The sequence below is a fragment of the Micromys minutus genome (genome assembly GCF_963924665.1).
Source record: "Micromys minutus genome assembly, chromosome: 10".
Taxonomy (NCBI): Eukaryota; Metazoa; Chordata; class Mammalia; order Rodentia; family Muridae; genus Micromys; species Micromys minutus.
Genome location: NC_137979.1, coordinates 49,418,164 through 49,558,568, shown reverse-complemented (window position 1 = coordinate 49,558,568; position 140,405 = coordinate 49,418,164). Strand labels below are relative to the sequence as shown.

At 47.9% G+C, this 140,405-nt stretch overlaps 6 protein-coding genes across 15 annotated transcripts; 2 read left to right on the top strand and 4 right to left on the bottom strand.

The window, feature by feature from the left end:
- Nucleotides 1-13,127: 13,127 nt before the first annotated feature.
- On the bottom strand, nucleotides 13,128-18,335 carry HEXIM2 (HEXIM P-TEFb complex subunit 2). 2 transcript variants are annotated; one of them, XM_080923194.1, is made up of 3 exons: nucleotides 18,307-18,335; nucleotides 17,503-17,609; nucleotides 13,128-14,074 (listed from the first exon to the last, which is right to left on the bottom strand). In XM_080923194.1, the coding sequence occupies exons 2-3, from the start codon at nucleotides 17,563-17,565 to the stop codon at nucleotides 13,196-13,198; spliced, it is 942 nt and encodes a 313-aa protein (XP_080779320.1). In that variant the 5' UTR covers nucleotides 17,566-17,609; nucleotides 18,307-18,335; the 3' UTR covers nucleotides 13,128-13,195. The 2 variants fall into 2 exon arrangements, with proteins under 2 accessions (XP_080779320.1, XP_080779321.1); XM_080923195.1 differs by having other exon boundaries at nucleotides 17,503-17,612; nucleotides 18,307-18,328.
- Nucleotides 18,336-31,318: 12,983 nt separating this feature from the next.
- On the bottom strand, nucleotides 31,319-35,029 carry HEXIM1 (HEXIM P-TEFb complex subunit 1). The gene has a single exon (XM_080922679.1). It carries the CDS (start codon nucleotides 34,043-34,045, stop codon nucleotides 32,975-32,977), a length of 1,071 nt encoding a protein of 356 aa, XP_080778805.1. The 5' UTR covers nucleotides 34,046-35,029; the 3' UTR covers nucleotides 31,319-32,974.
- Nucleotides 35,030-38,834: 3,805 nt separating this feature from the next.
- On the bottom strand, nucleotides 38,835-48,882 carry ACBD4 (acyl-CoA binding domain containing 4). 7 transcript variants are annotated; one of them, XM_080922690.1, is made up of 12 exons: nucleotides 48,808-48,882; nucleotides 47,767-47,897; nucleotides 47,424-47,530; nucleotides 47,214-47,337; nucleotides 46,942-47,060; nucleotides 46,738-46,837; nucleotides 46,430-46,514; nucleotides 46,051-46,171; nucleotides 45,533-45,619; nucleotides 44,963-45,202; nucleotides 44,283-44,422; nucleotides 38,835-39,381 (listed from the first exon to the last, which is right to left on the bottom strand). In XM_080922690.1, the coding sequence occupies exons 5-12, from the start codon at nucleotides 47,021-47,023 to the stop codon at nucleotides 39,259-39,261; spliced, it is 978 nt and encodes a 325-aa protein (XP_080778816.1). In that variant the 5' UTR covers nucleotides 47,024-47,060; nucleotides 47,214-47,337; nucleotides 47,424-47,530; nucleotides 47,767-47,897; nucleotides 48,808-48,882; the 3' UTR covers nucleotides 38,835-39,258. The 7 variants fall into 7 exon arrangements, with proteins under 7 accessions (XP_080778816.1, XP_080778810.1, XP_080778813.1 ...); XM_080922684.1 differs by lacking the exon at nucleotides 46,738-46,837 and adding an exon at nucleotides 46,587-46,707 and having other exon boundaries at nucleotides 38,837-39,381; XM_080922688.1 differs by lacking the exon at nucleotides 46,738-46,837 and adding an exon at nucleotides 46,587-46,707 and having other exon boundaries at nucleotides 38,838-39,378.
- A 125-nt stretch (nucleotides 48,883-49,007) lies between these two features.
- Nucleotides 49,008-68,499, top strand: PLCD3 (phospholipase C delta 3). The gene is made up of 15 exons (XM_080923822.1): nucleotides 49,008-49,216; nucleotides 59,345-59,506; nucleotides 59,593-59,821; nucleotides 60,118-60,247; nucleotides 61,313-61,541; nucleotides 61,822-62,023; nucleotides 62,140-62,284; nucleotides 62,887-63,039; nucleotides 64,612-64,758; nucleotides 64,909-65,059; nucleotides 65,781-65,897; nucleotides 67,013-67,179; nucleotides 67,429-67,564; nucleotides 67,643-67,792; nucleotides 67,871-68,499. The coding sequence occupies exons 1-15, from the start codon at nucleotides 49,066-49,068 to the stop codon at nucleotides 67,957-67,959; spliced, it is 2,358 nt and encodes a 785-aa protein (XP_080779948.1). The 5' UTR covers nucleotides 49,008-49,065; the 3' UTR covers nucleotides 67,960-68,499.
- A 1,208-nt stretch (nucleotides 68,500-69,707) lies between these two features.
- On the bottom strand, nucleotides 69,708-105,808 carry NMT1 (N-myristoyltransferase 1). Its single transcript, XM_080924390.1, has 12 exons — nucleotides 105,666-105,808; nucleotides 93,049-93,157; nucleotides 89,905-90,049; nucleotides 85,873-85,991; nucleotides 83,537-83,628; nucleotides 82,264-82,380; nucleotides 81,263-81,433; nucleotides 80,537-80,645; nucleotides 78,379-78,549; nucleotides 74,635-74,802; nucleotides 73,738-73,875; nucleotides 69,708-72,835 (listed from the first exon to the last, which is right to left on the bottom strand). The coding sequence occupies exons 1-12, from the start codon at nucleotides 105,794-105,796 to the stop codon at nucleotides 72,815-72,817; spliced, it is 1,491 nt and encodes a 496-aa protein (XP_080780516.1). The 5' UTR covers nucleotides 105,797-105,808; the 3' UTR covers nucleotides 69,708-72,814.
- A 318-nt stretch (nucleotides 105,809-106,126) lies between these two features.
- DCAKD (dephospho-CoA kinase domain containing) lies at nucleotides 106,127-135,881 on the top strand. 3 transcript variants are annotated; one of them, XM_080922800.1, is made up of 5 exons: nucleotides 106,127-106,218; nucleotides 130,161-130,368; nucleotides 130,733-130,936; nucleotides 133,196-133,283; nucleotides 134,840-135,881. In XM_080922800.1, exons 2-5 carry the CDS (start codon nucleotides 130,257-130,259, stop codon nucleotides 135,129-135,131), a joined length of 696 nt encoding a protein of 231 aa, XP_080778926.1. In that variant the 5' UTR covers nucleotides 106,127-106,218; nucleotides 130,161-130,256; the 3' UTR covers nucleotides 135,132-135,881. The 3 variants fall into 3 exon arrangements, with proteins under 3 accessions (XP_080778926.1, XP_080778925.1, XP_080778927.1); XM_080922799.1 differs by lacking the exon at nucleotides 106,127-106,218 and adding an exon at nucleotides 116,850-116,959; XM_080922801.1 differs by lacking the exon at nucleotides 106,127-106,218 and adding an exon at nucleotides 116,898-116,959 and having other exon boundaries at nucleotides 130,223-130,368.
- The last annotated feature ends 4,524 nt before the right edge of the window (nucleotides 135,882-140,405 follow it).

Below are 140,405 nucleotides of genomic sequence, written 5' to 3'. Positions count from 1 at the left end.
CAGGATTTCTCAAATTCCCAGCTAGCAGAGACCCTGTCTCAAAACAAAGGCTGGGGAAATAGCTCAGTGAGTCAAATCCTCACCATACAAGCATCAGGACTTGAGTTTAATCCCCAGAACATACCCTAACAGCGTGTGGTGGCACACATTTAAAATTCCAGTTCTGGGAAGACAGAAACAGGTGAGGCTCTGGGGTTTGCTGACCAGCCAGTAGCCCAGCCTAATTGGAGAGTTCCAGCCCAAAGTGAGAGACCCTGCCTCATAAAAAAAGAAGAAGGAGGAGGAGGAGGAGGAGGAGGAAGAAGAGGAGGAAGAAGAAGAGGAAGAAGAAGAAGAGGAGGAGGAGGAGGAGGAAGAGGAGGAGTAGGAGTAGGAGGAGGAGAAGGAGAAGGAGAAGAGGCGAGAGGTGGCTCAGGAGTTAGGAGTGCACCATTCTTGCAGAGGATCAGAGTTTGGTTTCTAGCACTTATGCTGTGCAGCTGTTAAATGCCTGTAACTACCTGTGGGTGGTCTAAAGCCTCTTGCTTTTGCAGGAACCTGTATGCACATGCAAACCAAAAAACAAATAAAATCTTAAAACTAAGAGAGAGAGAGAATGACACCCGAGGTTTACCGTTTAGTCTCTAATACACACACACACACACACACACACACACACACACATACACACACACACACACACACACACACACACACACACACACACTTAAAAATTAAGCAAGCAAACTATTTGAAATTTTCTTGAACCTTCTTTTCTCTTACAATAAAGCCCATTCTGCATTTGGAATTTTGTGTGCGCATGGCACGGGCATGTGTGTGTTCACGTTTGTGGAGGCCTGAGATTGACATCAGTGTCTCTTCAGTTACACTCCACCTTCTATATTGAGGCGGGGTCTTTCCCTGAACTTGGAGCTGGCTGTCTCAGCTAGCCGTGCTAGCCAGCTCCCTGTTTCCTTTGCCTTCTATACACTAGAATTACAGGTAGACCACCATACCCTGTAAGCTTTTCTACGTAGATTCTGAGAATCATGAGCTGCGATCTTCAGACATACATGGGAAATGCTTGACCCATTGAACCGTCTCCTAAGAAACACACACATATGCCCTCTTTTTGTTAGAAGCCTTGAGTTTGAGATCCTTCTGCCTTGTTCTTCACGTAGCTGAGATTACAGGCCTGTAACACAATGTCTAGCTAAACTCCTTCAATTATACAATATACGCATCAGACAAATATCAAGTATTCAGAAAAGCAAAATGAGCACAGTGGTAGAAACATTAGAACAAGAAATAAGGGCTCAGGCTGGAGAGATGGCTCAGTGGTTAAGAGCACTGGCTGCTCTTCCAGAGGTCCTGAGTTCAATTCCCAGCACCCACATGGTGGCTCACAACCATCTGTGATGGGATCCAATGCCCTCTTCTGGTGTGTCTAAAGACAGCTACAGTGTACTCAAATAAGATAAATAAATAAATCATATCTTTTTTTAAAAAAGAACAAGAAACAAAGCAGAAAAGGCTAGTGTTTGTGTTTATATAAAGTTAGAGTTCCTGTCTATAATGCCAACACAAACACAGGGTAGGGGACATGACATGAGCTCAGGGGGCCCACACAATGGGATCCTGTCTTCAAAACACCAAAACACACCTTTAATGCTAACACTAGAGAGGCAGAGGCAGTTCCTGTGGATTTAAGGCCAGCCTGGTCTATACTGGGAGTTCCAAGACAGCTCCAGCTATATAGTGAGAACCTGTTAGAAAAAAACCAAAACAACAGCAACCAAAAACTCATGAAAACTTCTTTCCCCATCAAAAACTTATTTGTATGATACATGTAAATTGTGTGTGTGTGCAAGAGTGTGTGTGTGCATATCTGTACAAATGCATGTGGAGGCCAGAGGTCAGTATCAGGTGTCATTCCCATGATGCTGGCTACCTTTTTTTTTTTTTTTAAAGCAGGGCCTCTCACTGGCCTGGAACTCCCTTAGGTGGTTAGACTGGCTGACCAGAGAGCCCCAGAGAGTCACCTGTCTCTACCTCCCCAGTGCTGAGGGTTACAAGCACAAACAATATACCTGGCTTTACTCTATATATTTTATTTATTATTAGTAGTGGTTGTTGTATGTATGTGCGCATGCGCACACAAAGAACACCTTTTCACCGTAGATACTTTGCTAACCAAGCTGTCTTCTTAGGTTCCACTCCCTTGCTGTACTTTTTGAGGCCCTGTCTCATGTATCTCAGGCTGGCCTGGTACACTCTATGTAGCTGAGGATGGCTTTAAACTCTTCAGCCTCCTGAGTGCTGGGTTTATACAAGCCAGGTTGTAATTGGATTCTTTGGTCTTTTCATAGGAAAAAAAAAATGGAGGCTCTGAGGTATAAACTGATGAAAAGGGGTGTATGGTAGGTTTGCACGCCGCAAGAGACGCAGCAAGCGAGCTTCAGCGTTCGGTCTTCGTAAGTAGACACTCTATCGGTCATAAGCACGTTTTGCCTGCTACCAGGCCCCACGCGAGACACAGCCTCTGAGAGAAGCACTACTCAAAACCCATCGAGCATGCCCAGCTCCGAGAGGAGCTTCGAGGAATGCGCAGGATGCCTGCGCCGCGGTGGGAGGGGGAGCTGCCGGCTAGGCATGCTGCGGGTTTCAGAGGCTTTGAGGGTGGTTCTGGAAGAAGAGAAACAGGTCTTCCTTCTGTGGCTCCAGATGACTTGTCCAACCTCAGTCAGAGTAGGTGGAGGGTTGTGAACAGTGCCACGGCCGGAGGAAGCTGTGGAAAGCCTCCTACGGCACAACCGTCTGTGGAGATGTCGGGCTCGCTGGCAGGCGTGAAGGTGGGGTCTGCATTGGGTAACCAGACGAAGGCAGAAGTGCGGCAGAACGGTGACGCAATCACCGTGCGCTCCCACCCAGAGCACCCAAGCAGAGCTTCTGCGTCTTGTCCTCCCTTCCAGGCAGGCTGAAACCAGGGAAACAGTACCTCGTTTGCCCATGTATCGGTCTGATATTTAAAGTAAGACAATTTGTAGCATGTACAGTGGCACATGCCTGTCACCCCAGTACTTGCAAGATGGAGGCAGGCAGATCAGGAGTTCGATATTTTAAAAAATCCATTTTCCTTTCCTTTAAAAAAGATATTATTTAATGCCTATGCTATAAGTCTGGCTCATTCCCTGACTCATATTTAATTCCTGGTAATATCTTTAACCCGTTCAAACTCCCTCAGCAACCCCACTCCCACCGACAGGTTACAAGGTCCCTTCACTCCCAGCCCTGCTGATCTGACTAATCCTCACTCACTGGGCCCCGCCTCTCAGCACTGCCTCACTGTGGACTGAGTGTCCAGGCTGCAGTTGGGCCTGGCTGATGTCTCAGAAGGATGGAGTGGGAGGACCGGAGGACCAAGAGTTCTAGCCCAGGGCTCCAGAAATGGTTCAGTGAATATGGTACAGGGCCTGAGGGCCTAGCACCACACCAAGCCCTGGGGTACAGTCCAAGCACCCATCCAGAGGCAGACACGACCCTCTGCTGGAGCCATGAACAGGCCTGACTTGCTGTCGAAAAGCTGAGGGACAAGAGGGACACATCGGGTGTGCGTCATTGGACTGAGATGTTCAGTGAAGAGCTAGCCATTGAGCCACACTACTAGCCTCAAATACTGCTGCAACCTCTTAGTAGCCACTTGGTCTTGGGCTATTCATGCTTCAACTTCTTTCTCTTCTCTTAGTTGTGTGGCCCAAGCTGACCTTGAACTCACTACATAGCCAATTACTAAAGATGAACTTGATTTCCTTACCCTCTTGTGTCTACCTCCAAAGTCCTGAGATTACAGGCAAAGCCACTATGGTGGCTTCAACCTCTTTCCTTACAGATCATCCCTGGGGATCAGATGGTAAGAAGAGCACACAACCTGTACTGGCTGGCACCTAGCAAGGGCTGAACATCGTTACTTGCTGCTTGTGTTACAGCTTACGGGTCCCTATGCAAGTTCATCCAGTTCTCTGAAACCCAATCTCCCCATCTGTGAAGCGGGGACCTGATAATCAGGCTCAAAGACACACAAATGAATAAAAACATGAAGAATTCTCTGGAATGCTTCACAAATGAAGGGTGGTTAGAAGTGGGGCTGGAGAGATGGTTCAGTGGTTAAGAGTACTGGCTGTTCTTTTGGAAAACCTGGGTTTGATGAACCAGCACCCAGATTACCCTCTGTAACTCCAGTTCCAGGGGATCTGATTTCCTCATTTGGCCTCCACAGGGACCATCCGTAAACATGGTGCACAAACATACACACAGGCAAAATACCCACACACATAAAATAAACATTCAAATGACAAAAAAAAAAAAGGCTACAAGTTTAAAAAAAAAAAAAAGACTTTTAAAAGTAGCCGAAACATAACTTCATAAAGCCCTTGCGTGCCTTGAGTTCAGGTCTCTGACACACATTCTAAAAGCCTAACAGTGGCTGGAACCTATAATCCCAGAGGTGGCTGGTATAGAGACATGAAGATCTCTGGAATTCTCTGGAACTCTCTGTCCAGCCAACCTAGTGAGGTCCAAGTTCAGTGTAAGAGACTATCTCAAAAAAATAAGGTATTCTAGTTTGTTTGTTTGATTTGTTTTTTCATTTCATTTTTTTGTTGTTAGTTTTTTGTTCATTTGCTGTGACAGACCACGACCAAAAGCAACTTGGGGAAGAAAGAGTTCATTCAGTCACTGAGGGACTAAACGGCTGGAACTCAAGCAGGAGCAAAGGCAGGAACCATGGAGGAATTCTGCTTACCAGCTTGCTCCTCCTCTTCCTCCTCCTCCTGGTTTTTCTGAGATGGGGTCTCTTTAAGTAGTCCTGAATGTTCCAGAACTCCCTCTGTAGACCAGGCTGGCCTTGAACCCAGATATCCACCCTGTCTCTGCCTCCTGAGTGTTGAGGTTAAAGGTGTGCACCCCCACACCTGGTCACGGTTTGAACCACCTATGGTGAGCTGGGTCCTCCCATATAATCAATCAAAAAAAAAATAAAGTTAAATTAAAAAGCTCTAAGACATACATTCATACCCACAGGAATCTGATGGGAGGCAGTTCCATGAGGTTCTGCCCTCCCAGATGATTCAAGTAGACAAAAAACTAACCAGGACAGCAATGGAAGACACCCCTATTGACTTCTGGCTTCCACATGCATATAAGTGGACATGTGTCACCACAACACATCCACCAGAGAGAGAGGGAGAGGGAGATATGGAGGGAGTAAGTAAGAAAGTGTCTTGGCTAGTTTTATGTCAACTTGACAGAAGCTAAAGTTATCTGAACAGAAAGAACTTCAACTGAAAGAAAGAAAAAAAAAAAAAAGCCCAGCATAAGATCTGGAAGTGGGCAGACAAGCCTGTAGGGCATTTTTAAAATTAATGATTGATGGGGGAGGGCGCAGCCCATGGTGAGTCTACTGTGGGTGGTGCCACCCACCCTGGGTTTGTGGTCCTGAGTTCTGTAAGAAAGTAGGCTGAGCAAGCCAGTAGGCAGCACCCCACCATAGCCTCTGTATCAGCTCCTGCTCTTTTGAGTTCCTGTCTTGACTCCCTCTGATGATGAACTGTGATGTGGAGAAGTAAGCAGAGCGCACACTTTCCTCCCCGAGTTGCTTCTAGCATTTCCTCATAGCAATAGCCACTGAGACAGGAAGGAAGGCAAGGGGGAAGGGAGAACGAGGGACAGAAATCCAGATGGGGATGGTCTATGCCTGGCTCTTGGCAGGAGGGGAGAAACAGAAGTTCACGGTCATCCTTAGCCACACAGAGAGTTCAAAGCTAGCCTGGGCTACAAGAGACCAGTCAAAAACAAACAAAAATCAAACCTACATCTAGCACTGTGAACCGCATGAGAGTGTGGCTGTGTCCACAGCGCTCGCTCTAACAGCCCCGTGCCTGGCACAGCAGTTACCACCGTTCCGGAATGTACCACCAGTGCCTCGTTTGGAAATCAGCCTCTGCAGGGGTAATCAAGTTAAAATAAGGCTATTAGGGAGGGCTCTAATGCAATAGGACTGGTGTCCTTCTAAAAACAGGGGATTTGGACACAGAGACAGATGCATATAGAGGGGAAAGGCCCCATGAGGACAGAAAATGGGGCCTGGAGATATCAGTCAGCGGGACAGCAGGAATGCTTGCCTAGCATGCCTGAAGCCCTGGGTTTCATACTGTGTGTGTGTGTCTGTCTGTCTGTCTGTCTGTATGTGTGTGTCTGTCTGTGTCTACAATTTAAGAAAGACCAAAAGTTGCCAACATCCCGATAGAAGCTACAGAGGAGGGAAAGAAGGGTTCTTTTCATACAGGGTTCACAGGGAGCACTTTCGACCTTCAGCTTTAGGATTCTGAGACAATTCTCTTCTGTGGTTCTAAGCCAGTTGCTGGTCCTTTGTTGCGGTCACCTTGGGACACAAACACACCCAGGAGATTGCTCTTGGATAAATACAGGGTGCTGCTCATATTCCTGGTGACACATGGCATCTTCTCACTGGCCAGCTTTGTGTCCAGGCAGGAACATGAGACTGTGCCCCATTGGCTCTGTGATATATACAAGCATCAGGGGGCAGACAAAGCAGCATTTGGTGCTGGTCAGTGCAATGCCCGTTTGAGCCCGCACCCTCTACAGCTTAAGTGCCTGGAGAAGTCTACTTGGTTCCAAAGAGACAGCCATACCCTGGCCTGCAGGAGAGTGTGGGAGGCGCTCTCAAAGGAAGCAAGGACAGCACTGACTCTGGAAGTCCCAGTGGGCTCCTGCACTTGCTTTCAGGAAGCCACTTGCATAAGGCCTGGGGGAATGCCCAGTCCAGAAACCCCTGAACACAAGAAGCAGAAGTCACCATCAGCTAGGCATGGCGGCTCAGGATGTTTTTAATCCCAGGAGGCAGAGGCAGGGGGATCTCTGATGTTTGAGGCCAGTGGTTACACAGTGAAACCCTGTCTCAAAAACAAAACAAACATACATACAAGAAACAGAAAAGTTTTAGATACTTATAAAATGAAAGTTTATGAGTAACGAGGAATTTCGAGCTACAGTGAAAAGACTTTTCCCACAGCATGAAGGCCCAGGCACTTGGAAAAATAAAAGTATTTGTACAAAGCGAACTGGAAGGGCAAGGCAGCTTAGGGTCTTTTTTAGGGGGAGCCTGTGTGAGGCCTGGGGCTATAGACTCAGTTTGTGTGAATGAGTCAGAAAAACTGGGTCAGGGACCCAGAGAAAAGAGAGACCCTTTCCCAGAAGCGGAGAATTGGAGGACTGGACCCCTGGAGGGGACAATGACATCTCCTTGGTTGGGAGGACTCTGCTTCCCTGTCACCTGCCCTCAAGCATGTGGCTACAAAGGGCAGTCCAGGTCTGAGGCCTTAGTGACCCTCCCTCAGCAGGAGCTGGCCAGACCAACCTCAGAACTACAGGCACAACCTAGGAGAACCTGTCTGGTTCTTCCCATGGAGGCAGAGGAGCAGCAGAGATAGAGAATGACAAGGAAAAAGGAGCCTGAAAAGAGCAGGGAGCATTTAAAATTGTACGGAGAACTCCTTTCCTTCCTCTGTGAAGGAAGCAGGGCTGGAGCCTGTACCCTCCCTTAAATTCAAACACTTCAGTAATCACTCCCCAGGCCCCAGCCTCAGGGGCTAGAAGGGAGCAGTGGATATACTGACTCACCCTCCTTGCAGAAGACTGGTGCCTTGAGGGCTGACCTGGGGTATCCCATCTTGGGTGGGGTCCAGAGATGGTCTCAGAAGCAAGTGGTCTCTGGAATGTCCATGACCACAGGCAGCTGGGATTCAGTAGCCAACTGGGGACCATCTGCTCAGCTTGTCCCCTACCGGGCAAGCCCGCGCAGATCCACAAGGCTGACAAAGAACTCTGTGTGTGGGGTAAGGGGATGGACTTTGGGCTGTGGAGAAAAACGCAGGGAGGACAGAATACCTCCTGTGCCTCCCATAGGACCTGCAGGAACAGCGCCTCCCAGTTCCCCAGAGGCCAGGACTGTGAGCAAAGGGGAAACCTAGGAGAGATAAGAGATGAGGGAGTGAGAACTCTCCCAAGAACCACTTTGGAATGGAGCTATTTATAATTACACAATGCCCAGAGAGTAGGAAAATGCATGAGCTCCTCCATGAAAACACTGCAGACAAAACTACGCCCTTAACTTGCTTTCTTTTTTTAAAGAAGGGGGAACACTGGGGTCAAGTGCTCACTCAAACTCTAACCAGAAAGAGCTGCCAATAACCCTAGCTACCCCTGTAGCAGAGGGTGTGGCTTTGGGTAGCTTTCTCTACCTCTCTGCAAAGGCTTCTTCATCTCAAGTGACCGACCCCAAACCTTACAGTATGAGTCATACTGTCCCTGAGGCCATATTCACTGCCCGTACTTGCAGTGAGGACCCAGGAGGATAAAGGACGGGGGACATGTTTTTCATGTCAGGCAGCAGAGCCTTGCCTAAAGGGCCTAGATCCCAGCCTGGCCGGAAACTCCTGCCTTTGTACTTTACAAATCAGGGAAGTAGTCCCTGCAAATGGGCCTGGAATCAATCAGGGATCTGAGGGCTCCTGGCTCAGGGCTCCTCCATCAAGGGTACCCACTGGAAGACGACACTTTGGGTACAGGCATCCAGTCTCTTGCCTAGGTGTACGAGGAAAGAGATGACTGGAGTGTTCAGGGTGGTATGTTGGTAGACATACCGCCTGTAGATTTGGGAATCTATCTAGGCTCAGGAAACCCATAGGCACAGAGAGCATGTGTGTGGCTTTCAGGGCAGACTGAGGAAAGATAGACTGGAATGAAGAGCAATCCCTTAATAGCTTCAGGGCTTAATTTTGATGGTATCAGATAGTAGTGGGGTGCTGGGATATGTACATTATGAATACAAATGCCTTGAATTGCTCACTTAAAGGGGGCTGGGGGGGTCACACAAGAGTCAGGAGGGGTGGTCAGAACTATTTTTGGATGCTGAAGTACGAACAGCTATGACCCACTCAACATGGGTACTAGGGTCTGAATTTTAATCCTTCAGAAGAGCAGCAAGCCCTCTTCAGCACTGAGCCATCTCTCCAGCCCTGTATTGTTGCTTTCTGGGGACAAGGTTTCACATAGAGAGGAATGTCCTTGACCTTCTAATCCTTACAAGTATCAGCCACTGCACCAGATTTTATGTGCTCCTGAGCCTCTAACCCAGGGTTTCATGCACAGGAAGTAAGCTTTCTACCAATGGAGCTACATTCTCAGCCTTCCCCTTGCATTTAAGAAACGATAATGGTACCTAAAGTTCAAAGACTAGGGAAAGGAGTGGGGATAGCAATTGCACAGGAGCTGAGGTCTGAGGATGCTACAAAAACAAGTTCAAGGCCTGGGGGTAGGTAGGTAGATTTCCCCATGGCAAGTAGAGATAGCTGAGTTCCATCCCCTGAACCAGGCTAATAGGCTCTAAGCAGAGCCCCAGCTCCTAGTGGGTGGGGGCAGGGACCTCACCCTTTTCTGTGTGTTTCATTTCCAGAGTAACATCACAACAACCCTGGCACTGACGGAATGAAATCCAACTTGGTAAGTAGCAGAAGATTGGCCACCACCCACACCAGAGAAGCCAGGCTGGCACTCACCACCTCCAGGAACTGGGGAGACCAGTGGGCCTCCTCAGAACCCTTGGTAGCTCAGCAGACCCAAGGGGCAAGCGCCCCCCTAGTCTGTGGAGGGGGAGGGGCTGAGGGAGCACCATGGGCTCCTTTGTCAGACCCAGGAAGGAGAGTGGGGGCAGCTACAGGAAGTGGGGGGTGGGAAGCTCCCTCCGGAATCTATCCCCCCCCCATCTCCTCCCCTCCTCACTTGCACAGATCTTGCACATGCTCAGTGTGCCCATGAATTGGGTTGGCTGGGGGAGGGCACTGGCTGGCACCCCCACTTAAAGGGCCAGTGCCAATCTTGCTGTTCTCAAGAGGGATAACAGAACCAGCTACTCTCTCTCCCAGATTGACTTACTTCCTTACATCTGCAGTGCTCCCTCTAGACACACCCAGGACCTCTGCCCATTTTACTACCTTCCTTACTTGACCCCACTGGAGGAAGGATCTGCCTGTGGGTACTGGAACTGCCACCTGGGGTTAGAGAGTCCCTGAGATAGGAAAAAGAGATCCGGCCAGGCAGGCGGCCAGGCCAGCAGGCACAGGGGGAAGGCAGCTTCCATAATCAGTCTCAAGAAGGAACTGCTTTCTGCGGCTCACCTGGCCCAGCAGTCAAGAGGTCAGAGGAAAGTGAGCCACTGAGCTTTGGTATGAAAGCCAGTGTTTCCTAGCTCTGAGGAAGTGAAGCAGCCTCTGTTGTACACTGGAAGAGTCCAGACCTCAGGATCTGGCTGCCAAAGAGTGGGCACCGGAGAGGACACCTGGCCTCTATCTCTCCCCAGCACTGCTGGACCCTCAGACTGGGGGACCAATGAGAGGCCGTGGCTGACAAGACCTTCTTCTCTGACCTTTTCCCTTCAGTCAGGCAGGAGCCTTCCCAGATCCCAGCCTTTGCTTTGTTTTCTTCTAGCTCCACCCTATCCATTGTCATACACCCCCCAACCCCCAGCCTTAGGGAAATTAATTCACCTCTGTGCTGTCCTGGCCAAGAGCCCTTCAGCCACTGTGTGGTGTGTGTGTGTGTGTGTGTGTGTGTGTGTGTGTGTGTGTGTGTGTGTGTAGAGTGGAGGTGGCTGGCTGGCAGCTCTCCTTCCTTCCGCCACTGTGTGCTGTGTGTGTGTGTGTGTGTGTGTGTGTGTGTGTGTGTAGAGTGGAGGTGGCTGGCTGGCAGCTCTCCTTCCTTCCTCACACTCCTCAGCTCCTGGACCAAGAGGGACCAGCCTTCAGCTTCCTTACCTGTCCTTTGCCCAGCTGTCTGCGATCATGCTACACATGGACCACCCACACCCTGCTCTACACACCTCCCACACACACCAACAGCTCTTTGGAATCTTCTCTTCCCTTGTTACACACACACACACACACACACACTCGGCCTTAACTCTGGGTAAACAACCTTGTCCTGATCCTCCCTCAGCTCCAGGCTCTGTTTTGAGGAACAGCTGGGAAGCTGCAGGCCTTGGGTCCTAGCCTACCAGACTAGTACACTGCAGGCCCCTGACAAGCTATCTGGTATCTGGACAGTCACTTCCTCTCTGAACCTTAGCTTTCCCGGCTGCAAAGTAGGGACAACTCCCTGCTGGTGTTCTTGACAGCACTCTGGGAATGCAGGAAGAGGAGGCAAAACTTTTGGCCAGGGCTCTGGGGACAGATCCCTCAGCCTGGGACTTTGCTTTCCCTTGAAAGCAGTCCCTCCCTCCAGTCTGTTGTTAGTCTGTTGTAGAAGGTGCTGGCCAGGCCTGGGTGGGGCAGTACAGAAATAAAAGTTGTCCTAGCAATGTGCAGGGTTTGTCAACATTTCCATCCTTCACAGTTCCCAGCCCTGAGCCCTTCTTCTCTTGCCTAATGTGGTCGGTTCCAAAGCTCTGGGAGGGAAAGCAGGCTAGATCCTCCAGGTCTGTGCTCCCCCTTGCCTGGAGCCAGAGACAGGCACACTGGTGAGCTCAATTCCTGTTACCACTGAAGTTATCCTTGGTCCCAGCAAGACACAGGGATAGTATCTGCTGGAGGGGTAGAGGGCACCACTCCATGGTGGGGTCAGGCCTATGGCTCACACAGGGAACTAAGCACACACCCAGGCCAATCGGAGGAGGAGGTGGAGGGAGACAGCAGGAAAGACTACAGAAAGCTCTGCTAAGGACCCACTCTCTGTCCCTTCTACCTTATGGCTTTCTCTGCCAGCCGTGGATCTTGAGTGCTTATTTGTAAATGTCCCTCCCAAAGGTAAGGGGATAAACTGTGCTAACCTAAGTGAAGGGCTGCCAAGATGAGAGGCCCTCTGAACTGTGATGAGAATACAGGGAGCATCCTCTGAACAAACTCCAGGCCTGGGCCTTCTACTCCCAGGGGCTTCCAGCTCCTCCAGGAGGGTCTCATTCTGTAGCACAAGCTGGTTCAGAACTTGTGATCCTCCTGCCTGAAGGCTGGAATTACAGGCACTGCCCCATAACCCCACTACCATATGACATCTGGAATATTTGGTTCTAGCTAAACCTGAAGGCTCTGGATTGAGCTCCTCCCACCTCTAACTCCCTCAATGCATGGGGATTGCTCCGAGACACAGAGTGTGGTTTGGGTATCCTGGAAAGCCAATGGGGACCCATCTAGAAGCTGGTTGTCCCTCCAGGCTTGGAGAAGGGGAAACTGAGACTTCCCTGGGATAAAGAGCTTACCCCCATGCTTCCAGAATGTTAGGCAAATGCATTACCACCACTAAACTTTATACCCAGGACACAAGGTTTTTTTTCTTTCTTTTTTGTAGAATTTTGCATTTACATGTTTATGTGTATATGCACTACATATGTATATACATATACATATGTATGTATATACATGTGTATGTCACAGAGATCAAAAGAGGACATCAGATCCTCTGGAGCTGCAGTTACAGACAGTTGTGAATCACCTGTAGACAGATAAAGGAAACCAAACTCCAGTCCTCTAAGAGAACGGTGAGGTCTCTTAACCCTGACCCAATCCTCATCAGCTCCAACAGACAGGCTTTGGCTGAGGATGTGCTGCAGTTGCTAGAGCTCTTGCTTAGCATGTATGAAGCCCTGCGTTTGATTCATGGCACAACGTAAGCCAGGCATAATGGTGCATATCTGTAATCCCAGATCTGGGCAAGTGATGGAAGAACAGGCTGGCCTCAGCTATCTGAAATTCCTCCAAAATACAAATAAACTCTAGAAAATGAAGAGGGCTGGAGAGATGACTCAGGAGCTGGGAGCACCCTCTTCTCTTCCAGAGGACCCAGGTTCAGTTCCCAGCACCCACACGGCAGCTCACAACTGTCTCTAACTCTAGTCCCAAGGGGATCCAAAGCTCTCTTCTGGCCTCTGCACATGTGGTGCACGGTCAAATTTAAAAAAAGAAAAAAAAGTTTGAATCTCAAGAAGAGCCCTGTGAAATCAATTCTAGCCACTCTCACTGGGTGTCATAAGGTCATTTAATTGCTCTGTAAAAAGTAAGATGACATTAAAGGCCACAGTGAAAAGGGCAGGGGAAACTCTGACCTTGGGGTAGCAGTTCTCAGTGGAGACAGGGTATGCTGGGAGTAGCTTTCATCTGTCACCTGCATCCCTGTGACCCAGCTGGCCTGAGTGGGTCTGAAATGGGGCCTCATCCTTAGGCCAAGGGGTCCCTTCTGTGGATGGCTTCTCCTGGTCACAGTAGCTGCCCTCTCGGTTCCACATCTCGTTCTCCTGACGAAGTCGCTGGTTTTCTGTCCGGAGCCTCTCCACCTCAGCAGCAAGTTCTTCCACCTGTCGACAGGGCTGCCTGCTGGGGCGCTCCTGCAGCTGCTGAAGCCTCCGAGTTTCCTGCTCAGCCTGTGACAGCCGCCTCTCTAGATCCAGGTAGTCTCGTACCAGCTCCTGCTTGCTGCGGCCCTGAAGGCTCTCAGTGTGGTAGCGCTCATAGGCCTCAGAAAAGTCCCTCTGCTGAAATTCCCCATGGGCTCGCCCTTGCCCATCACTGTCCCCGGCCTCATTCTCCCCTCCGGAGCCTGCGTGGGAGGACCCATGGTGCACATCCAGGTTAGGCTCCTCCAGGTCACGATCATTCATGAGGAACTGGGTGGTGTTGTAGGGTGCCAGGGGCTGGCCTTTGGCGAACATCTCCTCTCGAACCCGAGAGGCCCTCTGGCTCTGCCTCTCATCTCGCTGTTGTTTCTCAGCCCAGCTCAGCTCCAAGTATGGCCGCCAGTGCCGCTTGCGCTTTGATGGCCGCCTACGGTGCTTCTTTCGGGCCAGCACCGCCTCCACTGAACAGCCCCCTGGGCTCTGGGTTCGAGAACCCCTAATGTTACAACTTGAGCCATTGCCAGCTGGGGCAGTCCCTTCATCCTCTGACTGAATCTCCCTTCCTGGTGGCAGAAGCAGGGAACCACCAAAGTCATGAGGCTCATGGGCTATCTGGGGGCTCCGAAGACCACTAGAAGTCTAGAGAGAGGAAGGAGGGTGGGTCACAGATAGCCTTTCCCTGGGAGGGGAGTCCTTCCCGGCCCATCCAGCTGTCTCACAACTGCCTCAAGTGGTCACTATTTAGTCCCTCCCCCTTTTACTTTTTTTTTTTTTTTTTTTGACATAGCACCTATGTAGACCAGGCCGGCTTTGAACTCATTTGAGCAACTAAAGATGATCTTGAACTTCTTCTGATCTGCCTGCCTCCATCTCCTGAATGCTGGATTACAGACATGTGCCACCATGCTGGGTTGGGTTTCTGTAGTGCTAGGGATGAAAGCCAGGGTTTCATGCATCCTGGGTAGCCATTAACTGAGCTGCTGATCATTTCAATGGCCAGATCTAGAGTAGCATTCCATAAGCGTTAGCCAAATAAAAGACAGGGAGGCCAAAAGTGGTAGCAGATACCTGTCAATCACAGCACTAGGGTGGAAAGGCAGGAGGGTCAGTACTTCAAGCCAGGATCAAGAACAGCCTGGGCTACCTAAACACCTCCACAGATACCCACATTCAGAAGGGATTCATACTTGGCTTAATGCTCAGCTATCCCTGAAATTGGGGTCTTCCCAGTGTAGCTCCCAGGCTGGTCTCAAACTCACCACCTTCCTCCCTCAGACTCAGTAACAGGTACATGAAATTATGACTAGCTCTGAACTTGGTAACCTTATTGAAGCCAGAGTCTCACACATGCTCAGCAGGCGTGATGTCATTTGCTATACTCCTACCCCGTTAGCTTTTATTTTGAAATAGAATCTAAGTTTTCCAAGCTGAACTTGAACTCACTCTATATCCAGACAAGTCTTGAATTTATAATCCACCTGCCTCTGCCTCTAGAGTAGCTAGGATTATATGCCAGGGCGTGAGTTCAATAACGTTTGAACAGGGATTCCCTGCCCCCTCACTGAAAACTGGATAGCTAATCCTGCTTTCAGCTCTTTGCATGGTGGACCCTCTCCTGTTCCCCATGCTTCAGTTCTAACATTGCCTCTTCAGTGGCGCTCTCCCTGAAGATCCTATGACCGTGGCCCTCCCTGCTCCCCAGCCACTCTATCTTGTCACACTCTATCTTAGCACTCAGTGTGTTACTACTTGTCATATATCTTCATCCCCTGAGAATGTGACATTTCACCCCTGCGCTCAGTGAACACATGGTTGTTTCCCTACTTATGTACCGTGTGAGGCAGCAAGAGGTCCTAATCAAGGGAAGGTCGCAGTGAGATTTCTCAGAGCTTTAAAGATGGAGAGAAAGAATCTATCAATACCAGGGCTTGGTGACAAGAGGCAAGCAGACTGAGTCTGAGGCCAGCCTGTCCCAGGCCAGCCAGGACTACACAAAGAGACCTTGGGAGAGGGAGGGGGAGGGGAAAGGCTCAAGCAAGGGGTATCTGCTTATCTGTGTGGTGAGGGTGGGAGCCCTGGGTGTGAGGATAGGGAACGAATTGCTCTAAGTTTGTGGTTTGGGAAATTTCTAATAATAACCACGGTCTCTGGTATGCTGTTTTACACATCCTGGCATCTGAGCAGGGTTACTTTTAAAATTTTTATTACATTTACTTATTATGAAAGTATGTACACAGACACACCCTAATGACATGGCTTATGTGTGTGTGTAGGTCACTGGATCACCTGTGGGAGTTGGTTTACCCTTTTTCTATTAAATAGATCCTGGAGGCCTAACTCAGGTTGGCAGGCTTGGTACAAGTAACTTTACCTGCTGAGCCATCTTGCTGGCCTCTGAGCAGGGGATTGGGGGGTTGCTTTTGGAGACAAACTGTTTACAGCCTTGAAAAAGGAGTATATTACATGAGTGTATACATGTGTTGCTGGGTGGTTTTCAGAGGTAGAGGGGGTGTTTATGAAAAGATCTCACTTAGTAGCCCAGGAGAGTCTGGAACTCACTCTGCAGTCAGACATGTCTCATCCTCAGCAATCCTACCTCAACCTCCTGAGTTTTGGGATTACACATGAAACATCAGGCTGACTGTGTTCCAGAGATCCTGAGGGATTCTGGAGGGTGGAGATGTGTTGTGAGTTGTTCGCAGTGTTCCTTCACCAATCATAAAGGACTGGCCTTGTCTTACTGGTAGCTTCTCCCAACCAAGTTGGCTCTGTTGGCCACTTAGACACAAAGCACAGGGAACTAAGGACGGTTTATTGTATGTTTATGGTCATTTCCCTGTTCCCAGCCTTAGAGCCCTAGTGATTCCTGCCTGAAATCAAGCCAGCTCTGTCCTTGGCTTATTCACTGTCTCCATTTTGAAGCTCTGCCCCTCCACCACCATCGCTGTAAAGATTAGCTCGGTTACCTGCACGAATCACTCACTTTCTCTCAACCTTCTTGCCTTATGACATGCCAGAAGAAACCCTGGAATCGGCTAGGTAGGATGGGTTAAAAAGCCTCTCTGAGCTAAACACTGACTGACACACACACACACACACACACACAATGCCAACACTCAGGAGGCAAAGGCCAGTGGATCTCTAAGATACAGGCCAGCCTGGTCTCCAAAGTGAGTTTCAGGGTAGCCAGGGCTGTTACATAGAGAAACACTATCAAAAAACAAAAACCAAAACCAGCAAATACAACAACAACGGGCTGGGGATGTAGCTCCATGATTAAGCACTTTCCCAGCATTTGCAAGGCCCTGGGTTCAATCCCCAACACTCGCAAAATCAACCACCACCAACAACAGTAACCAACTCTCTGATTTTTGGCTCTCTGCTATTTTGGGAGTGTGGTGATGGGTAAAGAAGGCCAATGAGAGACAGCACGGGCTGGGACTCTGTGGGTTCCCAATGTCAGCCCATAAGAAGGTTATTGAGGACTTTGGAGCTTTCTGTCTCTCTCTTCTGATGTTCTCCTGCCCTGTCTGCCAACCTGAACACCAAAAAACTCTTGTCCTGTTTGATTCTTGGTTCTGGGGGGGGGGGGGTTGTTTCTTAGGTAAGGCTCTGTTATCTTAAGACCCTAAATGTAAGGTGGAATTTTTGCTTACAGGATGCATGATTCCAGGAAACATACTGCAGCTCTCTAAACCTTAGCTTCTGTCTATTGGAAATAGGATCTACCTTGAAGGGCTTTTAGGAATTCATGAGATATCACTGAATCACATTCTGGCCTATTTCCCAGAGCACAGTACAGACTCATTTAAAACACTGGCTTTCTAGCTGGGTGTGGTGGTGCTGGCTATAATTTTAGCACTTATAGGGCGGAAGACAAACGCTGCTCCAAGTTCGAGGCCAGCTAGGGATACACAGAAAGACCCCTGACTCAAACAAACAAAAATAAAATAAAATACTGATACTGGTTTTCTAAATCTACTAACAAGACAAAACAAACCTCTAGGATTTCAGGTATTTGACCCATGTTTAGGGCTTTCAGGTGGCTGGGAGGGGTGAGTACTTACCTTTGCCTCCTCCAGAGCAGCTGGTGATGCTGTATTACAGTTGGTGTGGTTCAGAGTGGCCATCTTCTCCTACTCTTTCAGTAGATGATTCCTTTAACTACTGTCACCTGCTTTGAACAACAACAGAAACCCAAGTCTTCAGGCAGAATCTGGTTGGTTAGGAATTGTTTGTCCCAGCAGCAGCAGCCATTTTGTGGCCCCAGACCTGCATGGCCTTCACTGTCAAAGGAAACTCCAAAGGCTGCTTCTGTACCCTAGTTTTCACACTTGTAGCTAGCAAGGGACCAAATTGTTGAGCAAGACCATCTTTCCAATCCTGTTCCTCAGGCCCCAAGCCTCTGCTCTCCTAATAAGTAAAGACCAGGCTGGCAGTTAGAAAGGTAGGCCTAAACTCTGTCACGCAGAAAGGGAACTGCTGGGGGAAGATGTGGATGGGGTGGGTCTGTAGCTTCTGAAGTCCCTATCTTGACCACCTTCAACCTCCAGGTCTAGGCTGGGACCTGGTCAGAGCCTATGGTTGGAGCCTTTTTGTCTACAGAGCCTGGACGGCTACTCTCCTGCCTCAAGAGACGGGGAAATAGAGGAAAGAGATTTTCATACTACATGCAGCTCACAGAAAGAAAAATAATAATAAAATGGGAGTAAAAAATGGATTTCTTAGAAGAAGAAAAATAGTCATGGAAGGGAGGTTTAGCAAAGGTGGGACTGACCTATTTGCTGTCAAGGGCCTAATGTACACCACTACCTCTGTGTGTCTTTCTGTGCGACCGCCTGTCCATGAAATTCTCAACGCCTCAGCCCTACCTCTTGCTGCAGTAGCAGCAGCTCTGGCCAAGCCGCTCAAGCACTAAGATGGGGGGAGGTGGAGGGGCGAAGAGGACAGCCTGGCAGCGCAATGACTGCTGGGGGTTGTAGTTCTTCCACACCAGGAAAGCTGACCAGGATACCTTCAAGCTCCCATTACGTCAACAACCATGCCCAAGGAACGCCAAAACCTATCTGCTTTTGCGTGGATGTCCCGCGCTCACCGATCTCTTCTTTGATTGGGTCACTTGTCTGCCAGTCCTCCTACTTTTGTCAACAACTAGCTGTGCGGAAGCACAACTGGACCCGCCCTGTCAGAACTCAATTAAAGAGTTCATTGATGGCGTTAGTTTTTACCAGGGAGAAATATAGATCCGGCTCACGGGGGCGGGGCTTACGCGCGGAGGGATCCCTAGCCTTGAGGAAGGCGACGAGCAGCTCGGTAGCCGCCGCCGCCGCCATTTTGGGCTGGGAGGAGGCAGCGGAGGGACTCGCTGCGCAGTGAGAGCACCCCATGGGGGGTGGTCCGGGCGCGGGGAGAGGCCGGGCCGAGTGGGCTGCCTGAAGTGGCGGCGCCGGGAGACGGCGGGGAATTGGGTCGGGGGCCGGGAAGGGTGAAGGTTGGCGTCTCCCCGGCCTAGCCCAGTCCTCAAACCGTCCCGCCAGCCTCGCCGCCTCGCCATTGAGAGCGGGGTTTTGGGGTAATTGACGCGTATTTCCCGTGATCCCGGCAGAGCAGAGGCCAGTAAGACGGCTTCCCCTTTGCTGTGCCTCCACCGGGACGAGATCCTGAGGCCGAGCTCTGCCAGGGCCTCTCCTCACCCCCATTCATCTTGGGTATGGCGGCAAGGCCCGGCGTAGCTGGACCCCCCATCTGAAGGACGAGGTGGGCGCGACGCCAGTTGGAGACACTGGCTCGCGGGGACTGGCCGAGGTTGCAACTCTGGCCGCATGCCCTCAGCAGTGCTAGTCAGCTGGAGGCTCCGAGGGTGCCCAGCCGGATTGCACCCACCTCCCCACCCCCACACACCGTGTCCATCCCACCTCTCAGGGCTGCGAAAAGTAACAACCCTCTAACTTCTATAGCAACCACCAACTCCCCTCTGGGACGGACTAGATCCGGGCACGTGGAATTCAAGCTTAGTGCTTGGAAATCTCTGAGCTCTCTTGCCCTCAAGATTTCTCCCATCGAGCCCCGGCTCTCCCCATGGCTTGACCTCGAACGTCACCATCCACTTTTGGAAACATCTAAAGTGTGCTGCCCCACTTCAGATTTTTACGCCAAAGGGATGGGGTTATGTGCCCTTTGCAGGACTGGGACAGAAACTAATTTCAGTCACCACAGTCCAGTAATAGAAATGGAGTGGCCCATTTCGGATACTTCAAAAACATCTGTTTGCATTTTGAAATCTGAGCCGTAAATTGGGGACGAAATGGCTGTGCTACAAGGGCAAAGGGAGTTGATTCCAGTGCGATTTTTGTAAGCCTACACGATGTCCTGTTTAAAGGCTTGTTCCATAAACTAACAGTATGACCTATGCCATTGCTCCATTGTTACTGGAGACATCTTCTGTAGATGTAGAAGGTACTTAAGTAGAAATGGCAGTTTTGATCTACCTTATGTATGTGTTATAGAATATAGGGGAGACCTTTGAAAGAATAAACTTACATCCTAACGTAGCACTGCCAGCATTTAAAAGGCTGGAGTTTGGTGTGATATTCTCTAACTGAACTGCAAGTTAAATATCTTGTTTCCTAAAGATTTCCTGGCTACACCTTCAAATGCTAGCTTTGTAGTTCAGCTGTCAGTTAAAATTGTGTCCAGGTAAGGCTCTGAAGTAGGTGGTTACCTAGCCATTGGTATCTGTGATACCTTGTAATGGATTTTACTGTTAGTTATAGATGGTCTGGCTCCTAGGCCCTTACTTTAGCAGTAGGACCCATGAAAGTTTCTTCCGGGTTGAAGGACTGCCCCTGTATTAATAAAAAAAGTCTTTGTGGCTGGATGTGGTGGATCTCTTTATAGAATTTGAGGCCAGCCAGCTCTCCATAGAGTTCCAGGTCAGCCAGGGCTACTAGAAAGACTTATCTCAAAATAGTCTTAAATGAGGTAAAGGCTTCATAGTTGTAATTTTCCCTCCATACCTCAGATACTCTGAAGAAAAAAAAATTTGAGCAACAACAAAATACCAGATCATTATTGAGTGGGTTTTTTTTTGTTTTGTTTTTTTTGTTTTTTTGATGTCTTACTTCACCCCAGGCTTCCACCATGTGTTAGATTTTCAGGTATGAGCTACTTTATCAGTTTGTTTTTTCCCTTGTTCCTTTGAGACAAGGGTTTCAGATAGCCTAGACTGACCCTGAATTCTGTAGTTTAAGCTAGCCTTGAACTTCCTTCCTGCACCTCCTTGGATTATAGGAAGGCACCACCAAACCCAATATTATTTATTTGCTTCCTTTGTGTTTACACACGTGGAGGTCAAAATTTATAAGTCTGTTCTCTCACCACCTGGGTTTCCAGGGATGGAACTCCTGTTGTCAGGTTTGGCAGCAAGTGCCTTTACACAAGGAGCCATCTGGCTGTTCTAATGGGTTTCTTACAATGATGATGATGTTTTTGCTCTTACTATTTAGCCCATAACCTGGAATTATCTGCTTGAGCCCCTCAAGTATTCTCAGGTGTATACCACTATGTTCAGTCACAACTAAGATTAATTAATTCTGATGGTCTATGTAGCTCTTGCTAGCCTTGAACTTTCTCTGTAGCCAAGAATAACCTTTGAACTCAAGTCATCCTGCCTGTACTTCCCGAATGCTGAGATTATAGGAGTATACTGACATATATAGTGTATGGTATTAGGAATGGAATCTAGGGCTTTGTGCACTCTAGATAATTATCCTGTTAACTGAGTTACATCCATAGCCCCTATTAAAGTTATTAATCCAAACTGTGAACTACCTCCCCCCACCCCCATTGACCTTAGATTTCATGGGAGCGCACCTGCCTTAGCCTAGAGTTCCTGGTGTCAGCTAGCACTAACTGAAGCCATAGTCCAGTGCTCATCCTGTAGTTCCCTTTTTGTCATGTTCACTGCCCTGTTTAAAAAAAAAAAAAAAAGCCATTTATGGAGGCTCATGCTAATCCCAGCACTTGGGAGTCAGAGCCAGGAGGATTACCCACAGATTGGCTAACCTTGTCTACACGTTGAAGATCCTGTCTCAGAAAGAAAGATGGGGATGTGGCTGGGTGGAAGAGCACTTTGCCTAGCATGCACAGAGTGGGGGGGGGGGTGAGTTTGGAAAGCCTGACACTACTTGGTAGGAGTCAGATGCACAGGAGCTGAAAGGGGTGCAGGGGTTATCTTTGTGGTTTTCTGTCAAGAATTCATTAGAGAAGGATCCTAGATGTGACTCAACCTCCATTGTAATGCAATTTGGTTAAACCTTTGGATGCTACTAAGTAGCAATACTATACCAGGTGCAGAAGTTGGTTACTCATTTATAGATAGAGGGTTAACAGTAATTAAGGATGATACACACATACACTTTTCCATTCCATGATTTTAAATAGTTGGGAGGAGCTCTGTATAATCCTTATACTCAGGAGGCTGAGGCAAGGTAGATTGACATACTGGATACCAGTCTGAGTTACAGTAAGACCCTTCCTCAAAAAACAATGGGAGAGAACTCAGCCAGTGAGTCTTTAAGCATGAATGCCTAAGTTCTGTCTCTAGAACCCAAGTTTAAAAAAAACAAAAAAGGCTAGGGGGCTAGAGCGATGTTCAGCAGTTAAGAACACTTACTGCTTTTGCAGTGAATCCATGTTCAATTCCCAGCACCCACAAGGTAGACTGACTAATGCCAGTTCTAGGGCCCTTTTCTGGTTTCCATGGTTATCAGACATGCAAGTGGTACACATACATTCATGCAGACAGACAGACAGACATACACAAAAGGTGATGGAGCATTTCTCAGGAGGCAGAGGCGGGCAGATCTCTTGAGTTTGAGGCTAACCTGGTCTGCAAAGCAAATTCCAGGACAGCCAGGGCTACAGAGAGAAACCCTTGTCCAGGACAGGAGGTGTTAGGGAAGCAGCGATGTGCAGATTCCTGGTATTTGTACCAGTAGGAGGGTTTGTCACCAGTAAATAAGTGTGTGTGTGTGTGTGTGTGTGTGTGTGTGTGTGTGTGAGAGAGAGAGAGAGAGAGAGAGAAATGGCACCAAGGATTACCCTCTGGCTTCCCTCCATATACTTGTGCATGTACATTCCCATGCACATGGACCCGCATACTCATACACAAAATGAATTTAAAATATACTAGATGTAGCAGGGTGAGGAGATGGAAACTCATGAAAACCGTAAATGCCTCAGTTCCTAATTCTGAATGGCAAAACACTGCTTCCCTCACAGATGCCTCAAGAGTGCCTACTCTTCTGTACCTGAGTAGAAGGCCCTTTCTACTTTTGAAGTAGATTCTTCAGAAGCTATGAGAGGGTCTGGGAATAGCTCAGATGGTAGAGTCCTTGCTTAGCCCATGAGCTGCTGTCTTTTACCTCTCCACCAATAAACTTACCAGGGCATATATAAGACCTGCCTTACCATTGTATGGCTGGGGCGTACACAAAAGAGAAGCCATCTAAGGAAATTGAATAGAATTAGCGTCTCATTGCCCCAAAGCAGCTGTGATTTATAACGTTGATATTTTATTTTTACCTGACAGCCAACTCATGAAGACCAGTCAGTAAAAGTTGGATCCATGGACAGAGATGTAAATACTTCTCCAAATTCCCAAGTTATTCCTTGGTGCCATGAAAATACTTGGTTCTGAAACATTTATGTTTCTGTTATAAGCTCCCATTTACCATGATTTATCCTCCCCCACCCCAAGACCAGGCTTACTGAATAGCCCTGGCTGTCCTGAACCAGACTGGCCATGAGGTGCACCATCATGTGCTTTTTGTTTTTTTCTCTTCGGATTTTTTTGAATGTTATTAGGCTAAGTGACCATTTATTAAGAACTAAAAGGAAGATGTCCCTTCCAGTCCCAATTTTGATATCCGGCTTTTGTCTGAAAGTTGCATTGGTATTATCTAGGTGTGCAGAATTATGTGTTTAAAGCAGCTGCCGGGCAGGGCTGGAGAGATGGCTCAGTGGTAAAGAGTGCAAAATGCCTTTTTAGGGGGCCTGAGTTCAGTTCCCAGCACCCACATGGCACAGGGTGGGGGGGGGCAGCTCACAACTGCTTGTCTCTCCATCTCCGGGGAATCCAACACCTAGCTTCTAAGAGTGCTTATACTCACACTCATGAACCCTACACACAGACACATGATAAAAATAATAAAACCTTAAGGTAGGCTTTTAAACTCCATTAATTTCTTCCTGTAGCTTTCTAGAGGCTAAAGCAAGTTGTCTTCATTAGCTTCCTAAGGAGATGGTGCTTGCTTCTCCCTTATTCTTACATATGACATCACCCGAAATTTTAAAGTTTAGCTTCATTGTAGAAGATGGTTTTGTTTTGGTTTTGGGGTTTTGTTTTGTTCAAGACCAGGGTCTCACTATGAATGCTGTCCTGGGATACTCCATGTAGACCAGGCTGGCCTCAAACTCACAGATCTCCACCAGACTCTGCCTGGACTAAAGATACTCTCCACCATGAATGATGCTTGGATACCTGTTGTGGTTTTTAAGAAAAGGTTTCACTATGCAGCTCTGGCTTGCATAGAACTCACAGATATATGCCTACTTCTCCCAAGTGGCTGGGATTCAGGAATGTAGTTTTGTTCACTGAAGACCAGTAATAGTTTGTATGTGCTTGGAGAGATAACTTAGTGGTACTCTTGGAGAAGACCCAGATTCAGTAAACTTAACATCCACATGGTGGCTCATAATTGTATGTTACTCCAGTTTCAGGTGATCCAACATACTGTTGACCTCCTCAGGTACCAGGCATGTACGTGGTGCACACACATGTAGGTAAAATACTTGTATACATTAAACTTAAAAAAACAACAACATAGAAATGGGCTTGGTGGAACATGCCTTTTATCTTAGCACTCTCAAAGGCTAGCATATCTCTAAGAATTCAAAGCCAGCCTGGTTCACATACTGAGCTTCTAAGTCCAGAGCTACATAGTTAGACCTAATCTCAAAACAAAGGGATAGGGGCTAGATGTGTCAAACAGCTGTAATTCTAACACTGGGGAACTTAAAGCATGAGGATCAGGAATTCAAAGCCAACTGTAGGTGCATGGGGAGTTTGTGACCAACTTGGGTTACCTAATATCCTTCATTGCAAGGCTAGATAGAAAAAAATGGCTTCAGATGAGACCTTAAAGTTCCCTTCTGAATTTTTACTTGTATATTGTGGTATGTGCATGTGTGTACAGGTTGCATATTCATGCAGATGCCATAGAGGTCAGGTGTCTTTCTCTTTTGCTTTCCACCTTGTCTTATGAGACAGGGTCTCACTGAAGCCAGAGCTGACATTTGATTGGTCAGCAAGCTCTGAGGAGCAAAATTCTGGTTCTCACTTTTGATGATCAACCACTTTACTTACTAAATGATCTCCCCAACCCTGAATGTTTACTATTCTTAGGGGAGAGGGAAGTGTTGAAGGTAGGTGTGTACCTTATAGTTGTAATCCTAACACTTAGAAGACTGAAGCAAGAAGATTGTTGAGAGTTCAGTGCCAACCTGAGCCACACAGCAAATTCTAGGTCAGGTCACGGTACAGTGAGACTCTCCTTACTTCTGTTTCTGGGTGGTGGTGTTGTTTGAAACATGGTCTCTCTGTGTAACCCTGGCTTACCTGGAACTTCCTATGTAAACCAGGCTGCCTTTAAACTCTCAGGAAGTTTCCTCCTTCTGCCTCCTGGGATTGATAGTGGGCACCACCTTGTTCAGCACAGTGAGGACTCTTTTAAAAAGAGGTGGAGGGAATAAAAAACATTGGCATCTCTTTTGGGAATTGGGAAAATCATACTAGGTTTTCCAAGACTTTTTACATGCTTCCTGTAGCAGCTCAGCCTTTGAGGTTTGTTGGTGTGTAAAGGTTTGTTATAGAACTAGAGTTATTGTCCATTTCATTAGGTAATATTTAATAACTGAATTTCCTCTTTATAACTCAAACTCAAGAAAAAGCTTAAGTCGTTTTGTTTTTCTGAGACAATCTAGTGTAGACCAGGCTGGCCTCAAACTCAACAGGTAGTTGGGGATGGCTTTGTACTCCTGGTCTTGCCTCCACTTAAAATTGCAAGCACTGAAATGAAAGGTATAGTACCATGCCCCATTTGGAGGTTGCTGGGAGATGCTAGAGGTTGAGCCTGAGGACTCCTGCATATTTCACACAATGAACTAAATCTGGAACTATTGGGAAGATTTGCAAAAGTTAAATTACTGGTCTGTCTAAAACTCAGCCTTTGTTTCTTCAATAAGAACCCAAATGGTGCTTTGTGTAGAGACAGAGGCAGATGGATCTCTGAGTTTGAGGCCAGTCTGGCCTATGTAGAAAGTTCCAGGGCAGCTAGGGTTACATAGCAAGGTCCTGTCACAAAACAAAGCAAGAACCCAAATGCAGACCATTCACTATTCTAAGGCATTTTGGCCAATGACTCAATTTTTATTTCCCAGATCTTTTATTTTCTTGTACCTGCAAAGTATAGCTGTCTTTACCCTTTGGTCAGCAGCTCCAATATTATTCCAGAGTCTGAAATTAATATTTTATTTTATTACTTTACTGAGACAGACATGGTAGGTCATGCCTATAATCCTAGCACTTGGGAGGAGGCAGGAGGATCAGGAATTGAAGGCCAGCTTTAGCTACATAGTGAGTTCTGAGCTGCATGAGACCTTTGTCTTAAAACAAATTTAAAATTGCTTTTCTGGGGGCTGAAGAGGCTGTTCTTCCAGAGGACCTGAGTTCAAATCTCAGAAACCCCATGGTGGCTTATAGCCATCTGTTATAGGATCCAATGCCCTCTTCTGGTGTGCATGAAGTCAGGGTACTCATATTAAATAAATAAATAAATCTTTTTTAAAAATGCTTTTCTGAGCTAAGCATTTGCCATGCTGCTGGGAAGGGAAGGTAGGAGATTTCTGGAGCCTAGAAATTGAGACCAGACTAGGCAACATAATGTGGCCTTAATAAAGTAAATTAATACATAGCTGGGTGCCGTGGTGCATACCTGTAATCCTAGCACTGTGGAGACAAACACGGTTGAATGACTGCAAGTTAAAGCATAGTTCTGTATAAATAGTGAGTTGTCCAGGCCAGGAAGGGCTACATATCAAGACCCAAGACCCTGTTTCAAAATAAAAACAAAATCAATAGGATTAAATTTGAAAATATCTCTTGAGTGTGGTGGAACACACCTTTTTCAGGTATCCTGAACAGTGTCAGGAATCTAAGGCAGAGTAGTTACAAATTTGGGCTACATAGCAAGATTGTCTCAAAAATAAATAAACATACATATTAAGGTCTAGTGAGATAGCTCAGTGTATAATGGTAGCTACCTCAAGCCTGATGACCTAAGTTGGATCCTCAGGACTTACTAGGTAAAAGGAGAGGGCACTTGGCTTTCACAAGTTGTCTTCTGACTTTCACTTGAATGGGGTGACATGCATATACACATGTACAAATTTAGGGCCTAGAGAGATGGATGAGTAGTTACTAGAACTTGTTATTCCTCTTAGGACCTAGGTTTGGTTCTCAACACCCACATGTTAGCACAGAACCACCTGTATGTAATCAGGGGAACCTAATGCTCTTCTGGACTCTGGATACCAGGCATGCATTTGGTACACTTAACTTATATGCAGGCACACGTACACATGAAAATAAATCTTTTGGGCTGGAGAGATGGCTCAATGGTTCAGAGCACTGAGTGCTCTTCCAGAGGTCCTGAGTTCAATTCCCAGCAACCACATGGTGGCTCACAACCATCTGTAATGGAATCTGATGCCCTCTTCTGGTGTGTGAGGACAGCTACAGTGTTCTCATATACTTAAATAAATATTTTTTAAAAAGAAAATCTTTTTTAAAAACTGTTATATTTTCATTTTTTACACATCAGCTATTTACATTTTATATGAGATTAAAGTGGAATTTTTATTTCAATCTGAAAATGTACAAAGTTACTCCTTGAAGAAGACAAAGGCCACGTTTGCTGGCTCAGGCCTGTAATCTCAGCATTCAGGAAGCTGAGGCAGGTTTGACTAGCCTGGGTTTCACAGTAGCACCTGACTAGCCTGAGCTAAACTGAGACCCCATCTCAAATAGTGAAGAAAGCTCACAGGATCAAGTGCACCTCAGTACAAATACTTTACTAGTTATAACCAACTTTGACCATATTGGGAATATTTGTTACCAAACATTAGGTGTGTGAGTAGCTTAGGTTAATGTGTAGGTGTTTACAGTTGCCTGATATTCTATCTTGGATTTTGTTTTGTTTTTTTGTTGTTTTGTTTTTCAATGCAGGGTTTCTCTGTGTACCCTTGGGTGTCCTAAAACTCTCTCTGTAGCCCAGGCTGGTCAGGAACTAAGAGATCTGCCTGCCATGCTTCCCCAGTGTTGGGATTAAAGATGTTTTTAACACAATGTTTTACTATATAGACCAAGCTGGCCTTAAACTCACAGAGATCTTCCTGCCATCACCACTGAGTACAGTGTGCTAGAATTAATGTTTCCTTTCATATAGTCATCCTTTGATTACACACACACATACCAGTACACTGTAGCTGTCTTCAGACAGCCAAAGAGGGCATTGGATCCCATTGCAGATGGTTGTGAGCCACCATGTAGTTGCTGGGAACTGAACTCAGGACCGGTGGGAGAGCAGTCAGTGCTCTTAACCACTGAACCATCTCTCCAGCCCCCAATAAAATTTTTAAAAAGACATTTTTATTTCATGCATGCATTCAGTGTTATAATTTGATCAGTACCCCTTAATCCCGTCTGTGTTTTTTTGTTTTGTAGTTCAGATTACAGGTTGTACTTCTTATATATTCATAGGTGTGAGGCGATCCACTGGAGCATGGGGGGCCTGCTCTTAATCAACAAGGCCTCCTCCAGAAGCCATCAGTTGTCAGCTCAGCTGTGGGTGGGGATTGTGGTCTTGCTTCCCTTTTGTGCTGGAATGTTGACCCTTGCTTTTCTGAAGGTAGACTATATTAGGTTGTGGGGCTTTTTTGTTTTGATTTAGATTCTATGGAGTCCTTTGGTTTCTCTGTCTCCTATGTCCCCAGTGAAGATCAAAACCAGAGTCTTTGTGTGTGCTAGGCAAGTACCCTACCACTGAGACACAGCCCCACCAGTTTCTCTAATTTGAAGTCATTGGGGTAAAGTATACATTGTTTTTTTGTTTGGATGATGATGACTGTTGACCCCAGCCTTGTGTTTGCTAGTCATGTGCTCTGTCTGCTCTGCCACTGATCTAAATCACAAACCTAGGTTTCAGGAGATAAGCTCCCACCATGTAGTTCAGGCTAGCCTCAAACTCTGAAATCTCTTCTACTTCCCAAGTTCTGAGACTATAGGGGTTCAGGTTATACCTGGCTTTAAAGTATTACACCAGCTATTTACAGTTTATGTGAAAGTAAAGTGGAACTTGTGTTTCAGTCACCTGTGAGAATGTACAGTTACTCCCTTCAAGAAGACAAGAGCCAAATTTTATATTTTCCTCAAGCAGGGGATCTTTATTCTGAGTGATGTAAAAAGTAAAATCCTGATCAAACAAGCTACTTTTTTCTTGGTAGAGCTAGTACCAAAGATGATGCCTACAGCACCTGTAATCTAGGCTCACCTTCAGCATGCTGGGTAGCAGAGGATGGCCTTTAATTCCTGTGTTCCCTGTTGCCAAATCCCAGATGCTGGTATTAGGGGGGCTCACTGCCACATCCAAGAGAGTATCACTTTTTCTTTTAGTATAGAATAGAGTTTATTCAGGTCATGAGAGAGTTAAGAGGGTGGTAGAGGCAGAGAGAGGGAGCGGAATAGAGGAGTAGAGGAGAAGAGGCTAGCCATGAGCATGTGGAGGGAGATGGGGGAAAAGGAAGGGGAAGAGGAGGGCTAAAGGGGGAGAGCAGGGCTGCAAGAGGCCTAGAGAGGCAAGAGCAAGAGAGAGTATCACTTTTTAAAAGGTTTATTTGTATGAGTGTTTAGCCCAACATATGTGTATGTATATACACCAGGAGCATGCCTGGTACCATGGATGTCAAAAGAAGGTATTAGATCCCTTGGAACTGGAGTTATGGATGGTCATGAGCCACAATGTGGTATTAAGAAATAGGTCTTCTGCAAGACCTTAAACTCTAAGCCATTTCTCCAGCCTCCTGTATATCACATTTTTCCTGTTATCTGTCTTTCCTTAATGACACTTAAACATGTATGTGTGTGTGGCTATATGTATGTGTGGCAAGTGGAAGCTAGAAGACAGATTATAGGTCTTTTAGTCATTGTCCACTTGGTCTATTTTGTGTATGTTCTTCATGTGCATGTGCATATGGCATATGTGTAGATGCCAGAGGACACCTTCAGTCATTGTTCCTTCAGAGCCATCTACCTTTTTTGTTGTGGTTGCTGTTGTTTTGAGGTAGCATCTCAGTATAGCTAGCCTGGAATTCACCAAGTAGACAGGATAGGTCTTGAATTCAAAAACATCTGCCTGCCACTTTCAGCTGAGTTCTGGGTATACAGCCATGTATCACCATGGCCAGGCTGATTTTCCCTTTCCTAAGATGGAGTCTCTTATTAGGACTTACATATACTAAACTGACTAGTCAGCCAGTCCTAGGGATCATCCTGCCTCCCCAGGGCTGGAATTACAAGAGCAGGCCACCTGGCTTTTTTATGTGGGCTCAGGGAGCAAACAACCTCAGGTTCCTAAGCTTTCATGGCAAGTACTTTACCAATTTAGCTGTCTCCCCAGGCCTCTCTCCCTTTTATTTTTGTGAGAGTCTCATGTAGTCATGCTGGCCTAGAACCTGCTATGTAGTGGACAGTGACTTTTAACTTCTGATCCTCCTGTTTTTACTTCCTGAATGGTGGGATTACAGGCATGAGTACATCAAACCCAGGACTCTAGACAATAGGAAGCCACTGTATCAACTGAACTACATTCCCAGGTTACAATTAAGAACAGTTTTGTTTTTGGTTTTTTTTTTTTTTTTTAATCTTTATCTTGAATTCTCTTCTTCTGTCCCCTAAAACTCTGAAATCAAAAAAGGATTCTGCCTCTTAACAGTCAGTTTTTGAGTAACCCAAAAAGAGTTTAGTTTGCCTGTTGGAGTGTGTCTGGGAAGCATTTCCTCATTCATAGCCATGCCCTATACAAGAAAGGGAGCAAACTGAAATTGCTCACTTGTAAGCCAGGTCTTTTAAGCAGCTGTTAAAATGTTTGGCAAAAGACTTGCATTAAAGACTGGGTGTATGTGGGGAGGATCATTTGTCATCACAACCCTGTTACTACAGGCAACTCAGTGTCTACTCTGCAGGAGTCGCCTGTCTCAATCTAGAAAGTGCTGATAGAAGAGTTTTGTGTTAACTTTTATCATTCCAACAACACAAATAGTAAAATGTTAGTGCCTTTGAAACCCAGTCAGAAATTTGCATAACACAAGGTAAGGCAGAATGATTTAGAGATACTTAAAATTGTAATTTGTGTAGTTTTAAAAACTAGACTTGATTGGCCTCTTGAAAGTAGGATAATGATAAATGCATTTAAGGTTTTCTCAGGGTGGATTCTGGAAATGTCATATTTCTAATAGAAGAAAATACATTGTGTCTAGTAAAATTTTTCTTTGGAAAATAATCTGAAGTAAGAGGTTCTCATTACTGCATTCTATTGTGGTGCAGTCAAAATGAGACATGGGTTTGCAATGTAAAGCCAGAGGGCACTGTTTCTGCTTTCCACCAGACAGCCAGTTTTCTAGGGCTGCTGTATGATGTCATAGAAGAAAAGGAAAAACACGAAAACTATTTCAAAATAGACATTTAATTCAATCTTTAGATCAAAGAAAAATTGATTTTACAATTTCTGCAGTAGACCACCTGCCAGAATAGGGCCAGCACAGCTTGGTTTTGAAGGCCCCAGCCCGTCCTGACACAGCTGTGTATGCATAAGGAGCATTCATTTCATTCTGGAAGTCTCAGTCACCTCCACTGTTGCCATTTGGCTGAGCCCCCCCACCCAAGGGGTTTTTAACCATCAAGGAATTCGACAACCTCCTCTGAGTCTCTTGAACCCAATTGAATATATACAATATATTCAATATATAATATACATATATTATATATATATATATATATATATATATATATATATTCACACATACAATTTTGTGGGGCTTTTGGACCCCCAAGGCCCCCTATGGTTTTTAAGGCTCCAAGTTAAGGAGCCAGTGTGCTAATAATTTTAGCGATATGATTGCCCTAAGGAAACACTGACACAGGTCAGGTGACTGGGTCGCATTAACTATACAGACAAGAACAATCATTGAATTTACAATTTTGTTTCTGTGATAAGGATTAATTCTCAGAAACTCCTTGCATTTTCATTGCAGACCTACCTAACGTAGGCAGCCCAGGAGACTGAGAATAGCTCTGTACTGGAAACATGCAGGGGTTTTATTCATCATCTAAAGACCTCAGCCCTCTCCTGAGCCAGCTTTACTTATTATAGAAAGGGGCATTTCAGATTTCAGTTTGATTCTAATGGAAAGGGCAGCTTTTCTTTTTCTAATAGAAAAAGTACTTAAATATTGGACAAAGTCCTTAGATCACTTAGCCACTTGAAGTCCAATAGTCTGTCTCTAACATGTTCTCTCACAAGTTTATCTTGGCTATCACTTGGTTGTACTAAGAAAGCAAGTTTACCAGGAGCCATACTTACCTGGGTAGGCAAACAGGAACTGTACTGGAGTTTTGTGGGGTGTAGGAGGGAAGCCAGAATTACTGAAAACTTGACTTGTAGAGATGAAATGAGGCTTTTAGTTATCTAACAATTGCCAAATCAGGCTTATACTTTATACTCTTGAACAGCCATCAAGGTGCACATGCTGCCTGTAGCCACTTTCTACTCCCTAGCATTAGGAAGCAGGCACACTTAAGTGCTGCAGATAATAACATTGAGTACATGTCACCTGAACTGTATTTTGAAGCATACTAAAACCCAATTTCTTCTATTAAAGTATTTTTGCAAATAGATAAATTTAACAGTTTTGCTACCCACCTCAAAAGTGCAGTCACACAAACCAGCACGATTTTGAATCTCTAGAAATCACACTGAAACTGTTACATTTACAAACAAATTTATTATAACTAGAATGAATGTAATGGTTGTCAGATTTGGCCACCTTATAGCTCCGCTTAAGGAGGGGATTTTTTTTTTTAAACAGAAAAATGCATTATAACTTGGTCAAATTACCTGCACATTAAGAAACAACATCTAAGGAGGAAAACAAAAGCAACCCTTCAGTTTCACATAATTAAAGAACAGGAGAAAGCACACAAGCAACATCATAGCTAAAATTTACCAAACCAAAGCCAGGGCGATTTTCTCTTCTGATTATGTGTCATAAAAAGGTCCGCTGTCTTATATACACATGTATATAATGTTACATTCCAGCACTGTAAAAAGTCCCCTTTGCCCCCTCCCCCCAAAAGTTTTCAGTCTAGTCGCCGAACTTGGAAAGAGGCACTCGCTCCTGCTGCCGGTGCAGTTCATTCTCGTTCAGCAGCTGGAGGTTCTCAGCGCGCAGCCGGTCCAGCTCTAGCTCGAGCTCCCGCACTCGCGCATCGATGCCACCCAGCCGCTTGCTTTCCAGCCGCAGCCGGTTATTTTCGTCCTCCTTGCGGGAGAGGCACTTCTCCAGCTCCAGGTACTCTTTGATGAGCTCCTGCTTGCTCATGTTCTGCAGGCTCTCGGCGTGGTACCGCTCGTATGTCTCGGAGAAGTCCCGCTGCAGAAATTCGCTGCCGTCCCCTCCCATGCCATCGCTACCTCCGTCTTCCTCACCAGCTTCTTCCACAAAATCCTCATCGCTGGTGTCGTCGGATTTGGCGGCTGCCCGCTTTGGGTAAAGACCGGTTTTGAGATCAGGCTCCTCCTGATCGTGGTCATCCATGAGAAACTGCGTGGTGTTATAGGGCGCAACCGGCTGGCCCTTGGCGAACATCTCGGCTCGAACTCGCGAAGCTCGCAGGCTCTGCTTCTCGTCGAACTTTTTCTTCTCCTCCCAAGTCAGCTTGTAGTAGGGCTTCCAATGCCGCTTCTTCTTGGAGGGGCGTCTCCGATGTTTCTTCTTGCCCAGCTGTCTCTGTTGCTGTCCCCATGGCTCCTCGCCTCCAGTGGCAGGAGCCTCCAGCTTGGTGGCCTCCGAGTCATGACCTGGTTGCACAAGGGACTCTGACATCGGCTCCCCCTCCGCCGACGGGGAGGCACCGCCAGTGGGTAAGTCCTCCCCATTCTGGCCCTTCTCGAATTTCTCCAGGCAGCTCAATTCTGGACAGGCATTCGTCTGCAATGGGGGCAGTTGGTGCTTCAGGTCCCCGTCTCCCTCCTGCCCTGGACGGCTACCCGACTGCAAGGACGCTCTCGATTGCCACCTACTGTCCTCCTTGGGCACCCGTGCCTCCGCGCTTGGGGGGCGCTCAGAGTTCTGCTCCTCATGGACAACAGCAGCACCTGTACAGTTGCTAGTTTGAGGCTGGTGTTGATGTTCTGACAAAAGTGGCTCGGCCATGGCTTAGTAGAGTCCTCTTCTGGAAGTTCGAGAAATTCTGGCTTAAGGAAAAAGGTTCTCCTTCCTTTTCAAAATATGTCCAACAAAGTCCTCCTCGGTCAGTAATTTCTGCAGTGACGCCTTTCGTCCGTCCTGTCGGCAAACTCCAATCGCAACTTGCAGTCCAGTCAATAAAGGGTTAAGCGCACACAAGCGTGGCCAACTAGTAGTAGGTCCAGGGGGTTCAGCAGCAGGCACCGTACGTAATATACTGAGGGGTGGGCTTCACGCCTCCCCGCCGAGTGCCCCCACGATCGAGGAGTTGATGGGCCAGTAGATAAGGTTTAAGTCCAATGGGTTAAACCCAACCCCGAAAGGGTTAAAACTACCCGATGACGCTGCCTCGGAGGGGCCGAATCCACAAAGGGTTAAATCCCCTGCCGCAGAGCCCACAAGGGGTTAAAGTCCCAGAGCCGCCGCCTCCCACTTCCACGGGTGTCGCTCCAACCCGAGCTCCCAGTTCCTCAGGCCGGGCCGGAGCCTTAGCCGAGGACAGACAAACTCATCTCCCCTCTGGCTCGATGCTCCGCTCAGTTCTCCTCCGCCTCCTCCTCTTTTCCTCCCTCCCTCCTCCCCCTTCAGACAGCTCTTCTTCCGCCTCCTCCTCGGCTTCCCCTCCCAACCTGACTTTCCACCTGCCAACTTCCAACTGCTGTCTCCAAGCCCTCGGCGCCTCTTATATATAGAAGCTTGTGAGCCCCGCCCATGCGCATGCGTAACGGAGTCCCAGGGTGGGGCAGCTGGGAGTCGTAGTTCCCTTCTTTCCGGCCCGCCGTCCTCGCGCGCCGTGCAACGTAGCCAATCATAGAACGCGTAGGGGGCGTCTCCCAGGCCGCCTCCTCCCATCGCTTAGATATCGCTGAAGAAACGTGAGCAGTCATTGGGCAAGAGTTATTCGTCTCTCTGAGGAAGGACGACCAATCACAGAGAGATGGGGCGGGTTCTGGGCCATACCATTGTGCTTCAGGAGTACAAGAAGATTCCATGACCTTTGGGAGCTTAGACAGAATATTTTTATTAAAAGGTGCGTTTAAAAAACTACTGTCGTATTCTTATCTCAGCGGAAAAATTCTGATGGCAATAAACGTTTTTCAACTTATGAAAAAATGGTCTGTCCCTAAAAAGTAGTCCCTAAAGTGTAAAAGAGGATTAAATCCTATAAAGAGAGCTGTTAGTCGTGATTACTGACTCTGGATTTTTAAAATTACAACAATGTCTCTGAGGCAGGTGATGGATTTCTGGAAGAGAGATAAGCGGAAGGATATTGTGAACAAATATTTATTTAAAAGAAAAAGACGAAAAGCGCATGAAGAAGTAAACAAATGAATTAAGAAGTGCCGCCTTAAAGAGACAGCGTGAGGGCCTGCGGTGCGTCGGCCTCAGACTAGGCCTCGGGAGATGAGAGGGCGGGTTCGAGTCCTGAGTGACGTCGGTCCTCAAGCTACCCTGGGGACCCTTAGGTGAGAGCAGCCATCCGAGCCAAAAGCTGTCTCCGTACCAGAGGTGAAAGCAAAATGGTCATCCGCGGCCGAGCACTCCGCGTGAGCCCTGATCGAAAGCGCGTGGTGAGAATGAAGGACTCGCCCCGAACCCCGGCTTCTGCGGAAGAAAATGGCCTCCCGGGGTCGACTTGGCCTCTTCACTTCCGATACCCCGAACCTTTCCCTAAGCTGGATAGGAGAGATTGGGCCAGTTGATGCGAGTCTATGTGGGGAGGGTTCCAAAAATCAATGCGTTTCCAAAAGAAGGGAAGTCTTGTCCACAGAGACGAGACTTGGGAAGGAAAGAGGCTTCGAGAAGGAAGACTGGAGGCCTTTTCTGAAATGGGTGTGTTTGGCCCAGGGCTATAGGTACATTGAGGGTGAAGTGGCAAGTCTATATCCCCTTAAAAGTGATTCACACTCTGCCCCCCTCCCATAGAAGGACCTGAAAAAAATTCCCTTTAATACCCTTGGCAAAATTGTCACTTCTTCCTTTGCCTGAGTACCTAGTGAGCCATTCTTCTTTCTCCTTACATTCCAGCCATAATTGAGATTCTACACATGGAACTATTTGACCACCGCAGACACGTGAGATAGGTCAGGATTTAGCCTCCATTTTAGACATAAGACTCTAAGACTTGGAGAAATAAAGTGACTTATCCAAGGTCACCTGCCAACTAAGAGGCAGTTCTAACTAGAGCAGGTCTTATTCACATCTAATACCATTTTTCTGTCAAAAACACAAAATCCAAGACCTGGAAAACCAGCTGAGCAGTTAAGACTGGCAGAGGGCCTGAGATTGGTTCCCCAGCACTCACGTGCTCACAACAGTCTGTAACTCCAGATCCAGAGGATCTTATACTCTTCATTGTCACCAGACACGTGTGGTACACACATGCAGGAAGAAAAAAAAATCAGATATGTAAAAATAAGTTTGAAAACAAAACAACCCCCCCTCCCAATAAATTTGTTTTTATTTTCAGTAACTTAAAAGCCTCAGATCATTGCAAACTGTTATGAATTTGGCAGTCCTTTGTTGTTTTGCTGTTAGGACAAAAAAGATAAAAGTCTTTAAGCTTCAAGTTGCCTCAGCTGCACAATGAAGCCTGGCTACAGTGAGCCAAACGGCAATAAGGAAAATCAGCAACTTGCCAATCAGACTGCTTGAGACTTGGAAATCTTTGGACCAGTTTATGGAACAATTGACTTGGAAGGAGCAGGAAAGCACATTTTCCTTTTGTTTTTAAAGCAAGGCCTCAGTATATAGTATATTCTTATCTGAAATGCAGATCCCCCTGCCTCAGCGCCACAGCCAATAGTCAGGTACACTCACCTCCCGGGTTAAAGATATAAAAGTGTAAGAACTTCAGAGTGTTGGGTGGGGCAGCTATCAGTGTGAGACTGCTGTCTCTGAGTCTCTGAGGGAAAGCAAGTAAAAATGCCCCCCAGGGGACATGCAGATGTTTTGAAAATGACCATTCTAGCCTGTTTTCCATGCACTGCCAGAAACCTGGTCTGCCTGAAAGTCCTGCCTTTCTTCATTCATTACTTAGGAGGCACCAGGAGACCAAAAACAAAGACAGAAAGGGGGCACAAGGTATGGGAGAAGATGGCTCCATCGTTAAGTCTTTGTTCTGGCAGAGAATCCAGGCTCCATCCCCAGCATTCATGTGGCAGCTCACAACTGTAACCCCAGTTCCTAAGGATCCCACACTCTACTGACCTCCACCATCAGCAGGCATGTTTGGAACAGTCAGATGCTCATTATACGTAAAATGGATCTTAAATGCCTTTTTTTTTTTTTAAGAGGAAACGGGGGTCTTTTCTGACCAAGAGTCAACATGTCCACACTTCAAGCTTTAGAGGACTTGAACACACACAGTCGGGAATATGGAAGCTGCAGGTGAAGCTAAAGTTTACTGGACAAAGCTTAGCAGTAACCTTGATTGAAAACGGGAGGAACTGTTCACCAAGGTCGTAGCATTCCTGAACTTCTCTATTCTGAGTCCTAAATCCTTGCCAAGTATTTCCTACCCTCCAAGCACTGTCAAACCGCTCAACTGCCTTATGGTGCAGAAATCATTCCTGTTTCACAAACAAGTCAATCCAGATTCAGAACAGCTAATCTTTTAGTCCACACTTGCCGAGCCAGCATGTGAGTTGTGAAGCCTGACTTTACTTCTCCCTGCCGTCCTGGCTCCCGCTGCCCAGCTGACGTCTGCCGACATCACAGGTTTTCCTCCTTCAGCCTTTTTGCCTGTGACACTGAGAAGTTCCAGAACCTGTGTAATGAGTGGCGTCTGTCTGTAGGGCTGTCCTCCCTGCTGTCCGGAAGAATGCCTGTATTTCCCAGTGATACACAAGGATGGTCAAACCTGGGGAAGTAAGTGGTCTGCCTCACAGGGTGTTGGGAACTCGGAGGAACGAGTCTGAGGATCCCCAGTACTGTCTCATTTCCCCAAGAACAAGGAAGATCCTGGAGCTCAGGTGGTAGCAGCTGCCTACAGCTAGCCCTCGACGGTTCTGGGCACTAGTAGGTGCTGGAGTAGGTAGTTTAATGCTGAATCCAGGCTGGAGTCAGATAGGCCCAGCAGGATTATCCTGTGGGAGGCCAAGGCCGCCTAGGTAGTTAACAAAGGTTCCAAGGCCAAGCAGTTTAAGAGGTCTGTGCAGGCACTAGGTCCACCACAATTATGGGGTCCAACGTAGAACCCTGCCCCCCACACCTCAGGATAGAGGCTCAAAGTGTGCAGGCTCTGACTTCGTAGAAAATTCTTTGGGAAGTACGGTGATCATGATAGGGAGCAACAATTAGGATTTGAAAAGAGGCAAAGGCATTTGGAACCTAGCACTGGGTATCCCACTCCTTAGTGCAGTTAGGTCAGCAGTCTTCCCTTGGGGCGAGGCCGGCCAACGCCCCGATTCCCTGCAAAAACTACGGGCCTCCAAGTCCCCGGGGCGTCCCCCAGGGCGCTCCCTGACCCCAGGCTGAGGCCTGTTTTTCCCCAGGCTCCTTTAGGGAGGAGGGAAGATATTCCTTATAAGGAAGCCCCAGTCTCAGCGGGGGAGTTGGGGAAAGAGAGTGCGACCGGACTTTTGACTGGCGCGACCCGCCGGCTTCCCGCTCTTTCCATGGGTTCCCAGACCGCAGACTGAGGTTTTCTTTTGTTTAATGAAGCATTCAATTGCACGTGAATCTTCAGTGAAGTCCAGAGCGCGAGGTGTACTTGTGCGTGTGTTCGGGGCATCCCAGCTCCCAGCCAACACACTCCTCCCATTCACCCCCCCACCCCCCACTCCTCCGGGCTCCGGCCTTTCCTGCAACCAACCTTCCAGCCAATCAGTCTGCAGGCCAGGTCCAAGTCCCAACTTGCCCAAGAGCTGAGCCTCGGCAGGGAGCCGAGTCGGCGGGAGTAAAGTCAGGTGACTCAGAGGGTGGGGCCGGCTCACCCGCAACCTCAAAGTTAGGATGTGCACCGTGACTGCTTTGGGAGCTCGGGGCATAAGTGTGAGCTGCAGGGGAAGATGGGTCTTATGGGAGCCCCCATTAAAGGAGGGAGTGCCAGGGTGAACGAGGATGGGAGGGGGAATTTCTAAAGTTGTTTGTTTAAACCTAGGGAGGCTCAGGGCACAGCAGGACCTTCGGGGACTCATCATAGTCTTCTCAGCTGCAAGAGCGACCCCGTCCTTGAGTCACCTCTTCTGGGTCCGAAACTGTCGGAAGAGCCACTGGACAACGAAGGGCCACAGGATAAAGAAGAGCAGCGTGGGAGCCGAGAGCCCTAGGGGCCGAGGCCGAGTCCTGGGCGACCTCTGCTGCCAAGAGGGAAGAAGTCAGAACCCAGCTCGGGTGCAGTATGTCCTAGTAGCCTGGCCTCCCTGAGACTGGGAAGGACCTACCCTACATCTGCTCCACTAGTCTGAAGCGTATCCCCCAATTCTCTCTCACACACACTCCAATCCCACGTGATAGGAGAAGCTATAGGAAGAGACTAACTTCCAAGCCAGGCCGCAGAGGAGGCACCCGGCTAGTAGAACTAAAGACCCTGTGTGTAAAACACATACCACATATTTCAAACACGGGTGGGGTACTCTGGTGTTAGTTTCTAAATATCTATTCTAGAAGGAACCAGATCCCCCGGGAGGAGTAACTGATTCTAGAGTTGGGGCAGGGAAAGTGAGGGAATGTCAGACATCTTGTACTAAAAAGCCAGGAAGCTAAAGCTGAAGTAGGGGTTTATGAATGGGTTTTGGCTGTGACAATGTAGTACAAAAAAAGAAGAAGAAGGAGGAGGAGGAGGAGGGGGAGGAGGAGGAGAAGGGGGAAGAGGAGGAGGAGGGAGGAGGAGGAAGAAGAAGAAGAAGAAGCTGCCATGTAAATATGATTGGCTGAGTTCAATCCCAGGCCTTACATAAAAGTCGGAGAGCACCTGCACCAACTCCACATTTCCTCAGATTCCCACACAGCAGCACACGGTGGGGTCTCTAACTGCACGGGATGAGCCAGCAACTCAGGGCCAGCACTGCTCAGACATAGTGCATAGGCATACATGTAAACAAAACACCCATCCCTGTGAAATACCCATTAAAGACAAATAGAAGGACAGAGTAGGGGCTAGAGAGATGGCTCAGTGGTTAAGAGCACTGGGGGCTTTTCCAGAGGTCCTGAGTTCAATTCCCAGCAACCACATGGTGGCTCGCAACCATTTGGGATCCAGTGCCCTCTTCTGGTGTGTCAGTGACAGTGTGCTCATATACATACATACATACATACATACATACATACATACATACATATATATGTGTATATATACATATACATATACATATATATATATATATATATATATATGTATTAAAAAAACAAAACAAAACAGGACAGAGTCTATGGTCCCGTGATAAGGTACTTGCTGGCTTTAGTTCTCAGGACCACAAAAAACCAAGAGTGATTACAGATGGTTAAAATGGTAGATCTTTAACATTTAGAAGTCTGTGATGATAAAAACGAAAACTATGTGTTAAACCATCAAGGGTGCTTTCCAGTGAATTCCTTACTTTGAGAAGTTAGTTGGCACCGGGAGAGAGAGCTCAATGGTTTACAGCACATGTTGTTCTCATAGAGGAGCTGAGTGCCATTCCCTGCACCTACATGATTCCCAGCTACATGCCACTGCAGTTCCAGGGGCTCTGACACTCTCTTCTGAACTCCATAGGCAAAACAAATAAATCATAAACAAATAATTACATATACACAGGCAAGAGGTGGAGCACCTCCTAATGTGTCTGTGCTGAGTTCCATCCCTGCACTGTTAAAAACAAACAAAAAAAAGCAATAAAAGGTAAAGATGTTGGGCCTGGTGGCCTTTGCCTGTGACCCCAGCACTCAGGAGACTGGGGCAGGGAGATTGCAGGTTAATTCCAAGGCTAGTCTGGCATACACATCAGGAGCCTGTCTCAAAAAAAAAAAAAAAAAGCCTGGCATGGCAGCACACACCTTTCATCTTAGCACTGGAGAGGCAGAGGCAGGTGGCTCTCTGAGTTTGAGGGCAGCCTGTTCTACAGAGTGAGTTCCAGGACAAATGGGAATACACAGTGAGACTGTCTCAGGAGGAGAAACTGTGCTCTTTCTGTGGGCAACTTTGTTTCTGGGAAACCCTACAGAAAAGAAAATGTTAACCTGTTAGAGGAATAAGAGAATTAAAAAAAAATCAACCAATCTTTCTATCACTAAATCACAGTCCAGGCTACATGGGTCAGTCACTGCCAAACACCCTATGGCACAGTAGATGAATCGGACATTTCCTGGCTTCAAGAGGAAAGTTGACATCACAGAGTTGGGGCCATGGTGTCTTCCTTGCATCTAGGCCAGCAGTACACTCACTAGTTGTAGAAGGCCAGATGCCATCTGTCCCCTGAGTGTCCCAATATTACAAGTATCACTCTGATGTGGTTTGTTGTTGTTTCTTTGTAAAATAACGGCTTTATTTATGTGTGTGTGTGTGTGTGTGTGTGTGTGTGTGAGACGTGCGAGTGCGCACCCATTAAGGTCTGATTTTTCTGGAGCTGAAGTTCCAGGCATTTCTGACATGGGTGCCAGGAAGTGAACCTGTGGCTTCTGGATAAACAGGAAGCATTCTTAACAGCTGGCCCATCTTTACAGCCTCCGGAGTGCTGTTTTTATTTTATTGAGACAGGATCTATTTTGTAGCTCAGCTGGCCTGGATACTCACAGCAAACCTCCTGTTTCAGCCTCCCAAGTGCTGAGATTATAAATATAAACTATACTGGGTGGCAAAGGGAAGGAGGAAGAAGCAAAGCAGACCATCATAAGTTCAAGACCAGCCTGGTCTACATAGTGAGTTCTAAGCCAGCCAGAGCTGCACATTGAGACCCTGTCTCAAACAACAAACAAAACACCAAGGGCTAGATCGATGACTCAGTTAAGAGCACTTGCTGCTTTTGCAGAGGACCAGGAACTCAACATGTCAGTTCACAACTGTCTTTGATTCTAGTTCCAAGAGACCCAATGCCTCTCCCGACTTCTGGGGACACCAGACACACACATGGTGCACATACATGCATGCAAGCAAAACAAACACACACACAAAGTCCAGACAAATAAAACACTAAAACCAAACACAAGTGTAAGCTACCACAGCTGGCCTCTGATGGCGCCTCGACCAGATGTTTACCTGGGTATGGATGTTTACCTGAGTGTTTTACACTCATTTCACAGGAAACACCAGGTACAAGGAAGTCATACATGATTAGACCCCAAAAGGTGGGCTGTTCTGCATGTTGCTATGCCGGACTAATTCAGGCTGAGGGAGAAGCCAGATGCCCTGCCGATTCCCTGGGCTCCACACCTGCCTCCCAGCACAGCCAAGAGCTAATGATGGTGAGCCAGGGATAGTGTGACCCACACTGGATAACAGCAGCTGGAAAAGTAGATCCAGGACAACAAGGAAACTCTACAACTGGGTCACATATGTGATGATATTAACAAATTAGTTGTAATAAAATGTATTCAGAGTGAAACGGAAGCATAAGCATTATGATGCTTACAATTTAGTTATTTTTTATTTTTGGCTAGCCTGGGACTCACCATGTAGCTTAGGCTAGCCTCAAATATCATGGATCCTCCTGCCTCTATGTCTAGAGTGTTAGGATTATAGTATGCTGTTAACAATCTCCTTAAAAATGCTTAAAATCTGTGAGATGGATCTGCAAGAAAGGGTGCTTGCAGCCAAGCCTAGTGACCCAAGTTTTAATCTCAAGGACCCAAGCGTCAGAAGGAGATACACAATTGTCCTGTGACTTCTACACGTGAGCATACACACACACACACACACACACACACACACACACACACACGACACTCTGCCTCCTATGCTAGCCACAACAGATGTCACTGGGTCACTGGCCTGTGATTTTAGTTACTTAGTAATGCTAGGTTTAACGCCCCCCCAACCCTTCGGTGGTATCAAGAGATTGAACCAAGAGCCCTATGCTTCCTAGGGAAATGCCCTATTGCTGAGATATACACCCAGCCCAAGCCCAGATATTTTATAATCTATAAAATAGATTATAATTTCAAGTGGGCAATTTAGTAAGACCTTGTCTCAAATAAAAAGAAAACAAACCGGGCTGACTATACCTCAGTGGACCATAGCAGTCCTTCTTTGCTTAGGAATTCCTAGTACTTAGGTGGGGGTGGGGGCAGGGTGGGAGTGGGGAATCCTTTGCATTTCAAGTGGGTAAAAAGTAAAATGGGGGAGGGGGAGAATGCCCTGGGGGGGAAAGGAGGCAGTGTTGAAATCCCTGTCACTAGGGCTCAGATCCACACCATACTAGTGGGTTAAAGGGTCACACCAGAGATTCCCAAATAGAGCAACTAGGCCCATTCCTGTTTTAACCATTCCAGGCTTCTCTCTCGGGTGGGTATCAGCAGACTTAGGGCCACATGTGCTCCATCTCTTGCTGTTTAGCCATCTTAGCGATAGCAAGAGAGCCTGTCTGAGGAGGCCCACTGTGTACTGGGCACCGCAAAAGCAGTTCAGTACAGGTCGCCCACGTTGTGTGCCCCCTGGTAAGCTAAATTCTCAGACCTCTGTTCCCTCTTCTGTGAAAGGGAAGTCAGCCAGGTCTGGTGGTGAACACCACCACTTGGGAGACTGGGACTGGAAGATTATAAATTTTTAGCCTTTGTGTTGCCACAAACAAATAGACAAAAACTTTTAGGCCACATGGTCACTGTGGATGGAGTGGGGAAGGAAGGCCAGAAGGAAGGAGGGAGGGAGGGAGGAGGAGGAGAGAATATCAGCAAATCAATAGCAAGGCAAAAAAAATTGTCTGGATTAAGAATGTCTTAGATGGCCAGGCAGAGTGGGTAATCAGAGATTGGTCATCCTTTTCCTGTGTCCCCTTCCCACACTCCCCAGGGGCTAAACACTCCCACTGGATGGCTTTAATCTCAGGACTCTGGGGGCAGAGGCAGGAGGATCTCTGAGTTCAAGGCCAGCCTGGTCTACAAAGGGAGCTCCAAGCCAGCCAATGCTACACAGAGAAACCCTGTCTTGAAAACAGAAACAAAAAACAATTAATTAATTAAAAATGGAGGCCCCACCTGTCTCTGCACAAACCAAAACCAGCCGGATGAGGAAGCAAGAGTAGACTTCTGAGGTAATCTCCAATCTTGACACAAAGGTGGGACTCACCTGCTCAAGTAGCTGGGGCTTGCTCTCCAGGCTCTGTAGCCTCCTGTGAACATCCCTCATGCTTTCCTGCATGGCCCGGACTGTCCCCACCAGCCATCTGTCCAATTCCTGGGGGCCTGTCAGTCCGCCTCCCAACCCCTCTGTGGAGACAGGGAAAGGGACTCAGGAGACAAGTGGCACAAGCTGGAGCAGGTAAGGTAAGGAGAAGGGTAAGAACGCCCTATTCCTGCCTCGCAGTGGGGCCTTTCATTCACTTCTCCCGGCCTTGTTTCAGCTCCTAAAGATGTCGTCTTTCTCACACCCTGTCTGCTCAGAGGAACTATTTAGCAAAGTGCCCCTTCGGAGATTTAGCACACAGTAAGTTCCAGACAGGAATAAGGCATACAGAACTCATTGCCTTCCTCTCAGAATTCCAAATGACAGGCAGAGAGGAGGGACAACTTCCCAGTGCTATACACCTATGTCTACAAGCTGCCTTTGCGGAGGGTACAGAGACCAGCAATCTCAGAAAGAGCCAAGACTGGGACTGTGCTCACCCAGGCGGGCCTTCGGCTGCTGGTAGCCCTCCGAGGCTGCTCTCCAGCGGCCCCACTGGACTTTTACCTTTGTCCCAACCAGACAGCGCAGGGAAGGCTTGGGGTGCCAAGAGCACAAGAGCACGGTCAGGGTAAAAAGCTCACTTTTCTCACCAGGGGACTCAGGGCTGCTCCTGATGTTGAGCTCTCCGCCAGCTGCTTCCTTCTGCTCTGCCCAAACCTGCTGAGTGGAGTCCCAGGTCCCAGTGTGGAGGTGGGACAGCTCTGACTCAGCAGGAACAGGGGACAGGACAGGCAGCCTCACCAACTCTGGCTCTAGGGGTTCCACATGCTCCGCGGAGTCACAGAAAACCTCCACGTCCAAGTCTCTGGGTTGCCTGGACTCTGGAAGAGGGAAACGGAAAGAAGACTCTTAGGAAGGACATCTGCACTGGGGTTGGGAGTCCTGCTCTTGGGATGGAGGGCGTGGGCCACTGAGTACTAAGTCCTTCCTTAGGAGACCCAGAGTTCTTTCATAAAAGGTACGATGGGCCCAAGAAATGAGACCCTGCAAACACAGTCTCAGAGCTTCCCCCTGGCCTCCAAGAGCACAGGAAGTCTCAGTGTCCCTGAGCAGGCAATGTGAAGAGGACTACGTGGCATCCAGCTTCTCTCCTGAAAGTGTTCCTTCCCAGTCTAGGTAAGCCCCGGTATCCCTCCTGCTCAGCAACAAACCTGGACTCGGAGGCTCTGGCTCCTTGGGGAGACAAGAAGGCTCTGGAGCTGCCTGGTCGTCTCTATTCAGGACTGGCTCTTTCCAACCTGTCAAGACACAGCACTTAAACTCAAAGGTGGGGCAGGGAAGAGGCTGGCATCTTCCGGTGAGATCAAGTCCCTTGTTCCCATTAATCATGCATATTGATTGATAACTAGCCCAACATGGGGCTGGAGAGATGGCTCAGCGGTTAAGAGCACTAGTTGCTCTTCCAGAGGTCCTGAGTTTAATTCCCAGCAACCACATGGTGGCTCACAACCATCTGGAATGAGATCTGATGCCCTCTTCCGTATATGAAGACAGCTACAGTGTACTCATACATATAAAATGAATAAATAATCATTTAAACACAAAACAAAAACTAGCTCAACAGGCACACCAGCTGAGGTCCTCACAGAAACCACACCTAGAGTTCTTTGCTCCTACTGCCCCACAGCTGAACAAACACTCAACAGGGCTCCCATCCTGGAGATCTGACCTGTGACCCTTCTCAAGAAGGTTTCTGGGGGCCTCGGCATGTCAGGGATCACCTGGTACAGGGGCTCGAAATAACCAAACATATCCTCTGCCACCTCGCCCAGGGGCACTGTGTCGATCACCTGTACAGGAAGGGTTCTAATGAGGTAGGCTGGCCTCTCCCATTACCACCCACAAACCCCCTCGGCAGCCTCTCCCGGTACAACTTCCTTTCCTTACACCTCCACCTCGTACCAGTCAGGATCAGACAGGACTGGGGGAAAGGGCAACAGAAGTGGTTTCCAAAAAGATATCAAAGAATAGGAAACATGGAAGCGCATCCCTGGAAGACCGAGGAGCAAGCCACCCCCTTAGGGACAGAGCACCAGAGCCCTCACTACCTTCTGTGCCACCAGCTTCATCTCAGAGATGTAGGCAGACATGGCTTCCTCTCTGCTCATCTTCCCCAGCCTGTTCCAGGCGTCCCTAGGAGGCAGAGGGCTGTGAGAGATCTGGGTGACAGCTGAGGCATTTTTACCCTGCAGGAGGGGGGCTCACCACTTGTAACGTCCAATGGGGTCCCAGAACCCAGGTCGGGGGACCAGGCAGGGCCCCATGGTAGCCTGCTTGTAGTAGCTGTAGAATCTCAGCATCTCTTCATAGGAGGGGCGGTAAGAGCCTGAGCAGAGGGTTGGGAAGGGGAGGGTACCTTATCAGCCCCAGTTCCAAAAGGGTGGAGGCTGCACCTTGGAAGGGCAAAGGTGGTCCCGGATCACACCCATAAGAAGCAGAAGGGACCCCACCACAGCCTAGGGAGGAACTTGTCTGTAAACATGTGCAGGGGTTCAGTTCCATTCTCGGGGTCAGAGCCCAACCATCCCGAACCCTAAAAGGCTGATTCCTACAGGCTCACCATTCTTAGGCAGATTCTGAATGACGCTGACTGCTGCCTGGAACTGTTTTTGACAGTCGGGCTCTTCTTTCTCGGTGCCCATGCTTCTCTAAGCTCTGGAGCCCTACTTTGGAGCGACTCTGCAAGAACGAGTGTCAGTGTAACCAGGGCCTCATGGTCCACGGTAGCATCCTAAGCCACTGGTCCAGTTCCCAGAGGGGCAAACTAAGTCCAAAGATCTGAGCGCTACCCCAGGAGGCCAGAAGTTGAGCTGAGAAGGCTCCTTCTCCTACCTCAAGCTAGAGTCAATGGGGCCAGGGTGGCGAGGACCACCAGCTTGGAGGAGAAGCAGGTGGCAAGGGTCTCAGAGCCACGTACGTTCCCAGATGCACCTCTCTAGGTGCCCATTTCCAATTCCTGAACGGGCGAATCAGCGAGCGAGGAGTCAGGATGGGACGAACAGCCTTCCACCCTGGCTCCCTGCGGTCCAGCCTTTCACTCACCCCTGGGCGCCCACTCCCGGGACACCAGGGTCCTCTTCTCACTTCTCACCAGTGGCTTCCGATTGACCTCTTGGTCCAGAGAGGCAGGGATAGGGAGGGACACAAAGCTAAGAGAAAAACCAATGAGAGGCACTGTTTCCTTTTCGTCTTTTATATCCTAACCAGTCAGGAAGGCTCTTTCAAGATTATGCAAATAGTTCTAGCCTGCCTCGCCCAGTCAGGCGGGGCTAATTTACGGGTCGCTCGCACTCCGCACCGCGCGACCGGCGGAGGCGGGCTGCAGCGCCTCCCGGTGGACAAGCTGATGGTCGCGGAGACCTCGCGCCCCCTGGTGGAAACTCACGGGAGTGGGTCGATTGATACGGACCCCGCCTATCCGAGGCACTTCGACTCAGCTCTTGGAACACGTCTACGCTGGCAATAGAGGCGAGTCCTGGAGCCCGGCGTTCCGCAGAAAGGACACTGGAGCTGAGTCTTGGAAAAAAGTAAGAGCAAAACAGAAAAATAACAAAAAAGAACATTCCTGGAAGGAATCAAGAGATCATGCTGAGACGAAGGTTTGACAAATAGTAAGAAAAGCCAAGATCTCAGTGGTGATGGGGACTTAAGCTAGTATGAAGAACTTACGGGACTTGAATAGATGAGAACAGAATACAACGGGGCAAGTAGATGGCAATTGTAGGACCCGAAAATCGCTACTTTTAGCATGGGAAGCCTGGCTGTCAGTCGCTGCCAAATGACAATGTACGACCAGCTCGCTGCCCCTATCCAAGGCTAGTGCTTGAAAGCCACATGGGCAGCCCACCCTTCGCATTCACAAGGGTACATCTAACACACCGGCACCGGTACAAGAAGGTTTTCCATGGGCTGACGTCATCAACACCTTGCCAGAGTGTTGTGCAGATCCCTTGACCAAGGATGGAATGTCGCACTGGGAGTACCAAGCTTCTTAAGCTTGGGATCCCAGAACCAGCTTCTGGAACTCTAAATTTAGTCTCACCTTAGTCCTCAGATCGGTTAGCTACAAGACTCCCACCTTTGAAGACTGGCTATTGGCCCGGAGCCCGGTGGTTAATTCATGACGTCACTGCCCGAGCCTCCCGCCCCCATTCCGGCGCAGCTCTGTTGGCTTCCCCCGCACCAGGACCCTGTGACCCGGGACGATCCCCTATAGACCTGTCCTTTGTCTGGCTCCCGAAGGGACCCGGCTAAGATGGATGAACCATGGTTCGGAGTTGTAACGCGTCAGAGTTCCCAGAAAAAAGTGTCTGCGCCGGAGGACAATCCTATTCCTCTGGGGTATTCAATCCCCTCCAACAGAGACTCTGGCCACTGGTAGAGAGGAGATCCGGGGACCTCTGGAGAAATGGAAAGACCGACTCACTAGCAGGGGCCAACGCGTAGACACCAGGGCGCACAGCTTCAGGCCGGGGGTCTCACAGGCGCCTCGCACCGCCCCAGTTTGGCCTCGCTCCGCCCACCTCCAACTCGTCCCTCCCTCTCTCCCTCCTCCTGAGGTCTCCTCCTCCTGACTCTTAGGGCGCCGCTAAGTTTCTTAGCTCGGGACTGCGCCGCGAGCTGTGCTCCCGCTGCCCGGTTCTCACGCACAGATCCCGGGCCAGGCCCTGGGCCCTTCGAGACCATGCTGTGCGGTGGCTGGAGAAGGAGCCGCCGCTCGCAGGAGGAACCGGGGGTGTCCGCCCAGGTCGCAGCGCCCCTCGCATTACTGCCCTCGCCCGCGTCATCCGACAGCAGCACCAAAAGGCCCGGGCTACGGGCACTGAAGAAGATGGGTCAGTGACATACAAGGATGGGTCCGGGTGGGCGCGCACTGTCTCTAGGGACAACTTGGAGGGAGGAGGTGCTCGGGCTAATTGCCTTCCCAGGGTGCTTGGAGTCGGGGAGGATCTGACCAGGAGCGCCAGGACTATTCCAATTGGGGTTCACACCTGAGGTCATCAGACTTCCAGGCTGTTGATGCTCCTGTGTTCTCACCAGGAGGCGCCTCACGGGGCCGTGTTGGGTTAAGAATTTGGACTAGGGGCATGGATAGGGTCTCTGGAGCGCGGGGAGAATGGAGTGAGAGACAAAGCTTGGAGTTAGGTTGGAGATGCAGCTCAATTGGTAGAGCGCTTGCTTTTAGCTCTCTGTTAGATTCCCAGAATCAGAACTTAATCTCCCAGCACTAGAGAGGCTTCAGTAGGTGGGTCAAAAGTTCAAGGTCATTTTCTGATATTAACATATATATGTATAAATATGTGATATATCTATATCTATCTATATATCTATATCTATCTATATCTATCTATCTATCTATCTATCTATCTATCTATCTATCTATCTATCTATCTAAAATCTCCCAGCCTGGGATATATGAGACCCAGTCGCAAAAACAAAACAAAAACTTGGGGTGCATTCACCTTCCCTAGTGCTACTTGAGGTTTGTGGGCATCTTATAGCACCTGATGCTCTTGACTTGAGGAGCTGTTTACAGATGGCCTCTGGGAGGTTCTAGACGCTCAAGCCAGCCTAACCCGCAGGTCCTCTCTGCCAGCAGTAAGAACAAAGCCCTGGCATAACCGGGGCAACGGTGTGAAGCAGTCCAGGTTCCTGCTTTAGAAGTGAGGGAAGTCACTAGTCCCCCAGGAGCTCTAGAGTCAGCCCGATGCTGCTGTGGTTTCAGGTGTGGTACTAAGATCACCTTCCTGAGGTAGGTGTCCTGATCCCCATTTCACGGAAGAGGAAACTGACTCAGACATCCAAGAATCTTGTCGAGGCCACTCAGACTTTGTGCCATCCCAACCGATACTCTGAGTCTCGGCAAAATAAGATTCCTTGGGCTTGAACAAGGGGCAACAGTGAAAGCATTTTATAAACTGTAAAGGGCAGGAAACTGAAGCGGTTTCTTGGTACTGCCAACTTAGTGACAGAACTCAGGGGTCCCAGGTGCCAGCCTTGGCTTCCATTCTACGGGAATGTGTCGGATGTCCTCACTGTGAGCATGGCACCCGAGGCAGATCTTCACCCTCCCTTTAGGCTGTCATCCCAGAAGTCAGTATTTACCCCCCCCCACACACACACAACAAACACCACGGGCCTGTCCAAAGACAGCTGAAGGACTCAGTACTGCAGTCAGAAGACAGACCTTGAGGGAAAGAGTCAGGGAGGGAGGAGCAGATTGTGATGCTGGGGAGGCAGAGATGACCCCGCTGAACCCCAGAGCTGAATGGAAGACAGGTGGACAGACACCTTAGGGTCCCTCTGTAGTTTGGATGTCGGTAAAGGTTCCAGAAAGTCCACTGGCAGGAAACATGACTGAGTTAGAGGAGTGGATGGATACCAGAGTGGTCAAATAGGGCTGAGAGGCGGCAGGGGAGTAGCTCATGAAGAGGTATTGGGGCTCAGGTGAGAGCGGCACAGGAGAGGCAGATACAAAGACAGTAAGAGGTGGCTGTCTAATATGAAGTCTGACATCTCTGGCTAGAGGTGGCACTAGTAGGGTTGGCCGTGTAAGATGACCTGCCACCAAGGCAGGACAGGGCTCTCAGGAGAAGCAGTGTGAGTCGTTGGTCCTTGGGGGTCGTGGATGTTGCTGGAGACAGAGGAAGCTGTCCCACACCAGTTGCGTATTCCTCCTGTGGCCATTTACTGAGCCCCATCAGTGGTCACAGCACTAGCCCAGGGGCTGAGGCTACAAAGCAAGACAACTGAGGCTTGCCCTAGAGGTACATAGTGTAGTAAGAAGAGACTTGTGAACACATAATTACGGGAGGGCCGGACTGAGTCTGTGTCAGCTGAGCGTGGCTGCACAGGAGCTCTGCGTAGCTCATCCTGGAACTATGCACCTATCAGAATGCTATCTGTGCCCATCCTACCACGGGCTGAGTGACTGCTGAGAGACCAGACAGAGTGTGTAGGGAATGCCCCTTCCTCAAGCACTGCTGAGCCCAGGGTTAAAGCAGAAACGAACCCCACATGGCTTAAACGCAGGCCTGCCACCCACGTAGCATCCCAGCCACAGATGCTGCCCCTCCCAAGATGACCCTCACCACCCTGCTTGGGCTAAGAGAACACAGATCTTATTTCAGGTCAAGGAACTGGAGCAGGGAGTATCTCAGATGGGCCTGAGGGAGGAAAAGGCCTGTGGAGCCACAGGAGGCGGGAACCAGGCCAAGGGCAGGGGAGGAGAGGAGTGGGAGCCATCTGCAACACGGGGCTGGGCCAGGTTAGCTCTTCAGGGAATCCTAATATCCTGAGCGTCCCTGCCCACTGAGCTTACCTTAGACTTCACCCTGTTTATTTCTCAGCCATTCCTAGGACATGCACCCTCCTCAGTGTCAGAGAGACAGAATGTGACAGGATAAAGCCATTAAGGGACCCTGGCTACTACCATCACAATCAAGGTTCCAAGGGCACACTTTACTGCCACAATTAGTGAGCACTGACACCTTCCTACCACCGGGCTGTGTGCTCCGTGTGTCATCCCATTTAGCTCTCACAGTCATGTGACATAGATGGCCCCACAAGTGTCATTTTACCGTGAGGTAGCGGGCTCAGAGAGGGTTCAGGACTAGAAGTAGGCCAGCTGTGGTGACCCGGGCCTGGAATCTCAGTCCCGGAGAGATGGAGAGGCCAGCTTGGTGTACAGATTGAGTTCTAGGCCAGAAAGATCTATGGATCCATCAGGGCCCTGTCTCAAAACAAAGCAAGATGAAAAGCTAGAAGTGATGGAGAGATCTGAATCCAGGAGTAGGGTCCAGGGTCTAGGCTCTAAGCACAGGCTCTAAGCATAAGGAAAGGCTCCCTGGGCTGCCAATGAAATATAGGATGCCAAAAAAGTCGGGTGGACGAAAAATAATTTTAGGTGTACATATGTATCTATCTCTAGAAAGTGTATGTAAATTAAACATCCGTGATTATTTATAATTCGGGTGTGGGGGTGACTGAGGATGGAACCCACGGCTTTGAGCATGCTGAACAGGCACTGAAGAGCATCCAGAGCCCCGTGAGACAGACTTACATTAAAGAGGTATTCGATGTTTATCTTACATTCACATGTAAAAGATTTCCTCCATTTTTTCCCCCAGCACCCCATTCAGCTCAGCCGGTCTGAGCCTGTGAGCTTAGGCTCCACCCCTAATCCTCTCAGAGGGCTGAGTAGGCACAATCCTGTTCCCATCCTCTGTGTGTGTTTACTCCTCCAACAAGCACCCCTGGGTGGTGAGGAGGCTTTCCCAATGGCCTGTCCAGGATGTCCCCTGCAGGGTGAGTCACGCTGGCCTGGGGTGGAGATGGCCTGAGGGGAACTTTACTAGACTTAGGCCTAGCAGGTGCCTTGGCTCGTTGATAGAGAGGGCAGGGCTGTATGTAACCTCCCCACCTCACAGTCCCTTGACCCCATTCAGGCCTGTTCTGACCCAGCCAAGCCCAGAAGCTGCCACACCCTGGTCTACGGCCCTGGGCGGGGGGGGGGGGGGGGGGGGGAAGCCCCGCCTGCCCTTCCTGCTTTTCTTGATTTCCCCAGGAATGTTATGGAAAGTATTGAGCAGTCCCTCTGGCCTCTGTTGAACGGTCAGCTGGTACAAGGAACTGGGCATCCTTGGTACCCGGGACAATTAGGGCAGGAAGGTCATTGGAAACATGGCTGTAGTGTGCCTTTTCCAGCACTTCATGGACTCAGCCACTAGGAAATGCTGCCGGCTCTCCCTCCCACCCACACACACTTTGGCAGGAGCACTTGACTGCCCTGTTCCTGCATGTCTCACATTCCTGCCAAAGCCCCGTGTGCTTTTCCTGACTGATAGTGCAGTTTGATAGACCACACACATACCACACGCACGCACACACACACACACAAACAGGCCTCCTCCCTATGCTGACCCACCTTCCCCCCACTCATCCCATGGGACTAGACAAACACAGAAGTGCACACACTCCCCATTATATTCACACATACTCTGCGCACACCCCTCAGTTAAATGCTCATCTCTACCAGTCTACACCAGCCTCTGCTCACTACCCAGTCCCTGCCTCAGGTCTCTACACCATTTTCAGTAGTCACAGGATCTGGGAGCCCTTCCTAACTGAGCGCTTCTGTAGCATCTGTTCAGGCTTAGACAACCCCCAGCCCCCTAAGCTCCCGGTTCAGTCCAGTTCTCCCACCTGGATAGCTGCGCTGTGCCTCTACCTCAGCAGGTTTATTGAGATCATTCATGTTCTGTGTAATTCAGTTACTTAGCCTACAGCCTAGCCAGGAGTAGCACATACCTGCAGTCAGCACTTAGAGGCTGACACTGGGGGATTGCTGTAAGTTTGAGGCTGGCTAGGGTATGTGACTTTCCATTTGGGGGTGGAAAAGGCTATGGTAATTTTTGGTATATTATTAAATTTTTAATAATTGGGATTCGGTCAGGAGACTCATATCTATAATTGAAACACTGGGGAGCTGAGGCAGGGGAATTGTGAGTTTAGGGTTAGTCTGTGTCTAGACATCTTATTTCAAAAATGTGAGTGTGTGGTGTGGTGTATGTGTGATATAAAATTGATTGTTCTGGGCCTGGAAATATAACTCAGTGGCACAGAACTTTTATTCCTGAAGCCCTGGGCTTGAAGAGGGAAGAAGAGAGAGAGCCCTTACATGGAGGCAAACACCTATAATCTCAACATGCAAGAGACAAAGGCAAGAGTTCAGGGCCAGCCTGGGCTATGCAGCAAAGAAACCTCTCCAAACAACAAGGCAAAACCAAGCCAAAAAAACCGAAATGCCAGGCTAATATCAGCAAGGCTAGGACAGGAGAGGTGGAGGCTGGAGGCTCAGGAGTGTGAGGCCATCCTTGGCTTCGGAGTGGGGTTGAGGCCAGTGTCTAAACTGTTGGCCTCTGGCATTTCTGTCCCCTTGATATGTGTCTGTCATCATGACCTCATTCCAAGGCTTTCTGTAGCCCCACTCCCCACACAGACACAGGCACGGTGTAACCATTCCGTAGTCGCTCCCCGTCCCTCCCTTCCAGTCATCTGCTTTCTGTCTGCGAAGCTTGTGAAGCCGCCTGTTCTGTGTGCCTCAGAGTTCAGCCATAGGTCATACGATCTGTATCACCTGGGGACCCAGCTTCTCTCACAGATCATCAGGTTTCACGGCTCATGGTGTGGCGTGCTCTCCAGGTGGAGCAGATTTCAATCTCATCATCTTCATTATCACTATCGTCATCATTAGTGAGCTAGTTTTGATATTTAGCCCAGGTTAGCCCTGAACTCTCCATAGTCGCCTCCTGAAAGCTGGCATCCCAGGTACCCAGCACCGTGGTGCGGCCGATTCCCTTCTCCGTTCATCTCTGACGGACCCTTGGGTTGTTCCCACCTCCGGTTCTCCGCCCGCCTTCGTTTCCTCCCTGTAATATAATGCACGGTGCCCCTCCCACACAGCTGAGAGTGGTTGTGGGCCCAGCCCAAGGTCAGGTAGAAAACCCAGTCACAGTAGGATGTGGGAGGCATGTTAGCCTCTTCAGGGCTTGTCATCTGTGGGGTTGGGCCGGGCTGGCCTTCACATCTGTTTCCTGGTGGTCAGGTGGAAGATCAGTACCCACTGTCATTGCCCCAGGTCTGGGCCTCCTACTGGCATTGCCCCTCATCTTTGATGACCCTGCTGATACCCCAAGACCCTCTTCTGTCCCTTCTGCTCCTGGCTTAGCAGTGCCCACCTGGGAGCCAGCCCCTGGCCCAGCTCTGTTGTATACCCTTACCGTGTGCTCCGTTTGACTTTTCTTTTCTTTCCTCTTGGTTGGGAGAGGGTCTTTTGGCCTCAAACTTGGCAGTCCTCCCGCCTTAACCCTCTCAACTGTTGACATTTCTGGCTCTGGTTGGCTTTTCTATGGGTGTGTGGTTAAGGTGTAAGAGTGGTCAGGGGTTAGTGACATGTGGGTGGGTTGCTTTTCCCTCCCAGGGGTAAGGAGAGGGGAAAGAGGGCCTGTCACTGTGGAAAGCTGCTTTAGTGGGAGCCATCAGACTTTAGGACTGCCAGGCTCAATCTCAGTGGCCTGTTTGCACAAGGCTGGGGACAAAGCAGGCCTGCTGTGACTCACCTTCATTTCCGGGCTTACTCACTCGCCAGCCCCCTCCCCACCCCCTCTGGGCTTGGCATCAGAGGACTGGCCCAGTTAGGGAGGGGAGGTGACCTCAGCTGAGGAACCTTTCCAGGCTGAGGAGGTGAAGGAAGGGTGAGCCCAGCTAACTTTGGTCCCAGGCCTGGCGGCGCCAGCAGCACCCCTATGTACCCTGCTCTTTCCCTGTTGTTTCTCTGGATCAGATAATTCAGAGTGCCTGAATAAATATAATGGGGGGGGGAGGGGTGACTCCAGAGATCCCTTGGCCTAGCTGTGTGAAAACATGTCAGCCCCTGTCCTGACCAGGGACACGAAGGGGAACCAAAACTGAAGGCCACAGTCCTCTATACCTAGAGAGGCCCCTAGGACTGTTATGGTTTCCCCCAGGGAAACTACAGATACCTAAGGGAGGGCAGACTACCCCTCCTGCCCCAGAGACCCTGATTTTCAGCCATGATCACCCTTAGGCTGTCAGGTAAATCTGGGGGCTGAGGAGACAGTTCAGTCAGGAAAGTGCTTGCTATGCAAATGCATGTGAGGACTCTGCAGAGTTCGGTCTCTGCAACCCACATAAAGAGGCAGGTGTGGTGCCACATACCTGTAATCCCAGTGTTGAGGAGGCAGAGCCAAGAAAAGCGTTGATTAGCATTAGCATACAAACTTGCACATAAGTAAGCATTTCTGGAGATACCCACGTCCTCTGCCCCAAAAGCCATAAAGTGGAATTTAAAAATCCAGATACCCAAGTACCAGTTCATGCCTGCTGAGTGCATATCTCTGCCTCAGGAGAATCTGATCCACAGCAGGGCTGAGAACCCAGACCCTAAGGCACCAACTCTGAACTCAGGAAAGAGGGGGAGGGGCTGCTGGAGGACACAAATGCTCTCGGTCCAGCCGGTCCATCTGCTTTGGCTTCTGAGTCTTCCCGAAAATATTAGCTGGAGCCAGGCTCTGGGAGATAGATAAGACTTCATTCTAAGATTAGGTTTATTAAAGTCTCCTGAGATTTGATACAGCATGCTGTTGTTGTTGTTGGTGGTGGCACATGCGTGCATGTGTGCCTGGATGTGCATGTGTGCACATGTGTACACACAGGTGAATGAAGATGTACCCTGTGTCTACCTCTGTGTGTGTGTGCTCAAGTGTGTGAATGCACCAAGACTAGAGGTGAGGGTCCTGCTCTCTCTCTTATCTGCCCAGGACAGGCAGGCTATCTCTCAGAACCTGGAACCTGGCTCCTCAAGCCCCAGTAATAATACCCCCCCCCCCCCAGATTACAGGTGTGTGCAGCCACCAGGACAGGCAGGCTATCTCTCAGAACCTGGAGCCTGGCTCCTCAAGCCCCAGTAATAATACCCCCCCCCCCCCCAGATTACAGGTGTGTGCAGCCATGTTTGGCTTTGATGTGGTTCTAGAAATCTGAGCTCAGGTCAGCAAGCTTGAGCCGTAAACACTCTTTCCTGAGCATCTCCGGCCTTGTTGGTTTTCTGTTTCCTTAGGTGCTGGGTTTCCTTGAACTCACATCTCTCTGCCTCAACTCCCCAAGAGTTGGGATTTGGGGATTTTGGATTTACAAGTTTGGGACACATTTTTTTTTTTTTTTTTTTTTTTTTTTTTTTTTTTGTCTGTATTCCTTTTCCTCCTCTGTTGTTTAAGAAAAACAATCAAGGTCTTACTCTGTAGTTACAGCTAGCTTAGAATTTAACACGTAGACCAGACATGGCCTCAGATTTAGAGATCAATCTGCTTCTAGCTCCTAAGTGCTGAGATTAAAGGTGAGCACCTCTGTGCCTGCTCTTTGTTTATGTTTACAATTGATTTTATTTATTAATTATGTGTGTGTGTGTTGTGGGGGAGTATGGTCTGTGTGTGAGGGTGTGGGGTGTGTGTATGTGTGTGTGACTTGAGTACCACAGAGCCTTTGGAGCTGGAGTTATGAGCCTGGAGCTGCCCCAAGTGGGTGCTGCAAACGAAACTGGGTGTCCCGGGAGATGAGTAGGAGCTCTTCACCACCGAGCCATCCGTGTAGCTCCTTTTATTTATTCTGTGGCTCAGGCCAGCCTAGAACTCTGTAGCCCAAGTAGGACTTGAACCCAAGGCCCTCTTGCTTCAGCCTCCTGAGTGCTAAGATTGCTGGTGTGAGCCGCCAGGCCCAATTTTTTAAAAAGGGGAAAGTGCGGTTGGTCAAAGAGGGTGAATGCTCCTTGATGAGGACAAATCAAAGAAGGCTTCCTGGAGGAGGTGATAGTTGGGTTTGTCCTTGGACTCAGCTACAAGAGAAGAGAAAGAGAAGCAGGAGAGGACTATTACTACAAAGTAAGAAGGAGAGAGAAAGAGACTGAGAGAGAGAGAGGGAGGCAGGGAGGGGCAGACAGACTCAGGTCAGAGTTTGCAGTTAGGCAAGCAGGAGCCTTGGATCCATAAGACAAACCCAGCATTGAAGCTTCCTGAGAGTTGGGGGTGGGGGTGGTAGCTCTCATCTGTAACACTCCAGAGGCTGAGACAGGAGGTTTGACATAATTTGAGGTCATCTTGGGCTACCTGGTGAAATTCAAGGCAGCCTGGACTACAGAGTAGACCACGTCTCAAAGAAAAGCAGAATTGGGGGCAGGAAGGGGGGCATTGCAGCCAAAGAACTGGCTCAGTGGCTGCAGCTGGGCGGTGGTGGCACACGCCTTTAATTCCAGGAGGCAGAGGCAGGCAGATTTCTGTACGTTCAAGGCCAGCTTGGTCTATATGGTGAGTTTCATACATAGTGCTACATAGTGAAACCCTGACCCCCCAAAAAGAGAAAAAACTGAAAGAAAAGGGAGGGAGGCACATTATTGTTTGCCCCACAGTGGTTTTGGCTTTTTGTTTTTTCAATTTGATTTAGTTGCCAATATTTTTTAAATGTGGTCACTTCCCATCCAGATGCAGATTCCTGGCTCTGGAAACTCTGGGCTCTTCTCCACTCCTAGCTGTCCTCTGTCTGAAGGGCGTGGGCTCTCCACTGGGCCTGGTTCCCTCCTCTCCTCCTGTCCCCTCTGGTGGTAACCCTTTGGTGTCTTTGTCTTCCCTTGTGGAGATGTCTCCAAATGGGTTTCAGCAGAGCTGGTCTTAGAGCTGAACCCTCTGGGGCAGGACAGGCTCTAGTAACCCGGGAGTGTTGGGTTGTGCAGCAGGTATTCATGTAGACTCTATTTTTTCCGGCTGAAAAACAAGCTTAGAGTAGTCTCAGGCTAGTGCCACCAGGGTCGTGTACCTGGGAGGTGACATTATTCCCCAGAGTCCTGAATGTAAATACTGCTCTCCCCTTAACTCCCACTACCCAGGGTGTTTGAAGGAAGCAGGAGAGAGAAATATAGACCCCAGAGAAGGGCCCCTGAAATATTGTGGCCCAGGAACCTGGCACTCCTGGAGTCCTTGACCTGATGCTCCGGAGACAGAGTGTCCCCCGCTGCTCCTGCAGTGCCTTGGGGAGGCAGAGGCAAGGAGCTCAGGTTGCAGCAAAATTTAGATTAGATGACAGACACTGTGACTACTTTTCTGATGGCTCAAAGTTTCAAGGAAAAAAAGTTGTTGGTGGCCAATTCTGAACTTGGAGGCTTTAACATATTTTTAAATTGTATTTACATATTTACATATGCATATGCGTGTGTGGCTCAGCAGACAATTGGCTGGAGTTTTTTAGAGAGTGTGCGGGGGAGAGGGGAGCTCTGGCTGTGGAGAAGCTCGCAGAGGGCCTCCACCTCCCCCACATCTGCCACCAGTTGGGGGGACAGTGCAAGGGACAGATGGACAGATGCACAGCTAGGCCCAAAGGCCCATGTTTCCCTGCAGGCCTGACGGAGGATGAGGATGTCCAAGCCATGTTGCGGGGCTCCCGGCTCCTCAAGATCCGCTCCCGCACGTGGCACAAGGAGCGTCTGTACCGGCTGCAGGAGGACGGCCTGAGTGTGTGGTTTCAGCGGCGCATCCCCCGCGCGGCTTCACAGCACATCTGTGAGTGGGTCAGGGGTGGCGCGGGACAGGACGGTGGGGACAGCAGAAGGCTCCTTGGCTGACGTCTGACCCTGCCTTGATCACAGTCTTCGTGCAGCACATCGAGGCTGTCCGAGAGGGCCATCAGTCCGAGGGCCTGCGGCGCTTCGGGGGCGCCTTCGCGCCTGCGCGCTGCCTCACCATCGCCTTCAAGGGCCGCCGCAAGAACCTGGACCTGGCAGCGCCCACGGCGGAGGAGGCGCAGCGCTGGGTGCGAGGGCTGACCAAGCTGCGGGCGCGCCTGGATGCCATGAGCCAACGGGAGCGTCTAGACCAATATCCTGCCTGGCTGGGAGGGAGGACCTGCCTTTGGAGAGCTCCTGGCCTTAGACAGTTCCTGGTATTCTGATATGGTGTGTGTGTGTGTGTGTGTGTGTGTGTGTGTGTGTGTGTGTGTGTGTGTGTGTAAGTTCACCCTGGCCTGGCCTGAGCCTCTAAGCAGGCTCTGGGAACCCCTAGGCCAAGAGAAAAGTACAGTCCCTAATCCTGAAGCCCCACCTCACCACCACCAGAAAATGACAACCTTAGTGCAGGCCAAGTCTATTGCTGGTTTATTTCCTGAACACACACACCTGGATCCATTCCTATCTGCACCGGGCCGACTCCGACCAAGACAATAAGATGAGCTTCAAGGAGATCAAAAGCCTGCTGAGGATGGTCAACGTGGACATGAATGACTTGTATGCTTACCGCCTCTTCAAGGTGAACTCCAACCCCAGCCCTCCGTCAGCGTCTGAGGCTGAGCTCTCTCTGTGTTTATTGTTGTTGTTGTTGCTATTTTTAGACAGGCTCTCTCCGTGTAGTACAATGTTGCCCTTGAATTTGTGATCCTCCCGCTCCAGCTTCCAGAATAGCTGGAATTTCTGATAGGCAGCATTAGGCCAGGCCTAGCCATCTCTTCCTACAGAAAGGCAACACCGGAGCCTGATTTATTAGTCTTTGGTGCACACCTTTAATCCCAAGACTCTGAAGGCCGAGGCAGGTGGAGCTCTGAGTTTGAGGCCAGCCTTGTCTCTATAGCAAGCTCCAGGTCTGCAGATGCTACAAAGTACGGCCCTATCTTCAAACAAATAAAAACTTCCCCATTCTCCTGAGCCACAGGACCAGAACTTTAGTTGATAACCGTTGAGCAGATCCCAGAGGTGGTAGGATACTTTCAGAGCCATCTGGTCTGAGCAGCAAAGTTGTTTTCGTGTCTCTCAGGCTGCAGGGCACTGCTTATACTTGTGACTGTGTGACTTGCACATGGGAGCTTAGGGATACACACTGGAGTGCTCAAGTGTGCACGGTTCACAGTGAAGGACCCTCCATGGGTCTGTGGGGGAGCTCTGGGGTGCACAGGTGACTCCACCTGTACATTGATTGTGGGGCATGGCAGAGACCAGCCTGGGCCCTGAAGCAACAAGGGAGTCACGTGCCCCTGTTTAGGCCCCACTGGCTACTCTGAGAACTTCTTTCATTCACTTCTGCTCACTGACTGGGTGTCTCATGAGGATAGTAAGTATATGAGGAGGGATACTGTGGCATAGTCCTGACTCCCAAGGCCACCATTTTGTCCCAAATCCTAATCTTGATCCCTGGGACAGGTGGGGACTCTGAGAAGCTTCCTAAGACTCTAGCCCCGCAGTTCACCCAGGGATGTGTGCTCAAGGAACTGGAGTCTTGGGAAACGAGAGTTGCTGCCTTCCAGTTGTTAGGGTCATGGAGTGTGTCAGTTAGGTTCCCAGGAGTGGCCCCTCCTCTGAGCCCCAACTCCCTATTCTCTAGGAGTGTGACCATTCCAACAATGAGCGTCTGGAGGGAGCTGAGATCGAGGCTTTCCTACGGAGGCTGCTGAAACGGCCCGAGCTGGAGGAGATCTTCCACAGATACTCTGGTGAGGACCGGGTGCTGAGCGCCTCTGAGCTGCTGGAGTTCCTGGAAGACCAGGGCGAGGATGGTGCCACCCTGGCCTGTGCCCAGCAGCTTATCCAGGCTTATGAGCTCAACGAGATAGGTGAGTAACTACAGTTTCGTCCTGACTCCAGACAGCTCTGGATGGCCAGCCAGGAAGTTCTGCTGTCACTGACTGTCCCAGGCTGGTCCCCTCTCCCCTTCTAGGTTCTACATCTACACATGTAATATGTCTGCCCCTCAGGGTTCTGTGGAAGATTAGAAGGCATGGTGGATGTGGTCAGTCAGCAGCCTAGCTGTTCTAAGTGAGCCAGGGGTGCTGTTTGAACCTGGACATGTGCCCCTGCCCCCAGGTAGCCCCACCCTCTCCTCTTCCCTCTTAGCCAAGCAGCATGAGCTGATGACTCTGGATGGCTTCATGATGTATCTGTTGTCGCCTGAGGGGGCCGCCCTGAACTCGGCCCACACGTGTGTGTTCCAGGACATGGGTCAGCCCCTTGCCCACTACTTTATCTCGTCCTCTCACAATACCTACCTGACTGACTCTCAGATCGGAGGGACCAGCAGCACCGAGGCCTACATTAGGTACAGTGGTGGGGGTGATCTCCTGGGGCTCTCCTCGGTTTCCTGGCTAAGCCTGCCCACTGACCTGCTCCACGGCACACACACATCTTACCTAGCTGTCTGCCTATCGATTGTAGGGCCTTTGCCCAGGGATGCCGCTGTGTGGAGCTTGACTGCTGGGAGGGGCCAGGAGGGGAGCCCATCATCTACCACGGCCACACACTCACCTCCAAGATCCTGTTTCGAGATGTGATCCAGGCTGTGCGTGACCACGCTTTCACGGTAAGCCCCTAAGACCTCATGACCGGCCCCAGGACCTTCCTAGCGACCCCCCTGCCATTCCCATAGCTGGATGCCCTTCCCAGAGCGTTCATTCAACAAGTGCTGTGAGAATGACAGGCCAGAGGGTAGATAAGGCTGAATCGAGTCCTCCCTCCTCCCATAACAACTGTACTGACCAGTTTGCAGAATCACCCAGTTTGCAGAAGAAAACCTTGGGCTTAGGGGAGGACAACGTATTCCCGACTTTTGGGTACACAGCTCAGGTTGAGCAGTGGGACCTGCACTCATCAGGGTAGCCACATGACAAATGACAGCATCTGCCACATCACCTTGGCATGGTGAATGCCATTAACCCTGAATGAGCATATTTCTAAACACCTCGTTGCTGCAGCTGCCCCCAGTCTCCCAGCAGTCCATCTTCTCCCTAGACCAAGCTCTGACCTCTGACCCTTCCACACACAGGTTGGTGCCAGAATGTCCCATGCCTTTCAGACTTGGTCCCTGAGGGTGGGTGTTCACACCTTTGCCTTTTCCTGTCTGCCTCAAAAGAGGACAGAGACTGGCAGAGCACCCTGAGCTGTTACCTGTCCCCCGCCCCACAGTTGTCCCCGTATCCTGTAATCCTGTCCCTTGAGAACCACTGCGGGCTGGAACAGCAGGCTGTCATGGCTCGCCACCTTCGAAGCATCCTGGGAGACATGCTGGTGACACAAGCCCTGGACTCCCAGAATCCCGAGGAGCTGCCATCTCCTGAGGTGATGCTCCCAGACTCACAGCCTGGGAGGTGGGTCAGTCTGACTGGAATGCTCCCCATCCTCACACCACCCCTGTAGTCCAGGACCCTTTATCTCTTTCTGCCTGGACCTTTTCCTGCTTGGTTTAACTGGCTTCTGCCACCCAGCTGTCCCTTTGGCCGCCCTCTGGTTTCTCATTCTCGACCATACCCGCCCAGCCCATTCACTTCCTGGGCCTTCTATGTCTATCTCTGCCTGGCTTGGTTTGTGTCCCTTCTCACGGCGTCCCTATGAGGCCCAGCGACTTCCATCTCCATGTCCTGAGCTGACACTCCTCGCCCTAGATTTCCCCTCCCAGCCATCTGCTCTGGCCAGCTGCTGCCTGCTTAGGCCCACAGATAAGTTGGGCTGGATTGTAGGGCTCAACAGTCCAGTGGTTACCCAGGATGCACGAGGCCATGGTTCAGTCCCTTGTACTAAAAAGAAAAAGGGGGCAGACCTTGCTCCTCATTTATCCCACCATTTATCTAGAGGTACCATCTTCCAGTAAAAGATGTATTTATTTACTTTATGGATGTGATTACACTGTCACTGTCTTCAGACACACAGAAGAGGGCATTGGATCCCATTACAGATGGTTGTGAGCTACCATGTGGTTGCTAAAAATTTAACTCAGGACCTCTGATAGAGCAGTTGGTGCTCTTAACTGCTGAGCCATCTCACCAGCCCCCACCCCCATCATCCAGTTTTTAATGTGTGTGAACTTTTCCATATATTCACACACCTATGTATGTAATGGCTTTCTCATTTATTTACTTGTTTTATTGTTGCTGTTATTTTGAGACAGGATCTCATTTAGCCCAGGCTAGCCCCCAACCCTTTTTGTAGCCTAGGATGACCTTTGGCACTGCACAAGTGGGCAACCATTCCTCATTCATTCCTGGTCTACATGGTGCTGAGGATAGAACTCATGACACTGAATGACAGGCAAGCACTCTATCAACTGAGCTACTGTCCCAGCCATGACTAGCTGGATTTCTTTACCCCAAGCTAGTCATCAACTTAACATCTGGAAAGTTGTGGGACAGAGGTCTTTACTGAGACAGAAGGATCAAGAGATGGAGGCTGAAAACTAAGAATTAGTGGCACATTCCTGTAACCCAAGTACATAGGAGGTAGAGGCAGGAGGAGCAGGAGTTCAAAGTTACCTTTGGCTTCCTAACGAGCTGGGGGCCAGCCTAGGCTCCATCAGGCTATCTCGAAAACAAATGAAAAAAATGTCCACCAAAGGATATTAGAGATCTTTCTGCACCGGGAAATGACAGCAGATACCTTCAACCCTAACAGCAGGGAGGCAGAAGCAGGCAGATCTTGTGAGTTCCAGGACAGCCAGGGCTACACAGAGAAACCCTGTCTCAAAAAACCCAAACACACGTGCTCGCGCGCACAAGTGACACATTTTCAGCCACCCTCTGTCAATGCCCTTGTGGCGGATTACTTTTTCCTGTTAGAAACACCACTCCAGCCCTCACCCTCACAGTGGTGGCTGACCGGCCGCCCAAGGGCTTCATCTGTCTACCCTGGCCTCTACAGCAGCTGAAGGGCCGGGTCTTGGTGAAGGGGAAGAAGCTGCCCGCTGCTCGGAATGAGGATGGTCGAATTCTGTCAGACAGGGAGGATGAAGATGATGATGAGGAGGAGGCAGAAGAGGCTGTGGAAGCTGCAGAGCAGAGGAGGCGAGTGAGTGTCTTGCCGACTGGGGCTGGGTCAGCGGCTGGGTCCTGCTGCAGGGAATGGGGAGGGGAGGCAGAGAAGGTTGGGAAGGAAAGGGAGGTAGGGTGGGGGAGGGACCCTTGAGCTAAGTGATCGCCACTGAGGCTGGTTTCCCAGGCCAAGCAGATCTCCCCCGAGCTCTCAGCTCTTGCTGTGTACTGCTGTGCTGCCCGCCTGCGGACCCTGGAGCCCAGTCCTGGCCCACCTCAGCCTTGCAAGATTGGCTCCCTCAGTGAGCGCAAGGCCAGGAAGTTCACCAGGGAGGCAGGTAGGAACCAGACTGTGGATACGAGGACAGGAGAGCATGGAGCCCCCATCAGGCTTGGGTGGGGGTGGGTAAAGGATGGGTATCCTAGAGTTCTCGAGATTTCAGAGGGCTAAGGACATCGGGAGGACCAGGTGAAGACTCTGCCTTATGAGGGCCTGGCTCCAGGCTAAGCGTGGGTGGAGAGCCTCAAAAGGGAGAGGTTTGGGGTTGTCTTCACCTCAGTCATAACCAAATGGTGGCCAAGGCACTGGCTAGCCAGTCAGGCTAGTGTCAGGGGCTAGCAGAGCCTGGAAGGTATGAGACTAGGAAGGCTTTCTGGCTCATACATGTCTGAGAAGGGCAGAGGAGGGAGGAAGCAGAAAAGGAAAAGACTCCAGACAGGAGGAAACAGGTCTTAGGAAAGCCCAGAGGCAGTTCCAGGAACCCAGGGCTTGGCTAGGGGTGTGAACAGGGCGATTGACAGGGACTGGCAGGTTGGGCTGGGGCTTCAGTGCATGCGACAGTCAAGCATCAAGGGAATGCAGTGCCAAGTGGGTGTCAGGTGTCCCTGCCTCTCTCTGGTCCTCAGTGACCTCCTCTTTCTCATCTCACCGTGGGTCAGAAGAGAGAGGGAAGCTGGGGTGAAGTGTGTGTGTGTGGGGGGGGGGAGTATAGGGCCTATAACTGGGTCCAGGGACAGAAGCCTGGGTCCTATCATAATCCTGCCCCAACTCTGCCCTAGGGTCCAGCTTTGTCAGGCACAACACGCAGCAACTGACCCGAGTGTACCCGCTCGGGCTGCGGATGAACTCGGCCAACTATAACCCCCAGGAGATGTGGAACTCGGGCTGCCAGCTGGGTGAGCGGGGCTGTAAGCAGGGGGGTCTCTGGGTGAGGATGGGCACTTCAGCAGTGAGCAGCCACACAGCTTTCTAGAAGGTGGGAAATGCATTGGTGGTTAACCGGCTGAAATGTAGCTCCATGTGTTCTTGGCAATGTGGAAGTTTCCTTTCGTTCTGTTTTGTTGAGATAGAGTTTCTCTATACAGCCCTGGCTGGCTTTACACTCAGTGTCCTCAGGGCTGAGATTTAGGTGTGCATACCAGGCTCAGCAAAAAAAAAAAAAAAAGAAAGAAAAAAAACCCCACATTTTTCTGTTTTTTGAAAGATTTATTTATATTATGTAGACGAGTACACTGTGGCTGTCTTCATGCACACTGGAGAGGGGGCATCAGATCTCATTACAGATGGTTGTGAGGCACCATGTGGTTGTTGGGAATTGAACTCAGGACCTCTGGAAGAGCAGTCAGTGCTCCTAACCACTGAGCCATCTCTCTAGCCCTTCAGCAAGCCCTTTATTCCCCGGAGCGGTCTCCTCAGCTCCCACAGGTTATTCTTTCTGAAGAAAGGAATAAATAACTAGATGGGGGTGGCACACACCTGTAACCCTGGCACTCAGGAATCCGAGGTGAGAGAGTTAAGAATTCAAGGCCAGCTTCCTTACAGAGGCTAACCTGGGTTATGCCAGGCTGTATCAAAAGAAACAAAACTAGCAAGAAAGGAATTCAAAACCTTTATTTCCATTTGTGTGCGCGCACACACACATATTTCCTTACCTGACAATTCTACCAAGTAAATACTGAGATGAGCAGATTCTGGCAGACTGAGCCTGGCCAAAGGAGATCATGTTCCCTTTGGAGGCGGACATCGGCAATGCCAAGCTTTTAGGCCTTGACTCTGACCTGAGGGGTGGGAGTCTTTGTCATCACCCCTCCCCCATCCCACTTTGCTATTCTTGAAGAAATGTAGGGATGAGGTAACTGCATGGTCCCCTCAACAGGTCCTGACAGAGACAGGGCATTACCACCTAGAGGGTTGGACACTGAGCCCTCTGTCTAGCCTGGCTTTTCCTGGATGTGTAATGAGGAGAAAGCTGCTAAGATTCCTCTGTTCAACCCTGCCGTCTACTCCACAGTGGCTCTGAACTTTCAGACTCCTGGCTATGAGATGGACCTCAACACAGGGCGCTTTCTCATAAATGGGCAGTGTGGCTATGTCCTGAAACCTGCTTACCTTAGGCAACGCAACACTACCTTTGACCCCGAGTGCCCCGGACTCCCCAAAACTACTCTGACAGTCCAGGTCAGTATCTTGGTCCAAGTCTCCACCTTAGGTCAAGGTTAGCTCTGGGGAGGCGCCAGTCTTGGGGGGGAAGAAACAAGAGAGGCCAGGAATGGGTCTGGCATGAGGGCAAACCACATGTGGGCATTTGTGCAGGAGGGACAGTATCAGTGTGAGGACACTAAACTTAAGAGCTCCAGAGGGGCAAGGGTGGGTATGGGTCCCAGTGGAGGGCAGGCAGGAGCTGCCCTTCCTTCCCCTCTCCTTTAGGTGCTAACGGCTCAGCAGCTGCCCAAGCTGAATGCAGAGAAGCCCAACTCCATTGTGGATCCTCTGGTACGTGTGGAGATCCATGGCGTGCCCGAAGACTGTGCCCACAAGGAGACGGACTATGTGCTCAACAATGGTGAGTGAGCTGCTGATGGGAAGGTAGGGCAGGCCCTGGGACTAATGGACCCCTAACCTAGCCACCCCTGTACCCTAGGTTTCAACCCCTGCTGGGAGCAGACTTTGCAGTTTCAACTTCGGGCCCCAGAGCTGGTGCTGGTCAGGTTTGTGGTAGAAGACTATGATACCACCTCCCCCAATGATTTTGTGGGCCAGTTTACACTGCCTCTCAACAGCCTGAAGCAAGGTAGGTGGTGGGGAGTGGGGAGGGAGGAATAGAGTGGAGTTCCAGCCTCTGATTTCCAGCTAGCTGCTCTTCCCACAGGGTACCGCCACATCCACCTGCTGTCCAAGGATGGAGCCTCGCTCTCTCCAGCCACACTCTTTGTTCACATCCGAATTCAGAACTCTTGAGGGCATCACTGACTTACCCTAGTATCAGCAGGTGCTGGTATCATGGCACAGAGCCCTCTCCAGAGCAAGGAACTATGGGAATAGCAGCCCTTCACACCAGATCCCTGTTTTGGTCACCAGGTGCTGAGCACACCTGGATGCTGAGAGCCCTTTGGTCGCTCAATGAGAAATAGGACCATGACTGATGTCCTGTCCAGTGCATTTCAGGGGCTTCCAACCTTGGAGCCTTGAGGTGGTCTCAGATTCCCTGGTCTTCAACTTGAGGAGCAGGACGTGTGTCCCTCTGCCCTCCAGCTGAGCCAATTTAGCCTTCATTCCCAAAAAGGGCACAGCCACCCACACTGCCTCCTTTCATGATGAGTAGAGCCCCCAGAGCTTCCTTCCCCTTAGGCTGTTCTGGCTTCTTTCCTTTCTGTCTCAGGCAGGTGGGGAGCAGAAGAGCCCTGGGGAAAACCTGGCAGTAGGTTTGTAACTTATGTAATAGAAGAGCCCTGGAAAGGGCAGAAGGGTATTTTAAAAAATAAAGAGAAGTGTACCTTTCTACTTTGTTCTCCAGGCCCATGGGGCGAGGGACAGGACAGGCCAGTGTGGGGAGCCTCTCCTCCCAGGGGAGGCCATAGGAGGCACAATGGCCTGGTGCTCGAAAACACACACACACACACACACACACACACACACACACACACACAGAGCGGTGGGGGGGGGGAGGCGAGGCAGCCTTAAATGGAGAGCCCAGCAGGGTACACTCCAATGTCAGGGCCTATCAAAGCAGCAAGGTACTGCTGCTGTGGCACTTGAGTGGCAAACACCAGACAATAGGAGCTGAGCAAGTCCTGGACTCCAACAGCCTTTTAGGTTCCACAGGGCAACAGTATTAGCAACGGGCAAGGGCAATGCCATTTTTCCACATGTCTTGGGGTGGGGCTGGGTTGGGTCTGCGCTGGCTGTAAGCCCTAGAGAAACCAAAGCCTGAGGCCAGGGCATCCATCCTCCCACCCCAATGCTCAAGCAAGGAAGTTCTGGCTTCTCCCTGCTTTCTGTTCTTAAGGAGGGGCCTTAGCTTTTCTGATGGATTTGTGTGTTTAAAAAAATGACAAGGATCTGTAGTGGCCTAGGGAGGATGGGTAAAGCAGGCAAGGACTACGGCCCCTGGGCCCCTGGATGCGACACAGCTGAAGCCAAGCTGGGATGTGCTAGCCATACAGGACTGGAAGGGCTGGGATGGCTAATCTCCATATAAAGACAAGAGTGAGAAGTAAATGCAGGTTATAGGGCCTGGACACCTGTCATGTTAAAAAGCTCCCAGAAGAGCTTTTGCCTCAGGCTTAGGTCAATCCACAGTACCACAGCATAATTTAGCCTTAAATACCAGCTACCTGGGCAGCTGAAGCAGGAGTTCAGGGCCAACCTTGGAAACCTAGTGAGACTATCTTAAAAGTATATCAGCAGTTAAGGTGCTCACAGCAAAACGATCTGAGCCCAATTCTTGGAATCCATCTCACACGCACATGCACACACACTAACGACTGCATGCAGTTTGGTGGCAGGATTCTTACTTAGCATGTGGCTGCTCTTCTCCATCAGTACCAGCTTCTCTGGTAGGTAGGCGAGCCTGGGGAGTCATATATACCTTGCAAAGCTGGCCAGGTGTTGGAGGCCCTGGGGGAGGGGCTCGACTGTCACCTTGCCCTAGACATACCACCTGCTCCACTGCCACCTGCTGCTGACCAGAACACCAGGAGAGTGCAGACTGTTGAACGGCTTCCTTTATTAGAAACAAGTGAGATGTCTGGAGTGGAACAGTACATTTGGGATCTCTGCCCCCACCCCAGCAAGGAATGCTCCCAGCACAGCCCAAAGAAAAGCCAAGACAAAACAGTGAAGCGCTCCTGCCCCAGATGCAGCACCTGACACTTTAGTTTAATTCAGTGAAGACCATCCTAAATCTCAGGTGTAGTCCGTCTGCAGACCTGCCTTCACTTTGCAGGCAGCAAAACACAACAGGTCTCTGGTTCAAGAACAGGTAGACGAGGCCTGAGAGAAACTCTTGTTCCCTTTCCTGAGAGTCTCTTTCTCTAGACGTAAACAGCTCCAAGGGCCTTTCCCAGGTTGGTTTAGTGCTGGTCATCTTTGGAGACAGAATTCAAAACGACAAAGACACCTACCTGCCTCTGAGCTTCAGAGCGCCAGCAAATAAGGGTGACAAATGGCAGAAAGAAGGAGCAAGGCCTGAAATTTTCCATTAAAAAAAATGAGTATTAGCAGAGTTTGATGTGAGCCAATCCTCAGATACCAAAACCTTCAGACACAGGCCTAAGTGGGGACAGCGAGCCCATGCAGGCCTCAATCCAGAGGCCTTCCTACCTGGCTTATTTCTACAGACCAGCATCCGTAGTAACATGGAGAGTCAATCCAAAGGCAGGGAAGGAAAGGTTCTTCAAGACATGGCAGAGGACTAGGGTCAGGCCCACAGAGGCCTTCCAACAGAGGCTGCCTGAGGCATGTCAGCTTGGATGACCCAAGGCCCTTCTTGTTTGGTCGATGCCATACTTCAAAGACTGTGGAGTAGCTTTGAACCCCACAAATGGTGCTCTTTAGCCCCTAATCCCATGAGGGTTGAATGAAGACACTAGAACAGTTTGGATAAAAACAAGACTTAAAAACAACCCCTGAGCCAACTCCTGCAGACCCGGGCAGGGTGCCCATCTCAAGGCAGCAGCAGAAGCAGAGGCAAGCCACCTGATTTTGGGGACAGAGTTGTTGCCAGCAGATCTTCCAGAGCATCCCTTGGGGCTCATTGTTTTGTTCCATGACCAGGGTCAACGAAACCAAAGCTCACTCCAGAGATTTGTGTTCCCCAAACCTCAGAAGCAATTTGAGCTGGCCCACCGCTGATGGAGAGTAAGACAGGGGGTGCTTTGCACATTCCAGGCTCGCCCAAGAAGGAAAGACTCGAGCACTCTGTTCTTTAAAGTGTGGGCAGGGTGAGCCCACTCGGGCACTTAGGGCAGTGTCTGATGACCGAGGCTGCAGGGAGAAGCCCCGCCTCTGACCCCTCCTTTCTGTAGAACACTCAGTGCACATCTCACCAAGAACAGCTTCTTTGGTCTGAGTATCTTGGAGTCACAAGTCAGCCACCTTCACTGGCACTTGCAGTTTGCAGCACAGGACAGTGAAGGGAAGGAAGGTCTAGAAGCCTCTGGTGAGAATCCTCCAAGCAGAGCTTGTCTCCAGCAGCGGTCTATAAAGCAGGATGCATCCCTAGCAGTTTGCTTCGGCTGAGGCGATGTAGCATGAGCTTTTGCGGACCACCACCAGAAGCCACAGCATGACTCAAAGCCCTGTCACCTGTAGGACAGCTTCATTCATTTCAGGGGAAAAGGCTGAACCTGGCTGGAGGTTAAGGTTTCTTTCTCTTGTAAGGTCCTCCCTGGCCACCAAGATGCCAAGAGGTGAAAAAGCAAAGAAATTCCCTACTGCGTGTCATGTGGAGCTTTCTCCCAGGGCAGAAGCTACAAGGATGTGGCTTGCTGACAGTTCAGCCCATCCTGCTGGGCCACTTGGCTCAACACTGCTCAAGAATACCCACACAGGCAGCCATGTGATCAGGGGCTTGACTACTGGAGAAACTGCAGCATCAATAACCATCACTACAACCACAAAAATCCACAACAGCACCAGATATAATCAAACTCAGATGCTGGCAATGCTGCCAAGTCAAGATCATCTCTAGCTACTGTTTCTTGCAGCCACTGTGGGTTGCACACACTGGAAAGGAGACAAAGGAGCACAAGACAGCTGGTTGGAAGGCACAGCAGGAGCTGAGACTCAAGGGTCTGGGCATCGCCACACCACGCCTGCTCAGCCTCCCTGGGATACTTTCTTCCTCTTTGCACTAATATGCCTAACAGCTTGCGCAGATGTGGTCTCGACAAGGTCCCAGACACTAAAAAGTCCAAAGTCCCTTTCAAAATGCCAACTATCCTAGGCAGTGGGGACAAAGTCTCTAAGAGAACACACACCTGTAAGTTTGGCAACAGCCAGCTCAAAAGCCTTTTAAAATTCTTGGTAGGACAGTGTCCTCCAGGACAAGGCCCAGGAGATGGAAGAGGGACTTGATTAATGAATCGAATTCCATGATTGTCACCATTTCCTGGTCTCAGAATACAGTAGTCTGGCCCTTGCCCAGAGCCAGTTCTACCCTAGGAGCTTGTCCTGCTATCCTGGAGATCAAAGCCCTCTCCTGAGCTGGCATTTCCTCCACCTCATCTCCTTGCTCAAAGCCTGCTGGGCAGCCAATTCCAAAGGGGAACCAGGTGAGGCTCCCCAGATCCTTTCTCCTGCTCCCCAACAACAGCCACCACCTCTGAAGAAATAGTAACTGTGCAACTGCACATCTGTCTACCGCTGTCCTTGGGCTCTCATTTTGAAGAATGACTGGATTCAGCTTCTTTCTCATTGTTAGAGACCAAACATCCTTGTACATTTGGAACATGAAAGATATCTAGAATATTTATATATATATAATATATATACTTTTATTATTCACCCGTTAACTCCATAATTTGCCAATCATGAGCTAGGTTTCAGCAGTTCCATTCCCTTGATCACAGCTGCATGAGCATGTTAATTCATTGAAAACAGGGAGACCAGAAACATGGCTAAAGGTGACATCACACAGCCTACGCCATGGCAATATAATTGTCAAGTTCGCTGGCGGTTTGGTAAAGCCGGTTCAGTTCTGTTCTGTTTGCCAGAGATCTCACATCTGTGAAAGTTGGACCAACAAGTGGAAGGGTTCCGTTTCCTGCTTTGGATTCTCAGTGGCTTTATCCAGAATCTCACTGGCAACTGGTTACTGTAACACCAACCCAACCTAGGAGAGCCAATGGGGAAAGATCATGTTGAGTTGACAATATGCAGGACTTTCCTGCCTCCCCAGGTATGTGGGTCAGGCCCACTGAACTCAGAGGAAAATGTCTGCCATGAGAGAGGAGATGCCAAGCACAGGCCTCTTACCCAGCCTTTGCTGGGTTTGTACTTCCTTCAAGGAGAACAGTGGTGGCATCCTGAAGAACACTGGGCCAAAGGCTTCCAGCTCACGTTCAGTGTTTTATATGACTACTCCCCTGCCTGGCTGCCCTAAGGTGGGGGATGAAGGGGCAAGAAAGGTCCACATTGAGACAAGAAAGGCAGTCTAGGACAGGAAAGGCAGATCTTCAGACCCTAACCTCATGGATAACTCTTGAGTTCTGACAAACTGTGCCTGACAGTACAGGTCTGTGATTCCAGCTACTGAGGAGGCAGAGGCAGGAGGATCTTAAGTTCAAAGCCTGCTTAGGCTACAGATCGAGGTAGTCTGAGTGACTGAGATCCCGAGTCCAAAAAGGAAAGTCTAGAGGTGTGCCTTTAGTCCTAGCATCTGGGAGGCAGAGGCAGGTGTGTCTCTGTGATCTGTGAGTTCAAGGCCAATCTTTATCTACATGACAAGTTCTAGGCTACACGGTGAGATGGTGGCTGGAATTAAATTCAAGGTACACAGTTACCTAGCACATGTGAGGCTGTATGTCCAAGCTCCAGAACTACTAAAACTTGAAACAACAATGTAGGACAGATACCCTGCTCTGACAGACAAGAACTTGCCTGTCCATCTGGCCCTAAGGTGGAACAGACTTTTCAAGGCTGAGGGCCTGGACTGATTCGCTACCTCTCAGCTGCTTTAGCTGGAGCCATCAGCTCCCTGACTAGCAGCTCGGCCTTAGGCTGTGACGCACGTACCTTCTCGGCCCCCATGCTCGGGCACTTCCAATTGTACAGGTAATACTGCAGATTGCCGTCCCCTATGCCGAACTTGAGCTTCTCCAGGAATGTTTTATTCTCCATGAGATCCAGTGCATTGAATACGTCGAACCCTTTCTGCAGAGTAGCAGGAGAAATGGCAACAGGTAAGGGCAGGAAGGCTGCTTTACCCTCCTTCCCATTGGCCTACAGGCAGCCGTAGGGCACGTTTCCTTCAGAGGTTCCAGCAACAGCCTGGTTAGCAAACTGTGGTTAGTGCTGACTCTCCAAATGTGCTCCTCAAGACAGTCCTCAGGCCACCCACAGCCTGGCCTCTCCTCAGCGTCTCTGGAAGTGGTCAAACACTGAAGGCCATTCTTTCCAAAGTCAGCTCCTAACTCTGGCCACTTAACTCCCAGGTTCCCCATGTGCACTAACTGAGCATCCTTGACAGACTGCCTGAGGCTGCGACGAGGACACTTCTGAAATCTCACCAAACTGATCTGATGTTCTCATGGAGGACTCGCCTGCCCACAGAGGTTGGCCTGGGTACAGCAGACCTCTAAGAAAGGCAAGCAGACAACAGACAGCCCTACCACCTGTGCCTGTCTACTGGAGTCAGCCAGTCCATCCACTCACAGATCCCAGGCTCCCCTCCCATGCTTGAAAAGTCAAAAGAAACCTAACTGTGATGCTGGCTGGCCGGGAGTGAGGTGACTCCTAGCCCTCTTCTAGACTGGAGTTTGTGGCTGAAAATGGCTGGGGCCTTGCTTATGAGCTGGAAACTAAGGAAGCTTGAGGCCTCCCATCCTATGGGCAACAAACTCTTGAGCTGTGCTTGCTGCTACTACAAAGCCCCCACCCGAATCTCCCAAGACTGCCTGGTCTGCTCCTCACCATTTTGGCTAGAACGAGGGCATCGCTCATAAGGTCTAGAAGAGGGGTCTGGGTGTGGACGTTGTAGAAGGAGTATGCAGCTTTCAGACTCTTGTGGGTTGGATGGTTCATGATGGTGGAGGGAAGTGTATAAAAGCTCAGGAAGTCAGTCACCTCACCGTTGGCATTCTGAAGGAAAAAGCAAATAAACAGGCAGTGTCACACATGCAAAGGAACAGGCAGTCCAGAGACCATGTTATGATCACACCATCTCCAGACAGCTGAATGGGTGAAACTGGAACAGGGTATGAACAAGAAGAAGCAAACTAGCTGAGGGCTCTTGAGGACAGCATACTGGGGATTGGTTTTAATGCTTTGTCTTACTTCGGCTCTCAAAATCGACGTGTTCAGACGGTGAGGGCCCCTGTCCCCAATTGGTTTTTTAATGAACAATAAGGTGCCAGGGGCCAACGGCTGGGCAGAAGGACAGAGGCAGAACTTTTTAGGATTCCCAGGATAGAAACACAGAAGAGAAGAAGCAGAATTGCCATAACAGGGAAGCAGAGAGGTCAGACTTAAGAGCCTGCCGACATGTAAGAATTTGGGAAACTCCCTCATTCGGGTCTAGGGCAGCAGAGATGAAATATGGATTTTAAAAGGTGTTAACTCAGGAATATTGGTGGGGAAAGTGTGTTAGCCACATGGAATTAGGGAGAAGCTTTGCACTAGTAAGGCATATTAAAAATAACACTGTGTGTATGTGTGTATCTGTGTGCGTGTCTTTAATTTGTGAACCCAGAGCTCTTAGATGGGTGCAGAGTTGCACACACTTGCCGGGAGCACAGAGCCGTGTAACAGTTTACTGCTCCAGATGGCACTCAATGTATTACAGGCTTGTATCCACTATCAGAAATTATAGATTCTCGAATAGAATACACACGTGCCATAGATTAAGAGTTGGGGGGCTGGAGAGATGGCTCAGTGGTTAAGAGCACTAACTGGTCCTGAGTTCAACTCCCAGCAACCACATGGTGGCTCACAACCATCTGTAATGGGATCCGATGCCCTCTTCTGGTGTGTCTGAAGACAGCTACAGTGTACTCATATACATGAAATAAATAAATAAATAAATAAATAAATAAATAAATAAATAAATGAATAAATCTTTAATAGAAAAAGATTAGGTGTTGGGGAGAACTGGCTTCTTAGCAGGCTACAGATTATGACTAAGCCACATGAAGATTTTTTTCCCATGGTTCAGAGCTACTATAAAGAGTTTGGGCTCAGAGGCACTGGGAGCCCCTGCTACGCAGAACAACAGGCTGCTTGAGAATCAGGCAGGGACAAACCTGCCTCTCACAACCAGATAAAGAAAAGATAAATAAAATTTGATTTAATTGTTTTTAAGGATAGAAAGAAGTATAATAGTAATTGCTTAACTGTTTTTAAGTACACAAAGAGTAAAGAAATCCACGCCTCTGACCTTGAATGTAGGAAGGCACAGAGATAAAATAAAAAGAATAAAAAAATGCTTTAAAGGAAAATTGAAGACGTCTTGCCAGGGCAGACTACAGGGGTTTCGGGGACTGCTTAGCCTGACAGATAAACACAGAAACAGGCTTACACCATAGATGGGAGGACTGGAATATACAGGGTCAAAGAGCAGGGTAAGTGGAAACCCTTTCTCAGACAGATAAGAGAAGCTTATGTTAACTCAACTTATATAAAGAGAAAGGGACATCTGCCCCTCAGAGAAACTAACCTCCAGAGAAGGGAGAATTTAAGTGTGCAGATGGACAACTAACTTCATCTCAGTAGGCTGGGCAGGAGATGGTGGTGGAGCACTATCTTCACAGATAATATTTGTTTAGATTGTTTCAATTATCAAAATGCATGTGGTTATGAGTTTGGTGGTTATATTAAAATTCTTCTGGGAGAGAGGTCAAGCTATTAAATTAATTCAATCTATACCTCTAGTGACTTCTGGTTACTGGACCAAAGACATGCTATTTTGGGAGAGAGGCTCTGTATTTATGTTGGCAGGAAAGGAGAAAAGGTTTTGGACCCCTCCAGGGTAATATGGATCAGATGCTACAGGGGAAGAAACCTTGAAGATCTTAGCTACAGAAAAGAAAAATTTGAGAAAAATCAAACAAGACAGGTAACTTCATCTGCTGATTCCTTTACATGGAAACAGCCCCATAACTTGGCTTATAAATAAAAACATTTCTAGCCAGAACTTGCTAAAATTAGACAATAAATCTTGTTGGTTGTGGAATCTTAAAGATTCATCGTGCCATAATTCACATAGCATAAATGAAGATTTATGACAATTGGTTATTGATGAAATTAACTCAAAAGAATAGTCGTCTTTCACCTGCTCACATAAGGAACAAAAATCATCCTTATCTGTGCATCTTGCACAATCCATACAAATATCTTAGTAGTACTAAAGTTTTGGTTGTAAGATTCATATGTTGCAGAATTTGCAGCTCTGACCAGATTCATCTTGGGGGACACTGAAGAGAGCTGCTGTCCCAGCCCCGTTTTCTGATGCTCTCCAGAGACTTGCTTCCAGAACAGGAACTGCTGATTCCTGATGGACTCAGTTCATCCAGACTTTCAGACAGATCCAGTCAGAACTTCTGTCAAGCCCTGAGCCTTCTAAGCAGAGACTGATAACAGATGCTAAAGCTAGCTTTCTAAAGTCTAAACAATTTTTCTAATTTTCTTGCCTCTTCCCACCCCTTTTAAAAAATATTGTTGCCTTTATTCATCAGGAAGAAGTTGTGGAGAGTCGTCATCCTGATCCCTTAGGCTTGGCTGTCTGGTTATGGCTGTTTGATAAAGTATAGGTAGGCTGTCATTTTAAGGGATAATCTGGAAATGGTCATAATTTTGAGCAGGAAGGAAATGGATGAGATGGATTGCTAGAGATATTTTTTTGTTTTCTAAATTTATTCTTAAGCAAAGCATTATATAGCCACAATCTTAAATTGGTAGAAATCTTTATAACTCAAACAAATTGAAGTTATAAGTTTACATTGGCACAGAATTTATGATCAATACAGATTTAAGATATTCATTAGTATAAATTTCTTATATTGATATAAAATTTGAAGTTAAAGCTGTTACTCTTTTTATTTATTTATTTATTTATTTATTTATTTATTTTATGCATGTGAGTACACTGTAGCTGCCTTCAAGATAGGCAATATGCCTATGCAACTCATTTAAGAATACAAGGTTTAAACCCAGTCCTTCTAATAACTGCTATTACAAACTGTTTAGGATGCTCAAGTAAGGCAAGTTAAAGATTAGACAGTTAAACTCATTATATTAGATTCCAACCTTATTATATTAAGTGCTTTCTACAATATTCAAACAGAAATAGCTTAGAGTAGTTAAGGTGTGACTGTTCAGATACAGTTTAAATAGTCTTCTGCTACAACAGTCAGGCTGGACTGTAGGCTGAGCTACCCTAATGGGCATGGCTTTCTTCATGCGGCACTCATCCTCAGACTTTGGTGTCTGAACCACACTAGCCTGAGATGAGATAAGAGAGGCAGATGCTCACCTGACTAAGGGTGCAGGGCTCTCTATTCTGTACTGAGCAGGGGTTGGGAGTACAAGATAACCTTTTAACAAATGCAAACCATGACCATGTATTTGTTGAGGACCACATAAAGACTTCAGGAAGCCTAGCAGGGTAATACCAGTTCTCTGGCAACCTAGCTGTTTGTCTGGGAGTGGATGGCAACTCACCTCTACCACAAAAGTGTCAATGATGTTCTCCTGGGGGTAGAACCAGTGCTCCACCTCCTCCTGGTTCATGACAGGGGTGAGGTGAAACTGCTTCAGGTACCTGCTGAGCAGCTGGTGCACTACTGGAATGTCCTTCTTTTCCATTGGTCGTAGCCCAGCTGTCTTAGGAGTCTGGAAGGACAGACATGATGGTCTCAGAGCCCATCATCCTAGACCCAACCACATAGGCCCTTAAGAGAAACCCAAGTCACCATCAGCATCAGCCTGAGCCCACTGGGCATCCAGACTCAGCCTGCCTCTGGGGTCTGCTGGCCCCACCTCTTGGGAGGGCAGAGGCTGTCTTATCCATTTTTTACCCATGTGATTCTAGTCTGTCTTAAGATAATGTAAGCCAGGGCTGGAGAGATGGCTCAGTGGTTAAGAGCACTGACTGCTCTTCCAGAGGTCCTGAGTTCAATTCCCAGCAACTGCATGGTGGTTCACAACCATCTGTAATGGGACCCCATGCCTTCTGGTGTGTCTGAAGACAGCTACAGTGTACTCATATAAATTAAAAAAAAAAAAAAAAAAAGATAATATAAGCCTCCCTGCCCTCCCTTGGGCCACTCTATACAAACTATATAACCTGCTACCCTAGGGCCAGCTGGCTACTGTAGCTACCAAAAGTATTCAGTGGAAGGAAACCACATGATCCTATGGGATAATTATTAGGCCTAACAGGCTATCCTGAGGGTCAGTACACATTAGGGCTGGTTCAAGTTGTAAACAGCAGAGTCATAGATGATATATGGCTGTCTTCAGTGTGGAGCTGGAGAGATGGCTCAGTAAGTAAAAGTATTATTGTTAAGTGTAAGGACCTGAGTTCAAATCCCCACAATCCATGTAAAAGCCAGATGGAATAGTGTAGGCACCTGTAATCTAGAACTCCTACAAGGAGAAGACAAGAGAGGCAGAATATAGAACATGCGGAATAACTTGGAGTACATCAACACAAGGCTGAAGACAGAGAGTGACCCTGGAGGTGTTCATGCATACAGATGCACATGCGGAAAACGTAGCTTCAGTGTGGACCGCTAGCCTTCTGATTCCTTAGATCTCTCTCTAGAGACTGCTTACTAATTCCACCCATCACGGTGTCCTCATGGTGACCTCTCTAACCCTGAAAACACACTCACACTGGGGTCTCATCCAAGCACAGGGAGTTCTTTTGGATCCCAGAGCACCTGAAGATGGCTCTCTACTTGCCTGGAATTCAGGGGAGGGGTGATGGGATGACACACGGGGAGAAGACATTTCCAGAGCCCCTGTTCCCTCCCACACACCTTGAGAACACAGGGTCTCATGTAGCTCAGGCTAGCCTCAAACTTGTCATATAGTGAAGAACTGCTGATCTCCCTAGTCCTGAGTGCTGGACTCACAAGCTGGAGACACCACACTAAGCTTTCCAAGCCTACTTTGGCAACATGGAGCTATGCTGCAACACTCTCTCAAGACAGGACAACCACCTTAACCCAGTGCTGTGCCCGTGCCAAGCCGAGTGCATGCGGATCAACAGATTCAAGCTTCAGCCTCTTGAGCAGCAAGCACTTGGCATGACTAACAACCACCTGGTGGATGTGCTCTGAGGCCACCGAAGGGAATTAAAGAGCTCACAGTTCAGCATCCTGAAGGCAGGCCCAGCTGGAGAAGACACTTTCGGGGAGAGTAGACTGACTGAGATCTAGACTTGAAGATCTGGCTACTCTAAGCTGTCCAGTCACACTGTCTAAGTGTCAGTGCCACTCTGGAGTAGGGGAAGGATTAGAAATCTGGCTTCTCTCACAAGCGGTCAGCCCTCCTCTACCTGTTTGGCAGAAGCGAGTGGACACTTGACAGCTAACCCACATTAGTCTCTGGAGTATGCGAGGCAGAGATGAAGGCTTAGTAAAGAGATCCATTTTCTATCTATGCGTCACTCAGGCTAAAATGACAGGGAAGTGGTATTCTTTGAGCCTGTCGGCAGGGCTCCTAACCCAGGCACAGACTCAGGAGAGCTGAGAATAGAAAACGAAAACTAACCTTTGTAGACAGTAAGACACAAGAACGTGGAGACTAGGGCTGGTAAGTGCAAACCTCCCTCACATCCCGAGCCTGCCCGCCACCCCAGAGCACCACTGGCCTCCGGCAGTCGGTAGAGCTTCATGGTGCGCTGCATGGTCATATTTCTGCTCAGGTGGGAGAACTTCACTTCAATCAGCTTCCGAGGGTTTAGGGACCGATGCCAGTACCTGTAGGTACATAAATGTCCAGGCCTCAGAGGACTCTGGCCAGTCCACTCAGTAAGGACAAGGGCAGGGGACCTCCAGATGACCAGCAGGTGTTATGAGGAAGTCCCTTTCTAGAGGAACAGACTCAGCTTCCTCCAGGGGGTCAGAGAATCTTTTCTCCCTCCTTTCCATTTTTGAAGCCATTCCAGTGTTAGATCAGTTTATCTCGGGAGCATAATCAACATGCCCAGAAGACTGGCAGACGCTTCCCCGCCTCTGTATTTACCTGCAGTTATTGCTTCTGCAGCTCTCTAGGCGGAGGTAATCCAATTGTTTCAAAGAACTTTCTAAGGTGGAGGCTATCCTTAGGTTATAGAGGGATTCATCCACAAAATATTCATAATAGAGCTGAGTCGATCCTTAAAGCCCCTCCCCCCACACACTCTAACCAGTGCAGTCCCACTCGGACAATGTCTACTCTTTCTTCTCCCTGAACCATATTCTTTAAACGATCTCCACCTGGCTTCTCCCAGTCACCCAGCCCCCACAAAACTGTCACAAAGGGCAATGCTATGTCTCAATGACATTACTACTCAGACAGGCACCTGCATTCCCAAGACCTGCAGGAAGAAGTTTACCTGCAGGTGCCAACAGGCTTTGGCAACACCACTCCAGCAGTGTAAACAGCTTGGAAAATGCCCTCAAGGTGGACCCGCCGGGTTATCTCTCGGATCAAAACTGGAGCCACCCTCTTGGAGCGCAGCTTCTTGTGGACACACAGGAAGTTGATCTCCACCATCTTCTTCTCTCTGAAGAGAGGCAAATTACTGACCAACACTTTCCCCACACATCATAAGAGGAATCTCGCCAAGTGGATGGAGCCTCACCCAAAGGGGTGCACTTGGCTGTCATCTCCACTCAGAAGTCACTACTGGGGATCCCACCCACTACCAGTTTCTAGTTGGCAAGCTTGCTTCACAAGATTCCTCTACTTCAAAATGGAAGGGGGACACCTTCAAATGCCCTTTTCTAGGGCACCACGAGCCCCGCCCGGTGGAACCCCTGTGAGTGGGTTGTGGAGTCCCACCTGAGGCAGGCGATGAAAAAACCCCAGAGTAATCAAGGCTCATTTAGGTCTGAGACAAGGTTGATCTCGAACTTGCTAAGTAATTCAGCCTTGACCCATGAAGCTCAGATTATAGGTATGCACCACTACCGACAAATACCCAAAGGTTTTGGTTCCCATGTCAATTTACAGCCTGTAGACTCAGAAGACGGCAGCAGATGACTGTACAATCTGAATCTGGGTCACGCTGGCTCCTGCCCATTTCTGAAGCTGTTGTGTGTAACCCACCGTGTGACTGGAGCAGGAATGCAGCAGTGGATGGCTTCACTATAGATCACAGATAAGGCTACTGGCTACAACTTAGAGACACAGCCTTGGCTGGCCTTGAACACAGAGAGTCACCTGCCTCTGCCACCATGTGCTGTGGGATTAAAGGCATAAGCCACCATATGTGTCAAAATGCGTGGTTCCCATGATGAGTTTCATTCCCAACACACAGATGCCTCCACTCCACCGGCCCCTCCATCTTCCTCCCAAACTAGCAAAGAAGTGTCAACAAGGTCTTGTGCTTACGTGTCATAGATGTGGATGTTTGCTGGGATAGCACTGATGAACCCAACCAGTTTCCGACTTGAGACCACTCGGACCCCGCAGTGCCACTGTGGGAGCCAGCCTGGTGGCCGGAGAGCCCTGGAAGAAAGATAGGGACAGTAGTTGTGGTGCTCACAGTAGGCAGGAGAGCGGCGTGGGCTTCAGAGCTGTGCTCCAATCTGACCTCACAAAACACCTGGGGTTAACAACTATGTTCTTTTTAGGGCCGAGATTTCCTAGACACCAACATAGTCAAGACACAACCATTTCTCACAGCGTCTTCTTGTTGTGCTGGAGAGATTGCGCGCAGTCTCGCACATACAGTCTAGGCAGGCTCTTTGGTACTAAGCTATATCTAGCCTTTATTTATTTTCTTGACATAAGGTTCTGTATGTCCCCTAGGCTGGCCTTAAACTTGTGACTATTCTGGTTCAGCCGTATGAGTGTGCTTCTATGCTAGGTTCTGTTTCTGCTTTTTGAAATGGGCTCTTACTGTGTAGCCTCAGCTGGCCTCAAACACAGAGATTTGCCTGGCTCTACCTCCTAAGTGCCACTTTTATAGGTGTGTGCCCCCATGCCCAGCCTTCATGTCCATATCAGAGCTTGAACTAGAGAACTTCCCATGCAGAAGGCCAGTAGTCCTTTGGTTGGGAACCATACTGTGGAGACCCTGGGCTTTGTCACCTGCCTCTCACTCAGCATCTCTCCTCTTTTTGCTTTCCCCTATCTACTGGGTGATCCCACCCCACTTCAGCCTCATACCTCCATCTTTCTGAGATGTTAACTGTAGCCCAGGATGGTAGATGGCTATAACTGAGCATGCTCATTATCTGGATAGTAAAGGACTTTCCTTTCAAATCTTAAGATCTCCTGTTCTTCTGCCCTTGAAAAGGCCACCACAGAGTAATGGTCTTTGCTGGGGACCGACTCTGTATGTCTCCCTCTACTAATTTATTTTAAAGAAGGTTTCAGTTCTGAACACCACTTTAAGCAAGTTTCCAATGTACAAACTGAAGGACACAGCAATTTGCCGTACAAAGGCTGGTTCTCGGGAGGACAGAGCTGAGTTTTCTTTCGGATCTGCTACCTGCTTAGCCCTTCAAACTGGCAGAGGTTTTGGAGACTGGAGACCAGGCTATTATCAGACACTAAACTTCTGGCTCCTTTGATTTCATAGCCTCCAGAATCATGAGGAATAAATTCCTACTGTTTCTAAGTTAAATAAAGTTGTAACAAAGACACCCTTACAACTTACCACAAGAGAAACTCGGGGGAATAATCGAACCGGAACATGTTATCATCATCTTCCACATAGTTCTCATTCAGGAGGGTGTAAAGTTCTTTCAGCTGCAGAGAGATAAGGAGCTCACTGAGGTGCTCTGCCAAATGGGGAACAACTTCAACTCCATGCAGCTCCAAGCTTTACAGAAGGACAAGGCAAACTACCAAATCCACCACAGGTCTCACAAATCTCTTTTATCCCAGGCACGGCAAGGACTCTTTCAGAACAAGTCTCCCTGGTTGCAATAAGAAATGAAACCACTAGAGGGCAGAACTGCACACTTTAGTACACAGCTGCATCTACAGCATCATCTAACCAACTACTTAGATTACTCTGGTCCATCACAAGAGCCTCCCATTTTCTGTGAACAAGCTTTGGAGAAATAATTTTGGGGGCTGGCTAGAGAATCACTCCCACAACATCACTGACATATTAAACAAACAAACAACATGATTGGATTTTTTCATTTAGCCCAACATACTTAAGTCCTTTTTCTGCCTCTGTAGCCGTCCCCATCAGCTGGTCCAAGTAGGTAAAAACTTGGTACTGTTCCAGTTTAATGACTTGAGTTCAATCCTTGGAGCTCACGTAAGGCAGGAGAACAACGCTGTCCTCTATCTCCACAGGGATGGCCCGTAAGTGACCTTCCATCCTCCCTCCCCACCCCACCAGTAAAAAGCTATCAAAAAGAAAAACAAAACAACTCTGTTCCTAAGACTGGTATGGTGAAGCTGCTTGCTGATCGTCCTTGGGAGTCTGAGTTGAGAGGCTCATGACAATCTAGATTTGAAGGGAGAAGGTGCTTAATAAATTAAGGGGAGTGGGGGCATCATTCCTTATGTTGGGGAAAAAAAAATCTAAATTCCTAAATCCCTGATGTTAAAACATGAGGATAACCATGTGGTGGTACATCCTGCAATCTCAAGTGCTCAGCGAAGTGAGGCAAGAGGTTTGACTCAAGTTCAAGGCCAGCCAGGGTTACATAATAGGACTGTCTCCAAGGGGAAAAAAGAAAGTGGCTGGGAGACCACGTGGCTCAGTTGGTAGAGTCCTTGTCTAATAGACCAGTACACACAGAGCTCTGGGTTCAGTCTCTAGCCCCACACAATCAGGTGCTGGTGACACAGACCTGCAATACCAGCACGTTTACCTAAAAACACTAACCCTAAACAAGTGCTGGATGGTGGTGATGACTGTGACCCTAGCACTTAGAAGGGAGATGGAGCTCCGTGAATTCAAGGCCACCTTGATCTATATCGGAAACTTGCAGGCCTGCTAGGGCCACAGTGAGACCCTTTCTCAGAACCAAATACATGAATGCATACTCATACACGTACACCCACAGGCACACATGGTTCCCACTACACACACACTAAGGGGCTGGAGAGATGGCTCTGTGGCTAAGAGCATCTGCTGCTCTTTCAGAGGACCCCGGTTTACTTCCCAACACCCAGATCACACGTTCACAACCATCTATAACTGTAGCTCCAGCAGATCCAATGCCTTGGGCCTCATATGTACTGCACTGGTTCATTTTGTCAAATGAACACAACCAAACTTATCTAGGGAGAGGGAATATTATTTGGGAAAATGCTTCTATAAGAGTAGACAGTTTCTGCCCTGATGTCCCATCATGCATGGCGGGAGAGCTGAGGGCTGGGAGCTGAAACAAACCCTTCCCTCTAAGTTGCTTTTGTTCACGGCGTTTCATTAAACAAAAATCCTGAATAAGATGTACACATACCCACATGCAAACTCATATTAAGTAACTAATAAAAACAACAATAAAGAGGTGGCTAGCTGGGATTGCAGCTCATTGTTTAGAGTGCTTTCTCAAGACCTGGACCATTATCAAAAATAAAAAAGGTGCTGGGGAGCTACTGAGGGAAGGTGAGGAGGGAAGGACCCTCAGCAGTCCAGGTCACAAGTCAGGCAAGATACAGACAAGAAGCCAGGCATGGTGGTGTCAAAAGCCTTTAATCCCAGCACTCAGGAGGCAGAGGCAGGTGGTCTCTGTGTTCAAGGCCAGCCTGTTCTACAGTGAGTTCTAGGACAGCCAGGGTTATATAATAGAGAGGCCTTGCCCCAAAATACAATACAATACAAAAATCCAATGACAAACAAATAAATAAACAAAAGGAAAAAAAGAGATTACACAACAGGGAACTTCAGAAGGCAACTTTGACCCTTATAAGTATGACATACTGTTATTGTATGGTGTACCCAGAAAGTACCAGATGGGGTCTGTTCAGCTCCCTGAGGCTCATCTCCCAAGAGTCCTGTCCCACCTGTAAGCCAGGCCAACTCACCACACCACGGTCTCCCAGATCCAAGGCATCCCAAGTGAAGCCTTGGGGTAGGGTGTAGGGCTCCTGGCGAATGTTGTCTTTGTCAGGCTCCACAGGACCATGGGTGTTCACCACTTCACCTAGAAGAAGAGCACAGTCCTTTGTCTACCCACAGCATGCTGAAGGAGAGCTCATTGAAAACACTCACTGGAAGGCTAGTGGGGCGGCTCAGTTGGCAGAGTGGCTGCCTTGCTTGTGTGTGTAATCCCTAGTTCTAAATAACCAGAGCAGAGTGTGCACACTTACAACTCCAGCACTCAGGAGAGGTGGAAGGACCAGAACTTCAAAGTCATCTTCCACTGCACAGTGAGTGTAAGGCCAGTCTGGGCGACACAGACCCTGTCTCAGGGGAAAAAAATTATACCAGAGCAAATTTCTCCCACCCCTAGGAACCCTGCAGCTGAAGAACACTCTATGCTTAGTAGCTGTAATCTCTCTCCAGTCACCTCTGGCCTCTAGTTGAGGGTGAATGCAAGACCTCAGAATCTCTAGGATCCAAGGTGGCTCATTTTTAGAAATCCTTCTAACTCTCCTATGGGCTCCTGAATGACAAATACTCATCATAGCTAATTTGGCTTCCTGTCTCCTGGTTGGTGTAGGGTGTCATCATGTTCTAGCCCAGACACTCTTCCCTGACTGGAGATCTGTAAGGTTGCACAAGCCTGCCTTTGTGTCAAGACCAACAGTGTACTGGGTTCACCCTTCAGTCAGATGATAGCTGGAGCAGCCAGCGTCTTTCAGCTTTCCAGCTTCAGCTTCCAGGCCTGTGGGCCAGCTAACTGCCAGGTCAGGGCATCATTGCTCTGGCCCTACAGATGCCTTTGGGGCGAATCACCCTCCTGCATGATGCTGCCAGGAAGTCTCCCTCTGACACAACCCCTCCTCTGGAGAGCTTGGAAGCTGAGATGAAGGGAGGAACAGAAACCAGATGAGGCTGGAGAGGAAAGCAGGCAGGCAAGCTCTCCCTCTTAATAGGTTTTATTTTGGTCCCTCCCTCTTTTTTAAAACAGGAGAATACTAAGTAGCCAATGCTGGTCTTGTGCTCACAGCAATCCTCCTGTCTCAGCCTCCCAAAGCTGGATTCCAGATATGCACCAGATACCCAGCCATCCAAGTACTTTTAAGCAACTTCCAGTTGTCTTGAGACATTTAACTTCCTGTGTCGGAGGTGCCACACACAGTAGAGCAGCCGCCCATGTCCGTCATGCAAAGCCTAGAGCAGCATGAGGTAGAAGGCAGGTTATGAGCCTCAGAGGGAGAAAAATCCTGCTCCCCTTAACAGGATAAGGAAAGAGGGTGGCCAGAGAGAATGACAAGATCTGAAGAGGTGTGAAGGCTCATTCAGGGCATCTAACAACAGTCACACAGACCGAAGCTTCTGAAACTGCAAACTGTAACCCCGGGTAAGTCAAAGTGTGGGGGTGTCATGAAAAATTTGGCAATAACAAAACCAAAACAAATTGAAAATTAAACCTGTATGGAATCTGAGGTAGTTCATGCAGTGTCATGTGACTTCACTGTAGCCTTGACTCTGAACACACATGGGCATGTTGTGTGTTACCGTACGCGCCAACATGCCATGGAATATCAATGAATCTGCCTCAGATTCCTACATGAATGTGGCTGGAAGATGGCTCGGTGCTAAGAGCACTGCTGCTCCTCAGCTCGGTCTGGTTCGGTTACCGGCCCCCATGTCAGGAGGCTCACAACTGACCTGTGAGGCTAGTTCCAGGGAATGTGGTGCACAGGGCAAACCATACCTAACGCACACAGGCACAGGTACAGAAAGATCTAAACTTATCTGTTCCTTATGTGTATGCTTTGCCTGCATGTATGTATGTGCATCATATCTGCTGCCCGGGGATGTCAGCTGAAGGGGTCAGATTCCCTGGAACTAAAGTTATGAGTGGTTGCAGCCACTGCTTAGTGCTGGGAGCTGAACCTGGGTCTTCTACCAGAACAACTGTTCCTAACCATTCAGTCATTTCTCTTGCCCCCACATAAACTGAAAAATAAACTCAACAAACTTTGTTTTACAAAGGCATATGCCCTGCCCATCCAGATTTAGTTTTCTCTTTTTTGGTTTTTCAAGATAAGGTTTCTCTGTAGAACAGTCCTGGCTGTCCTAGAACTCAATCTATGGACACCAGGCTGGCCTCCAACTCAGATGCCTCTGCTGCCTGAATGCTGGGATTAAAGGTATGTGCCACCACACCTGGCTATTGTCATTTTGTCATGACACAAACCACTTTATATCAGGAAATGCCTGTTATGTAGGCTTCCCACCTCCACAGACAAATGCTATTGGACGCAACTGTCTTTTTACTTCCTGGTATTTGACTTGGCCCTGCCCTCCTAACCACAGTGCACCACAAATGTTACAATGTTTCTAAAGAATAGTATCACTGACAATTTGACAATCTGGCTTACTTTTGGAGTCAGGGCTTGTGTTTTGTTTTGTTTTGTTAAAACAGTTAAAAGAGCACATACCGCAGAGGACCCAAGATCATTTCCCAGAGCCTGTATCGGGTGGCTCACAACTGTTGTCCTGGGTCTGTACTCACGGCACATATTCACATGCACACACATTTAAAAAATAATAAATTAGTATATATAGATATAGATATTAGAAGAAAACAAGATGGTTTATATATGCTCAGGCCAGGAAGTGGCACTGTTACTAGGTGTGGAATGGTTGGAGTGAGTATGGCTTTGTTGGAGTGGGTGTGTCACGGTGGGTATGGGCTTTCAGATCCTTATCCTAGCTGTCTGGAAGTCAGTATTCTGCTAGAAGCCTTCAGATGAAGATGTAGAACTCTCAGCACCTCCTGTACCATGCCCGGTGGTTAAGAGCACTGACTACTCTTCCAGAGGTCCTGAGTTCAAATCCCAGCAACCACATGGTGGCTCACAACCATCTGTAATAAGATCTGATGCCCTCTTCTGGTGTGTCTGAAGACAGTTACACGTATATATAATAAGTAAATCAAAAGAGTTGCCTTCCTTGGCTGTGGTGTCTGTTCATAGTAGTAAAACCCTAAGACAAAACAGATTTATTTCCTCAGCTACATACATATGAATCAAGAATTGGGTCCCTGAATTACTCATAAGAGCCTTTGTCCACCAGGGGCTCTAGGGTTAGCCACCCAGGTCCGCTGTGGTTCAGTCTTTCAACTAGCCACATCTCTAACTAGTCTTTTTCTGGAATACTTTTGGGATTTTTGCTGTCCAATCCCTTTATAAGTTTATTATAGCATTTTTTAGGTTTTTGTTTTGTTTTATTTTGTTTTCTGAGGCAGAGTCTCACCAGACTAGCCTCAAAGACAGGACCTACCTTTTTCTGTTTCCAGGTAATAAAAGCAAAGATGTGTACCCCACTCCTAATTTTACTGTGGCTTTTAAGGGTACCTGATTTTTTTTTTTTTAAGATTGATTTATTTAATGGATCCAATTACAGATGGTTGTGAGCCATCATGTGGTTGCTGATAATTGAACTCAGGACCTCTGGAAGAGCAGTCAGTGCTCTTAACCACTGGGCCATCTCTCCAGCCCCTGAAGGACATCTGATGAAAGACACGGATGCCCCTCAGAGGTGAGCCATAACTGCTATTTGAATTTAGTAAGCATGTATCACCTCAGTGGAGGAGCCTGGGGACTCTCTCCAGTCCAGAGCTCACATCTGTCTACACAAACAAAACAGCCTTTCACTAATTTAAGATGGAGGCCAGACCCCAGGGCAGACATCTCTACTCATCACATGTTATGATGTTGTTCTCTGAAGATTTATTTAAGAGGGAAATAGGCTTAAAAAAAAAACTTTGTTCTGTGTGTGTGCCGTGAAATGATAAGGTTTCTCAACAATAGTCTTTTATATACTCCTTTTAAGGAATATCTAGAAATAATAACCAAAGAACTCTAGAACCTCATAGCCCTCCCTTATAAAACTTGGCTAAGGCCCATTCATTGCTCTCACCTGGGAAAGGAGACACATACCTAATTTGGGCACTGGCTGTGTATCCCAGAACTGGTAGCTTCGTTTACTGGCCTCCTCCATGGTTTTGGCAGGTCCCTGACCAACTGAGAACAGCTCAATGGCCTTCTGTATTTCCTGGATCCTCTCTGCTGGCAAAGAGTTCATCTGGGTAAGACAGGTGGAGAAAGAAAAGGCCCATTGTGTTAGCAAGACTTACTGATTCACTGTGAGTTCAAGAGTTGGCAAGGTCATGCATGGTAAAGCAAGCCTTTAATCCTAGCACTGGGAGGCAGAGACAGGCAAATCTCTGTGAGCCACCTTGGTTTACAGAGAGGCCTGGTTACTCCAGGCCAACCAAAGCTTAACAGTGAAACCCTATGTCAAATAAACAGAGTTAGCTTGGTACTGGAGTACAAATCTGTAATCCTAGCTCTCAGGAAGTAAAGGCAGAAAGATTAAAAGTTGAAGGCAACCTTGGCTACATGAGACCTTGTATCAAAAACAAAAACCAAACAAACACAAAAAAAGAATAGCTCAGAGCTATGGAAATAGCTCATTTGGTGAAGTGTCTGCCATTTCAGCAAGAAGCCCAGAGGTCTGATGAGTTCGACCTCTAGCAGCCACATAAACAAGCATTAGCAATGGTGCTATATGCAGAATTCCACTGCTGGAGGGGCAGAGCTAGGAGGACCCCTAGGGGCCTGCTGGCTAGCCAATCTAGCCAAATCACAGAGCTCTGGAGTCAGTGAGAAACCTATCTCAAAAATAAGGTGACAGGCCTGGGCAACGGTGGACCACGCCTTTAATCCCAGTGAGGCCGACCTGGTCAACAAGTGAGTTCCAGGACAGCCAGAGGTATAGAGAAAACCAAAACAAAACAAAAACAAGAAAGGTGGCAAGTGATTAAAAAAGAAAACCAGCACTGACCTCAGGCTTCCACTGAGCATGTGCAATATTCGTGAACAAGCAAGTGCACATAAACATATAACCAAGAGTTCGAAAGTTAAAGAATGCTATCCAAAAACAGGGTGTGGTTCTTAAAGAATAGAGAAAAAGTAGTTGAGAATTAGCTAATGGGTGCTGCCTATGGGATTTTGTTGTTCTTTTTGGGTTTTTGTTTTTTTTGTCGAGACAAGGTCTCATTATGTAATGTTGGCTGGCCTGGAAATCACTTATGTAGCCCAGGATGACCTTAAACTTTGCAGCTTATCTTCTTGCCTCTGCTAGTGTTCCCAGTGTGTGCACTTGGATTTCCTACAGCATTTCTCTGTCCCAGTCTTGTGCTGCTTATGCCAAAAGTAATAAGAACCGGTTGCAAAATTTCAAGCAATGCAAAATAGAAAACACAAAGAAAAAAGCCTGTAGCCAGGTGCAGTGCTGTAGGTTTGTAGTTCCAGTACCCGAGAGGCCTAAATACAAGGATCAGAAGTTCAGGCCAGCATGGGCGACATAAGAATACAGGGGGAGGAGGGAGTGGAGAAGTGGCTCAGCAGTTACGAGCACTGGCTGTTCTTCTAGAGGTTTGATTTCCAGCACACACATGGAGGCTCACAAGTGTTTTGAATCTGGTTCCAGGGGATCTGATATTCTCTTCTGACCAGACCCCGTACACGTGTTGTGCACAGACATACATGCAAGCAAAAACCCTAGAACCACAAAAACAGCCCATCCCATCCCCTCGACTATGATCCTCATTATGAGTAGTTTTAATCGAAATTTTGAGAAATATACAGAACCCCATACTTCTTTGCAAGCTCTAAATAGTAAAACTGGAAATGGACAAAATGGCTTATTGGGTAAAGGTACTTCCTGCTAGGCCTGATGACCGGAGTTCAATCCCCAGGACCCACACAATAAGAAGAGCACCAACCACCAAAACCGTCCTTGGATTTCTCCACATAAACAAACATGCATTCACACCCACAGACACACCCACACACACAGCAAAACTGGGGCTAGAGATGTAGTTTAGCCACAGAGGACTTGCCTTGTATGTGCAAGACACTGGGTTTGAGCCCTAGGATCACAAAAACAAAACATAAAACAAAGCAAAAAAGAAAAAATACTTGATTACCTACATTATCTTACAAGTTATTGTTTAAAAAGAATGCCTTAAGTCAGGCAGGTGGTGCACACCTTCAATCTCAGTTCTTTGGAGGCAGAGGCAGGAGGATCTCTTTGAGTTCCAGATCAGCCTGGTCTACACAGCAAGTTCCAGGCAAGCCAAGGCTACACAGTGAGACCGTGTCTTAAATAAAATTTATAAAACAAAACAAAATAAGCCTCAAACCAATGCCTTAGAGGAAGCCGGAAGTGTAGCTCAGTACAGAGCACAGTAAGTGTATGGGAGGTGCCAGGCTAGACCCTTAGCCCAGCAATCCCAGTGTCTTAGACCTGCTCGGTAGGAAGACAAAACTACACACCGTGCTGCCAAAAGTTCTATGTGTGCACACCTCATTGATCTAGCCCCGGACTGAGTAATTGATAAGTATTTTCTAATTGATAAGTATTTTGATTGGCGTGTTCTTTATACTACTGAAATGCAATGGTTCTCAACCTTTCTAATGCTATGACCTTTTAATACAGACCCTCATGCTGTGGTGACCCCCAAGAATGAAACTCCTTCCTTCCTGCCTGCATGCTTTCTTTCTTTCTTTCTTTCTTTCTTTCTTTCTTTCTTTCTTTCTTTCTTTCTTTCCTTTCAAGAATTATTTAGCCCACATAAAATTTTTCCACTGCTACTTCATAACTAATTGTTACTGTTATGAATCGTAATATAAATATATGATATGCAGGACATCTAACACGCTGCAGGATGAGAACCACTTCTGTAATGCCTTTCTTTTGAATTAACTAGTATCTTCTGTGCGTGTGGAGGACCCCACAGTGTGGGTCCAGAAGACTGAATTCAGGTCATCGGGCTTGGCACTTGCACATGTTACAGGCACCTGTGACTGAGGGCACTGTGCTGGGGACTTGGGTCTAACCTGCTGGGTCTTTTAAGGTATTGAGCACAGTTTCATTACCAAAGTCTAAGGCACAGAGGACAGACAGCACCAAATGGCTTCCACCTTTAAATATTACCAGTGGATATGAGTACTTTAAACAGATCTTCACATATGCCTCAAAACTCATCACTCCTACGAAAACCGTCTCCTTGTTACCTTCACAGGCTGGTCCTGGGTGGAATCCATGTCGTTGCCTTTCTCTTTCTTCTTCTTTTGTTTCTTTTTCTTCTTTTTGGCTCCGGTGTCATTGGCTGGACTCAAGCCACTGTAAGACAAAGTAAACACTGATGAAGGCTCCGAAACAAACAAAACACCAAATGCTTTAAACCACACTGGCAAAAGGCTTTTATGTAGAGCAGACCTTCCTTAATCAAGCCTACTGGCTTCTTCAGAAGCTGACTAGAGACTGTAGCTCCCAGAAGGGCGGTTAGAGGACACAAGCAAGCACAGCTCCCTTCTCCATTCCCACCCCTGAGCTCCCAGGGAGTAGGCACTGTGCAAGGTATGTCCTATTCATTTCAAAGAGCCTTTTCTGTTCTTGCATTCATTCATTCATTCATTCGTTCACTCACTCACTCACTCACTCACTGAGTCAGGGTCTCAGGCAGCCCAGGCGGACTGCCAACAATGACTTTGAACTTCCGATCCTCCTGCTTCCACTTGGAGAATGCTGGATCACAGACGCTCCACCCACCTGGTTTATGGGGCTCAAACCTATGGGGCTTCCTGCCCGCAAAGCAGGTATTCTACCAACTAGGCCGCATTCCCAGTCCTTTCTTTTTTTTCAAAGATAGAATTTCTGCCGGCCTGGAACTTATAGCAAGCCTCCTGCCTCAGCCTTCTCAGAGCTGGGATGATACCCTTAAGCTACTACAACCCTTTTGGGAGGTGAGAGGGGTATGTACTGATTTTAGACTGCCAGGCTGCACTAAAAACCATGCTATCTCTCAATACTGTGCTTTACCTCCACTTCCCTAGGGTTCTGAATTTAAAAGGACAGCCAAAAGACAGCAGTAGTCTTTTGGGAATCCTTTGCCCTAACTTCTCCAAGGATCCCATGTTTACTCAGATTTTCCAACTAGACACAAAGCAGCAGGCAGTATGTAAAAGAGGGCACAATGAAGAAGATAGCTTGACACTACTGCAGTCCACGCCCAAAATGGTCAAGAAAAACGAAGGCCAGGATTGGTCATTAGGTAGTAAGCCTGAGCAGCCATTGATGGCAAACCCAGAACTAGGAATCTTGGGGAAATTTAACCACAACCACCTCTGCCACTGACTGATGAAACTGTGTTCGTGGAAGCAGAAAGCAGGAAAGGACTTTCTTAGGCTACTTTTCCTCAATGAGACAAGGCAAAAGCAGTTTCCTAGTTATGTAAAAATGTCAAAATTAGACCAGCACAGTATCACATACTTGCTATTAGAGCACCTGGGAGGCTGAGGTGGGGATAATATAAAAAGACATGGTGGTAAGTATCTTTAATCTCAACACACAGGAGGCAGAGGCAAAAAGCAGGCAGGTCTCTGTGAATTCAGTTCAAGGCTAGCCTTGTCTACATAGCAAGTTCCAGGCCAGCAAGAGCTAACACTGTGGGCCGGAGAGATGACTCAGCGGTTAAGAGCACACTGACTGCTTTTCCAGAGGTCCTGAGTTCAATTCCCAGCAACCACATGGTGGCTCACAACCATCTGTCATAAGATCTGATGCCCTCTTCTGGTGTGTCTGAAGACAGATACAGTGTACTTATAATAAATAAATAAATTATTAAAAAGAAAAAGAGCTAACATTGTAAGACACTGTCTAAAAAAGACAGACAGACAGACAGAAAGAAAGAAAGAAAGAAAGAAAGAAAGAAAGAAAGAAAGAAAGACATGGTGGCTCCCAGTTCCAGGCCAGTCCACAAGAGTTCTAGGCTAGCCTGAGCTACACTGTAGGACACTGTTTAATTTTTTTTTTCTTTTTTATCTAAAAAAGAAAAAAGTTAGCTCAGGGTTTCAAATCCTTTGTGTTTATCTGAATATTAATGCCACCTCACAGCAATCGATCAAATGCTATCTATGGTAGTGAGTACATAAAAGAAAGCAACTTGTTACCACACACTTCCATTTCTTGGGCCGAGGCTATAGCACAGGAGCAGAATGCTTGCCTAGCATGCCCCACACAAAGATACGGGAGGAAGAGGGTGGAGATTCATCTGGCAGACATTTACCACCATCTTCAGCTCTGTCTCCTCTTATTCCATACCCAGGGCACTTAGGAGACTGCAGGATGCTAAAGCCAGGGAGCCATAGTGAGGCCAGCGGTTCTCTTCTGAGACAAGCAAATGGGCATTGAGTCTGGACACAAATGCACCTAATGAGAACTCTGCTAATAAGATAGATACAGAAGGCACAACTCAGGGGCTCAGGGCTGAGGACATTCAGAGATGGAAAAGGCAAACCCCTTAAAACCAGATGCTTAGTGAATCCTCCAAGGCCACAGCAAAGACTAGGAGCTCAGAGACCTGCCTCTCAATAACTCATCTTACCATTCAATATAGTCCCATGTAGAGCCCATCACAACTCAGATCTTCTTAACTCAGAGATATTCTGTCTCAGAATTATGGATAGTATTGGAAAGGTATATAAAATACAGTTATGGTGTTTCATTCATATCAGTTTATAAAATGAATTATCAGGGTCTAGTGTAGGAGTTACCATACAAATAGCTCTTATTTAATTCTGTGGGGAAAGAAAGGATGTATCCAGATGTGCTATCTCATCTTTGAGAAACAGACACAGGATCATTGGCACAAGTTTAAGGTCACCCTTGGTCCACATGGGGAGGTCCCAGGCCAGCCAGTACTATACCACAGGACCATGTCTCAAAACCACGAACAAGCAGGTATAAAAAGCAATGCATGTTAGTTACTAATCAAACATTTACTAAAAACAGTTTTACACAGACAGGAATAAATGGCCCCTCTCAACTGTATCGGTCTTTACAGAGTGTGCCAATCACTATAGAATGTCTTTCTTGGCTGAGCATTGTGGCACAAGTCTGTAACCCAGTTTCCTGGGAGACAGAGGCAGGGAGATCATGAAGTCTGTGGTCACCTCGGCCTACAGAGGGAATTCCAAGCCAGCCAGGACTAGAGAGAAAAACTGTCAAAGAAAGAAAGTCAGCCAGTCAGTCGACGGTCCTGGATCTCTTCATAAGATGCCGTGTGCACTGTCACACCCTGAGCCTCACTTCTGTGGAAAGACCACAGATTGCATGTACTCTTGTCTGGTTCTGGTGGTTGAGTTTGTTTTGAGACAAAGTCTCTCTATGTAGGCCAGGCTGGCCTTCATTTCAAAGAGATCCTCCCACCTCTACCTCCTAGGTGCTAGGACAAAAGATACACACCACTACGCCTGGCTTTAGGTTTTACTTTTATAATTCATTCTATTGAGGTACTGAGTCACAACTCTGAGAATATATGAAGCTGTCATGCCACAAAAGGGAGACAACTGAATCCGAAGAGACACCAAGGAGTCTAGTACTAGTCAAGGCAATTATCCAAAGTTACTCATAAGCTACCAAGCTCAGAGGCTTTGAGAATGCACCTGCTAGAGGGACTGCAGTCTGAGTAAGGTAGTGCAGGCCGACTACTTGGAAGAACGTGACAAGACTGCATGAACCCAGGAGATCTGAGGCCTGGATCTTGGTTGAATATTCCAGGGCATATTAGAATTTAGTAAACTGCAACAGAAATCTCTCATAAATACAAGCCAGAGACAGACCAGAAGCACACAGTTATTACAGCAAACCAAAGTTGAACTTGATCCTTTTGGTCCAAACACAGAGCAGAGAGTGGGATGGAAGCTGTCTCTGGGGGGCAGGAAGCATCTGCTCTGGGAACTGAGATGGGTGGTCATAGTCTAGGACAGCTTACAGGCTTATTTATTCTATATGAATAAGTGTTTTATCGGCACATGTATGTGCACCCTATGTGCCTAGTGCTTATGAAGGTCAGAAGAAGGCATCAGATCCCTAGAACTGGAGTTATATATGGTTTGAATCGACATGTAGGTGCTGGGAAGTGAACCCAAGTCCTCTGCAGAGGAGCAAGTGCTAAACCATGAGCTATCCACCCAGCCCACTAATCACATTGTAAAGCAAAATTGATCAACTTAAGTAAGGCTGGGCACTTTACCTTATTCCTAGTACTTGGGAGGCAGAAGCAGGAAGACTTGGGACAGCTAGGAACTATGTGCAGAGACTGGGTGTGTGTAGTATCAATAACTAACCTAACAAGTGTAGGATGAATTGGAAGAATGACAGATCCAGGGCAGAAGAAACGCAATTAGGAAATGCCATCTTCAGAGCTGTTGAGATGGCTTAGCAAGGGAAAGTCCCTGGAGTGCAAGCCTGGTAAATGGAATTCCACCCGAGATCCATGGAAAGGTGGGAGGACAACCAGCTCCACACGCTGTTCTTTGACCTACACACACTGTGACATGTGTGAGACAGGCTCTCACACTGTAGCCCAGGCTGATTTTGAACTCATAGTGATTCTCCTGTTTTGGTCGCTGGAATACTAGGATTGTAAGTATAAACCACCACACTCAACCAGAAATGTCTTTAAAACAAAACCAAGACAGGGACTCTCTGTCTAGCCCCTGGCTATCCTGGAATCCATGGGTAGACCTGCCTAGCCTTGAACTCACAGAGATCTGCCTACCCCTGCTTTCCTGGTGCTGCATGAAAGGCATGTGCCACTCCATTCTACTCCACTCCATAGAAATGTCATTTAAAATAAAGGCCCTAAATTTTAAATTCAAACACACAAGAAATCTTGTGGATGCTCTTGTACAAAATCAGGGCAGGAGGAGGAGATGGAAAATGAGCCTCCGTATTTCTAAAATAGAACAGTGCCGGGTGCGTGTGGGTGGTAAGGGCGAGCTAACAGCTGAGCAGAAGGAGCACAGAACTTCCTGACAACAAGACGGGCCCATAGCACAGGCCTCCTCTCCCTCGTGTGCCTGGGAACTAAAGTCTTTCATTTTGGGGGAGAGGATACTGAGCCTCCCCCCTCAGTATCTCACAGCAATCTGCCTGTTGCATACATGAGGCAACCTAGTCACCAACTAGCCAACCAGTCACCAGGAACAAGCCTTATGTTACCGTCTCGTCCAGTGATTCTCAACCTTCCTAACACTGTGACCCTTTAATACACTTCCTTGTTTTGTGGTGACCCATAACCCCTAACATTATTTCATTGCTACTCCACAACTGTAGTTTTGCTATGAATCGTAATGTAAATCTCTGATACACAGGATATCTGATATGTATCACCAAAGGGGTTCTGACCCACAGGTTGAGAACCATGGTCCTACAGGGCAAACCCAGGAATACTCCAAAGACACCAGGTCCGAGAACGAAGATTTAGTGTTAGGTGTACTGAGGAAAGGCAAGCATGGTGGCTCATGCCTATCAGGTTAGCACTAGGATGCTCAGGCAGGAAGACAGAGAGTTCCAGGTCAGTCTGCGCTCGATGTGGAGGATGAGCTGAAAGCCATCTCTGACTCCTCCAACTCTGACATCTGCTTTAAAATTATAATCTTCTAAAACAGTATATACATATAATTATTTACATAAAATGATAGGTTTCTTTCTTCACTTCCCAATGATTTTAAAACTGTTCTGAGTGTGAGGCCACATCACACAGCTGTTCTCCACAACCACTCCCATTACACTGCACACAGCGAGGACTTCAACAATTGTATGCTTGCCTGATGCTTTCTAGGCACAATGGACTAAAATAAAACTCAGAAAAGCTACAGCCCAAAAGAGGTCAGTAAAACATCTCTAGTGCTGTTTGCAGGCAGCTGGGCCAACATTCTGAGAAAGCCAGAAGTGCTGTGCTCTTCTGGGCCTTGGTTGTGATTTCAACCACCAAATAGCCCTGTCTGTCCTGGAACTCACTATGTAAACCAGGCTGGCCTCACAAAGATTTGCCTGCCTATGCCTCCCAAGTACTGACATTAAAGGCCTATCGGACCATACTGTCTTTAATTTTTTAACTTTATGTGTGTGTATGTATGTTTATATTGTGTGTGCTGGTGATCTCGGAGACCAAAAGGAGTTGGATTCCTTGGAGCTAGAATAAGAGTTATAAGCCTCCTGATGTGCATGCTGGAACTGAACTCAGATCCTCTGGAGGACAGGCCAAACTCAATGACCAAGCCACGACTCCAGCCCCCAATCTCTGTCTCTGAAAGCTAGAAGCTAAGTCTTGGGACTATAATGCAAGTTTTCCACAGAAAGAAACCAAAATAAATCCTGATCTCTAGTTCTGATTTCAGTATCAGGAGAGACCTTTGCAAATGAAGTTACCCTTAGGGCTGTGACATAGTCCTCAGCAATCCTCAGAAAAACAGAGGGACATTTAAAGGGACACTCAGGAGAAAGTCAGGTGGCATGAGTCATTATTATCAGTGGCATATTCTTTGTATTGTTAATGCTGCTGGGCCACTGGGTATCACACCCCAAACTTGACATATCTCCACCAAGTAGTTAGGTTGGGGTGTGGGACACAGATGGCTCAGCAGGTAAAATGCTTACAGCTAACCCTGAGAACTCAGGTTTGAATCCAGGATCCACATGGAATGGAGAGAACTGGCTTCCTTTAAGATGTCCTCTGACATGCAACACGTAACTGCGGTACTTCTGTATGTTCATGATTACACAAATTTTTAAAATGCAATAAAAAAAAACATAAAACAAAAACTTGCTTGTGAATCCTACATTCATTTGGCCCCAGAGCCCCAAGGAGGCTAAGAAGGCAGACACTGCAGAGGGCCACATTTACTGTCACCTTTGACTTCTGTGGATGTTTAATGGGTTGAATGAGCTAATTTCTGTCATGGAGGAGAGCTGATTTTGAGAGCTCACAAGGACTACAATATAACATGAGCTGGAGAGATGGCTCATTGGTTAAGAGCACTAACTGCTCTTCCAGAGGTCCTGAGTTCAAATCCCAGCAACCACATGGTGGCTCACAGCCATCTGTAATGGGATCTGATGCCCTCTTTTGGTGTGTCTGAGACAGCTACAGTGTACTCACATAAAATAAATAAAGCTTAAAAAAACAGTTAAAAAAAAGACTACGATATAAAAGTAAGATCAGCAGGGCTAACAGAATACAAGACTGAAACAAGAAGGAGACAGGCAGGGAAGTTCAACAGCTTGTGTTTGTCTGGTACACTGGGACCTGACCAAATGCTATTCAGTCCTCAACCCATGTCCACTGAAGGTGAATCCAGGCCTGTTAATAAGAGTTTAAAAGGCTGGCCAGCTCCACTGCTACCTAACTCCCTAGTCTGAGAAAACCCAGAGGTTGCTGAAGAGATCCAAAGAGGACTCTTGCTGCTACAGGATGCTGGGAATACTGCTCAGTTGTGGTTCCTATCACATGTAAGGACCTGGGTCCCAACATCAGCATCATCAGCATCACCACCACCACTATCAAGAAGCCAGGATCTTCCCTAGAGGAAAACACATCCCCAAGTTCATCTTCTAGTGTCAGAGGATGAGGTGAAGGTTCACAAAAAAAGTCAGAGCTGGTCTTCCTAAGTGAAGTGAGAACTTGTTAGCACTCACTAACAGTAGTAACTAGTCACCCTTCAGCTGCTCCTAAATCAGCAGCACTAGACAAACTGTAAGCTAGTACTGCTCCTGGCAAAGCACATCAGTTGTTAGTTTTAAGTGCTTAAAACAGAGAACACTGTATTTCCTGTGCTTTACAGGAACAATCACAAGGACACCTTCTCAGAAAGAGGCTTAAAGAGAAAAGCTTGCTGAAGCAAGGATTGTGGCTCATGCCTGCAATTCTAGCCCTTGGGAGGCTAAGGCAGGAGGATCACAAGTCTGAAGCTAGCCTTGGATACAAGCTGAGACTGTCTCAACAAAGTAAAATAAGATAAACAACAAATAAAAAGAATGAAGGTACAGAAGAGATAAGGCGGAGAGAGGTACTTGTGGCCAAGTCTGACCACCTGAGTTTGATCCCCAGGACCCATGGTACTTCTGACTCCCACAAGTTTGCTATGCAGACACAAAACATTCACACAACACACACACACAAATAAGTAAATGCAATAAATTTGTTTTTAAATAAAGATTTCAGGTTTTTTAAAAATTGAGAGGAAAAAGCTATAGAAGTATCTCCCTAAAACCCCGTAAACTCTGAGCTCCAGAGAGAATGGGTTAACTGGCAGCCTGGTGGAGCTGACAAATTTTGGAGTGAGCATATTAGTTCAACAATGTGGGATATCAGCAGAACCAGCCTGCCACGGGCAGCCATTGCCCTGAAATAGGCTTCATTTGCTTTTAGTTTCTTTTGCTCTCCAGTTTCTGCTCTTTGAAGCAGCTCTTGATTAGTTTCTTTTTAAACTGCCATTTAATTGGGAAACATAATTAGAACATGTATTTGATAGCAGTGATGAGAGTTCTCTTCATTTCTGCTTTGATCTAATTTCAAAAAACCAAAAGCTGGAGAGATGGAGCAAGTAGCCAACATAGAGCCCAGACACAGCCACTCTAAGACAAAAGGAAAAAAAAAGCAAGTAAGGAAAGCTTTGCATAGTTTATCTTCTGCCCTAGTTGCAAACACTGTCAACCTGACAGCCTGGAGTCAACTAAGAGAGACAGGACTGAGGAACTGTCTAGATCAGATTGGCTTTAGGATATGTTTTGAGTGCTGATACAGGAAGGCCCAGCCCACTGTGGGCAGCACTATTCCTAGGCAGATAGTTGCTTAAGAAAGAAAACTAAGTTGGGGAATGCTGGAGCACACTTTTAGTCCTAGCACCTGGGAGGCAGAGGCTGGTGGATCTCTGTGAGTTTGAGGAATGCTTGGTTAACAGAGCAAGTTCCAGGAACAGCCAGGACTATACAGAGAAACCCTGTCTCAAAAAACCTAAAGAAAGAAAACTAAGAGCCCAGAGAAATGGCCTAGCAATTAGCACTAGTTGTGCTGGGAATGGTGCAATATGCCTGTAATCCCTGCCCTTGGGTGACAGAGGCAGGTGGAGCTCTTGTGAGTTCAAGCCAAGCCCAGTTCAAGTTTCAGACCAGCCAGAACTGCATAGTGAGATCTTGTCTTTAAAAAAAAAAGTCCTAGCGATTCTTCTAGAGGACCCAAGTTTGGTTCTTGGAGTCCATACAGGGTAACTCACAACCATCTGTAACTCCAGGGGAACTGATGTCCTTTTCGGGCTTCCACAGACAGCCACACACATACAGCAGACACAGACAGACAGACAGACAGACAGACAGACACACACACACACACACACACACACACACACACACACACACACACACACACACACAGTGGAGGAGCACAAGGAGTGAGCTCCCAAGCAGTGTTCCTCCACTGATTCTGCCTTTGAGTTCCTACTTAGGTTCCTGTCCTGACTTCCCTCAACAATGGATGGCAACCTGGAACTGTAAACTACATAAACCTTTATCCGAGCAACAGAATAAACTAGAAGTGAAAACTTACTTGCTTCCTTTTGTTTTGTTATGTCCACTGTTTTGAAATGGTCTCACTCTAGCTTTGACAGGCCTCAAACTCTTGGTAATCCTCTGGCCTCAGCCTCAACACTGGGATTATAAACACATGCTACAACATATACCAGCACCTTTTTTTAAAGTATCTTTTGATCAGGACATGAGGAAAACATACCATTTCAAAAGCAGAAGAGGATGGCAAATGTCACTGTGGGGAAAGATCCCTGGGACCCACATGGTGGAATGACAAAATGACAGTTGTTTCTCATCCTCCACACATGCATGCAGCATGTGTGCACCCACATACACACATGCAAAATAAATAAAAAAAATTTGAAGTGCAATAATTTAGGGGGGTGGTAGAGAGATGGCTCAGAGGTTGTTGAAGGCTACATCCATGTTTAAGTTCAGGGGACTTAAGCCCTTTTCTGCACATGCATGCTCATACACACAACTAAAAAATTTTAAACTAAAATTAAAAACTTAAAACAAGAAAGAATACAGGCAGGAAACAGTTCAAAAAGAAAAAAGAGGGAAGCTTCCATAATAAACTGGAGGGTGGCTGGTTTCTGTATCTCAGCAATGCAGGTGAGAAGGTGGTGATAAAGATGAGCCTGACTGACTGAGTTCCATCCACACAAACCATTTGGAAAGGCTGCAGGTGGCGGCACACCTGCGATCTGTGTCCCTGTGAGGGGACTCAAGGCTGAGATGAGAACCACCTGGAAGCCTGGGAGCCAATTAACCTAGTGTGCACAGCAAGGCGGAAATATTGAAAGACACATTAACAAGATAGAAGGAGAGAACTCAGCCCTCAAAACTCTTCTGATCTCTAAACACACACACACACACACACACACACACACACACACACACGATTTATTGTCGAAAGTATGTATGTAAAAAATCTAAAACTGGAAATGTGCCTACAACCTTAGAACTGAAAAAGAGAAAGCAGGAGAACTAGAAATTCAAGATTGTTCTCAATACAAAAGAGTTTGAGGGCTGCCTGGACTACGTGAGACCCTGCCCTCACTAACACCTACTACGCACTAGGCATATACAGGACATAATTCTTTTTCTCATTTAATAGCTCATGATTCGGAGACCTGGACACACTCAGTAAGTTATCAAAACATGTTATTCATTGCTATAATAAAGCTACAAGAATGGAGTTTGTAAAATTAATGGAAGGCAAGCTGGGGAAAGTTAGTGGAAGACAAGAAGAACAGGAAGGGAGACCTACATCCTAAATGCTCTCTACTCTTAGAAACAACTGTAGATAAAGAAACTTTGCTTTCAAAGTTAGAGGAAAATGCTAATTCTACACATCAGAAGTAGATTTGCTTCTGACTAGGACCTTCATTTGTCAAATGCCACCTGCAAACTACTTCATTTTCACGAACACCCGAGGTTTGATATACTAACATAATTTGCTCACTCAAATCATATCCAGAAAACACTACCCAGGGAATATCACTCCTAAAGATTTTGGGAAAAGGGAGCTATCACTCTGTGGTACCAAAACTAAAACAAAGAACTCCCTGGCAAACAGGATTTTCTTGGTTTTCATGCTTGTGATTGAACACCAAGGCCTGAGACACGGTGAGAATGTGCTTGATGAACAAGTTATATGAACCTCAAATCTTGGCAAAGTTTTACAAACTGCAGTTTTTCAGTGTACAAAACCTATAAAGGAACAAAACAAGACAAAACCCCCAAAAAACCTGACACGGGTTAGAGCAACATTTTTACAGAGAAAATTAGAGCAATCACAGAACGAACAAAGAAAAAGTTGTGCTTCCACTTCTGAAGGGACTTTCCCATTCAGCCCTCTCGTCTGACTGGGATTCTTCCCTCAAGAGGCCTGTCCTGTGTTCCCCCAGCACCTACTTCCTCCTTCTCAGCTCTTCCATTCTTAGGAATAGCTAGCTGGCTTAAATGAAGCTGTTACATTAGATCTGCTGTGAATTACAGCAATAGAAGAGTCATGAAATCAAATTTGGCAAGCTTCCTTTTCTGCCACATTCTTGTGATTCCCCCTCCCCTCCCCATGCTGGTTAGAGAACAAGAGGCTGGATCTTTTTTTAAACTTAAAACCCACCACAGTCAGATTACTAATCATTTAATCCTTTGCTCAGCCATTGTTAAGATAGGAGAATAGAGTGTAGCCAAAGGTTATGACCTTCTACCTTTATCTCAACTTTAACTGGGGTAAGGGGTGAAGCTAAAAGCTGCTGGCTACAGCTAACGACAAGTTGGTTATAACAGAATCTAGCTATAAAAACCAGACTACCACACACTCAGAGAACCACACACCCCCAAAAAATTTTTTTTCCTCCAGTAACAAAAGACAGCAATTACTTATAGTAAGACCCTGATCTACACAGTGGCCTTTAACAGTAATCCCTGTACCTGAGAGGAAGAGGCAAGAACATCGCCCCAAGTGTGGGGTCAATCTGTTTTACATTGTATGTCCCAGGCCAGGCATAGCTACACAGCAAGAACCTGTCTTAAAACAAAAACAGAACAAACAAAAACCCCAGGGAGACCCTAAAGTACAAGATGTGCAGTAGTACCCAAGTACCACATGTTCTCCAAGAAGCAACATCAGTTTGTTGAAGCTTTGAGGTACTTCGTTAAATTAACAAAGGCACAATGAAAATTGATTCTAATAATAACCACAATAGACACTGAATAAATCAAAAGATTATCACATCGCTAATAACACAGGATTCAGTTTATATTTTGGAATTGTCTGGCAGTTATATTTTACAACATAATTATACACATGGCTTGTATAGCCTGGTGAATTTCCTCATTGACCGTGAACTAAATGTTTTATTATTAGTTTATTGCTAGTCACGTTTCTCATACACCTTTATAAATAACGTTCCTTCTGAACTGCAGTTTCTAGATTGCTCTGAGTCGTACTATTGAAGCCCACCGTTCAAAACATTCTTCTCCCCCATCGTGCCTGAAGCAAGGGAGTGGTACACTAAACAGAACTTTTATATAATAAAAGTATTGCATGTCTTCGACCCTTAATATCTTGAGCACCCATCCTGGTAAATGACAAAGGCAAAAACCAATCGCTAGGCAGGTTCTCAATAGCTTAGCCAATAAGAACATGGGGGTGGGGCTAAACTAAGCTCCCGGTGACTTCCCCGCACCCCAAATCCCCAGCTTGTAGAAGACCGGACAGGAATTGGGCTACGATTGATCTCGTTACCCCCTGTTGTGGCTGTTGTCCTCCTCGTTCTCGCAATCGCTGCAGTGCTCATGGCCGTTTCCATTCCCTTCCATCATCAGTGGCAGAGAAGGTGCCGGCAGCTTCACTGCTGTCTCACTCTCATCCGCCATCTTGGGTTGCGAGAGCCGGACTCCGCGCCCCGCTACATGGAGGGCTCCTATTGGACAGGGGAGATATGCGCTGTCTTCTGGGTTTTGTAGTTTGTATGAAAAAAGATGACACCTAGGGTCACTTGTTTTTAAGAAATTGTACCGATATGGACTACAAAACCCAGAAATCACGAAAGGACGCTGCCTTGGTAGGAACGGGCAGCAATTCCGGAAGCTCCAAGTTCAGCTGGGCTTTGAGACGAAGGGAGCCACACGCTTTACAGGGTGGTCGCGGGGCATGCTGGGAGTTGCAGTTCCATGTTGAATTAGAGTTTCGCGAGTGACGGGCTTGCAAAGTCCAAGGTTTGCAGCGCACCCTTAGTAATCACCGGGCCACAGGTGAGCCGTTATCGGCTACCGTTAAGGACCGTTTCCATTCTTGGGTAAGTGAAAGACACTGAGGTCCATGGTTGCGACTCTCCAGGAACTCAAATGCCCTTCAGAGGGCTTTCCTACCGGAAGCCAGGTTTGCTCTCGGCTGCCTTCCCCATTCCAGCCTTTAGACAGGCCTGGGTCTTTGGAAATCTAAAACTGGGAGGCAGTGGATTGAAGTGTATGGAACACTGACCCTGAGTCAAAAGACTTGATTGCTTGCAGGCGAGGCTTACCATTTCTTGGCTTCTAGTTTTGCACTGAGCTTTTCTTCACATTATCCCTTTGATTCCCCACTAGAGCCTTCCATAAGTTTTTTTTTTTTTTAAGATTATAATAATTATATCATTTCCCCACTTCCCCTTTCCTTCCTTTAACCTCGCCCATATGCACCCCACTTTGCTCTCAAATCCATGGCCTCTTTTTCATTAGTAGTTTGTTACATAGGTGTGTGTGTTTCCCTAAATATATAATATAAATACAGCCCTCTCAGTATGCATAATGTAGTATGTATACGATTTCATTGCTTATGTACCTGAGAACTATTTCCTCCACCATTTTTAGCCCTTCCTTAAATGCCTGTAGTTCTTAGTCTAGCCTCATGATCTCCCCTACCTCACACAAGTCTTTAATGAGCACTTACACCCCAGGCTCTGGGATAAGGCTTTTTGTACACAATTTCATGTAATTTTAACAAGCTTAGAATGTGTATGCCATTATGATTCCGTTTTCACAGATGAAAAGACTGTTCCAGAAAAGCTGGTACATTGTTTGTAGGCGGCAAAGCCTGTCTATAAATCTGTGACTACCTACTCTGTGCTCTTTGCGAGCTTTACCAACACAGTGGTCACACTGTTGGATACAGGCAGCTGCCAAGGAAAAATCCATTCTAGGAAGGTAATTGCGGCATCTTAGAATTGCCTGAATGCTTCAGTCCCTCTGGTCTTTGTCCTGTAACTAGCTAATCTAATCATAATCCTGAGAAGATAGCCCAAAGACACGGGCTTAGAGACTTCTTATTTGAGTATGGTGGGTGGTGAGAGACTGGTTCTTACCATCTGAGAGCTGCATGGCTGAAAAGGGGAATGGCCTTTGCCTTTGCAAAATGGAACAAGAGAAGAAACAATTCCCCTCTGACTCACAGGAAATGAAAGAAAAAAAAAAAAAAAAAAAAAACACTGAAGAGCTAAATATAGCCAACTCCTCTTACATGAGTGGCGGGCCCAGAGAAGCAAATAGACTCCAAAGATGCAAACAATCCTTGGTTGTTTGATTTTGGAAAGCAGTCAGCTATACTCATCTCTTCAGGACCAAGACTGCTCTGAAACATGGTGCCGTGGTAGCATTAGGGCTCATCGGTAGAGGACATGCCTGGCATGTGTAAGGCCCTGGGTTCACTATGCACTACTGCATCCAGCTTTTCACACTTACCGATGTGTGTGCATGCTTGCACTTCGACCCACTGAGCCATCTCACCTTCTGGAGGTTAGCTTTTCTATTGTCTCTTGTAACTTAGATGCTTGTGTAAAGTGGATGGGGGAGGGGACTTGAAGGAAACTGTGTGTGTCCCCAAACTCAGTGATGCTCAGTTGCACGGCTATTCTGATTCCCATTCCTCTGTTGTTGGTTTTTGCACAGACATGTTTTATGGTCCAGGAAGAATGAAGATGTAGGTTTCTATGGGCCTTGCCCTAGGACTGTAGGCAGAGGAAGGAGGAATAGAGCAAGTTTGAGGCTACCCTGAATTCCATAGTATTTTTTCTGGCCCTATGGGTGCCAACATATGTATACAAACCCACACACAGATACACAAGCATACACATAATTTAAAATAATAAAATACAATATTTTAAAGAAAATTTCACAGCTAAACCAGGATCACAAGTTTGAGGTCAGCCTGGGTTACTTAATGAAACTTTTTTCTCGACAACAAAAACAGCCAGTACTTCTAAATGGTCACGTTTGTATTTATTGGAGTTGGGGGACAGGGCGACAATGTCTCAGTGGAATCCAGGCCCTTAGTCTGGGTAAAGGGATCCTGGGGGAAATGACAGCTAAGCTGAGTTTTCATAAGAAAAGTACACTCAACAGGGCAGTGGTGATGCCCTTTAACCCCATGTATTAGTTAGTGTTATCTAGCATCACAGAACTCATGGACTGTCTCTACATATAAAGGGAATTTGTTGTGATGACTTACAGTCTGTAGTCCAATTAATCCAACAACGGTCAGCTGTGAATGGGAAGTCTAGGATCAAGCAGTTGCTCAGCCCCACTAGGCTACTTGTTTTAGCTGGTCCTCTGTAGAAGTAGGTTCCAACAGATGTAATGCAAACAGGCAGAGAAGAGTGAATCTTCCTTCTTTCAATCTGGGACTTGCTTGTTCTAGGCGGACCTTGAACTCGGAGATCTCCTTGCCTCCGTCTCCTGAGATTAAAGGCCTGTGCTACCTTGCCTGAGCCTAAGCTTTTCATGGCCACTATGCTTCAAGATTTTAATGTCAAGATCCAGGTCAGAAACCTGTGTCTTCCAACCTCAAGATCTGGATCACAGGTGAGCCCTCCAATTCTGGATTGTAGTTCATTCCAGATATAGTCAAGTTGACAACCAGGAACAGCCATTATACCCCAACACTCGGGAGGCAAGAGGCAGGTGGGTCTCTGAGTTCCACAATAGACAGGGCTACACTGAGAAACTCTGTCTTGAGAAGCAAAACAAACAAACTAAAAACCAAAACAACAAACCGCAGCTCACCTGTTAGGGTAGATGTTCTAGGCAGAAGGAGAATGCCTTATTTCCCTCTTTCTGTTCCATGTTCTGGGGGAGGTTGCATGTGTGTATGTGTGCACATGCATACACCCACAGCGCCCATAGAGAGGCCAGAAAAGATGTTTTTCTCTGTCACTTTCCACCTTATGCCCTTGAGAAATGCTTTCTCACTGAACCTAGAGCTCACTCGCTGTTGTCAGATGGGCTGGCCAGAGAGACCATGGGATCTACGTGTTCTGAAGCTTTTAGGCAAGACTTTACATGGATGTTGTGGAATTCTAATTCGGGTCCCCATGATTGCACAGCAGATACTCTTTTGTTGTTGTTGCTTTAACTTTGGAGTCCTGGCTGTCCTGGAACTTGATTTATAAGCCAGACTAGCCTAGAAATCAGAGATCTCCCTGCTTCTGTTTCCAGTTGCAGGGGTCAAAGGCATGAGCCACCATGCCGAGCACAACAAAATTTTTTTTTTCCCACTGAACCATCTCCCATCCCAGGATGGTGCTTTTGCACTACCATAATGAATTGATAAAGCTATAGGTTAGAGGATGAGGAACATATTACAAGTCAAGATTGGAAGCTAGGTTAGTGGTACAAGCCTGTCATCCCATCTGCTGGGAGCAGGGGGTGGGGAGAGGTGGCGAGTGTTGTAGAGCAATGCCAGCCTGCCAGCTAAGTGAGACCCTCCGTAAAAATAACCAGTGCGACTGAACTAGAGATAGCTCAGTGGTAGGGAGTTTTTCGAGCATGCCTGAGATCCTGGGTTTAATTTTAAATATTATGGGGGCTGGGGAAGTGGAGATGGGGGGGTGACAAAGGCAATATTAGGAAAGTAGGCAAGAGTTAAGCTGAAAGGAGGAAGAATATGGACTTGATCCTCAAGACTTGGGAGCCAGTGATTATAATTGTATTTTTTGTGACCAAAAGATCATATTCGAGGGTCTGGGGCTTTTTCTTAGTTTGTAGGATACTTGTCAAAATGCACAAAGCTCTAAATTCAGTTCCCAGCACCATATAAGCCAGGTGTGATATTACCTGAGATTCTAGAACTGAGGAGATAAACGGAGGAGGATTAGAAAGTCCAGGTCATGTTTGGCTACATAGAGAGTTCCAGGTTGCTTTACTTAACTCTCTGACTCGTTTGTTTTAAATTTTTGAGACAGGGTCTGTATATACCTGGCTATCCTAGAACTGGAAGTATAGACTAGATTGGCCCTGAACTCACAGAGATTCATTTGCCTCTACCACTTGAATGCTGGGATTAAAGGTTTGTGGCACCATGCTGTGTCATACTGTACAAATTGATTAGTAAGTAATCTTAGGGTAAAGGGTCTCTTCCCTCCAAAGAGCAAGGCTAACTATCTGGGTGTGAACGAGAGCTTCATACCTCTTCCAGAGCTCACTTTTGGGAAGGAGGCCTTGTTTCTTCCTGAGACACAGTCATAACATGTGACCCAAAGAGCACTGGGCCTCCCGCTCAGTTTTGTGGGTTTAAGACTGTTCCTGTCATTCCCTGCACTTTAAAACAGTAAGTTAGGAGCCGGCAGGACAAAATGGCTCAGAGGGTAAAAGCGACTTCCAGGCAAACTTGTCAACCAGTGTTCTAGACCCAGAGCCTGTAATGGCAGGAAAGATCTGACTTCTAGAAATTATCCTCTGGCTCCCACATGTGCACCGCACCATGGAACAGGTAATGAAATCAAGGGTACATATTTCTGGGGTGGCATTGTGAAAAAAGTTTTAAGGGGGGAAAAAGGGAGACTTTAACATTCTTAAATTTTTATTTCTATTTTATGTGTTTAAGTGTTTTGTCTGTGTGTGTGTCTGTCCATTACTTGTGTGCCTAGTACCCTGGGAGTCAGAAGGAGTCCGACTCTCTGGAGCTGGAGTTGCTAATGGTTGTGAACTACCATGTGCATGCTGGGAACCGAACTTGGGTCCTGGGAAGAGCAGCAGGTGACTCTAACCACTGGGATATCTCTCCTTCCTTTGTTTCCTTCTTCCCTTCTTCCTTTGTTCCTTCTTATGTATCCTAGATAAGACATATCCTAGATTAGACAGTCTTAGGTATTCTAGAACTTGCTATACATCCAGATGACCCTGAACTTGTGATTTTCCTTGTCTGTCTCCCAATGCTGAGATCATAAATATGCACTAGCACGTCCAATTGTGTGGCACTAGAGAGCCCGTCAGGGCATTGTATGTACCTCGAAAGCACATTTCTGCAGTTGAGCCACATCTCTTTCCCCATAAAACAGACTTTATAGTTGCCTTTTAGAAACTTAAGCTCTGCATTTCCTTCATTGTAACGTCTAGGATTCTGCAGACACACACACACATACCTTCGGCCCCCATGCTAACCTGCAGATTTGCTTTAGTGTGAGTGGTTGTCCACCAGAGGACCTTACATTGTATGAGGTGGGAGGTCATATTCGATTCCCCTCAGTTCTATGTATCTCGTAGGCCAGCACACAATGACCATTAAAATGTGCTGAGTGGGGCTTAGTGGCAGGACCTTTGTCTAACGTGTGGGAGATCCTGGGTTTGTTTTCTGTTCCTAAAGACAAAGAAACAGGTAACAACAATTAAATTGTTAGCTTTAAGCACGAGCAAGGGGCAGCAAAGAAGGGTTAAGGTCCTAGTGCAAACAAGACCTGCAGGGACACAGAGTACATGCCGGGGGTATGTGTACCAGGGACATAGCATATGCCCGAGGTATGTTTGTACAAATGCATGCTGGGGGTGTGTGTCTGTACAACACTTTCTTGCTAGCATCCCATCCTGTTGATCTGTGTCACCTGCTATTATATTTGAGCAGGTCAGGTTTCATTCAGTGATTTGTCCAGTGTTGATGCTTAGTATGAAGTTGGGACCTTAGATGAGCTGGGCATGAGAATCATATTATCTGTTCTTCCTCTTGCACAGGGCCTCCTTTGATTAGTGAACTGGCCAAATTACAAAGGCTGTGAGGCTAGCTAGGGAGTTTGGACTTTGTGAGGACCTAGGGGAGGTCTATTTTTAGGAGCCTTTCTCTCTTCCTTCCTCCATTTCTTCTTTCCTTCATTTATTTATCTATTTGTTTGTTTGTTTGTTTATCTTCTTTTTGAGACAGTTTGTGGATGGAACTCAATGGGTAGCCCAAGTTAGCCTTCAACTCATGACATTCCTGCCCAGCCTCCTGAATATTGGGATTACAAACACATACTGCCGTACCCAGCTGTGGAAGTTTTTAAATAAAGAATGAATATTAATGGTATTTGTAAAGCATGGTATAAATTTAATTGTGTATTAATATTTATTTAAAGTAAACATGGAGAGTACATTTAGTTTTATACCAAGCCAGCTCAGTCAGCAAACAGGTTCTCCAGGGCAGGAGCGAGGATTAAAAAGAAAAAAGGACAATTAGACAACATTGTAGCATGACCCCAGCCAGTTTTGAGGCTGAGGTGAATTTATTTTTTCCCCATTATCTATCTATCTATCTATCTATCTATCTATCTATCTATCACCTGTCTATCTACCTATCTATACTGGAATTGACCTTTGGACTCCAGGCCAAATGTTCTATCACTAAGCTTTGTCCTTAACCCTTTAAAATTTTTATTTTGAAATGGAGTCTCTAACTTGCTCAGGTTGGCTCTGAACTGTGTCTAGCCCAGGCAGACCTTAGCCTTTTGCTCCTCCTGCTTTAGACTTCCAAGTAGCTGGCATTACAGATCTGATTTGCCAGACTGGTACCCTAATCTTTTAACCACCCATCCCCCTGTTCTCCCCACACACACCTTTTATGTGTGTTCCTTTGAGACAGAGTCCCATGTGGCCCAGAACTTGGCTGATAGCTTGACCTCACTATGGAGTTGAAGCTAGCCTTCAAATTCCTGATCCCTCTGCCTCAGTCTCCAGAAGGCTAAAGAAAGTAGAGTCTAGTCAATTTACTCAGCTTTCCAAGGAGAGGTGAAGAAGCAATGGCAGTGACTCAAAAGACACTCCACAGTACAGAGATTTCCAGCACATCTGGAACCTCTTTGTTCTAGAAAAACCCTTGTCCCTCCTCATAGATATTTGAGACACAAACGTTTCCTCTATCTTCCATAGAGCCATCCCTGTAAATCTGTTTCCTGGCAGTAATTTCTGTCACCTGTTTTTTCCATAGAGACGTGATTATGAACCTTATATTCCAGTAACAGAGTGTAAGGAGAATCGCTGGATATAATAATGGCTAATCTATTGCAGCCGCCTGTATTTCCTGTCAGCATAACCTATCATGATGATCATTTGCCCTGTACATGAGGCTAGATAGCCCACAGGATGGGAAATAACCATCCTTACCAACCACGTGAACTACAATTCATACAAGTAACTTGAACTCAAATTCCAGATGGTGTAAATACTACTGTCAGGCCCAGGAGGCTCTGGGAGCCCTGTGGCATACTTAGCCGTCTGCCTAGGAGTCACCTTCATCTTACTGACTGGTGCGGTGTACCCAGAGATTTGAGGTTGGTCCATTTTATCTAAATTGTTCAAACGATCATCATTCCATGGCAACAACACAGCAGATTAATCAAAAGTGGTCAAATGCTAGAGCCAAAAGAGACCAGCATCGATGCCGGTACTAGACTAGAGATTAATATTTATTTATTATATATGAGTACACTGTAGCTGCCTTCAGACACACCAGAAGAGGGCATCAGATCTCATTCCAGATGGTTGTGAGCCACCATGTGGTTGCTGGGATTTGAACTCAGAACCTCTGGAAGAGCAGTCAGTGCTCTCAACTATTGAGCCATCTCTCCAGCCCAGTACTAGAGACCTTGCTACTGCTATGATGATGCACCATGACTAAGAACAACCTTGGGTCGAAAGCATTTATTTGGCTTACATATCCTGAGGGAAGCTGAGGCGGGAACCTGAAGGTGGGAGCTGATGCCTGGACCATGGAAGGGGGATTCATACTGGCTTGCTTCTCATGGATTTCTCAGCCTGGTTTCTTTTACAACCCAAAACCAGAGGTGATGTCACTCCCAAAGGGCTGAGCTCTCCAACATTAATCATTAAGAAAAGGCCCCACAGGCCTGTCTGCCTACAGCCTGATCTTACAGAAGCATTTTTTTTCCTTTTTAGTTCTTTGAGACTGTCTCTGTGTAGCCTTGGCTGTCCTCGAACTCACTCTGTAGACCAGGCTGGCCTATAGTACGCAGAGATCCACCTGTCTGTGCCTCCCGAGTGTGGAGATGAAATGTGTGCATCACACGGCCTGCTGAGGCACAGTTTTTTTTCAACTGAAAAAAAAAAATTTCTCCACTCAGATGATTCCAGCTTGTGACAAGTTTGTTTAAAACTAGCCAGAACACCTTGAAAGAGGGTTCACTTTCAAAACGGGACATACAGAGGGAATTCGATTTCAAGAAAGGGGAAAGGGTAGGAAACTCTTGTAAAGGAAAACTCTTGTATTATAGGGAAGTGCTAAAAACACTAGAGAAACAAATAATACAGGACTGCTTCCAAACTCAGAGGTGGGAAGAGCCTGTACTCAACAAGGATTACTAGACAATGCTAACTGCAAATGGGGTCTGAAGTAGCAGTGTGGCGGTGGCCAGTGCTCCTCAGCACAGAAGCCAGGGCTGACATCCGGAATTCTTACAGAAAACCTCAACTATGGGAACAATAGAGTTTATAACTGAAGCCAGGTCTGGCCTCTTTCAGTCCCTGTCATAAATACTTAGTGCATAGGAAAAGGTCGATTGTGCTGGGCAAAATTCAGAACGATACCGTGTTGGTGCCTAATTTGTTCTGTACTATAATGTCTACTTACTTCCTCAAGCTGGAATCTGGTATAACACCAAGGTAATAGGCCAAATGGAGCCATTATTTCAAAATAAGAGTTACAGTAATTTAGATATTGAAGATCAGTCGCTCCTGGAGTTGGAGCTTTCACTCCCACAGGGGGTGGCTTTCACCCCACAGGAGGTGACTGCCATGAACTTGTGCTGGCCAGATGAAAGCTAGAGCTAAAGAGTAATGAACTGTGTGGGGTGTAACACAACAGAGAAAGGGCTCTATCCACATTTGGAGGCACTCAATTGGTCGGGATGCCTTCTTTCCTGATCTGCTCCTCCCCCCTTGTTAGGCCAGACTGCGTTCCAGATTATTCTAACTTTAGGTATTGTAGTCCTATTATTAAAAACACATGTAAATATATTTCACAGAGAGTTTTTTAAAAAAAAAGGGCAGGTCCAGACACCATGATGGCTAGTAGATTTGATAAGATCCAAGAGTTTGTTTTTTAGTAGCTTTACCAGCTCTCCTGAATACTGCTGTGTCCCACTACTCCAGCCCTGTCAACATTAGATCCCAGGAATGAGCCTGCCTAGTCACCAGGGACCTTAGAATAGTTGATAAAGAATGTGTATTCCCTGTGTGCACAAAACATGATGCTTGTTTAACAGGGACTGTGAACGAGATTGCTTGGAAGGTCTTGTCTGCAGAGGCTGACGGGTAAGAACTGCAGTTCTAGTGTGTAGAGATGAAAATGGTCCAGGTCCACAGGCTAATTACCTTATTTTGGGCTAGTTCTAACCTTCTGGAATAGCCATTCCTTACCCACCACCATGACTGAAATAAAATCTTAATTTAAAAAAACCTTTTGGAATTTATTAACTTAGCAGGTCACTATCTTCTACTTACCCAAAAGCTAAACATGTCATGAGATGCATCTTAGGTCTAAACAAAAGCTTCCCCACTTTGCTCTAACCATGAGTGTATTCACCAGTGTATTTAAACTTGCCTTTGATTTGTGGCTTTCTTTGTCCTGTAAAGCCATTAAAGTTTCATGAGACTCTTTCCATGTTGGAACACAGAATCTGAGATAACCAAAATCTGTGTTCCTGGGCCACGGTCACTCATGTATGTTCCGGAATAAAACCTTCATTGAGACGAGAGCTGTTTCTTTTAGTGACAAAAGTAATCCAATAAAAAAATGTCAGATCACTTCATCCTTCAGTATATTGGCTCCTCACTATGTAGGCCACTGAGAATGACCTTCTTAGTGGCAAAGAAACATGATCCGTAACTTGAACTAAATACAGTTCCGAAAGAGGGGAGGCAGGAGTGGTGTTCATCAAGGACTAAATGCTACTGTGCTACTTCATCGGGCACTTTAAAGTATTTCCAGTTCTTCCAGGACACAACACTGTACAGTAGTGATAATTATTCCCCTCCCTCTCCTAGAGTTTAGGTGAGAAGTATGGACAGAATATGGACCCCAATCAAATAACTTTGAGTGGACAAGTGAATTAACTTCGAAGTATCAGTTACTTGTGCAAAATGAGATTAACGACAATATCCACCGTAAGGAGTCTGAGGGATGTGATAATAACCTTACACGGTGGCTATGGGGCAGTGGTGCCACAACACTTTAACCCCAGCACTCAGGAGGGAGGAACTAGCAGATCTCTGTGAGTTCGAGGCCAGACTGGTCTACAAAGCGAGTTCCAGAACAGCCAGCAGTTAAGGCTACAGAGAAACCCTGCCTCAAAAAACAAAGCAAAAGACCTGGTGGATAAAAAGGTTGCCCTCTTAACTGTTGTGGCTACTGTGGTTACCAATGCAGAGCCATGGTTAACACTTTCTCTGACCGTTTTGTTACTTGAATGTAAGACTCATGCTCACTGCTCTAGGGGGAAAACTAATGATAGAAATCGTGGCAGGAAGTATACACTTCCACCGACGGCCTTCAAGAAAAGTCCTTAAAAGTTGTAAGACTCAGCCTGGACCACCTCTGGCTCTCCTAAGCTCGGCCCAGTCACGCCCACCTCCTCACTTGCAGGCGGCCGGCGCTCTGCCCCGCCTTCCGGTCCCGCCTCTTCCGCTGGCTGGACGTCCGGTCCGCGTGCACGCTCTCGGGTCCCGCCTGTGTGCAGCGAGCCAGCCAGTAAGCGCCGCGGAGATTGGGCTAGCGATCGAGGCTGAGGCCGAGTCGGTGCCCCGGTAGGTAGTGGCGCCGGTGAAGGGAAGCCGCCAGCCCCGGGAGGGGGCGGGGCGGGCGGGGTGGCAGCCGCGAGCAACCGCTTTGTTTCCTCTGGGGTGCCGCGCGGGTCCAGGTCTGCGCGCGAGACCCCTGCCGGAGCGCGGGATGCTGCGGCCAAGTTTGGCGCATTATGAGCGCCTTTTACTCTTTAATTAAAACACATATTTATAGTTCACCTTGGGGCTAATAAACGCGTTTAATCATCGTCCTGATAACAAACCTGCAAAGCCAAGTGTTATTTTCCCTGCACAGCCTTGGAAACTGGAATACCTGGAAAGGGATGGAAAAATCTGAGATTCCGGCCAAAGCCTCTGCGCGTTAGAGCTCTGTGATCGGACTCAAGTTTTGGTTTTTGAATGCAACCTCTGCCTTTTCCAGTCGTGTGACCTCACCTTTGCCAACCTTAGTTTGCTCATCTGAAAAATGGGGACGCAACCTATCTCAAGATGGTGGTAAATGCTGTTTTGTATCTACCATCTGATTTTCAGACCTTGTTTTTCATGGCTTCCTTCCCCAGGAAGGCTAGACTAGTTGGTCGTCTGCAGTCTTTTAGTTTAGGCCTGGGGGTGGCCTCTCCCATTCATCCGCTAGTAAAGGATCTCACAGAAGGATCCAGGCGAGCGTAGCTAGACCTTTGGCTCCAGAGGAAGCAATAAACGTAGCATCTCTGGTGTTAACTTACATAGTTTTCACCACTGTTGTGATCACCCTCAATTACAACCGATTGTGTTTCAATTCTTAAAATGATACATTTGATAAGAGTTATTTATTTAAAATGATACATTTGAATGTTTTACATTTTGGATTTTGCACGAGTTTGTGTATGTTTTAACCCACAGTTTAGTAAACTAGGAGCTGACCCCATATGGAGTGTGGTTAACTGAATGTGAGAGTTGTTAAAAAAATATGGCGACAGTGAAACGTTTATGATCGTGCAACAACCAAAAATGAATTCAGAATCCAACACCAAGTAACTCCAAGGTGTTTCTGGCTGCGTTTGTTAGAATTCCATCCTTGACCTAACCACAGCCTTGGTTCCCCAGGACAGAATGTGCACTCTGCCTAGACACAACAGAGTGCTGTGTCTGCAGAAACAGTGATTTACTTACAGAAAACCAGGCTTTTGATAGTTCATCGTTGCTTGGCATCTGTTAAATTATGTCTCTGGACAGGTTTGTGTTAGAATGTTTTTCAGGCAGCCAGGACTACATAGGCAACCTGTCTCAAGAAGGGAGAGACTTTTTTTTTTAATTTGTGTGTGTGTGTGTGTTGTTTTGTAACAGGATTTCATGTGGCCTAGACTCGCTTTGAACTTACTTTGTAGCTAAGACTAGCCTGAGCCTCAGCTTCCACCTCCTGATTCTGTTTATTTATTTATTTAGAGTTGAGGATCTCATAGTCATGCTGGCTTCCAGCAAATAGTGTTGCAGGTCAGGATACCCTCGAATTCCTGGTCTTCAAGCTTCCATCTCTAGAGCGCTGATGGGTTCAGACACATTCATACATACTGTTTTAGTGCAAATCAGGATGAATGCCCTTTAACATAATAATCTCAACCATTACCTCTATATATGTACATATGTGTGAATATCAACCTTTTATTTTAAAAATTTCTTTTATTTATGAGTACTTTGTAGCAGCTGCCTTCAGACACACCAGAAGAGGGCATCAGATCTCATTACAGATGGTTGTGAGCCACCATGTGGTTGCTGGGAATTGAACTCAGGACCTCTGGAAGAGCAGTCAGTGCTCTTAACCACTGAGCCATCTCTCCAGCCTGGAATATCAACTTTTTAAAGTAAGCCAAGGGTTATGGTCCAAACTTATAGTCCCAGCACTTGAGAGGGAGAGGTCGAAGGAATAGTGTGGGATGATTCTGGAATATGTAGTCAGTTGGTAGTCAACAAGGTTACATGAGACCCTGTCTAAAAACCAAATAACAAGACATTTGCTCTGTTTTTGCAGTACTAGAGATTGAATCCAGGGCTTATTGCTTGCTGGCTAATCATACCCTATCAATGAGCTACACTCCCAGTTGCCTTTTTTTTTTTTTAATGTTTTCCCTACATGAGTGTTCACTAGAGAAGGGAGGAGGGTCAAATCCCTTGGAACTGGAGTTAAGGATGATGTGAACCAACACGTTGATGCTGACATTTGAACCCAGGTTCTCTGCAAGCACAGCCAGTGCTCTAACCACTGGGTTATCTCTGCAGCCGTCGAGCAACTTTTTAAAAAACTTTTAACTAAAAATACAATTTGAAGGAAAATGAAATTTTGGAAAAAGATCTATTGTTAAGCCAGACTTGATGTACATCACCTTTAATCCCAGCACTTAGGGGGCCAGCCTGGTCTAAAGAGTAAATTCCAGAGCAGCTAGAGCTACACAGAGAAATGGGGGTGGGGTGATTAGAATTTGTCACTGTTAGTAGAGTTTTTGCATATTAAACTTTTTCATTGGGGAAAAACTAAGCTGGATACAGTAGATGCCCTGTTACCTCCATGTAGACTGGCTGGGGAAGGAGCTCATACAGTTTAGGACTGTGAGATTTGTGAGGATTGGCCTGATTATCTTCCCTAGCACTGGGATTAGCCATGAGGTACCACGCCCAGGTACCTGTTTGTGTTAAACCGGCAGAAGTAGCTCGTGGGGGGAGGGGGGGAAGTACGGGGATGGAATTTGTAGAATGCTCTGAGCAAAAGAACATGGGAAATTACTAACAGGAGCAGCACTTTCCCAGGCTTCAGGGCAGCCCAAAGCCTGTGGCTCAGTTAGGGTATGGTTATAAAGGAAACGTTCACAAGCCATCACTGCTTTGTCCCTGTCCCACTTAGAAGGTCACACCAGGGGAACTTCACAAATGAAGGTTTAAAGTGAAGAATGGCTGCTCTTGTGTAGGTACAGATGAAGAGCAACTGGGGGGGGGGGGGAGTGTGGGGTTTCTAGCAAAAATTCAAGGCTGGAGGCAGTGAGGAAGTGAATCACTCGTGTTCCCATAGGGCCTGCCTTCAATGTTATTTGTTCACAAACCTGTGCAAAGCCACCCCCCACACACACACAGTGGTCAAAGCTTGTTACTATTACAGACTTATGGTAACTCTTAGAGTGAGATTTAATCAGAAAGATGAAGATGTGGTTTTTCCCTGAGCAGAGATCTGATTTTGTTCCTGTTTCATTATGATTCTAAAACTTACTTGTAGGATATTGCCAAAGAGCCCAAGGATTTAAACAGGCCTCCTCGGGAAAGAAATGAAAACACCTAATGTTACAAGATAAAATGGGAAGTTTTACTTTAAAAGTTAATGTGTGGGAGCTGGAGAGATGGCTCAGCGGTGAGAACGCTGACTGCTCTTCCAGAGGTCCTGAGTTCAATTCCCAGCAACCACATGATGGCTCACAACCATCTGTAATGAGATCTGATGCCCTCTTCTGGTGTGTCTCAAGACAGCGATAGTGTACTCATATACATAAATCTTTTTTTAAAGTCAATGTATAGAAGAATAGAGTGTAAAATGCTTATTTAGAAGTCTTTATGTTTACAGATGACTTTAAATTGAAAATACAAGTTACAATTGGTCATCTGAAGTCATTGGACAGAACTTTTTCTTTTCTTTTTTTGAGACAAGGTTTCTCAGTGTAGCCTTGGCTGTCCTGGAGACCAGGCTGTCCTCAAACTCACAGAGGTCCCCCTGCCTCTGTGTCCCTAGAGCTAGAGTTAAAAAGTATGCCCCACCATGCCTGGTCATCTTTTCTATTTTTAATTCTAAAAACCATATTGAGTTTATAAGCTATACTTATGGTTCATAAGCTGTTATTTTCACCAGTAAAGTTAAGTTTTCAGGGCTGAGCAGATGGCTTAGTGGGTTAAAAGCTCCAGCTGTTCAAGTATGAGGACCTGAGTTTGGGTCCTCAGCTGGGCACTGTGCCCAGTGCTGGAGTCTAAAGCACAGGACATAATAGGGTCACTGGGGTGTGCTGCCTGACTTTGGGGTTAGGGAAAGGCCCTAAACATGAGTAAAACAGAACGATGCAGCCAAGTAGCCGACGTCCTGCGGCCTCTGCAAAGGTCTGATCTGCGCATCCACCACATAGGACAGACGAACTGACTTCTTGTCTCTTTGGATGTAGTTATTTTATGTGTGTGAATGTTCTGCCTCCGTGTACACATCTATGTGCTAAGCGTGGGCCTGAGGCCATAAGAAGTCAGAAGACAGTCAGACCCCCTCTGGAATATGAGTTGCAAATTTTTAAGTTCAATTTTCAGCAAATGACCAAACCAAAAAATAAAAAGAAGGAAAAGAAAACTGGCCAGATGTGGTGGCACATACCTTTGATTCCACCACTCAAGAGGCAGAGGCAAGTGGAGCTCTGTGAGTTTAGGGCCAGCCTTGTCTTCATAGGAAATTCCAGGACAACCAGAGCTACATAGAAAAACCCTGTCTTGAAAAAAAAAACATTAAAAATAAACTAAAGGACCTTAAGCACACCTCTGCCATTTTGTGCTGCCTGTGGATGGGAAGCAGTTGGTAATTTCAGCGTTCATGTTTCTTTGACTTTTGTTTTGCCTTTGAGCAGAAGGCAACTCTTGGCTAACTCCATACTTATTTCTACCTGTGTTCTGGGATTTCAGCTGTGTCACACCTGACTTAGCATTGTTGATTCTAAAATCCAGATAGCAGTCAACTTGGAAAAAGTGTTGCTTGTGTTCACCTGTTAGCCAAGATGAAGTACTTCTGTAAAAGTAAGAAGGTCTGTGTGCCTGTCTCCTTGGCATGCAGATTTGTTCACAATATTTCACATAAAAAAGAAGTGGGGGACGGGTCGGAGAGATAGCTAGCTCAGAGTGCTTGCTGCTCTTCCAGAGGACCCAAGTTTGATCCCCAACACCCACACTGGACAGTTCAACCATCTATAATTTCAGTTCCAGAGGATTTGACACCTTCTGTTTTCCTTGGGAATCTACACACACATGGTATATTATACTGACAGAGATATGTCACATAAAAGGATATAATGGAAGATAAAGATTGGAGAGATGGCTCAGATGCCAGGTTTAACAGCCTGAGTCCAATCTCTGGGATCCACATGGTGGACGGAGGAAACACTCCCTCTGACCACATGCATCTGGCATGTGAACACATAACAATAAAATGTAAAAATCTCTCAGGCAGCAGTGGTTTACTAGAAGAGAAAGACGGATTTTGCCTGACGACAGCGCTAGGATAGGTCTGAAGGGAGTAGGTGAAAGGTCAGAGAAGGTTCATAAATAGAAACCAGGCAGGCCCTACCAGGATGGTTTTGTCCTGAAAGGGTCCTAGATTCATACCAGATTCTCTTAATTTTAAAACAAACAACAGAAAGGAGCTAGAGAGGTGGCTCTGCAGTTAAGATCCATTGAGATTTTTAGAGAGGAGAAGGCTTTGGTTCCCAGCACACATCAGGCAGCTCAACTCTGACTCCGGTTCCAGGAGATACAAGGCCCCCTTCAGGCCTCTGAGAGCATCAGGCATGCGTATGTTGTATATATGGTATTTTTTGGGGGGATGAATACAATAAGTTGTATATGCCATAGTGGTCGTCCAGCTGATCAAGGTGATTGTTGCCAAGCCTGACAACCTGAATGTGCTTTCCTCATCCCACCCCACAGTGGGTGATTTTTAAACTTTTAACACCAAATCTTGGGGCAGAGAGATGGCTCAGCAGTTAAGAACACTTGTTGCTCTTACAGAGGATTCAAGTTTGATTCTCAGCCCCCTCAGGGTGGTTCATGAGTATCTGTAACTCCACTTTCAGAGGATCTAATGCCTTCTGACCTCTGGACACCAAGCCACACATCTAGTGTGCAAATACACTCAAAGTATATCAATCTGGTAAAAAAAAAAAAAAAAAAAACTTAAAAATAAATCTTAGACGATACTTGGAGCACTGCAGCATATAGATCGTTTTTAAAGGTTTGTCTATTTTATGTGTATGGATGTTTTGCGTGTGTGTGTGTGTGTGTGTGTGTGTGTGTGTGTGTGTGTGTACACTATGCATGCATTACCAAGGGAAGCCAGAACAAGGAATTGCCTTCCCTGGAACTGGAGCTCCAGGTGGTTGTGAATGGCAGTGTGTGTGCTGGACATCAGCCCAGGGCCTCTAACAGCAGCAGGTGCTCCCAGTAACTGAGTCAGCACTCCACTGCTTTTATTTTTTGAAACATGGTCTCCTTATGTAGCCTTGGCTGGAATGGAACTTACTATACAGATCAGGCTCCCTGCCTGGCTAGAATGTTGCTTTTTGTAAATCTGTCTTACAAAGTGGCAGAATTATCTAATGGCTTTTTCCGAAATTCTGTCCTAATCCCTGCCAGGAGCCAATCAAAGGTCTTCTTTTTTTCCCCCTCTGAACCTCAAGTCAACTGAACATTTTTAAGGGTTTTTTTTTGCTTGGTTGTCCTTGAACTCTTTGCACCAGGCTGACCTAGAACTCACAGATCTGCCTGTCTCTGCCTCGAGTGCTAAGACTAAAGGCTTGTGCCGGGTATTTTGTTGTTGTCTTAAATTACGTCGTGCTTGTTGTGTGCAGGTTAGAGGACAACGTGCAGAGGCAGTGTCTCCCTCCACCCTGTAGGTCCTGGGCATCATCAGGAACCGAGATCATCCGGCCATTCATAGATGCTTCTTGGGGTGCTGTTTTATGATGAGACCATCTTCTCCCTTCCATGGGCAGAAGGGAAGGGAACTGATTGCTGACCCCTCTGACCACTCCCTCCAGCCCAGAGAAAATGATGCCTTCATAGACCTAGCATAGAGGAGAACTTGGTCTCTGGCTTAAACAGCAAGCCCTCACCAATAATGACCGGTTAGGAGTGGGGAAGTGTGTAAAAATAGCACTTAATAGTTAACCAGCAAACATATTTTTGCAGTCATTGGTTCCACAAGAAAATAATTGGGTCCCAAGGCAGGAATGGCTCGTTTTGTTGAATGATTATATTGATCATTGGAGGAAAATAGATTCATCCCTTTTGGAGAGCAGTTGAAAGAGGGAAGTGGCCAGCTGGCCAGACATGCCCAGTGTGACACCCTGAGGAGTGAGCAGCACACTAATGAGCCGCCAGGCCCTGGCCGAGGGCAAGTAGACTAGGGCCATAGAGGAATGCCTCATACTGTATGCCGCTCTTCCTGGGAGAGAGGACGTGGTTACTGAAGTATCAGTTCTTCCTACTTAACCCACTGAGTCCTTTAAAGTCATAATCAGTCTGTCCCTCATCCCACCCACCCCCAGCCCCTGCCACCCCAGTGATTTGCCAACAGTGATCACCGTGCTCAAATTACATAGAAAGCAGACCAAGAGACTAATTCTAGTCCCGGGTTTGCTCCTTAGAAAATGTTTCACTTCTTTCGTGGTCATTCATTCCATAAGTAGTTGCCAGAGACTCCCTCTAACTGCGCACAGTTGTGCACGCCTCCTATCCCAGGTAAAGAGGATTGCCACCAGTTAGAGGCTAGCCTAGGCCACATTGGAAGACCACATCTCACAAACAAAACATCCCCTTTACACGAAGTCATGTGCCCATAGTTCCAAATTACATAAGAAGAAACTTGGGCCAAAGGAAAGTTAAGTAGTTTACTAATGTTGCCCACATATTAAACGAGACATTGAACATCAGGCAAGATGCTGGGGATGGGAACAAGTTAGATGTGGTTTGCGGCTTTGTGCAACTTGTTTTATCTGACACTTAAATAGTCATGCTCAGTTGCTGACAAATGGCCCAGGGAACTTGTCTTAGTCTCATAGGGGACCCATGTTTGGTTCCTTGCACCCAATTAACTGTAACTCCAGCTCCAAGAGTATCCAATGCCTCTGGACTCTGCGGGCAACTGTACTTATTACATGCTCATAAATCTTTCAAAAGCACAAGCATGAGGTTTATGTGGAAGAGAGAGTGAATAGACTAGTCACTGTCAGCGCCCGGTGTCCAGGGCCCATGGGAACACCTCAGACTGGTTTCCTGTCCCTTGTTAATATGGGGCCTCAGCTCACACAGACCCCTCCTATCTCATTCAAGACAGCAAATGCCCCCCCATCATTCTTAGTACCTGTCTTATTCAGGGTTTCTGTTTCTGTACAAAATATCATGACCAAGAAGCAAGTTGGGAGGAAAGGGTTTATTCAGCTTACACTTCCACATTGCTGTTCATCACCAGAGGAAGTCAGGACTGGAACTCAAGCAGGTCAGGAAGCAGGAGCTGATGCAGAGGCCATAGAGGGATGTCACTTACTGGCTTGCTTCCCCTGGCTTGCTCAGCCTGCTCTTCTAGAACCCAGGTCTACCAGCTCAGGGATGGGACCACCCACAATGGGCGGGGCCCTCCCCCCTTGATCACTAGTTGAGAAAATGCCTTACAGCTGGATCTCATGGAGGCATTTCCCCAATTGAGGCTCCTTTCTGTGTGATAACTCCAGCTTGTGTCAAGTTGACACAAAACCAGCCAGTACAGTACCATTCCTATTTCCACGTCACAGACTGAGCTCCACTCTGACTCCAGACTGAGTTCCTTGTTTGTCTTTGAGTCTATTAACAGGTTTAAGGCAGATGGCAGGAGTTGTCAGAGCAGCCTGCTTGGAGGCCTTGAGATGGAAAAAAAGCTTCATGGCCACCAGGGTTTTAAGCAGGCATGGCATCAGACGGTCCTTTAGTAATGATCTTAGCTCTCAAACAGTTAGGTGTCAAGGATACAGAGGAGCCTATGGAGTTTGACCAGAAGTGAGGCTTGTCTAGAGGTTCAGGAGGCAGCCCAACCATTTTTCCAAAGAGAAACAGAAGTCCCAAATGTCCTTTTTGTTTGTTTTGTTTTGTTTTGCCTGGGCTACTGGGCCCCAATGGAGAGCAATGGGAAGGCATATTAAAGTAGCTCAGTGCAAGAGCCCACTTGCAGAGCACAGTAGTGTGGAGCTTCTCTTGGGCCTTTGGGCTCACCACAGATTTGGGGTGTAGGTGCTACTGTCTCCAAGTCTTTGCTTGCCTTTTTTTTTTTTTTTTTTTTTAAATACCTGTGCCTCTCTCCTGACGAAAGTAAGGAGGAAGCTTTGAATGTATCTCCTCTGGGACCAGAGTCGTTTTCTGGCAGCTCTGGCTGGTGAATCCCAGGCCTGAATTCCTGGCACTGGCTTTTATTTCCCTTCTGGACCTTTAGCTTTCCTCCAGCCAATCCAGCTCTGAGAATGGCCTTGGGCCAGCAAGGTGGCTTATTAGGTAAAAGCACCTGCTACCAAGCATGACGATTGAGCTCATCCCCAGGACCTACATGATAGGAGATAATTCACTCTCAAGCTGTCCTCTGACCGCTACACATGCACACAGACATAATACATACAACTTTTGATTTTTGAGAAAGGGTCTCATTAAGTAACCATGGCTGTTCTGGAACTCGTTCTGTGGACCAAGCAGGCCTCAAATTCACAGAGACCATTCTGCCTCTAACTCTCCAGCGCTGGGATTAAAGGTGTGAACCATCATGCCCAGCCAATACATGTAATTAAAAATTTAAAAAAAGAAAGAAAAGATCCAGGCCTTCCTCGGTCATGGCATTCCTTGATTTACCAGCTAAGCATTTTCAGTTGCTTCCAGGAGTAAAAGAAACTGTTACAGCCTCTCTCTGGATATGACGCTGTTCTGGGCCCTTTGTGGAGGCTGAAGCCCAGAAAACACAAGGCCTCTGGGGCTCCAAGTTTCTCATTTGCAGAGCACTTGCTTCAGAGCTCCTTGAGGACATACAGGTAGCTTTGCAGGTTCAGAGCTAGACCCACACCTCTCTGTAGCTCGTAGCCTTCCCTGTTAGCCTGTGGTTTGAGTCTGGGTGGTTTGGGTTGACCTTGAGCCTGGGTTCTACATCTTTCCTGAAAGTTTTGTAGAGAACTCAGATTTGGCCAGGCATAGAATTGCTGTGAAGTAGGTTCTAGAAAACAATGGCTTGGTTGGCAACATAGGTTGTTAAAGGTGGCTGTTTGCTCATGTGTGCTTGGGGGCTGTTGATGGGTTTGAGTGGCACTTGGTTTCAGCCTTGTTATGCTTTGAAAGGACAGTGGGCCCTTGCTTCAGCCTCCTTTCCTGGCAGGGCCTAATCTACACACTGCCTGGGGCGCAAGGGGGCTTTTGGACCAGGCCAGGACCAGCATCCTCTGACCACCCTGCTCAACTTCCCACCAGCCAGCACACTGTTCCTCCCAGCTGGTTTCATTTGTTCTGGTCTGTCTCCAGTTTTCCCACAGGAAAACCTGGAGTTTTCCATGGGTTGTCCGAGAGGTCCCTGGCACATTGCTGCAAAGCACAGAGGAGCTTAGTGAACAGCTGGTGAGGGGATGAGTCGCCCAGGGCTTGCTGGACAGGAACAGCTGGTTTTTATCCATCCCCTTCAAGCTGGCAGCCAAGAGCCTCCCCATGCATGTGTTCCTTCAATCTTCCAGCTAAAGGCAAAATGGCTGGCTCTTTCTACAGATGGAAGTCCAAGGTTCTGAACAGGGTAGCTGTTCATTTGGTTGCCATGGGAGCCTGCACTTTACTTGTGTCTTGATCATTGTGAGCAAGCACCCTTCCTCCCTTTCCGCAGAACAAAACAGTATGGTAATCAAGAAATCAGCCACTGGGAATGATGGACGTGCTTATATCCCAGTGCTTGGGAGGATCAGGAGTTCAAGGTCATCCTCCGCTATAGAGTCTGTTCAGAGCGAGCCTGGGCAGGTCCCTTCCTCTGCTCACTACCTGCTGCTGTAAAAAAAAAAGGTGTTGGGATCTATTCCAAGCCCTGCCATACACCAGAATTGCTCTATCCCCAGAGACTGGATTATATCCATTCTGAGGAGGGGTGTGGGCAGCTCTGTGGAGACAGGTTGGGGTCAGCTTGGCTAGATGGATATCCATTTTACCCCCAGCTGACTCTACTGTTGGAGGCTTTGATTTCGTGGGAAGCTGTGCCTTATCTCATTGTTCTAGTCCCACTCCCTGCTCTGGTCTGTACAGAAGAGGGACAGACAGAGTGTCCTTGCTTTAGAGCAGGAACTTTTATCACTGTTTCTACCCAGGTCCCCTTTTCACCAGAATGTGACTCTGGTCCGTGGATATTTGTGATAATCATCAAGAAATTGATTTAAAACCAAGTGGTGGTGGTGCACACCTTTAATCCCATCACTTGGGAGGCAGAGGCAGGCAGATCTGAGTTTGGAGCCAGCCTGGTCTATAGAGTGAATTTCGGGACAACCAGGGCTACACAGAGAAAACCTGTTTTGGAAAACAAGTAAGTTTAAGGGCCAGTACAGTCACTAAGCAAGTGAAGGTGCTGAAAACACTTCCTTGGCTTGCACAAATCTGTACACCAGTGGGTACACTTTTTACATAAGTATGTGTGGGAGTCTGAATAGACGTATGTGTGCCAGGTATGTGCCTGGTGCCTGCAGGAGCCTGAGACAGGATCTCCCTACCAGGCTGGCCTCAAACTTAAAAGTGCTCTGCCTCCTGAGGGCTGAAACACTGGAGAACATCTCACCCAGCAAGGATTAAACTGAGTCAAGGCCGAATATTTGATACTATAGGCAGTAGATCGTCCTCATTGTCTTTCAGAGTTGATTGATAGTTCAGTTTTCTGAGCATCGGTGCTGGGAACACTTTCACGTGAATTCATAGTGCAAAATGGTTCAGGTACATGGTTGAAGGCCATTTCAGAAAGTGTTGGAAATTCTGCCCTAATTCTAAATCCAAATTAATTTGATTTTTTTTAAAAATGAAATTCAAGTCAGCAACTCAAACAGCAATTTTGAAAATCAAACATTCTGGTAATATACTCCAACAATTCACTAATTTAATCCTTAAATGCCGAAGAATGGCTGTCAAAAAAATACTCTTTCTTTTCTGAAATTAAATCACTGTGTTTCTGTAAGAGTAGATAGTTTTGTGCACGGAGGGAAAACACTTGATTCCTAGCACAGTCGTCTCATATAGGTGCTTCCAGCAGCCTTTGCTGGCATTTGGATAGCAGCTCGGCACGTGTGTGAAATCACAGCACGGGCAAGAAACGCCCAAGACACACTGGAGCCATTTTGAGAGTTTTGCTATAGTTGTTTTAAATTACTTTTCTACGTGGGTGTTTGGGTGCATATATGGAGGCCAGAGGACAAGTCTCATGAGAGGCGGTTCTCTCCTTCCAACGTGTGGGTCCCAGGGATGGGACTCAGGCTGTCAGGCAGCAGTAGGAGGCACTTTTACCTGCTATTGAGCCACCTCTCTGGTTCCCCAGCCTGTCTCATAGTTTTGTTTTGTTCACTTTAGAAATAAAGTCTCTAGTCCAAGCTGTCCTAGGACTCACCACATAGACCAGTCTCCTCATCCCTGCAGTGTCCTGAGTACTGGGGTTAGAGCGTCACACTGTAGACCCTAATTGAAAAGCTCCTCTTAAGGGACAGCCACAGAGATAGTAGGTCGATGACACTTAATTTGACATTCTCTGTCATATCACAAAGGTCCTACCACGGGTGACAGTACCCTTAGGCTAACTTTGGTCTCTGTATGGACTCCTGGCTGTGGTAGATGCCCCTAACCCGTGTGTGAGAATGTTCTAGGCACATGTAAACTTGTAGACAGGTTTCTTTTTATCCTGTGCCACACCCAAGTGACCCCCCACCCCACCCCACCCCCGTTTGATGTATCTTCAGGAGAGGCAAACTCATTTCCATGTGAGCTCAGGCAAGGTATAATTAGGACAGTAAATCTGTAGGTTAACAAAAGTGGTTTTGACAGATTTCAGGCCCTACTAAGAAGGGCATATGCACACACTAAAAAAAAAATGTAATTTAAAAAAAAAAAAAGAATTTAAGAGGCCAAGAGTGGTGACATAGACCTTTATTTAATGCCCGATGCTCAGAGACCTAAAGCAGAAGGATGGTGAGTTCAGGGCCTGCAGGGACACACTTAATGAGCCCAGGGGATATGGCTTATTACAACAGACTTGCCCGGCATACGTAAGGCCCTAATAAGCCTCCTGTACCAACACCCACAGTTCTGGAATTTAATTCTCTGAAGCAGCCCCAGAGACCCCCAGGCTCAGGGCTAGGCCTGGCCCAACCCTGTGTCTCCCTTCCCTCAGCCCTGTGCCCACTGCTGACCAGGCCTGCATGTTTCTTGACAACAGGATTTTCCCAGCCTGGTGGAGCAGCTGATTGGCGAGTGTGCTGACTGTCCTGTGCTTCCTAGCTCCTGCTCTGCCTGTCTTCTCTCTCCTGGGAAGATGTTCCTGGTGGGCCTAACTGGAGGCATTGCCTCAGGCAAGAGCTCGGTCATCCAGGTGTTCCAGCAGCTGGGCTGTGCTGTGATCGACGTGGACGTCATTGCGAGGCACAGTGAGTTGGATGGGGACCCATTGTGCACAACCTCGTCCCCTGTGCTTCCACAATTAGACTGTCTTCTTTTGAGTGTTCAGAGGGACTTTCCTGGACAAATTGCCCATCTTAGCTCCAGCTTGCCCTGGAGGCTCTTCTGTTTATTCTTTATTCTCCTCAAGAATCCATCCATCCTAAACTCAGCTCCAATATGGGCTTAAGGAGTCTATGTGCTCTGCTTTATTTTATAACCACTCGTTTATTTTGGCTCCAAATGAAGGAAACAGTCTTGGGTTCCTCCATCAGTCTGCCTCTGGTCACTGGGGGCGGGGAGGCTTCTGGATAGCTAGAGGCTCTGGAATGACTCAGCCTCTTCATGTCTCAGTTGTCCAGCCAGGGTATCCTGCCCACCGGCGTATAGTAGAGGCCTTTGGCACTGAAGTCTTGCTGGAGAATGGCGACATTGACCGCAAGGTTCTCGGAGACCTGATCTTCAACCAGCCTGACCGTCGGCAGCTGCTCAACTCCATCACCCACCCTGAGATCCGCAAGGAAATGATGAAAGAGACCTTCAAGTACTTTCTCCGAGGTGAGGCTCTGGACTGAAGGGGACAGACAACCTCCTGACAAAGCAGGGACTTTTCTCTGTTGGAAGCTGGGCCAGTGTAGGGATTTGGTTTGACTAGAAGACTTAGTGGTCTCGCTCCCCTGTCGGTCAGACGATGCTCCCTGGAGACGATGAGGACCCATTTTGGTTGTCTCAACCAAATGTCTTCTGTAACCATCACCAGGCCCTTACTCTTCAAGCCTCAGGTTCCTGTGTGCGCAGTAGGGAATGTCCCCCTAGCACGTCCTCCGGTCAGTACGTCCCTCTAAAAGACAACAGTGATACAGTACAATACATCACATCTCTACGGTTGACCCAGACCTGTTCCTCAATCCCTAACCTGCTTCTCTCCGTGCCCTCCTTTTGTTTGTCCCTGAGACACTGCGTCTGTCTTCCTTCCGTGTCTGCCAGTCCACCATTGTGCCATTGCTTCCTCTGCCCAGCCCTGCCTGGCAGAGCCTTCTGCCTCTCCTTCCTGCCCTTTGCATTTGCTCCCAGGCCAGCTCTGGGTACATTTGCAGGGCTGCAAGGCGCTGGTGGCTTCCCCCTTCTGAAATTAAGCGTTGGATAATGTCACCAGCTCCAAAGCTCTCCTGTTGTACCAGCCACCCAGCCTCCCCACCTCCCCAACCGGCACCACTTAAATAAAAGCCAGAAAGCTCTTTTCAGTTCGATAAGGTGAAAAATGGGGACGACAGCTGTGGCTTCCACAGTCCCAGCTTCTCCCCAATGAGTTTAACAAATACAACTGTCAAAGTTGGTATAATCACATGTCAGATAGGATCAGCAGCTGTTGGGGAGGTCTCTGCGTAGGCAGGCGGATGTCTTAATAGAGTCAGGATAGTTTGCAGGGCTTATCAAGCAGGAGGCATGTGACAGCTGAATAGCCCTTTACCGGTGAACCAAAGAGCTGGCTTCCAGCTCCCAAGAGGGACCCAGGAGAAAGGACAGTGAGAGGGGAGGGGGTGAGGGGGAACAGGAAAGGGAGATAAGGGGCCCAGGGAGGATCTGGTCTTTTCTGTGGCTCGGTGCTGGAGAGGGTGAGCTGGGAGGTGCGGGGCTCGATGCCAGCTTCACTCCCTCCTCCCAGAAACAATAGTAGTGACACCCATCGTTTCAGGGACACTTAGCTGAGGGCCTGGCTGCTGCTCAGTGGTTATATATACTATACCCAGCACCCTGTGGGACAGATACTTTATTCATTTATTACACCAATTAGTTTTGTTAAGGACCTTCGGTCGTGTGAGATGCTGCAAACCAAAGGTGTGTCAGCAGAGTCAGGACCTAACACCATCATCAGCCAAGGCCTCTCAGGCTTCCTGAGCACAGGTTGTGGGGAACAGTGTTCCCAGCAGGTGTGTGGTTCTGTGGTCGGAAGTGTAAGAATGAGACACCTCCACCCCAGGGTCTCTGAGTGGCACCAGTTCCTGTTCTTCCCTACTGCCTTTTACCCTCCCAGTTTTGTTCATCCACAGAGGGCCCAAGGAGCAGCAGGATTGTACATAACTATTGGATATGCCCGTTCATCGTGTGTTAGGGCATCACCTCTCTTTGACTTCAGCTGTGGAAAGGCCCATGGTGTCTTTTCTCCACTGAGGTAATCCCGTAGTTAGCACGAACTACCCTTACTCTGGTACAGTACAGGTGTCTCACAGAAAGCTGAAGAGGTGGCCATGTCTGGACCAGACTTCTTCCAGAAGCGGGCTTGTCCTTTAGGGTTTTTTGAGCCAATGTGAAATAAAACAGGACAGAAAGTCCTCAGCATCTCTGTGAAATTCTTCCCAGTCTCTTACAGCCCTTGCTATGTCTTGCCTCTGGTTAGGAATAACTTCTATAGTTGAAGAAGGTTTACCCTGACCACCTAGTCCTCTCCCGTGCACTGTGCTCCAGACCCCCATCTGGTCTGCACAGGAGAACTTCCCAGCTCCTTGGGTTCTGCTGCTTCTCATCTGGAGCTCCTCGCCTCCACCTCCTCATTCCAAATATCCACATCTTGCCTGCTTTTCAAAGCCAGTGCAAATGCCAGCTCTTCTCCAAGGTCTTCTCTGATCAGCCAGCCAGAAGTTATTTTCTGCAGCATTCTGTGCTGAATGGCATTGGGACTAGCTGGCACTCAGGGTATGTCTGTCCTTGGAAGGTCTCCCATCTGCTGGGGCGTGCTCCATGGCAGGGCCTGGGCACGAGCATCCTTCCTGGTATCCTTGTAGAATTGAACTTGGGAGTTCTCCATCCTCTCCCCAGGGTATCGATACGTGATTCTGGACATCCCCCTCCTGTTTGAGACCAAGAAGCTGCTCAAGTACATGAAGCACACAGTGGTAGTGTACTGGTAAGTGTGGGGCGTGGCCTGGCTGATGGGGGCCGGAAAACATCCCTTTGCATCTTTCTCATGAGGCGGCCAAGGCACAAAGTAGGTTGGGGTAGTGGTACCCAAGCCTACAGACACCAACTTTTGTACCTGGTCCTGATGCACCACCTGGGGTAGGTATGTGATGAGATGGACCCCAGGCTTCTCTGATGTTTGGGAAGGGCTCCCCCTGATGGCCATTAGAGACACTTCGGTTGGGCTGCTGTTACTCACTGGCTCCCTTCTCCCTCCTTCACAGTTTGTGAAACAACTCCCTTCATTCAGCATGAAGTACTCATAGCAAGGGGGGCACTTATGACTTTGAGAGGGAAAATGGAAGTGGAGGCAGTTGGGAAATTTGTTGAAGACCCGTGAATAGAGAGACCTGTGTGGAGGCAGCTTTCAGAAGCCACCTAAGGAAGGGGCTTTATTCTCAGAATCCCCCAGGATAGGAAGCAAATCAGAAACCAGGTTTGGCACACAGAATCAAGCTGCCAGAGAAATGAGTCACACAGTCCCTTCGGGTGAGAGTAGATGAGGCTGCAGGGTGTGTCTGCTTCCCACAAACTTCCCAGATGTCACCCACAAGTGTGGCAGACATATAGGTGGGCCTTGGTTCTGCAGGTGTTTTGAACACAGGTGGTTCTCGGGGGATTGGTGTGTGGGAGGCTCCTGGTATACTGAAATGCTCAGTGTCCTGAACATTGCCCTACCCTTACCCCAGGTCTCTCGGGGCTGTCACTCTACTGGTACTGGGATACAGACCTGACAGTTCCTCCACAGGGCTTTGCTTCCCCGTGAAAACCTTCGGCCTCCCTTGTTTGTCTTGTTTGTAGTGGCTGTGACTATAGAACCCAGGGCCTTGCACATGTCAGCAAGTGCTCTGATAGCTAAGCAGTGTCCCTAGCCTGTCTCAGTTTTTTATTCTGTTTGTGGAAGAGACCGGCTGAGGCCAGGAGGGGACTAGAGAGATCGCTTAGCATTTAAGAGCACTTGGTGTTCAGAGGACCCAGGTTTAGGTTCCAGCAGCCACATGGTGGCTCACAGCATCGTAACTCCAGCTCTGGAGAACCTGACTCCTTTTGGCTTCTGTGAGCCAGCCGTCTCCATTCTGCAGATTCCCCCAGCCACAGACATGTGGCATCCAAGGCACGTGTTCTCTGCCCACTACGTCCTCCATAATGAGGTTGGCTTTCATAGCGGAGGCTCCTCTCATGTCTGGCTCTGGAATGGTAAAAATTGCCGCATTTTATATCAAGGACAACCGAGGTAATGGGTACGAATGTCCTAGTGGGGAACAAGTGCTATAGCCCTCTCTCCTGCTCTTGTCAGGAGTCTAGTGGTTGATAGGGCTAGGGGTCTTGCTGTATAGGATTTGTCACAGTCTGGCAGGGTGGCTCCTGTGTGGCAGGAGAGGGAGTTTCCTAAGAGGAGATGCTGTGTGGCTATGTTCCAGCCAGACCCAGCTAGCTGCCCACTCCTGAATCTTGCTGGAGAGGGAGGCTGGGGTCCATAGTCCACTTTTGCCCTGCCCTCAGTGACCGAGATACACAGCTGGCGCGGCTGATGAAGCGGAACAACCTGAACCGGGAGGATGCAGAGGCAAGGATCAATGCCCAGCTGCCCCTGAAGGACAAGGCCCGCATGGCCAACCACGTTCTAGACAACTCGGGAGAGTGGAGCCTCACCAGACGCCAGGTCATCCTCTTGCATGCCAAGCTGGAACGCTCTATGGAGTATCTGCCACTGAGGCTCGGGTTCCTAACCGGCCTTGCAGGCATCGCCAGCCTCCTCTACCTGCTCACCCGTTACCGCCTCTCTTCCCCCTAACTGAGTACACCCAGGCAGCGAGCTTTAGGCCTCCTTCTTGGAAGCCTAAATCAGGTACCATGTCCACAACACTACATTCTCTCTTGACTCTGAGTCTGGGACTCAGCAAAAGAAGCCCACTGACAGTATGTACCCCCTTTCATCCCCCCTAGAGCCCTACCATCCCAACAACCACCTGCAGAACAATATCCACAGTAGCAGGAAGCAGTCTCTGTGGCTGTCCCCATGGTTACAACTGTGTAGCCAAAAGTGTCTTGGGCTTGAACCTTCTCAGAGTATCTGCCCCATCGTGGCCACAAAGTTCCCAGTGGACCACGGCAAATCCTTCCAAACTGAAGGTCGTCTTCAAACAGAACTGTCTCCGGGTTGCAGTGTGACTCTCCTCTTGGGCATGCTGTGGCTAGGTCGAAGGAGAGCCCTTTGGTGAAAACCATCTAATGGAGCTTTCCTCACAGCTTAGCCACTACCTCCTCCCACTCTGCCTCTGAGCCCTGTGCTCTTGGCATTCCCCAGGCCCCGTGTTATCTTACCTCTGTGCCTTCCCCTAGATGCTCCCTGCCCTGCAGTATCTTATCCCTGGCTGCCCCAGCTCAGGCTCCAGCAGCCCCAGACAGAGTTAGGTGCTATAAAGATCACTTTCCCGTTTCATCTTAATCCGAGATAGAATAATCTGTAACCTGGTTGGATTCTCCCAGACTGTACGCCTCTAGATGGCAGGGCCGATTTCACCTCTGCTCTGGTGTACTACAGCCTGCTCTCCACTGGTGCTCAATAAATTGAATTGGTCTAAAATGTTCGCTGAATTCCACTTGGCCTCTGCTCACACTGAGGAGGCCTAAGCATAGGACTCTAGTCAGTCCTGGGCCCCTCTAGGAGGTCGGTGGAGCTGCTGGGGAGATCACATTCACTCCCTACAGGTCTGCCTTTTTCCTTCCCCAACCCAATTAGACCAGTGCAGACATCATCCTTCCCGGCCGGCGTCTGTAGACCTGCTGATGTGTAGATCTTGTTCGCAGCAGCCTATTAAGGCCAAAAATGAGTGTGACTAATGTGAAGGCAGCGGTGGCCATTTTTAATGCCCCTTTCACAGAGCTGCTTAAACCTCCGAGAGCAGCTCATTAGCTCCCTGCACATTTCTAAGCAGCAAAAAGGGGCTGGGATGGCCAGTGAGGAGCTGTGGGAACATGGCAGTCAGCCTGCTCCTGCAGTTGGGTGGTGTCTAGCAGAAACCTGGCAAAGGGGAGTTCTGAACCCCAGCAGTGCCCTGTAGCCTGACGGTTGACAAAACAAACGTGGCATCCTGTGGCATGCGGGTACCTGTGTGCAAACACTGCAGAGCCGAGGGGGTTTGGTGAGGGTAGTACAGGTCTGGAACTGCAGACTTTGAATCCCCTCTCAGGAGGAGCAGGTGACCCAGGACTGGGGTTCAGTTCTATCTCCTTATCTTTGGTTTCTGCATAGTAAGTTGAGGACAGTAAAAACCTTTTTAATTCAAGCAAGAACTTTCTTGGCCCCTCTAAACTTCATCTAAAATGATGCAGAGTGTGAAAGCAGGTTGGTCTGGAAGGTGTGCAGGAGCCAGTGTGCTCTGGTCCTGACCACACCGCAGCTGCCCTCCCTGATCCTCCCCTCCTGACCACTGGCTAAGGTGGCTTTGGGGAACGTTTGAGGCCGTCCACCCAGAACAGCGCCTCTCCCCAGAGCGGGTCTCCTCCCTGTGTCCAGCAGGTGGCAGCACTCACACAAGCCAGGATCCATGCCCAAGCAGCTTGCTCCCATGGAGCCCTTAACTTATCCCCCGGGGCAGGAGACCACCTCAGAGCCGCTGAGTCTGATCACCAGTTAAAAAGTCACAGATGGGAATCTCGGAGTAGTAGTGCATGTTAGGAATCCCAGCAGTAGAGCAACTAAAGCGAGGTTACGGGGTTAGATACTAGTTTGAGTTGCACAGCCAGGTCTTGCCTCTGTCTCTCTTCCCCCAGTCCCTGGGCCACAGTTTCTAACTTGGGCTTCATCACCCCTAAGTGCAGTAGGATGCTGTAGGCACATGCTCGCCTGCCCCTTGGCAAAGGTTGAAGGATGCAGCCAGTCCCTAAAGCTGCTTCCCTCTCCTGGTTCAACTTGCCCATTAGTAATGGTTCTACACTTTACCAAAGCAGTCTCTATCGTCTTCAAGTCTCCCAGCTCTGCAAATGGTGTGGGTGATATAAGGGATGGAGGTGGGTGCAATCCAGCGCCCTGAGCACCATTCTGGATTTCCAGAGATGTACCAACAACACCTTTATCCAGCTGTAACTGACAGCTCTTCAGATTCTCTATGGGACAAGGGGCAGGGCAAGAGAAGGCTTGGGAGAAACTGGATGGGAGGACAGTGTCTTTTCTCGAGTGTCCCTTGTTTCATCACTCCAGGAGTGGGTGGCAGAGATGGCTGCAGGCGGGAGTCACATGGATGGCCGAGAGAGGCCTAGTGAAGGTAATGACATGTGGTGGGTTTCTCTCCTGCTCCCAGGGAAGGGAGGATTCGGCTGGTGGCTGAAGCAGCACCCAGCTGGACCCAAAGCCCCCTCCTTGCTCTCCACCCCCTCCCTTCCCCATCACTCAGATTCCAATACAATTTCCAGCTAACCAGCATGTCGATAGAACAAGTCGGGCGGCTGGATTGCTGGCCAATTACAGGAAATCATTCTGCTCCACAGCTCAGCCCTCCGGGAAGGAGGGGGTGGGGGCGGAGAGGGAGCGGGCTTCTAGCTTGCAGGCAGGGAAGGGGCTTCAAGCTTTGGGCAGGGAGCCCGCAGCAGGCACTCTTCTCCCCCACCACACACACCTCTAGGCAGGCAGCACGGGAAGGGGTGGTTGGGGAGGCTCTTGAGAACACCAGCCCCGGGTCCTTCCTCAGCCTCACACAGAGCTGTATGGATCCAACTTTGTGGGGAGATTGAAGCCCCAAGCCATAGAGAACCAGAGGCTAAAGGCTCATGAGGATCATTCCTGAGGTGAGGCGTTTGCCTGGAGATGAAGATAGGAAACCACAGATAAGAGGACTGGAGAATAGGATGAGGTGGCACTCAGGGGAACCCTACAAAACTCCGAGGCCCTACAAACTTGCTATTCCAAAGCCAGCCCCAGCATAAGGCTGTCTGGGGAATATTGGAATATACTGACTTGGCTAATGGGTTTTTAAAAAAAAAAAAAAAAAGTATCCAGCCTTTCAGCCCAGAAAGGGGACCACAGAAGTGTGGGAGGCGGGGTCCTTCTCACCTTTCCAACCCCTCTGCCAGGGGTCCCACCTCCGGCTCCTGGAAAAGGACACCAAGTGACTCCCCCACTCTATCTGCCAAGCTCTGTGCTTACTTGGATGCCTCTCCACAAACCCCACTCCCTCCCTCTCTGATTCCCTTGTGTTTTCAGCCACCCTCACTAGCCGGGGCCATAGAACCTCCACCTCCACCTCCCAGTCCCCGCTGAAGAGCTCCCCTTTCCACCATGAGCTATCCCCACAAAGTACTAAACCATCCTTGAGGGGCAGAGACCAGGCTGTGAGCCCCGTCCCCAGTGAATGGCCTTTGTGGCTGTTTGTCTGGAACCCAAGAGTACTGTGACAAATGACCCATCCTTCTTTCCGGGTTATAGCTACTCTTCCCAGATGTTTCTCCCTACAATTCCAAAACCTCACTTCCGCTCCCCTCCGGGGATGGGCATGGGGTGGATTTCACTTACAACTTTTTTTTCCTAGACAGGATTTTACTTTTGTGGCCCTGGCTGTCCTGAAACTCACTCTATAGACCAGGCTGGTCTCAAACTCAGGGAGCTGCCTACCTCTGCATCGAGTGCTGGGATTAAAGGCTTCACCTGCAGCTCTTTGGCCCACTCAGTGGTAGACAGATGGGCAGCCGTGGGTGGGGAAGATGAGCCTGGGATACTGGAAAGAAGATGCAGAGAGAACACAATTGAGGTCATCTTCAAAGTTTCCCTGCTGAGATGCATCCAGAAAGCAGGGTCAGCAACCAGGGAGCCCTTCTTCCCAAGGCCTCAGCTATTCTGGGCTGGTTCTGTTTGTGACCATGGCTTGGTGCTCCTGGGCTCTCTGAGATGCCCCCTCTGGCGCTGCCTCTCCTGGGCCCTGCGCCCAGTGCTCGGCGATCCGAAAGAGGGCGCCGATCCTCCCCTCGGAAGGAGACTCCTACCGCCCGCCGCTAGGCGCTCCGCAGCCCGCCGGCTCGGTGCCATCGATCCGGCCGCGGGGACCCGGGCGCGCTGCCTCCCCACGCTTGCTTTTCGCTTTTAATTGAAGTTTGTTTGAGCAGAGAGCGGAGCAGGCAGAAGCAGAAACCAAATATTTAGTTGCTGCAAATTGGCACCTCCAGATCAATTACCCGGCCCGTGTCAGGGCCTGCGCCGCCCCCCTACGCCCCGTGGAATCTCAATGCCGCGCTGTCCCCGCGTGGGCCGCCTGCGCCGCCGGTCTCCATCCCTCCGCACGTTTCTCATCAGCTCCAGCCATACATCACCCGTGGCCGCCAGGGAACAGATTTTCGATGTGAAAAGTTCCCCGAGAGAGTCTTTATTGCTGATTCCCACTGCGCCCTACCCTGTCTGGACCCTGGTGCCACCTCTGAGCTTGTACAATGGGGATATACTGGGGCTTCGGGTCACACGCGCCTAGCCTCAATCCTAGGAAGTCCACTTGCCTGATGAATGATCTTGGGGAGCTTATTTTCCCTGAGCCTGGGTTTCTCCATCTGTGATTGGGGAGCTTAACCATGAGCAGGCATGCATGATCAACATCACTGAAGCGCTGTTTCCTGCTTGGGGTCTATGAGTTTCCGTGCGTTAACACTCCTCTGCTGGGCTGTATGTAGTTCAGTGAGTAAAGTCCTAGGTTCGATACACAGCACTGCATATGACTAGTGGTTCTGGCCTGTTATTCTGGAGGCACAAGCAAGAGAATCAGAAGTTCAAGGTCATCCTCAGTAATTTGAGGCCAACCTGAAAGCCCTGCTTTGTGTATGTGTGTGTGTGTGTGAGAGAGAGAGAGAGAGATTTAGGAGCCATTTTTCCAGTTACCCAAAGTGACATAAGGGATCAACAGGAGTCTGGAGATGGTGGCCAGGAGCTCCTAGCTCACGTTACTATGGAGACCAGGGGGCCTGCAGGAATCAGGACAGGGACTACACACTGGGCTCTGTCTTGTCCCTTGGCAAGTTCCTCGGCCTCAGTTTTTCCCTGTGTAAAATAGGGTCACCTCCCAGTGCGTCTGTGAGGAGAAAGGAGAGT

Coding starts and splice junctions, on each gene's coding strand:
- HEXIM2 (XM_080923194.1), bottom strand. CDS start 17,565: ATGGCCACTCTGAACCACACCAACTGTAATACAGCATCACCAGCTGCT. Junction 14,075..17,502: donor CTGCTCTGGAGGAGGCAAAG/GTAAGTACTCAC, acceptor TCCTCTCTCTAG/ACTTCTAGTGGTCTTCGGAG.
- PLCD3 (XM_080923822.1), top strand. CDS start 49,066: ATGCTGTGCGGTGGCTGGAGAAGGAGCCGCCGCTCGCAGGAGGAACCG. Junction 59,822..60,117: donor CAACGGGAGCGTCTAGACCA/ATATCCTGCCTG, acceptor GAACACACACAC/CTGGATCCATTCCTATCTGC. Junction 67,565..67,642: donor GGACTATGTGCTCAACAATG/GTGAGTGAGCTG, acceptor CCTGTACCCTAG/GTTTCAACCCCTGCTGGGAG.
- NMT1 (XM_080924390.1), bottom strand. CDS start 105,796: ATGGCGGATGAGAGTGAGACAGCAGTGAAGCTGCCGGCACCTTCTCTG. Junction 93,158..105,665: donor GACAACAGCCACAACAGGGG/GTAACGAGATCA, acceptor TTTGTCTTACAG/TGGCTTGAGTCCAGCCAATG. Junction 80,646..81,262: donor AAGCCTGTTGGCACCTGCAG/GTAAACTTCTTC, acceptor ATGTACCTACAG/GTACTGGCATCGGTCCCTAA.
- HEXIM1 (XM_080922679.1), bottom strand. CDS start 34,045: ATGGCCGAGCCACTTTTGTCAGAACATCAACACCAGCCTCAAACTAGC.
- ACBD4 (XM_080922684.1), bottom strand. CDS start 47,023: ATGGGCACCGAGAAAGAAGAGCCCGACTGTCAAAAACAGTTCCAGGCA. Junction 46,172..46,429: donor TGAAGCTGGTGGCACAGAAG/GTAGTGAGGGCT, acceptor CTTCCTGTACAG/GTGATCGACACAGTGCCCCT. Junction 45,203..45,532: donor GCCAGAGCCTCCGAGTCCAG/GTTTGTTGCTGA, acceptor TCCCTCTTCCAG/AGTCCAGGCAACCCAGAGAC.
- DCAKD (XM_080922800.1), top strand. CDS start 130,257: ATGTTCCTGGTGGGCCTAACTGGAGGCATTGCCTCAGGCAAGAGCTCG. Junction 130,937..133,195: donor CTTCAAGTACTTTCTCCGAG/GTGAGGCTCTGG, acceptor TCCTCTCCCCAG/GGTATCGATACGTGATTCTG. Junction 133,284..134,839: donor CACACAGTGGTAGTGTACTG/GTAAGTGTGGGG, acceptor CCCTGCCCTCAG/TGACCGAGATACACAGCTGG.